Raw genomic sequence first — 142,805 nt, 5'->3', positions numbered from 1 at the left:
AAACACCCTGGTCGATCGCAACCAATTTCACTCATTACCCCCTTAATAAGTGTGCACTGATGGAAGTATGGCAGCAAGAATTGCCCACCACGACTAAGGGAGAGATTAAATCTATCCTGTTTAAATCTATCCTTTAAACAGGATTTGGGGGATGGTAAGCCTCTCCTTCGTTCTTAAGGGCAACGGAAGCCCGAGTGCTCTCCAACCATGTAAATTTAAATCAATATTTGTTTCGGTTCCGCCTGGCAGCTGATGAGCTGTGCGTCTGTGGGAAGGTCCAATCGAAGGAACACATGATGTTCGACTGACCAGCTATCTGGTGGGGGGGGGGGGCAGAACTCAGGCCACCCTGAAATTTAGAGATCAAGGAGAAAATTGGCACTCACAAGCGGCGAGTCAATGTGGCGAGAGCCGCATGGTCGGACCGTGTGGGAGTCCTTGATGCGGTTACTTTGTTCAGCCGACATTAGTAGTTTATCTAAGAGAAAAGACTCACCGCGCTGCTGTAGGAAGCTAAACGAGAGATATGGCTGGCTATACATGCCCCAATACCATACTAAATAAAGATGGGGTTCGGTTAACGGACCCAAAAGTAAAATAATTATTATCTTAAGTTTGTGTGTATAAATAATTTCAGAAACCTACACACAAGCAGCAGTAGCCATCTGTCACAGCTATACATGCTCAAACTGTAAATACCAGACTCAATAATGATGAGGTTTGGTTAACGGACCCAAATGTAATACACGTATTATCTTAAGTCTGTACGTAAATAAGAATAAAACCTACACACGCACAGCAGCAGCGGCCATCTGTTACAGTTTTTACATGCCCAAAAGCCAGACTAAATAAAGGTAGGGCTTTGTTAACGGACCCCCATCCATCTCTCCTCCAGTTTCATTTGCCGCCTGAAATTACAACTCCCTTCCACCAATTACACTTACCGATTGAAACCAACACTTCCTTTCCGTTACATTACTGAAAGCCTACTCAACATTACGTCATTTTTCATCTAGCTTTCACAGCATAAACTGTGTCTATCGTTAAAGTTTAATTAATATTATTGTGCTTGTGTCTTTAAAGTGTAGTTACAAATAATATTCTTTGAAAGAACACCATCAGTGCTGTTTAAAAGTGCATCAAGATATTAAATAAAAACGTAAGTGCAATAAATATTTACATATAAAAAAATTAATACAGAAATTCTGTACAGTAGCGACTGAAAGTTTGGGAAAATTTAGTACTTTTTAACCGAATTCGAATTTTTGGACGAAAATCGCAAATATTTCAAAAACGGTTGATCCTAGAGCTCTGAAAAAATTTTTGACCACCCCTCCTCTGATCTAATATCTTTTTATCTGATCTCATCAAATGCATTAGATTGGTGACATCGAGGTGTCCCTGAGGAGCCTATTTTGGAAATTACATTTTTTTTAGAATTGGGTAATTGTCCAATACGCTCCGCAACCGTTGGTCCGATTTTAAAAATTCAAACGTGTTCTATACTAAATTTAGGGCTGTCAAATTTTAAAAAAGTTATAAAACTACCCTCACATCGCACGGGTCTTAAAAACATAATTCTATATACTTCGGGAACGGTACGTCCGATTTAAAAAATTCAAATGATTCTTAAATTGTACAAACTAAGAAATAAAACTGTTTAACCACCCATACTTCACACGGGTTGTAAAATATTTAATTTTACTTATCTCGGGTACGGTAGTGGACTAGGTCTCCGTCAAGACACGTAAATCAGCAGGCGGTGTATGCACAGACGTACGCGTGCGTGTATAAGCGGAGAGACGTGATGTTCACTGTGAGAGTTTTGGCGCGGATCTGAACAACAGCTGACGAACACAGCCTAAGGTTGAACCGCCTTTACAGTCGTACGCATGCGAACGTACCACACCCGGTTGACCAATCGCAGCTCTCGGATTCGAAGCAGCACATGCGCACTAGCCAATCTGCCCCCTCCCATTAATTCTTTTGCAATTAATATTAATTATATTTTTGTTTATATTTCATCAATTAAATTAAAAAATTATATTTGTCAACACATTTTGTTTATTGTTAATTTTTCTATTAAGTTATTTTAATCATGTATGTAGATAATTACAAAACCTACGCACGTGCAACAACCAGTCGGTTACCGTTATACGCGCGCTTGAAATTTTGCAGAGTTGCCAAAGTAATTATTTATTTAACGCATTTAATTTTAATTATTTACAGCAATATTTCAACGTCTGGTAGCACATCAGCTGATTGTAATCATCTGCTATGACGTCACAAAGGAGCTTAAGAATTAAATAATATTCCCATTACCGTACTTCTCTCATTCTTTTCTTTTTCCTGTTTAGCCTCCGGGAATTAACGTTCAGGTATTACTTCAGAGGATGACTAAGCATGATATGTATGAGTGTAAATGAATTGTAGTTTTGTATAGTCTCCTGACAATGGAAATGGACAATGGAATGGTCTTGTTCGACCATTCCTGAAATGTGTGGTTATTTGAAACCCAACTACTGCTGATTTGGGAAGATGCGTTCACCACTAGACCAACCCGGTGGGTTTGTACTTTTCTCATCCTAACATAGCCTCTCCAGCTTTAATGTAGTACTTTTGTATAAAACCTATGTTGTCTTTGTTCGAATCATTGTTAACTATTTCGAAATAATTGACAGATAGATAATTAAAACTGTAGGCTGATAGTACATAGTCTATAAATCTTCTCTCTATCTTTATTATCTGGTAGTTTGATTTCTATACCAGTCAACTTTCTTGTATTTTTATTACCCCAGTAGACAAACTGCAAAATACGATTAAACGTGACACAATAGCTGTTCTGTAATTTAATCGCTATTTTAGTCCACATAGTGGCAATTGGTACAGAATACAGAGAGCCAAACGCACCGTCCATTTCGTAATTGTATATTGTCGCCTCCAGTCTTGTAATGCCATTTTCTTTAGCTCAGAAAAAGAAGACGTAAACGTTTCTCTTAGTCGCGTATCTAGACATTTGATAAAGTCTATAATATGATTTATAATTTCTCTGTTTACCCCTGGACTTGTGATTTGGCATATAAATTAGTTATATATCTTTATTCTAGAATTGGAGTTCATCCACGTTAAGTAATCTATCCCATCAGTTTAATCATTGTATAAAACAACATAAAATAATATAAAACGAATCTGTAACCAACATAAAATAGTTCAAAACGAACCTGTAACAAACATAAAACAACATGAAATGAACATAAAATGTATAAAACGAAGCTGTAACAAAAATAAAGTAGTATAAAACGAACATAAAATAGTATAAAACCTGTAACGAACATAAAATAGTATAAAACGAACCTGTAACCAAGATAAAAGCAGGGTTGCGGTGCAGTCAACTACCATCCCGAAGATAGACGGAGACTATCTAATACATCAAATTGTTTTTATAAGTTATGATGGGTACTGATAAAGAGAACATACATTCTCGTGTAAAATATTTATTGATCTTAGGATACATTTTTATAGACAGAATTCTTTATTTTTGTTCGGATTAATTTTTCACTACTTATAGGATCGAATATCATCTTTATAATTACATTATCTCCGTCTTTATCAGATACATGACCACTAAGATCAACAATGTATACATAAGTGTACTTTAATTTGAAACACTTTGGTGATAAATGTTGTTTATCAACCAACAATGGCTTAATTAGGTCCATAATACACACACACAACAACAACAGCGATTTTAACAATTAATTTATTTTGAAGACTTTATTTATAAAGTCCGCAGTCGTAATGAGATAATTTAACAACGTCTTAAGGCTCCTTAACTAAATTTTGCCAGGTATGAACGATCTTGTACAAGTTTATCAAATAAATCTAAAAAAACGGCCGCACACATGCAATCAGTAAAGGACGACCTTGAAAATGTTTGTACAAATAATTCTAAGAAACGCCCGCACACATCTTTAACAAACTTCATTTTAAATCTTTAGTGACACCCTCATCATTCATACCGTAATAAGTTAGCATCATCGGATGATGTCGTACAACTTTCACTTCGTCTTCAATAAATCTGTTTGTATATTTTCTTGATAAATATAACTGAAAGCAATATGATTCGTTGTCCGAAGAATCCGAGTCGTATAAAATGACACATGTGCGAATTTCATTGTACTGTGTAAATACCTTTCTTAAGTTCAACAATATGTAGCTTACACCGACATGAAGATCGTCCAACGTCTTGTACGGTAATTTATTGATAAAACAATCTTCATCGTTAAAAACGTTAATAAATGATATGGCGTCCATCATCACACTCGAATGACTGACCAAAGGTTGGCTGTAGATATTTATTTCATCTTCTACCTTTTCCCCACATTTCTCCACAATTTTATAAAATAACCGGTAGAGTTCGTTGTCTTCGATAATTTTACAAGCGAATGGAGGAATATCCCATAGTAATTCGAATTTGTTTTCGCACAACAACGCGTTAAGTTTCTTCACGTTTTCACTAATCAATTCGGACGAGAACAAGTATTCGAGTATCCCATGATCGGAATAGTCCAATTTCTTACAATCAGTTGCATGACTTTCGTCATCACAGTGCTCGACAAGCATCATAAAAAAATGTTTACATATATATGATGCAACCAATCTCAATTCATTAATCAAATCGGTAAAAGTCTTCTTTCCGATAACCATTAATATAAATCTGATAACGTTTTGTACAAAAAAATTACGTCTTTTTAACTGCTCAACGTAAGATTTGTTTTTATGATTCTATCTTTTAATTTCTTTAACTTCTTCTCAAAAAATATACGAATACCACACTCGCTCACCAAATGTAATCGATGATGCCCGGTAATTCGTATTCGATCGATATCTTCTATGTTCCTCTTATACGATATACCTAACAGTAGTGTATTCGGTAAAGTGTTGGTCTCCTTGATTATTAAAGTCGAGAATACTACGGTTAGAATATTCTTTATATGGGTTAGATTTATGATCGGACGGCTTGGTAAGAAAGACACCAACCATATGAAAATCTCCATTGTCTCAACTTGAAAGATGGTCCACTGCATAACCGTTCTTTAATATACCTTACCTCCACCACCAATACAATGTTTAAACATTCCGCCAACAGTATCGATTTTCAAACCATCAAGATATCGCAATGTTCTTACACAACGATACGGGAAAATCCAACCACACCGATGCGGCTATATCATCTATCGTTAAACTGTGACTACATTCAATCATCAGATCCCTTTTATTGGTTGTGTTTCCACACCATGCATTTACCCACTTACATAACAATGTAAAATATTTATAGTGTAAAAGTGACAATCTATTGCTAATTGACAATGATTTTGTTATTAACAGTTAAAAACGTAATAATCACTAAGATTATATATGGAAAATAATATTACTTATAAATCATTTACAAGATATATATGAGAAATAAATGACATTGATTCGGTTATTAATAGAAAAAAAAATTATTACTTACATTATTTTACTGCTGAGGTTCAATGGTGTGGTAACCAGTCATCTCAATTTCCTCCCGAAACCCGAGGGAGAAGTCATCTCAATTTCCTCCCAAGGGAGAAGAAAACCCGCCTTGTGACATTGTCGGTTGCTACATCTCGATTCCCCCCCCTCCCAAGGGAGAACACCCGCCTCGTGACGTGTCTGGTCGCCACACTACCCCCTCCGTTCCTAGCCATGAGTGGCTTAATCGGAGAACGTTTTCTTGCCCTCAACCTGATCACATTCCATAGTCATCAGTCCGCCTCGTGAGATGCCAACGATGCAGATGCCTCGAAACTCAACCACATCGGTAAATTCCGCCCTGGTGAAGTTTTGCCTCAGACACCTAACTCTACCACGTAGCCCTCAGCAACTGCTAAACTAACAGTCTACCCGCGGAAGATCAAAGACCCTGCGCGCCTAACTCTATTAAATTCTATCACCACCTAAATCGTATGAACCCACTTTACAATACGATACATTCAATAATTATGCCACGACAGCATATCAATAGATTCAGTCAAATTTGCACGACAGCATCAATAAATTAAGTGATTGGAGTGTTAACAGCGAGAATAAATGTCCCAGAGGACCTCAGGTCTGGTTCGTTCGGGAGCTGAGTATAACCTCTAGTCTCTCACTTCAGCTCCAACTTTGAGAACCGCTTGGATTTACAGCTAGGTTGATCGCAACCAACATTTACTTATAAACTCCTTAATAAGTGTGCATTACAATTCAACAAATCACTATGCTAAGTTAGTAAATCGTATCCGGGAGAGTGGAAATCACGCTCCTGAGCACAACTCCCATTGATACTTGAACTATTCTAACCGGGGCTCGGTGCCAAGCACGCCTACCTCTGACCAATCAAACTGCCCAAGCGTAACTTTAGCCATCCGAAATACTAACACTATATAATATCCTCAGACGTGCCGGTTACTACACTACCCTTTCCTTCCTAGCCATGATTGGCTTAATCGGAGGACATCTTCTGGCCCTCGAACTGATTAACATTCCACAGTAATCACCCGGCCTCGGTGAGATGCCACTGATGCAAATGCCTCGAAAAGACATTCTCATCAGTAATTCCGCCCTGTCCTAGCCTTCTCCGAAGGCATCGAACACCTAATAAACACTACCACGTAGCCCTCTGGAACTACTCTGCTCTAACAAACTCGCAACGAAGCACGAAGACCCCGCGCCTAACTTTGCTAACACCTAATCGTTCTGCCAGCTAATGCCACTATAGAGCCAGTCATTCAGTAACCGCTGATTGCTACGATAGCAATAATAAATGATTGTGCGATGGGAGTGCAAACAAACAAAAAAAAATCCTAGAGAACCTCAGATCTGGTCCGTCCGGGAGCTGAGTATAATCTATAGTCTTCCACTTCAGCTCCAATTTTGAGGCCCGCTTGGATAACTAAAACGTTGATCGCAACTACCACGTTAATTGTCCCTTAATAGTGCACTGAAATTGAACCAAAAACTGTCATACTGTCAGTAAAACAGTGCCCAGGAGAGTGAGGAACACACTCCCGAGCACGACCTCCATTGAAACTTGAATTAGCTAACCGGGACACGATGCCCAGCACGCCTTCCTCCGGCCAATCAAACTGCCCAGGCGGAATCCTAGCCACCAGGGATACTAACACTAAAATGAACCCTCAGTCCCTAGTGCAGGGTATGAGGCGAAGTAAGCTAACCAAATAATCAGTCGTGAAATAACAGCGGCAGATACCGCAAGGAATGAAAACTCTACCAAGTCTCCTGTTACTACACAAACAGCAGCCAGTCGAAGACTGAGGCTAACGCAACTACAGGTGAAGATCCATCCGTTTCCGATGCAAAGGCGACCCTGCGAACAGAGCCAACAGCCTATAAAAAGAACTTCCTCAACAGATAGCCGCCAGTCAATATCGTAGACAATGACTCTGGGCCTACGCTTGCGCTTCGGGTCAACATTGACCTCGAACTTTTTCACCTCTGGAGACTCCGCAATGACTCGGACTATCTCCTTATCATTTGCAACCGCTACCAGACCCTTGCTGGTTTCTTTTATTTCCCTAATCTTCAAGTTCTTCCTGTTCCCATGAAGGGTAACCTGGAAGTCCTCTTTGAGTTGCCTAATAGTTTTAGTAGATCCCCCTCAGCCTTGTTCACAAAAACTACCTCAGGCTGCTTAGAGGCTTGGCTAGCTTCTGGCTTGCCCCGCACGTCACCATAACGCCTCGGCTGCTTGGGATCTGGAGCCGGAACCTGTACTAGCGGAAGGTACACACACCACCGACTAGTTCAAAAATCCCCGATCACAAACTGAAAAGCCACAGATCCTCTGGACGCATCAAAGGGACCAGAGTATTCTGATAACGAACCAAAAATATAGGGATCTACGATTTAGTAATTAAACGTGAAAATTTGCACACATTGTAATGTATAAGCCTAATAGTAAACGAAAAAAAATAAGAAAAAAGAGAAAGAAGATTTTTTAAAAAAATTAGGATCCACAAAAAAAAACGAACCCGGAAAGAAAAAAATAATTTCAAAATGTAAATGTAATATAATATAATGCAAATGTAATATAACCAAAAACTGTTTTGATTCAATAAGAAAAGAAAGATTAATACTCTCTGGAAATTTTTCAAGGACTGACGAACAATATATTCAAAGTTTAGAAATAGAAAAGACTGAATTAACTTCATTATCAGAAATCGGCAATGAGTTGAAAGAAAAAGATTTGAAAAGTAATCTTTATGAAAAAATTGAATATATTGTTAGCCACCATGAAACAATTGTATCTACTATTCTATTTACCGTTTGATTTAATTGATCTGTCTTAAATAAAACATTAAGTGTTAATTCATCCATAATTCTTTCTGTAGTGATGTAATAAATTTTCTGTTAGTCGCCGTGTTTATTACAGTTATAGAATTAATTACTTACTTTATATAATTACGTTGTAATTACTTTTAATTTTGTGATATATCAATACACTTTACTATTAAGCTAAATGATTGATTAATTTCTTATAAAAATACCGACAACATTTTATTATATTGCATAATAAATAATTAATATTTGCTAATTAATTTTAATTTCTATTCATAATAAGTTATGTTGACTCTTTTAATACATTTAAATCGATTAGGAAATGTTTATTTTAATATTTTTTCCACTCGTGTAAAAAAAAATAAAAACTTGTTAGTTTGATTTATACATTTATATTTAAAAATAAATAACGTGTAATTACTTAGAAAAAAAAAAATGAACAGAATCTGTAACTATTTCTGTTTGAAAACATGTAAAATAATATATAGTTTTAATATATCAGATGAATGAATTAAGAGGGTTATTTATTTTCAAGGTCCGATCGGTCACGTAATTAAAACCACAGTGAAAATAAAAAATTTTTTATTTGTAACAAGTACTTACATAGTTACGCTATTTCTCTACATAGTCGCCACTCCGATTTAGACATTTGTCGTAGCGTCGTACCAACTTTCCAATACCTTCGTCATAGAACGGAGCCGCCTGTGTTTTCAGCCATGTTTCTACGCTGGTCTGCAGCTCGATGTCTGTGCCAAAATGTTGTCCTCCTAGCCAGCGTTTCATGTGAGCAAAAAAGTGAAAATCGGATGGAGCCAATTCCGGGCTGTGTGGTGGGTGATCAAACACTTCCCAACGAAAACACTGCAGGAGCTTCTTTGTTACAGCTGCAGTGTGCCGCCGAGAATTGTCATGGAGATAGACAATGCCTGATGACAACAATCCTCTCCGCTTATTCTGAATTGCCCTTCGTAGACGTTGAAGAGTCACGCAGTATGAGGCTGCAGTGATGGTCGTGCCACGTTCCATGAATTCCACCAAGAGAACTCCATTCCGGTCACAGAACACAGTAGCCGTACACTTTCTGTTGGAGAAGGTTCGCTTGAACTTCTTTGGTTTATTGGGAGAATGAGAATGCATCCACTGTTTGGATTGTTCTTTTGTTTCTTCAGTTTCGAAATGGACCCATATCTCATCCACTGTGACAATTTTGTTCAAAAAATCTTCTCCGTCATTGTGGCAGCGCTGGAGAAACGTTAGGGAGGCGTCCATTCTCATTGTTTGGTGATGGTCGGACAGCATCTTGGCAACCCATCTCGCACACGGTTTGCGGTACTGAAGTCTCTTACTCCCAATGGTGTAGAGAGCTGGCCTTGAAATTTCAGGAAACGAATCTCTCAATACAGAAATTATGAACCGACGATTTTCTCGAATTGCCTCATCCACTCGCTCAACGAGATCATCGGTTGACACTCGCTTCCTTCTCTGACCGCCTGCATCATGAACATCTGTACGTCCTGCTGTAAAGTTCTTGCACCATTGTCGCACTTTGCTGTCACTCATTGAAGTTTCACCGTACACATTACTTATTCGTCGATGAATTTCAGCTGCATTACACCCCTCAGCCTGAAGGAATCGAATTACCGTACGCACTTAACACTTGGCGGGAGATGATATTGTTTTAGACATGTTTACGTGCTAGCTGCGTATTCAGAACTAAAAGAAGTGACGCGGCGTGATTGGAGGCCATACTAGAGACGCTGCGCAAGGTTCATCCGAATTTTGCGCGGGTTTGTATTTCGCAACCGATCGGACCTTGAAAAACAAATAACCCTCGTACATGGGAATTGGTTTGTCTTGCATTTCTCCCGCCACCACCCCATTCGGTCGCTGTAAAACAAAAGACCGAATGCGTGTGCCACAAACGCAACTGAGCCTCGAAACGTCTTTCTTAATTTTCGACAGAAGTTTTCTTAGTTTAGCTACATGAAGTTCATTCAAATAATAATTATGGGCTAACCTCTAATAGCGCACATATCAAGTATCTAACTCAGTAACTTTTTTGGGCATTTTATTTTTTATGCAGCGAGGCGAAAGATGGACTTCTCCCTTTTTCCCTTAAGATTTAATTATTCTGAGTGTTGTAACAGATACCTTCGTTGCTTTTGACACACGTCCAAGAACTTATTTTGGATTAATTAAAAATAACATTCATTAATATTTGTTTACTCTACGCGTGAAGCGCTTTAATTTTCCAAATTTAGACATTTTGGTGTTTTTTTATTCTAATAAATGATTCAGTTAAACTAATTCCAGGAAATAAAAAAAATATAATTCACTTAAAAAATAATTAATCACTTACAGCACTACATTTGGGAGAATCGTCCAATTTCAACAACTGGCATTCTCTAATGAACTGAAAGCCGACGGAAGCAGATCAGACGTGAATGTGTGTTCGAGTGCGGGCGCCTCGCAGTAAGCCGAAGTTGCACAACCATTACTTTTTATGACAGGAACTTTAAATAAAAACTATTTTGCTTGCCATTATTTCCTTTCTCAATCAAAACTGAAACATAAATCCTACTTGCAGATGTTTGAGAGTTACAAGTGTTTGCATTTGAATCGATGAAATGTCCTTGATATTTATCACTAAAAATTATTTTGAGAAACATTTTTATTAATAAAAAATTGGAATAAATATTTCTGGACGTAACTTTTTTAAAAATAATCTTATCATCATGAAACTTGGTGATATCTTTACAAATATACTCTATTTTCTCACATTTTTTGAACGAGAGATGGATTAAATATTACGAGTTAAGAAATAGCAGTGGACGATTTGTAAAAAGTAACTGTACCACTCACTATGGTCGAGGATCAACGTGGGAGGAATATGTCGTAATATGAGACAGATCACGAGCGGTTAGATAACCTATACAATTCTGGATTTAACAACTTAAAACCCAAAACTTTTTGTCCACTCTTTCATCTATTATTCTTTGGGAATAGTTTTTTTTTCTAAATTAAAAAAAAAAAGTTGCAATTTTTATTCAAACATAAAATAATGAAATTACTTCTAAAAAATTATAAAAATAATTTTTAAATAAAGGAAATAAGTATTAAAGGTAAAAGTAAACGATAAAGGTATTGAGGTAAATTTTTTAGATTCTGTTTTTCCATTTAATATTGAAAAAGCATATATTACTGTTGCTGTATACATTACACTGAGTTTACATAAATATTTTGTTCCCATTATGATAAAAAAGGAAAAAATGGAGAAGTCTCTCCAGTTTTTCTTAGACTGAGGTTACTGCCACTTAGACAATTAAAAGTTAACGACTGCGCACATAGTGAAACTGAAGTACAATTAAATCAAAGGTTCTTCTGCCAGTTTTCTTTCTGATTTCTAATCTACTGTGTCACAGCATTCTCTCAAAAGAAAAATAATTAGCGGATAGCTTTTTAAAAAAAATGACTGATTATTTTCCTAAAATGAATCCAATTTTAGAAGTAGTAAAAAAAAGAATATGGCAATTATGCAGAAAATACTGCTGTTATGTTATTAAATTTTTAATAAATATATACAAATGTACAGGAACATTGTTAAAAGTAAATAAATACATTAACAATTTATTTAAATACGAGTCAAAACTATATCACATCAAAATCGAGTAATATTTTTTCTCTAATTGACTTTTTAACTAGTAATGATTAAATAATTTTTATTAATGGTTAATGGTAATCAATAAACGTTTTTTCTATTTCCATTAATGAGTCCTACTACATTATATACTTTATAAGAGCTAGTGATAGATAAATGTAAACAATTTTACCTATGATAAGAAGTAACACTTTAATTGGTTTTTCTATTTATCCCTTAATTATTCTATTAATTATATGATTATATAGTATTTGTTAATGTCTTGTTTATTTTTATCAGTAGATAATTTATCAACTTTCCAATTACTCCATAATTAGTTACTGCTTTATTTATAAGCCCTATTATACTTTATTATAATGTCTAGTGGATAAGGAGAAAATCTAATGGTTCAATTCAGTTAAACGAAGGTATGCAGTGTTGTGGGTACATTCAATCTAATAATACGTTATAAATCTGTAATGCACGATAACACTCGGAACAAAGTGTGTTTAATGTGTTTCTGAAAACAGAAACAAATGTTTATCAAAATTACATTGAAAACAGACAGCGAGAAACTTTTTGGCAATTCGATAGATTTGGATGATGATGGATTACCAGCAGCTTTGTGTAGTTATTGCAGAACAAATCTTTTTGATGCAAAAGCTGGTACAACAAAAATAGAATAATCAGATTTGTCCATATTTCTACAACATTCAAATAACTTAAATTGTGACTATAAAGTTTGTGAGATAGCATGACACCAGCCCATCATCTCTAACAGTTAGTGAACTCAAACATTGTAAGTACAATGAAGAAATCACTGCGAAGAAGTTTTAACAATTCAGAAGTGAAAAAGTTATTGATAGTAGCAGTAGCTTCAGATTCTCAAGACTATGAAAATGTGGATCAACTTTTCTTCGAGTTAGGTATAAAGACCTTCGAAGGTTGAATCACAACTGACCTCAAGTTGGCAAATATTTTAGCTGGTATCACGTTGCATAATAGTCTACACCCATGCACTTAGTGTTTCACAAGGAAAAAAATTTTCTACTCAAAATTTGCAATCCTCGTAGATCTCCAAAAAATGCATTGGAAAATTATGAGAAGTGGAGCTAATTATTTCTTTGACTGGAGCTAAGAAAGAGCAAGCAAGAGATTATTTTAACTGTATTCATCCACCTTTATTTACGACTGATAAAAAAAGAGATACTTGAACATTATTCCACCTCCATAATTACACCTAACGCTTGGTGTAGTCAAAACAAGTTTTGCACACTTGTCCAAAGATTATGAAATAGAATCTCTCACTTCGACAGAAGCCTGTTATGTTAAGCGTGAAGCCAGTTATGGCCATGGTGCTTCAGCCTTCAAAGGTAACTCATGTAAGAAGCTTCTGGATAATGTGGATGTTTGTGCAGCATGAAAAATATGGGTTTAGTAAAATACATAACAGTTTTTGATGACTTCAGCAATGTTTTGGTTATAGTCTCGGAAAAAATTACAAATAATATATATAGTCTTTCAAACAACATTACACAGACTTGAGTCAGCATTACTCCTAAAGTTCATGCGGTTTTTTTCATGTAGTACAATTTTGCAAAAAAAAAAACAAAATGGGGTTACAATTTTTCAGTGAACAGGCAATGGAATCTGTACACTTTAATTTCAAATCATCTTGAGAAATTTACAAGGTTTCACCAAAACATCCAGATTATCCGAAAAAACTTTTACATGCTCTATACCAATACAAAAGTTCACATATCTTAATCTACAGCGCATTTTACCAAGTGATATTAGCCAATGAGTAAAAAGGTCATGTACTTTTAATAACATTTACAGCAGTATTTTCTACTTATTCTGTATTTCTTATTGACAAAAATGAATTTTTTTTAGAAAAATAATATTCCAAGTCATTTTTTTCAAGAAGCTATTCGCTGATTATTTTTCTTTTTCTTTTGAGAGAATGCTGTGTCACTGTAGATTAGAAATCAGAAAGAAAATTTGCCATAAGAGAACCTTTGATTTAATTTTACATCAAGCTCACTCTGGACAGCTACTCAACTCCAATGATTTTTTGGACAGAGTTTAGTGTATACAGAAGGCCCCAAATTTATGTACTTTCTTGAGAATCTGAAGCAACTGATACTATCAATAACTTTTTCACTCCTGAATCCTTAAAAAAAATCTAAGTCAATCAATAGTGAGCAACATTGCTTTTAGAGAAAGTAACTCCGATTCTGATTTCTCATATCTCAGATGCTTTGTAAATGTCACAACAAAGATTGAGAGACAAGCAATATAAAGAAATAATGTACACATTTCTGTCATGAAACTGTTTCATTTATATACTGTATGAATGAAACATTTTCATTGTTGTTACATCAAAAATTAATTTAAACATCAGGAAAACATTTTTGAAAGTATGTGTTTGGAGTGTAGCTTTATATGGAAGTGAAACTTGGACAAACGCAGTACCTGAGAAGAAAAGATTAGATGCTTTTGAAATATGGTGCTGTAGGAGAATGTTAAAAATCAGATGGGTAGATAAAGTGACATCTGAAGAGGTATTGCGGCAAATCGATGAAGGAAGAAGTATTTGGAAAAATATAGTTAAAGAAGAGACAGACTCAGAGGCCACATATTAAGGCATCCTGGAATAGCTGCTTTAATATTGGAGGGTCAGGTAGAAGGAAAAAATTGTGCAGGCGGGCAATGTTTGGAATTTGTAAAACAAATTGTTAGGGATGTACGATGTAGAGGGTATACTGAAATGAAACGACTAGCACTAGATAGGGAATCTTGGAGAGCTGCATCAAACTAGTCAAATGACTGAAGACAAAAAAAAAACTGTATGAATATTAAAAAACATCCTCAAGCACAAATTGATGTCTATTATATAATCATCCATTAAAACAGTGTGATAATGCAAAAACTGACGATTTTTTTTATTTATTTAAGCACATAAATACTTATCGCATTATACTTAAACAAAAATTATTTACAGCATTAACTTGAACATTCAGGTACAGCTGTTATAAGTGAGCATTTGTGTTAAATTTTTATTTAAATTTCAAAAATTTAATTCAAGAAAATCAAAATAGAGTATTCTATACCAAAATAGTCTAGTATTACATGTTGTTGATCAAACTGATCTGGAGATAAAGAACACCAATTCAAAATAATGCACTGTCATCCTGGAACCTTTGTTCACTGCATTTTACCAAATATTATCTAAAAGTAGTTCATTATAAAACTGGAATCATATTGCTGGCAAAACATACAATTCAAGTTGCAACCTTCTTTTTGTATTTACTGCTATGAGGGACATTCACTTCAAACCAGGATTTTTGTTGGACTAGAGTGTATGTAAATGGAAATTACTGTGCATTCTGTTGGTTGTACACATATGGTAAGGTGTCATCTATTACCGCACAGTGGGTTGGCATGAAGCAACATTAAACAACAACAATCAATTGTAAAGAACAAGGTGGCCAATGTATGAATGGATATGTGGAACAGTGAGTTGAAATTGCTCATGAATGAAGGCATAAAACCTGGTGAGATTTATTCACAACTCCTTGCAAAGTACAATGATGAGACTCTTGGTCACAGTAAAACAGCTGAATGGTGCAAATATTTTAAAGAAGGCTCTAAACATCAGTATATAACAATTCTGGTCAAGGTGGTTAGGAGCCATGAAAGTTATGACCTTAATTTTTTGGGATAAAAATGGCATCATTCACGTCGATTTTCTACCCTGTTGAGTCAATATTAACAGTGAGTACTACTGCAAAATTCTTCAAGATGTGCACAATGCTCTGTGAAAAAATCGGCCTGGTATGATTACTAAAAGCGTTCTGTTTCTGCAGGACAATACCACATAAAGCCCACTGCATGACATGCACACTACAAGACCTTGGCTGTGAGTTATTACTACACCCCCCATACAGAATGGGCCTCACTCCCAGTGATTTTCACTTGTTTGGGCCCTTGAAATTGTTCCTGGGAGAACAGCGACAATGAGGTGAAGCAATCAGTCCTACCTTGATGTAATGACAAATCTATCAATACTGTGGGTATCCAGGCACTAGTGAAACACTGGAATAAAATGTATAAATGTAGCGGATTATATAGAGAAATAAAAGTATTTCTTACTATCATAAGCGTGTTTTACACCTATTAAAAATTAATAGTCTCTGATTGACCTGAACTCCCCTCATAAATTAAGTATTGAGTTAGTCTTTGTTTGGGTATATATTCATTTAGTTTTAACCTATTTTAAATGTAATATGTGATAATAGTTACTCAATTTATGGAATGCTTATAATTGTAGTGCTCAAATAACAAAATAGCAACTGCAATTGGTATTTTTAGTTGCCCTAATCCTTAATCTTGGCAAATATATTGAAACATTCAAAATGTCAGAAAATCAGGCTGAAACTTAAAACTATAAATCACTTCAAAAGAGCAAGTAAACCTTAACATTTAAAAAAAATCTAATACTAGATAATCTGCGACGACCTGCTGTATGTTGTTTGAACTACTATAGATCTACTAATTAACCTGGTACACTTACAACAAAAAATGCCTATCAATAAACGCAAAAATAAGTCACTACAACACAGTTATCAAACCAGAAGCCATGTATGCAGCATTAACACTCTTCCACCATAAAATCGAAAGAAGAAATGGAAGAACCTGCATCAATAAAAAGTGCCACAAAGATGGGCAGTGGTGGATTGTGCATAACAAAGTTGTGTTCAAACAGTTAACACCCATCACTGATAACATGCATAAGAGGAGACTAGGATTCTTTGGACATATATGAGGATACAAGATTCAAAACTTCTGAAACAGCTAGAGTGCAATCTTGACTCGAAAAACACTAAGAGAAATAAGAGCGCATCTGAGGGGCCTCACACCAGTTGACACCACAGATAAGATAAAATTAAACAAGAAAATCAAGAACAAAAATACTCGCTTCACACTCACAAGAAAAAACTCACATGAAAATTTTCAACACGAGAAAGGGCACAAAGATCGAACATACGAAAAAGTACTGAGAGGACCACATGGCCCAAACAGTCCCATAGAAGTCTTGGATAATGCACTGACTAAAGTGATCCTATGTAGTCATAAAAGATTATAATAATAGGCCTACATAGATTGGCAATAGGATCTGGATAAAGATGATTTATTTAAAGTAATACATATATCCTGAATTTTGGTGTTATGTACCAGTATCCTGAAAAAGCTATAAAAAAGTCCAAAATTTCAACAACAAAAGTTGAATTAAATTTTAATTTTATATCTGAGTTTGAAGTTTATTTTAATTTTATTGTACTAGGGCATTCGTCATTAACAAAAAATTAATGCAACATTAATTTTTTGAACTTAATCCCTTACAGCATAAATTACTTACGGAGTTAGGACTATGTAAAATAAAAAGAATAATAATAACAGAAACATGATATTTTGTATTTCAAGTTAGTAGGTTTAAACTTTTGGCTACTTCATAAGCACTGTTTCCTCATTATATATTGTGCAACACAGTATTTCATTAAATTAACTTAACTTCGACTACTCATCCTTTGTCTATCATGCTGTAATCCTCATACATGAATGATATTTTCAGAGTCATCTGTGACATTTTCTTTTCAATTTGTTACTGATGACTAACATGCAAGAAAATCTTGCCACCAATTCTCAATTGAATAAGCGGTATTTGGCAACTCTCCATCCGACCTATTGATAACGCAACAATCTATCCTCATAAATTACAATATTAAATTATGGTATTTAGCAGGTTAGCAGGGAATACAGGTTGCAGCACTACAACTGGATATGCATCTCAATGTAAAGGTTTGATATTGTATACTACCTGGTTGCTAAATCTTCAACTGTGTTCCTCAGCTCTTTGCTTTTCTTATTTTTTTTTACTGAAAAACAAGGATTTCAATCCTTCATAGAAATCTGAAATTATTTTGTTACATAGTAATTCGGCAAAATGTCTCTTGCAGTATTTTTTATACTCATAATATTCATCAACAATCACTTTCAATCATGCAAATAATTCTCATGATTTGATAATTTTAGGCCCTCTCCTTTGCATCAATAAACCTTCAAAATCTAATGATCTAAGACTTTTTTCTGAATCCTTTTCATTCATAATTCCATCAAATTTCACATTCAGATTTTTCTGAAGTAATTTAGTTTTATATATACATACATATATGTTTTCTTTTTTTAAGAAATATTTTTCTGAATGATACCCCAGCCAAACCAATAATTATTTCATGATACTTTTCGTGTCCAACTGTGTATTCCACAAAATACTATTCATGATATAATGTGTATATATAAATTTAAATATATATATATATATATATATATATACACGTGTAATATTATACATGAATGTAAAATAAATTCATATATTTGTAAAAAAGTTAACTTGGTAACTTGCCGAGTTAGTCTTTCTTTCTTTTTTCTGTTTATCCTCTGGTAACTACCATTTAGATAATACTTCAGAGAATGAATGAGGATGATATGCAAGAGTGTAAATGAAGTGTAGTCTTGTACATTCTCAGTTCGACCAATCCTGAGATGTGTGGTTAATTGAAACCCAACCACCAAAGAACACCGGTATCCACGATCTAGCATTCAAATCCATGTAAAAATAACTGGCTTTACTAGGACTTGAACGCTGGAACTCTCGGCTTCCAAATCAGCTGATTTGGGAAGATGCGTTCACCATAGACCAACCCGGTGGGTTGCCGAGTTAGTCTAGTGCAGCGTTTCTCAACTCAGGGGTCACAGTGATATGAAGGAAAGTTGTGAAATTAAACTACATCGTTATATATAAACAATAATGAAATCATTTTATGAGAAAAAATTTTTTAATACTAACATTTTAGTTCATTTATTTGTGTACACATGCAAAGAAAATAAATTAATGAGATTGTTGCATTTGTTTTTCATTTAAAAGTTTCACCATATGTGGATCTATGTTAAAAACACACGAAAGCAAGTTGTTTTCAAGTGATAAAAGAAGATTCCAATATTTAGTTTTTAGTGCAACCATAAACGTAAAACACATAGGCAAAAACTATTAATATTTTCAATGCTTCTGTACTGAATATCCATGTACACTTTGACAAGCAAGCCAAAATGTATCCAAATGTTTATATGTGAATTGTTTGTAATGTTTTTATAGGCATACATTTCTATGAGCTTGTCGTGAATCTCAACTGGAATCTTAGCACTGCAACAACGTTTCATTAAATGGATTCAGTATGCATCTCTTCAACAAATCATTTTTATCTTCCAGGAAATAATCAGCCATTGAATTTTTAGCTCACACAAATGCATCTTCATGTTATCCACACTGTAGTGAAAAATAGTGTCTTCTTCATCCAAATTTTTCTCATATAATGGGAAGCGAGAAAAAAAAATAGAAAAATGTTAGTTTTAAAGGCAAATAATCCAGATAACAAGCTTCTTAATGAAAGCATGAACTTTGTCATTAATACAATGTTTTTATCATGTCCTTGTAAATTCACTTCAAGTCATTTAAATATGAAAATACATCAGCTAAGTAAGCCAACAGCAACATACACTCATTATTCTGTAACATTGAGAATGGTGTCTGTTTACCCAGGAAAATATATTATTTATCTATCTCACAATTCCAGTAACCAGGTTAATACTTTCTCCCCATGATAATCATCTAATTTCTGTATGAAAAGATGACATTTTTTCTTTTTGTCCATTTCATCGCATAGTTTAGCAAACAGCTTATTCTGTAATGGTTGACTTTAAATAAAATTAACCATTTTTAAGTTTTACACAGAGTCTGAGATTTTCTGGCATATTTTTTGTGCCAAGAGCATGTCTGTGAAGGAGGCAGCGCATCCATTCTGCCCTTATATAAAATGATCTCTTAATTTTTTCAGAAAACTACTGTTCTTTCCTGTTATCATCTTCGCAACACTACATATTGTAATATATTTTGTCCAATCTATGTTTTAGTCTAGTAGATTCATAAAAAACATCAAAAAGACATTATCCTGTTGCATAACCAAGTATTAATTTGCAAAACAACATTTTTTTTTTATTGAAGTCCCTTCACATCTCACAAAACATAAGAACTGAGAAATGTTTGCCACATTTATTGATTCATCAAATTGAATACCAAAAAATTCACTTGAACTCACTTGCTGAATTATCACAAATATCAGCAGCTATGTCATTGATTCATCTTAATATTGTCGTTAGAAAGCGAAATTTTTTCCAATTTTTTTTTGCTTCTTCCATACCTATTAAAACACTGACCATATCAATTGCAGCATGCAAAATGAGGTTTTCTGCGACTATGTGACCTCAATTATTATTTTCAATGAAACTACGCTTTTAAAAACTTAAATAAAGGCACCAGACACACATTTTGCATTCGAAACTAAACTGACATTCTACAATTCCTTATATCTCTTTTATACTGCTGTGTGTATAATGTTTTCAAATGTATATCATGTACATAGTTGAACATGAGACTCTCATAGTGAACATTACGCAAGCAGAACAAATTACTAAGAGCATGTACACATCTAGATAGAACTTGTAAATTGCTCTGCTCAATTTTGTAAATTTCATACATAAATGTTCATACCTGTTGCTATCACAATGGAGCTAATATATATATTTTTTTAATTTTTGATGGCTATGGAGCTAAAAAGGTTGGTAAAAGATAACAAAAACATTTGTGAAAAAGTTCTTACAGACTAATTAAAGCTTTTCACTGCTACAATTTATTATTAAAGCTTTAACTGTTTATGTGGAATAAGTTAATGAAAGTGTACAACTTTCTTTATGGATATTCTCTTTATAATGCATAAAACTTAATAACACAGCATTAAAAATAAAACTTTCCAATTGTGTTGTAAAGATAAAAAGAAAAGTCATCAAACATTTGAGCCAGACAGCCCATAGTATATCTGAAATCACATAAATGATATCAATAGGGTTGAATTGTACTACTCTAGATCTATTTCTGGTAGATGGTAACTTAAATATTTTTATGTACTCCTTGTACAGAAAAAATGCATTAATGAAGAAAAAACTTAAGTAAACAGTTCCTATATAAACATATTTTTAACCATGAATTTAATATATCATTCTTCAAACCAAAAAATAATTTAATCATGAAAAATACAAACATTTTAGAAAGGATTAATTTAAAAACTCAATTAGATTTTTATTTAAAGAAAAGAACTCTCAAAGAATAAGCTACATTTATATATGCACAAATAATATACACATGTGTTTCTAAAATGTTGGGCTGGCTATACTTTTTCGGATTCTACTTGTAAAACTAAACAAAAAATATCCTTAGGAAAAATGGTGATTTCTCCTTCGTTCCCCCCTGTCCACCATTTTGTTATTTTTAATAAAAATTTACATCTCAAGTTTGGATAGACGAATCACATTAATATTTGGTAAGCATCTTGGTAATAAATTTTTAAAATTAGAAAAAAATTAGGAATTAAATACCTTTGCAGATTACAAAATGGCAGCCATGTTTATTTTTCAATCTGTAAATATTAGTTTTATCAAAATTTATTTTATTTGCTAAAATATTAAGCCTTTTATTTTGAACAAAATGACATTTTATTTTTTAAAGTCAGTTAATAAATAGCCAAATATGGCAGAAAATTGATGTAATTTTGTGTCTGTTTTCATGTCCTTCACTTTATGTTCAATTCTATTAAATATTAATTGTTTTTATTTATTGTTAATTCTACTATTTTAAATTAGTAACAAATTAAGGAATAATTTTCTCACAATAAGATTTAATATTAAATAATAATAAAACAACTGATATTAATTTTTCACTTTTGAATAATTTTACACATCTACTATTACTGTTGATTATGTTAACAATGTAAAAATGAAGCTTCCTTCGACAGGAATGTTGTTCAAAACTATCACAACCAGCGTATCTGGAGTGATAAGAATCTTCATGGTACAAAGAGTTTCCCTGAACAAATGGTCAGGTATTTTTATCACTATATTTTGGGTCCTGTCATTCTACCAAATCGTTGAAACAGAGAAAATTATCTTGCTCATTTAATTGAAAATCTTCCAAATTTTTTGGAAGACCTAGCTCTACAATTAAGAGGAAATATGTGGTTTCACCACGATGGAGGTTCAACACATTTCAGATATCCTGCATGAAACTTTCAATGAAAAATGGATAGGCCGCAGGTTGCTCAATCACCTGACTAAAACCCTCTTGAATTCTACCTGTGGGGCCATTTAAAACATATTATTGTTTATTCAACTCAACATTGAGGTTCTTCAACAAAGAATACAAAATGAATTTCAAGAAATTTGGAATATTCCCGGAATTTTTGAACAGTTAAAACAATCTCTCAGAAAAAGACTGGAGACTTGTGTAATTTCTAATGGTGGACACTTTAGCTTTTAACAATTGTTAAAAGCTATCGTTACACCTAATGTTCTACGATAATTAACGTTAAGGTTATCCACTGTAGTCTTCATCTTTTTTTTTTTTTAATTATTAGATCTATTATTGTAAAAAAAATTAATTTTATACTAATTTACAATAGTAGAATTACTAATAAATAAAAAAAAAAAATATTTAATCGAATTGAACATAAAGTGGAGGGCATGAAAACAGACACAAAAATTACAACATCAATTTTCTGCCATAATTTGGCTACTTGTCAACCGATTTAAAAAAATGAAATGTAACTTTTTTCAAGATAAAAGGCTTAATATTTTAGCAAATAAAATAAATTTTGATAAAACTAATATTTACAGACTGAAAAATAAACAAGGCTGTCATTTTGTAATTTGTGAAGGTATTTAATTCTTGATTTTTCTAATTTTAAAACTGTATTACCAAGATGCTTACCAAATATTAATGTGATTCATTTTTCCAAACTTGAGATATAAATTTTTATATGAAAATAACAAAATGATGAACAGAAGGAGAACGAAAGAGAAATCATCACTTTTCTTACGGATATTTTTTGTTTAGTTTTACAAGTAGAATCCGAAAAAGTATAGCCAGCCCACCATTCTAGAAACATCTGTATGTGTGTGTGTGTGTTTGCATGTGCATGTGTGTAAATAAACTAACAAATTAATAAATTCTGACAAATAAACAATAAAAATAAACAAACTGATATTAAATATGTAACATTAACATACGATTACATCCATAACCAATAAATGTCAGAAACATCCCAAACTTATTACACAATACATATAACATGAGTAACAACTACTCAAAAAAATGATTCACAATATACAATATCAGATACAAAGAAATATAAAGGACCAGCATAAGCAAAATGTAAAAATGTTATATCACCAATGGTGTGTTCTTAAAAAATCTGAAGAATAAAGAATATTTATAAACATGAAAACACATACAATTATGCAAATCATATATCAAAACATAATCATAATTATTAACTTAATGTAAATGTAATCCATATAATTCCAATAAAAAAGTAATTTGTGTACACAAAATGAGAAAAAGTTAATATATTAGTGTATTCTCATAATATTATAATGATTATTAATAATAAATCTGATCTCTTTCCTAACAGTATTTAACTAAACAGCAAAAAAAAAGAGGTATATTGCTTTTTGTTCTTTTACCATCTCGGATAATGAAGAGCATCCCTTTGAAAATGTTTAGGTAAAGGATGAAGTTTTAAGACACAAAGCAGTTCACTAAATAAATAGTAACAAACATTACTTTTCTTTCATAAATTTAATTTAAATCTGTTTGAGAAGTCACATTTAAAAAAAATAATAATAACAATATCTTAAAATTAAATTATGTATTTATTTAATTCTGGTTGTGCTTGTACAAAACATTTTACTGAGGGAATTGAAAACATGATCCTACAAAGATGATATGATTTTAAAGAACTGCATCTGGCATGAATATCTATGTTGAACTAAATTACCTTTACAAACTCCATCACTACAAAAAAAATCTTGCGATGTTATAAATCAATTTCTTCATCAACATCAATAAAAAGAAGGCATATTTGAAGAACAGTTTCGACAATTTTTTTTTTTAACTGGTATGAGTGAAAAGGTGTGTCTTTAGATGGCCAATCTGACTAAAGGACTTCTGACAAAAATTACATGTAAATTTTTTCTCACCAGTGTGGATCAAAAGGTGTCTTTTTAAGGCAGAACTATCAATAAAAGGTTTCTGACAAACATTACAAATAAATTTTTTTTCACCAGTATGAATGGAAATGTGTCTCTTAAAGTTAGAACTATCACTAAAAGACTTAGGACAAAAATTACAAAAGAACTTTTTTTCACCAGTATGAATAGAAAGATGTGTTTTTAGATTTCTATTTAGACTAAAAGACTTTTGACAAATGTTACATGTAAATTGTTTCTCACCGGTATGGATGGAAAGATGTGCCTTGAAATGCCCAATCTGACTAAAAGATTTTTGACAAAAATTACATGTGTATTTTTTCTCACCAGTATGAATCAAAAGGTGTCTATTTAAAGTTGAATTGTCAACAAAAGGCTTCTGACAAACATTGCAAGTGAATTTTTTCTCTCCGGTATGAATGGAAAGGTGTCTCTTTAAAGAAGAATTCCGACTAAAAGACATTTGGCAAAAAACACATGTGAAATTTTTTTCACCGGTATGAATGAAGAAATGTGCCTTTAAATGATTATTGTGACTAAAAGATTTTTGACATACATTACATGTATATTTCTTTTCACCAGTATGAATATTAAGATGTGTCTTTAAATTCTCATTCTGACTAAATGACTTTTGGCAAAATTTACATGAAAATTTTTTTTCACCTGTATGAATGGAAAGGTGTCTCTTTAATTTAGAACCGTGCCTAAAAGACTTTTGACAAAAACTACAAGTGAAGTGATTCTCTACAATATGAAAGCCATTCTTTAAACAACCATGATTATTATAATCCACATCACTCAAAAATAATTTTAAACAAATGTCACAGTGTATTCTTTTTTTCACTTGTTCCTCTGTTAACTGTGTGATTTTTGTATCATCCACCGCTTCTACATCATGATCCTGAAAATACATACAATTAACATAATTACGTCCATTCTAAAATTTCCATAACCCTCAAGCTACTTAAATTTAATAAATCTTACCAAGTTTCTGTATATCCAGTGTATCCCATGCTAATTACAGAATTTAAAAAGAATTATAACATAAGAAAAATAACATTCTAAATATTCCAACTTCTATTCTGATTTTTTTTCTTTCAGAAATATTCAGAATTACTTTTTCAAGGATACATTGAGTCTTGTTTTTTAAAGTGGGAGTTAATGGGTTAATAGAGTATAAAAGGATTTTCTTTCCAAAAAATACAAAATATTTTAATATATTAAAAACATTAGAGATCTTTAAAACTGGTAAAATCACCTTTAATTTTGTTTGCCTCTACAATAAAAATACACCACAACCTTTGATGATTTTCACTCTCATTTTAAGCAAGCCTTTTCCACACACTCTTTTTTAAAATTTTCTTTACAAACTATATTTTCTACATAAAATATAACTCATATAAATTTCACAGCTTATTTCACAACATACAAATTTGATTTTGCTCCTTTAAAGTTAAAACTGTTAGTGTATGACAGGAAAAATATTTTTAAAAAAATCTAATGTACAACATATATTAAAACAGTTTTTAGTAAAGTGTAAAAAGCAAAAACATTCTTTGCAATATTTGCAAAAAAACAAGGAACTTAATTTTTTTTAAATTAATTACCTGTGATGTTTTCAAGTACAATGCCCGAACTAAATGAACAAAGAAACTGGAATTTTCTATTATACTTACTTGTACTTCACTTTAAAATAATCAATTATTAGACATTTTTATATAAAATATTGTTACTTTCTACTTTTTTTTAACTTTACTGAAACTTAACATTTTACAAAAAATATTTACAAAAAATATTCAGAACTTTTGAATTTTCCTTTTTTTATTATTTTTTTTACTCTATTTATTGATTTATAAATTAATGTGAGTGTAAATAAAAATCTTCAGAACATTGTCTAAAATCTCATAAATTACCTTATTGATTCAGACAACTGATTTAGAAATTGTTTTTCATCACTTTGATTAGTCAAAGGAGAAAGAGTTATGACTACAGAGCAACTGGTTAAGTTATTGCTTCAAGGAATTGTTTATATGTCAATGGTTAGTTTTTATGTATATTGTTCAAATTTGGTATTTTTTTTAAGTTTTTACCAAATTGGAAGATAGAAGATTTTACCAATGTGATAAAATACCTGGCAAAACATCATTTTGGGAATAAGAATATTGGAAAATAATTATGAGATCAGAATGTGCATTTTGGAGTATCTACTGAAATTAGCACAATCATAAACTTAATTATAGGGAATTATTTTCAACAGCACATATACATAATAAGGATAATTCATTTATTCCTTGGACCTGCAAGTTAACACATCATAACTTATTTTTGAAGATGCTACTTACAGGATTAGAGTCCCTATGTGTATGTACATATTATCATCTCTTTAGATGATAGGCATATTTTAACTAAAAAATAAAATAAAATGTAATAATATTTTTTAATGCATTTGTATATTTAATTAATACACAAAACAAAACTTATACTTATTTTTCTACATAGTCACTATTTACAATTACACATTTCAACAAGGAACCAGTTACACAAAGAACAGTGAACTAGTTTTCTCATTCTGTAAATGAAGAATGCTGATTTTCCTTTCTTGATCCATGCCCTCACTGTATCCTTCAGTTCATCATCCATGGTAAAACGAATACCGCAACATCCCTCTTTAATTATGGAAAGAAGTGAAAATCCCAAGGTGCCCAAATCTGACAAGTATGGAGAATGTGGATTAGGTTCAAAATCTCAACTTTACAAGAGCCTGAGCAGTTGCATGTGATATGTGTGGTCAAGCATTGTGTTGCAAAATTATCAGCTCTGTAAATTGTTAAATATGACTCAGTTCCCAGGTAGTCAGTCATGTACACATTTTGATTCCCAGATTGAAACGCTGGATTGTTTTGAATCTTTTTTGGTTGTTGTAAATCATAGATAGTGCCAGTATTTCATGCACTGTTTTTTTTCATTATCATAAACAGCATTTAAAAGATGATAAATGTCACACTAGCTTTTATTTTTTCTACTTTTAAAAATTCAACTATTGCAAGTTGATACATTGAAATAACTGTCATACTTAATTTCATAACAATAGTAACTGAAAAAAATGAGAGGGTATGGATAAATGGGTTTTGAAATATTAACAGTAGGTGAATGAAATTACAAGACGGCAGCACCTACCACTTTGTACAGCAGTTTGTTCTCCCACTACACTTAAGTGCACATTAAATGTATTAGTATTTTTTATGTAGAATTATGAATGTATTCCAAATAAACAATACAAATTAATTATCATTTATGATCATAATTTATGGTGAACATAATTGAAAAAAATTAATCAATACTAACAAACAGAACACAAAAACTTAATAAATAAAAAATCTCAACTGCTACAGTTGTAACATCAAACATAAATAAACAATTATCAAATGAATTTTTTTTCAACTACTATAATATTAATAATGGAAAGATTCTATTTCTAGAATTCAAATTAATATTTAATAAATATACTTCACAAGAACCACTAATAAAATTGAAATAAATAAGCAACACAAATTATCAAAATCATTATCCTAAGAAACAAACCACACATTTTTATTAAATCAAGATTAAATCTATTAACTTCGTTCCAATAAAATCCACACAGAAATATATAGGTACTAAATCATCTTTAAATTTTAAAAAATTAAGGTGTATTTGTAGTGAAAATGGGAATGAGCCATGTTCATTTTTTTCCATTGAAAGAGTTTGTGTAACTGTTCACTTTTTCTTTTTTTTTTGTTCCGCCCCACCATTATTGCAGGGTTCATTTTATTTCACATTTATTTTTCATGTTCAATATCATCAAAAGGAGAATCTTCTAATCACTGGCAAACTGTTGCAACATTTAAATGAAAATGATTCCTGTATAGTTAGCCTAGTTTTCTACTTCTTGTTAACTTTTAATACATTATGTAACAGTAAGTATCATACTACAAAACTTAAATGCAAAGTAATTCTAAACATAAAATGCTATACCAACTGGATATTTGGGAAAAATTATAAATCTTTATTTTACGGTTTAAGTATAATTTTTAATAAATAAATAAAAATCTAGGCCTGCTAAGTATGATGGTTTAAAGCAACAGGTTTAAAGTGGTTTTAGGAAATTACCATTTTTGGTATACATACAAAACACATTTTTGAAAATAAAATCATTTATTTAATTGAATCACAGATCTTTTGTATAACCTTTTACAAAAGTTGACATTTGACTATTATAAACTTTATATCTGATGAGATTGGTAAAATACTTTATATTTAAAGGATTAAGAATTGGTCTGATGAGATTCATTCAATACTTGATAATCAAAGGATTAAGAATTGTTAATTTTTTACTGTAGAAAAAATAAAATGAGCAATTATATTTGTCATGTTAATATGAGGATAAGAACATACACACCAAGGCAATATAATTTTGAATTTAGGACAACCCAGATGCTTTTATATGGACAAAACAAAATGTGGTTATTCACTTAAAGTTGGTTTACATTTAAAAAAATTAATTTTTAAACAAGACAAATATTAAAAACCATTATACAAACAACATTATTAAAAAAAGCCTTACTTGAGTATTTAAAATAAACTGTTCTGAACCTGATTCATTGGGTAACAAGATAGCTTCAAACAAAGATGCTTTTAACACATAAAAAGCACTTTACTACAACATAATATACAAACCATCCATAAATTACAGAATAGAACACATAGAGCAGATGCAATAAGACAAAGGCCAGTTGGTTTCAGGAAAAGTGTAAGTACACAGACTGTAATTACATTTTTTATAGCAATTCTATTAAGAAGATTGAAAATGTTTTTTTTTTTTTTAATTAATTAAATGTAATATTGAAAGAGAGTAAAAAAAAGGTTATTGACAATGTTTACAATGAAGTAGATATAAAAACTGTTTAATAAATATATCAAACTATTAAAAATCTAATGGAAACTTTTACATGTAATAATCCAAGAATATGAATTTTTAAATTTGGAATCATAGATACACTTCTTTTGGCTGAAACTAAGAATGATTTTTTAACAACTGGCATGGACTCTCATAGCTAGAAGTTAACATAATTGGAATTAGCATGGATAAAATCACTAATAAAATGTGGTACACAAAAAGCTAACAAAGAGCTGTAAGGAAATAATATTGTATAAAAGAATAACAGCAACTAAAATCACATAAAGTTAAATCTGTTCCTAACATTAAAATACCAAACATAAATAAATAGTTAATAAATAAAACAAACCACAAAACTTTAACACAAAATATCTCATACAATTCCACCCAACTATCACATACGAGTTAATTACACTTACCATACAAAATAAAAAAATACACCTTCCCAATTAGGTCCATCATCAGGATCTACAGGTTTGGCAATTTAGAAAATTATTGACCAATTTCATTATTGTTTGTATTTCCTAAATTATTTTAAAAAATGATGAAAGATCTTCTTTAAACTTTTCTTGAAAAGCACACCATATTAAAAAATGTTGGCATTGTTTTAGTTGGCAACCTTGCGAAGAATGTTAGTCAGCTGTTTATTTACGTAAACATAACCTCTAAAGTCTTGTAGGTGTGTCCACTTAAAGAAAGTACTTTTGAAGAACAACAATCTGTGATCCGATTTTTACTTTCAGAAAGTGCACAATCATCAGAAATATTTTCTTGAATGAACAAGCAATATGGCAATAGTTGCATGAACCATGCGAGTTTTTAAGGATGGGTGGAAAAGTTTAAAAGTGGATGCAAAAGCATGACTGATTAGCACCATTCTGGGCATCTGGTAAATGTCAACCTCGGCATTAGATTCTCATACTGATTCATTTATTCAGAAGATTGACAATTTACAGTTCAACAAATTGCTGAAAAATGTTTAAAAAGGCACATCCTGTTCCCCTAGGGGAAGGCAACTTCCAATATATTGTCTGGTTAATGTTTTCCTTCTAACGTCTAGGAAGAGATCATGCATATATCACCCATCAACAGTCTCATCCCACCTAGCCTGCTATCATAACCACATTGCTCAATATCCCAAATCTTTTCGGAAGTCAACTTACACGACTTCCTGGCAATATAAGGCTCCTGTCTTTCAAAAACTAAAATATCAACTAGTTTTGCTCTCACAATCACAAAGACCGCCTTCCATGAAACCGTCCGCTAACTACCCATTACCATCAACAGTAATAGTCGTTGGACCCTCAATAATATACCTCAACTACAGAATTTCATCCTATCTGCTGAAACTGGCGTAGCATACAACATAATTACTTTGCACAGGTTCTTATGGTCCTAAAATCGAGATCCCATTCTGGATTGACCTTATATCAGGTCCAAAAAAAAGGCACTATAGGCCTTTTCTGTGAAGTATTGACGGTGCCCCTTGAACTGATATTTCTCATCAAGGAATGTTGCAATAAAACAACATCCAAATTCCTATGAAGAACAACCTCACCAAGCTCTACCTGAATAATGTGTGCACCTGTGCATCCAAATGACCCCTTCCTTTAAATTTATGAATAGGACCTCAGGTTGCCTACAAGATAAACTAGCCTCACGCTTTCCTTTAAGTACTTCACTCCATCACTGTGGTTTTGCACTAACTGTAGCACCTGAGTAGGAACATTAACAACCTCCTTAACCAAAGGAGGCTTAGTCACAACCATCTCCATAACTATTCATGATTACTTTAAGTTCTTTTAACTCTTTTTCAACTACCTCATGTAAAGTCATTTTACTGGTTCTACTTGAACCCTGTAACACATGCAATGCTGCCACATAATGTTCATTAAAAGCTCTTAAAGAGGACTGGAGCTCCCACCACTACTAACAGCCCTCTGGAAATCTTAGACCACACAGTCCTTATAACCACAAGTGAGAACCCCTAACAGTTCAGCCCTCAGCCCCTCATCACCAGATGACTCGGATGCCACATCACTAGGGTTTTTACCTGCCTGTTCTTACCTCTGTCAGACATCTTGTTTGTATTTAAAACAAAATAAATAAACAACAGACAAATCAACTAAGTATAAACATAAACAAACCAGAGCCACCAAAGAGCCAATAGACTGGCAACAAAATCAACAAACAAGATGTCTGCCTAGCAACAGATATCTGAAACAAATTATTAAACAAAGGAACAAAACAACCAAAAAATCACAAGTAATAAAACAACAAAAACAAATAAAGTATAATGCAGCACAAGCCCAGTCTCAGTAAGGGTGGTTAAACAAAACAACCACTTACTAACCTAATGACTAGGATAGCCTAGAGGCTACCCACTAGTCAAAAATCCCTAGTTACTCAAAATCCCGTGTCACACCCTAAATTATTAGCACAAAACACAAATCCAACCCATGGAAAAACATCCAATAAGGATGAATGGCATAAATTGTAAAAGTTGTAAACAAAATACAAATTTCGTACAGCCTACAAAAAACATATCTAACATGTTGGTGATGCATGTAGAACTCTTAACTGTTGGCACAACTCATTCCATCATTCAAGGCAAACTGAACTATCATAAGACTTCTGCAAGGTGGGCTCCCAGAGAGTTTATGATTAATCACAAAGCTGAGAGATTTCGCATTTGAACTAAACTCAAAAGTCGTTTCAATAACAAAGGTGACACATTTTTGGACAGAAATTTAAATAGTGATGAAACTTGGATACATCATTTTGAGCCATAGTCCAACCATTAAAGCATGCAGTGAAAACACCCTGAATCGCCTGTTCATAAGAAACTCAATATGCAACAATCGGCTGGTAAAGTTATGTTAACCATCTTTTGGAGTGCCCATGGTCAGATTTTCTGTGATTACTTGGAGGAGCAACGTACTATCAACAGCCTATACTATTCAGCCATGATTGAAGACAAAGTCAAGCCTGTATTGAAGGGGAAATATCCAGGATGGTAGAGGAAAGGCATGCTTCTTCTTCAAGACAACGCTCAACCTCACGGCATAACTGATGCTGGAAACTATTGGCGAAGTGGGTTGTGAGCTTCTACCTCATCCTCCTTACAGCCCTGACCTTGCCCCTTCAGATTTTTATCAATGAAAGAAGCTTTGCATGGCATCAAGTTCAAACAACAATGAAGAGGTAAAGAAAAAAGTTCAAAACTGGCTTTGAAATCAAGGTAAAGAATTCTTGTTGAGGGGATAAGAAAACAGTAAAAAGATGGGACAAGAGCAGAGAAGTTGGTGGGGATTACATGGAAAAGTAGATTAAAAAAAAAACTGTATTTAATAAACTATTTTTGCTGAACAGTTATTTATTTGCCTGTTTAATTAATGAATGACCCTCATATCTATATATGAAGATAAATATTTGAAAGGAATTGAAAAATTATACAATTACAACTCAAAATAATACTCACTACATGGATTGTAATCATCCAACTTTAAATATGGATAAAACCATTACATTGCTGATCACATGAACAGAATTACCATTGACAACAACAATCTTTTTGTTGCAAACAAAGTGAAATTTCTGTGTGTTTTATTTGATGTCAAGTTCTTGTGGGATGATCAAAATTGATTTTATTTATAACAGAATCAAGCTGTACTGTTTAGCTCCAAGCATTTTAATAAAACATTATGCTTGTCATCATTATTAAATATTTATTAAACCTATGCACATTTTGTTCTGAAGCATATCATCTCTTGCTGGTCCTTCATAATGTCAGAACACACTTTTAAAATATAAAAATGGGTTGTCTGATCATAATCTGGTGCCCATAAGTATGAATTGTGTACACAATATTAATATTTAGAATATTAAAAAAGTTAACTTATTCTTAAGATTATATTTATGAATGTGATGCAATCTTTGCTAAAAATAATGGTCACTAATCTTAAAAAATAACATCTGCCTTTACCAAACCAGACAACAGAACTTTTTTTCATATAACTCAACACAAGAATGGCCCTTACTATGCAACTGTTGCCATTTTTAATAAATTGCCAAACCATTTAAAAAATCTTCCCATGAATCTATTTAAAAAGATTCTCTTTTGTAAAAACAATATTATTCTGTTAATGAATTTTTAAGTAACACTATTTAAAAAAAAAAAAAAAAAAAAAAAAAAAAAATGATCTATTTGCACCCATTCAACATGTAATAAATGTGTGCTCAAAATACTTTTCAATAGCGACATCAAAATTGTGGATTATTTTGTATTAATTTTTTACATTTAATTTTTTTTTTTGTCTTCAGTCATTTGACTGGTTTGATGCAGCTCTCCAAGATTCCCTATCTAGTGCTAGTCGTTTCATTTCAGTATACCCCCTACATCCTACATCCCTAAAAATTACATTTAATGTATTTACCTTTAGTAAGATAAACTTTAAAAACACATCTATTCTTTATCTTATACTCTGTTTTTATATTTAGAATTTTTCTCAGACTGATGTGATCTATATAATGTATTTTTATGTAGTGATCAGAGTAAAGGTATATTTATTTATTATTTATACTATAGCACGTGTGTGTGTGCACATGCACTCACACACACACACACACACACACACACACACACACACACATACACACACACATACACATACACATACACTACCATCTATTTGAAAACCATCAAGATTAAGGTAGTCTTTCCAGCCTGACATTCCTTTTAACAACCTTTAGTGTATATAATTGCAATTATGTATTTGTTATTGAGACTTTCTAATGTAAAATATACAAAGAAACAATTTACAAAAAATTGATTATGCCTAATACAATAATTTTATAATTTGATGAATATAAGGTTTTAGTTACAACTCCTACTTTAAATAAAACAAACAAATATGTTATTTGATTTTCACAGAATTATTTAAAAAAACCACAACAGCTATTTCGGTACACAATACCTAACTCAGGTGACACAAACATAATATATAATTCTAACATGTACAATGATGTCTACTGACATTTCCATTTCCCAGTTTTTGGAAAATGTTCATTTCAGTTTGTAACAGTTTTAAATTTGGTTGATAACAAAGATATTTTATTTTCAATTTTTTTGCAATTTCAGTTAAACATTCAATTTAGTTCCACATTTTTTATTGATGAAAAACCTACTAACTATGGTAGCAGATGTATTTGATGTATTCTGTTTGTACCACCTGAGTTAGGTACTATGTACTGAAACAGCTGATGTGGTTTTTTAAGATAATTTTGTGAAAATCAAATAGCATATTTCTTTATTTTCTTTTGTTATGATGGATTTTCATCAAACATCATTTTGATATCTATCAATTATTCCTACTTTAAAATTATAAAAATCTTGATTATAGTGTATAAGGTCTGTTCAAAATATAACCAAACATTTTGGATTGATCAGCTCAGAAGAATTTCATCAATATACAGTTGGTATTAATATGTAAACCTAATGCATATCTGATAAAGAGCTTATTTGTACGTAGCGTAGATCATCATATACTGTGATCATTTCAGTAAATCATTGTTTATATCAGTTTGCCATTCTACAATGAACGATTTATACAAGCAACTTAATAAGAAATTATGTGTGAAAAATGTTCATGGAAACTCATCAATGTTAATGTACATCTACAGTGATGGTTTTTTAAGCTGTACTCTCAGTGTTTTAAGTGGTTTGCATGATTTAAAAACAGATGTTATCGGATATGCTCAGATGCTCAGAAGTTTGTTAACATAAATGAACACCTCCCACGTCACAAAAGTCAAAGAACTTATGTGTTCTATCATTGCTTGACTGCAGGAACTAACCTACAGATTAGAATAATATTTTAATTTACTCATAACAGGATAACCTAACAAAATATTGAGGATGCATCTAGTCACAGTTATGTTTATATCCAGGTTGATGCCACGACACCATACCGATCATATGTTGTGGTTTATCTAGAAATGTTAAAAAATGCTACAATTGATAAAACATCTTTAACTAATATTATAACATGTGTTTCCAAAAATGATGCCTTAACTAAAGTTGTCCTGCACAATGGACAGGAAATACTCACCAGGACCAAAAAAATATGTTAAGTTCAATCAACTGTCAAGATCAGGCTGACTAAAAACTGTTATTCAACACAAATTTCTGCGTAGAAGACAAACTGTGAAACAATATACCTACTTTTAAGTTTTAAAATGACTTCAAAAAAATTTCTGCTGAAAGTGACCTGAATACTTGCCACTCCAACAAAGGGATGATCCATCAAGACAATGCACCTTGGCACTCAGTGTTGTTAATCCAAATGTTTTGTTCAAAAAAAAAATTACTGTTCTTCCAGAGGCCTCCCATACTTTCTTGACCTGGCACCACCACAATCCTTTTTTTTATCTTCTCGTCTCAAATCAATAGTAAAAGGCCAAGGATTTGACACAATTAAAAATATTAAAAAATTTGATAGATGTAAATCTAAAATCATAAGTGAGTGCAATTTTTGGAAATTGGTTTTTACATGTGTTGCTACAGTAATCTAATAATTGATAAGTAATAAAAATATTCATATTTTACAAAGTAACCAAATTAGAAACACAAGATTTGAATTGAGTCTCTTCATAAAACACTAGTGAACAAAATTTAAAGAAGATTTATTTGTGTACAGTAACCACACATTTGGAGAGCACAGTAATAAATCATAATATTGAGCTCGTTATAATAAACAGTAAAAGAACGGTACAGGGAAAGATAAGCATTAGCAGGGTTGGTGAGGTAAGGAAGAAGCATGACTTTCAACCAGTGATTGATTTCAAATGTATTATAATTAGGTGTAAGGACAAAGTCATTAATTACACCATTTATATTCAAAAATCAGCACTTATTTAAATACAAATAACTTACTGACAGAATTAAGGATTTAAAATTTCACAAATTCCTAAAATTTCCATATTCTTAAAATTTGGTTATTTTCTAATGATCTCCGTTAGGATAATTTTAATATAACCCATCAACTCCACAAACATATTACAGAGCCCACTAAAAACAGCAACACACCACTAAAATACAATAAAAATTACAACCATAACCATGAGCCACAACAGCATAAAAATAATTCACGCAGCAATTAATACTAAACTTAATGTGCTTACCAATATCTAGCCTGCTGGCTGAAATGTTTTTATAACACTATGAAATACTCTTGTACTACACAATAAGAAATATGACAATAAATTATACTGGTACTGCTATGTTGATAATATCTATAGCAAAAATGTCTTCTGTTTTAGCCCGATCTCCTCATTAGCTCTATCACAGCTCAATCACTGGATGGAGAAAAATAATACTGAAAATTCCAGCACTGTTAATACTGACAGAAATGATACTAAAAATAAATATTTTTGGGTACTGCATTTTCAATTAATATAAATAATCTTTTTTAATCAGAAATTAATTTCTTTAGCATGTTAAAAATGAATAATGGGCAGAATTTGAAGCTAGTCTTCATTTGGTAAGCAATTTTTCATAAAAATCTTAATGTCGTCTAATCAGACCTTTATTCACAGAATTTAGTGACTGTTACATGAAATCATCTGAGAAAATATCTGATTAACTATTTTAGTACCAGCATATTTATACAGTCGGTTATCACAATCATTGTTTTTTGTTCAGCTTCCAGGATATTCTTTTTCTGTCATTATTTTCAACATTAAAAAATAATGCTACTACAACCGAAGAATAGTCTTATTGAATCTTTTGTCATTCAATGTTTATAAACATTGTCTCCATCACCATTGCTATCATTATAAGCTGCAGTATTGAATGGCCAGCCAGGTCACCTGACCTGAATCCCCTTGATTTCTTCCTGTGGAGTTATTTAAAATAAACCGTTTATAGCTCACAGCAAAAGAATTAAGGAAACAAATTGAGATAGGACATAGGAAGATTTCACCAGAACCTTTCCATAATATGAAAGAAGCTTTCGAGCAGCATCTGATATTGAATGGAAGAACAAGGTAGGCAATTCAAACATTTAATATGAGGTTAGAAACGATAACATTTTTTAACTGAAATAATATTAATAGGCTGTATTTTTAATTTATGAGATTATAGTACTTTTTATTTTTTTTAAAAAAGGGTAGAATTAATTACAAATGAAAAAGTATTTAAATTACAAACTGTTATTTACTTCAATAAAATTCTTCAAGATTGTAAGTTTAATTGAAAGAAGTATTTGAAAAATTTTAATAATTAAATAATTCTTTAAATTTTTATTTAACGTAATGACATTTGTGGTCGCCATTTTGGTTTAAAGGGTCAGAATTTAATCTTTTTCATACCATTTTGCTTGTCTCACAAAAAACTTTAAAGGTATAATAATAACATGACCACATGCCCCACTTAAAATCTTTTAGCTACATCCTCCCCTACTATCTAGGTTAAAAAATTCTCTAAACTGGGGCTTACTGAATTAACCTCTTTTATTGAAAAAAATTTCCAGAGAGAATTAGGATACCTCAAATAATAAAAAAATTAAAGTGGAACATTGGCCACCCTTTTGGATTGAGCGATCAGAATTTTGTTGTATAACTTTTGTGATGTAATTAAATATCTCATTGATATTTAGATATCGTATTGAGGTCTTTAAAACAATATATCAAATGATTATAGGTCTCATTTATATATGTTCATTGAAGTAACCCCTCGATAAGGAGCTCCTGCCACCCAAAAATCAAAAAGTGTAATATATGTTAATTGAAGTAGCTCTTTGGTAGAAGGAGGAATGCCACAAACTGCATCTAGTTATATCAATTACAAAGAAGTTAAAAGATTCTAAGTTATGTTTCAGTCACCCAGTATATTATATATATAACCCACCTTGGTTGGTCTAGTGGTGAACGCGTCTTCCCAAATCAGCTGATTTGGAAAGTTGAGAGTTCCAGCATTCAAGTCCTAATAAAGTCAGTTATTTTTACACAGATTAGAATACTAGATCATGGATACCGGTGTTCTTTGGTGGTTGGGTTTCAATTAACTACACATCTTGGGAATGGTTGAACTGAGACTGTACAAGACTACACTTCATTTACACTCATACATATCATCCTCTGAAGTATTACCTGAAAGGTAAACAGGAAAAAGGAAAAGTATGAAAGTTTTTACATTATATATATATATATATATATAAAATGTAAAAAGTTTTAAATAGCAGTAACTATTATTAATAACTGCTAATAGTTTGTTTTCTTTGAGTTTGATGCTTATTTTTAACAATATTAGCAGAGCTTCTTTTAATTTATAATTATGTTTGTTCCCCAAGTTTGCACATTTTTTTTTTTATTATTCATTCATTAAATGAATTTTATATATTAGCTTACAACATAAAAGATGCAGAATCAGATTTTTCACTAACCAATTGTAATGACAAATATTCTGGCAATTCAAATGTTTCCATTTTTCCACTAGAATTATTTTTTTGTAATCTAATGCAACCATCTAACCTTTCCAAATTGTTTTATCTAGCTGAAACATTCATACAGATCTTTCTTTTTTTCTTTTCTGTTTAGCCTCTGGAACCAGCGTAAGGTAAGGAACCAGCTTCAGAGGATGAATGAGGATTATGAATGTAAATGAAGTATAGTCTTGTACAGTCTCAGGTTGACCATTCCTGAGATGTGTGGTTAATTGAAACCCAACCACCAAAGAACACCTACTCAGAAGGGGGAAAATTGCATGTACACCTGACTGTAAAACTGAAGACTAGTAGTGCAGATGGAATGCAATATACACTAAATACTAGATAAGGAAGAATTTGTTGTTGATGTATACAAATTAATAAATATAATGAACAACTAATTTTAGAAAACAAAATGTTTTTATCAGACTAAAAAAATAAATTAATATATTTTTCAATTTCCATTACTTAATGTCACCAGATCGAGAGTGTTTACAGCATTACTAGCATTTGCTTTTATAATATCTTCTCCAAGACACAAATCAAACAAAAAATGTTCAACACATTAAAAAAGAAATAATTTGACTGCTGATGTTTACTGGTCTGCACAATCCTGGCAGAAAATCAATTCCTCAACACTGAGGTAAACTTTACAATAATACAAACTATAATGAAATAAAAGCAAAGGAAAATTTTTCCTTGGCTCAAAATTTGCCCTAAATTTTTTTTGGGAAATATTATCTTTAACAACCACCAACAAAGCTGTATGGATCACAATATAGTAGAAAAATAGTGGTGCAGTAACAGCAACGCAATTTTGATACCAATTAATTAAAATTAAATTTAACTTAATAGAAATGATAAAAAAATCCTTAACAAAATATAACACAATTTGTTGGACCATGAAAGATCTATTTTTTCATGATACACTTTTCAAAAATATTTAAATGGCAGTAATAAAATATATAAAGCTTTTAAAATGAAGCGTAATGTTTAATGCAAGTTTAACTTGCAATAAATAAAAAAATCTTACCAATTTTTCATGTTTTATATCAATTTTTTCTAACTTAACCAAACCAACTCCTACACGGGAAGAAACCAATGAATTATTATTATGGCCTTCTACACAGAGTGGATCTTCTTTTTCTGGTAATGAAGTATGTGATTCATCTACATCCTGCAAAAAAAAAGTCAATTGAAATTCCTTTATGAAGCTACCAATGTGTTTAAATTTACTAACTGTCATCCATAATTTTTTTTTTAAATCTGTATGGTGTACACTTCTCTTCAAAAGTGAAACACAAACAGAAAGCAAGCTTCTAGATATAAACTTATTTGATAAAAATTTATTCAAAAACTTTAAATTGTCTTAAGATGAGTGAAAAATATAAGGAAGGCAACTACTAGAAAAACTTGATAGTTGAAAATTATGTAGGCACCCAGCTAATAATTATGTAAAGAAAGCAGACGTAAATTTTAAACATATTAAGTGATATCACTAAGAGATACGCACGCATAGCAAGAATTTCTTTCATACCATGTTAACACATTAATATATTACGTGAGTATGATTTTGACATCACGCTGTAGCTGTAAAGGTTACAACACGTTAGTTACTAAACTATAGCGGTAAGAGTAAGAGTATTGGAATGCAAAATACACTATGTTAGTGCCCAAAAAAGTTACATATGAATAAAACTAAAATAATACAACCTAATATATGTTATTAGTAGGTTATAACCTACAAAAAAGTAACTTTACACAAAAGTGGTAGGTTATATGTTATAAGTAGGTTACTAAGTAGCAGTAACCTACTTACTTACTAGGTATAAGTATGTTCAACAGATTCATAACAACAAACCCTGTAGCATAGAGACTTTTTCTGGATGAAAAATGCTTTGGTATTATTATCACATGTGTGTTTTAACAAAAAAATAAATGTTAAAAATTCACAATTAAAAATTAATTAAAAACAAAAACATTTTTAAAAGCAATTAAAGTATATCTTAAAATGAAAAAAAACCTGTAGCGTATGCTAAGATTAAAATAAAAACACAAAGATATATTATGTTTATACATATATATATAAAATTATACATATATATATATATAAAATTACCACCTGCTTTACGGTAAATAGCATAATAAGCTGAAACACAATAATTCAAATATTTGAATATAAATGGACGACCCTAAAGAATCATAAAACATAAATTTGTTTCATTATCCCCTCGCATATTAGTCCCTAGTTTAAATTTGTTACAAAATGCCACATAAGAGATAATATCCACAAGGATGTAGAGCACTGCTAGTTGGCAGTCACAGCAAGCATAAACTAGTCTATCTGTTTGAGTCATCAGATATCCATGAGTAAACCTAGTGTGCCCCATTCCCAAACAGCAGATAATAATCTCCTCCCAATGGTTATTTCTGCATGAGAAGCTTTACAGTTTCATGCTATTTATAATACCATAAAATTTGTTTTGCAAGATAACTGGATTTGTGTTCTTTTTATAATATTAACACAGATTAAAAGCTGTGTGCTTGGCAGCCTTCTTTTGTTTTGATTAACAAAAGAAGGCTGTCAAGGAGGGTAATAACATGAAGAAGTGAGGTAATTCTATATTTATTGCTGAGAAAAGGCGTTGAGCTCTGATGCATAATGGAACAGCAGATCTTGGCTGTTTCTAGTATCGATTAGCATACAGGTTCAAGAATACCAAATCAAAAGTTGGATGAGTTGGTTGCGCTTTAATATGAGCCATGTAAGAACATATTTGCTTCTGTCTGTTACAAAGAGATGTCTCACCACTGTCCACCAGCAGACTTACCACGGGCTAGAGCAAAAAGCACCCATGGCAAGACGGATGAATGACTGATGGACTGCATCAAGCATTTATAGTGCAGTGAACCGTGCTGACAAATAAGCCGTGCAGCCATAGTCTAATTGGAAAGAAGCTCAGTAGAAGTGCAACATACATATACGATCAGTTCCACAACAGGTATTAGATAGAACTCTCAGTATGTCTAGCATTTTTAGACATTTTATCTTCAGCTTCATTAAATGTGTTACCCACATTAGCTGTTGGTTTAACCACATTCCTAGAAATTTAATCTGCATGCATGCATGCCTCAACTGGTTCACCATGTAAATACAGTTGAGGGTCAACATGTCCCCTCAAACGGGAAAAGAAAATGCACTTCGTTTTTCTGGAGAAAACAAAACTCCCATAAATTTACACCACAGTTCTAAGTGGGTTATTGTGTTTCGAAGCAGCCTCTCACCAGTAGCTAATGTTTTACATTCTATGTAAATAGAAAAATCATCTAAAAATAAAGACCACATAACTGGTTTTCGCATGCAGTTTTTTATATTATTTATGGTACAAAGTAACATTTAGGCCACTTCCCTGAGGTACTCTGTTTTCTGGTGTAAAACTCTCAGATACTGTCATTCCAACTCAAACTAGGAAGGGTCGACTACTGAGGAAACCCCTGATAAATGTAAGTAAATTACCTTGTACACCCCATTAAGGGTGTTTAGGATTCCTCTCCTCGATGCTGTGTCGTACACCTTTTGTAAATCAAAAAATACAGCAACCAGGCGTTGGTTACATAAATTTTTTTTTTTTTAACAGCAGTTTCCAGGGTAACTAAGTGATCAATACAAAATCTACTCTGGCAGAAACCACCCTGAGGCAATTAGGATGTTTCACTCACGGTACCACACTAGACAACAGTTTACCATTTGTTCCATCACCTTGCACAGGGGTGGTCAGGAGATAGGGTGATAATTTGTACGGCAAGATTTATCTTTACCAGGTTTCAGTATGGGGATAATCAGTGCCTCTAACAAGAATCTGTAAACACCTGGTCAGAGGAAATTTTATTATAGATACACAAAAGATGTCATAGTGCACTCTCTGGGAAAAGTGATAACATACTGAGCCTGATATTATTTCCACGGAAAGTGTCTCAATAATTATGCAGAGCATACCTTATTTCATTATAAGAAAAGGGTATGTTTAATTCATTTTGCAAGTCTCCAATCACAAACAGGATATTTTTTATACCTGCAACTTATATCTCATAAATTCAGGGCAGTACAATGATGTAAGTGAAACTGCCAAAATTTTCAAAAATTTTATTGCATCACTATTTTTGATTTTGAAAAAATTGGACAGTTATAAAGTGTCCTTCGTTAAAAAAACTGGCCACTAAATCATAAAATTATGAAAATGTCTCTCTCATTTTTGGGCCCAAAAACCACATGTGGGACAAGAGGCAAAAATCTGAAATGTTTACAGCAGTAAACAAGTACCTTTTATGTGCTTTATAAACATATAAAATTTATTTTGTTACTCAAAGGGGTTGACGAGTAATGATGCCATCAAAACCACTAAAAACACCAATCCTTCTAATTATAAACAATATATCCAAAAACTTTACTGCATGTATTTTTTCAAATAATAATGTAGTCCTACTATACAAAATATTTGATATCTCTATAATTAGATAGCTTATATTCTAGATAGTTTGTTACTTAAACTACAACTCATACATACAAACTCATGTTTAAACACGAAAGTGAATAGTCATGCATGGACATGAATGTTTGTGTAATCCAGAATGTAAACATTGTAGAAGGCACAGCTATAGTTCTGATTTCAATGTGATATGTTGAATTGTTGCTAGTGTTAATACTGTGATTAGGTAATGTACATTTGTTTATAAAGTAACTTTATTAGCAGTGAACTTCTTTTTTATGCAATATCTTTTATTTTTAATTTTATTGATAGAGATATTTTTATTTTTTCTGTAGAGAAACTGGGATAAGACAAAGTGAGGTGCAATTGATGGTTTTATAATTTATACTAAATGTATTGTTATTGTAAGAACCCTTGCATTTTATAAAAACAGATTATAGAGTGTTCAATTGGCATTCACACTGAAACACTATGTCAAAATTTATTTCAAATGTCACAAATAGATCTTCAGCATTACACGATATTTTAAAGTTTACTGAACAGCAAATAACATTGATATCTTTAAGAAGTGGATGTAATGAAACAAAAAATATCTGTACTTTTAATAAAACTGAATATTTAGAAAAATATTTTCATATTAATGGGAAAAGCTGCTCTGACCCATTTAGCTGTCACATTAAAACGGTTAAGAAATCTCTTCGAGAAATATCTTTGACACTTTCAACAAGCATTCAAAATTTAAAATTAATTCCAGGCAGAGCACTGTATACAAAATGCTTAAACAAAATATAGATACCACAATATAATACAGAAAGCGAACCGGAATATCAGGATATATTTGAGCCTCAATGAGTTATAGTCGAGTCAGTGAATAAAGCTTGTTCAGTACTTGGCATTTCCCCTGTTAACATTAAAAAATTATCGAGCATTGCAAAGGAACTAATTTAAAAAAATAAAGTTACAAAAATAACAAAGTTAGTTACCAGTACAATTCCTTTGATTTAAATATTTCTACAAAAGAAATCAGTTTAGTATCACAAAATTATGCTGATTTAGGTAGGGAAAATGAATTAATCGTTGAAATAAAGGATAAAATGAAAACAGTTACATCAACCCAGAAAAAAATTAATATTTAAAGTTATTAAAAAGCAGCTGGAGCATTCAAAAAATTGAAAATGAGTTTAGTGTTTAGTCAGCATTTAGTCTGTCAATCCAAATAATTAGTTAAAATAAGTGGAATTTTTCCACAAATCGGCAAAAAGAAACAGTCAGAAAACCAAAAAGAAACAATTAGTACTTAATTGTTGAAAATTTTATAAAATGTTCTTGGCAGGCAAGAAGGATTATGTCTGTAAGATAAGCTGACTGGAAGAAAATTAATTTTCAAAAAAGACTTATCTTATGTAACTTAAAAGAATTGTACATAGCCTTCAAAAAAAAACATAATTTAAAAATTGGTTTTACAAAATTTGATGATTTAAGACCTAAATTTTGTGTTCTGACTGGTGGGCCAAGTACTCACTCAATTTGTGTGTGTGTCACCCACCAAAATGTAAATCTCATGTTATCTGCTCTAAAAATGAAATTTGATTATAAAATTCTCCTTTCAAACATGGTACGTGATATAAAAAATGAAACATGCATATCCTGTCACATTGTGAAAAATATCCAGGACTGATGAAGTGCTCAGATTACTGCAAGGAGGCTGGAATGATTTTGATTCTGAAATTATCTTCAAACAGTGGGTTTCTGTTGACCGTTGTGAACTACTCACATTCTTCCATTTCAAGAGTATTCAGGTAAAGTTGCTGAAAATTTAAATAATCTAAAAAAGCATCATTTTGTTACAAAGAAACAAGCTAATTTCCTCAACATTAAAAAGGAAAACTTGTTAGAGGATGAATGTAATATAATGGGAGACTTCTCCCAAAATTTTCCTTTACAGGATGAAGTCCAGTCATATCACTGGTCAAAAACTTATGCCACAGTACATCCCATTTCTCATATATTTTACAAAAGATGGAAAATTAAAAAGCCAAAGCTAATGTGTGATTATAGTGAGTACTTGAAGCACAATACATCGTTTTTCTGCTTCCAAAAGCAAGTTTTAAGTAAAGTAAAAACAATGTTATCAGAAGTTAAACAAATGTTTTATTTTTCTGATGGCTCCTCAGCCCAGTATTAAAACAAACAAAAAAATTCATAAATTTGTGCTACCATCAAGATTTTGAAATCGAAGCTGAATAGCATTTTTTGCCTCATACCATGGAAAAAATCAGTTCTCATTATCAGGTAATCACAACAGTCCCAGAAATAAGAACCTTTCACAGTTATGTTCTAACAAGTCAGAAATGTATTCTGAAAGTCCAGGCGACCTCAGAATCAGAAACATTTACGTTAGTATCAGTACACAATAACATTAAGTGTTTCTGATTGCTGTAAAAATTATGTCTGCTGCGAATACAAAGCAGTGGTGGTTAGGCGAAGTCATTGAAGTCAAAATACATGAAAATGAAGAGGAATATCAAATACACTTTTCCATCCGCAGGGTCCTGGTACTTCATTCAAAAAATCACTGAGGGATAATCAAACATGGGTTCAACTGGAAAATATTTTAGATTCTCATGCCTTCAGAGCTTTTTCTGTCAACTACTGGAAGAGGACACAACATTACACCAAAGATGAATGAGGACTTATAAGTTCTACTCAATAAAAAAATGGCAGGAACACTAAGTTATGTTAGTTAAGTTTGTTATCAAAAAGTGCAAGATTTATTCATAACTTCCATTAGGAGGAGTAAAATAAGGTAAAAGTGAATTGAACAGCTTGTTAATGTATATGAATTGTTTATCATTTTGTAATTATTATTTATCATTCTGTAATAGACTATCATTTTGTAATTGACTATTTATTAATTATCAATTTATTCATTCTAATGAGTTTAGTTGTAATTTTTATATTCTGAGAAAATACATAACATTTGTATTTTTGGATATGTGGTTTATGGTTAGAAAGAATGGTGTTTTTAGCAGTTTTGTTGGCTACATTACTCGTCAAACCCTTTGAGTAACAAAACAAATTTTATATGGTTAAGTACATAAAAAGTACTTACTGCTGTAAACATTTCAGGTTTTTGCCACCTGTTCCTCATGAGGTTTTGGGCCCCAAAAATTAGATATTTTCAGTCTTACAATTTGGCGGCCATTTTTTTGTAATGGACAATCAGTAACAGTCCAATTTTTTTTATAAGTACTACTAGTACCTAAGAGTTAAAAGGTAAAAAGCAGGCCTGTTACCTTAATCCCTTCATTGTTTTGGACCCAAAGTTTGAAAAAACAACAATTTGTAAATGTAACTTCAGTAAACATTAAAAGATTTGGTTATGGAACAAAATGAAATTTGAGTACACTAAGATGAAGTTCCATCTTTACTCTTTCCAAAAAAACCCTTTTAACCACTGTATAATGTAAAATAAGAATGCTATAGCTCATGGAAAAAGTGATGAAAGTGGCTGTTTTTACCTGTTGGTAAGTTAGAAAATAGGCTATTACTCAAGAAATTTTTTTTTTAAATATAAAAAAATATTTTTTGGCCAGCACAAGGTGGTTAGTTATCATACACCAAATATTATCAAATTCAAAAATAGTGATGCACTGATCATTTGTTGAATTAAAATGGAATATCCTCTAAACGACCTTCTAAATGGGGTTACTATATCAACTGGACGGTAACAAGGTTTTCATAATTCTGCAATTCAATCAGCTGCAGTGACTGTACCTCCACTGTAAATCCACACATGGTACAAACCTTTCTCCACACAACAGATGATGGTGTTGTAAGAGTAACTGATTCAATGCAATTCATCCAAGAATTCTGTTTAGCACACCTAAGCACTCGGCGGCAAATAGCCCTTGCATTGTGAAAAGCACAAAGTAATTCAGTCATTGGTCTTTGATTAAAATTATGTAAAATCCTCAATGCGCACCTGCAGTCCCCAGACGTATCTGCAAAACAATACATCACCCTGGTGATGGAGTGAGGCTCCTGCACACATTAAAGAATTTTGTTCCTTAATGAGGATTTCAATATTCTCATGGCAGGAATGTAGACCAAAGACATTTCACAGAATAATATTTGTATCCATAGAAAAAACCATTATATATAAAAACTCTGCATGCAAATTACTTGTCAAAAACTTTCCAGTTTTTCTTTATTGCCTAAAATTTTACGGAAGTTCTGTGTTTCTTCAAGCACGTCATTCACCACCATATCCTCAACAGTATCTTGAGGTGGTGGTGGAGATTTGGAAGCCCGGGAGGCCAGAGATACAGGCGACAAGTTTTTTGCGGGATCTTAGTAGCTTACTGTACTGTTGGTGCAGCAGGAGTTTTATTTTTTAGTGTACTAACTGGAGTGGTATTCGGTACACCTTTATTGGTATTTCTATCAAAACAACTGTTGAAGTTACCTTCATGCCAGTGCTCAGTGCAGTAATTGTAGCCAAGATAGATTTCACTTGTTCTGACAAAGCTTCTACCAATTTAGAGAGTTCTTTACAAGATGAACATTCCTTCTCTTTTTGTACATCGTTTAAGACAGCTTGCACATAACTAACACCTGGCTGTACAGAATTTCTTAGGCTGAGGGTTTCTGTATATTCCCAACAAGCCACAGGGAACAACACTTTCTGCTCAGTACAAATCTTCAAGACTGCCTTTTCTTCCTTGTAAAGTGGGCATTCCCTAGACCACGCTGAATGTGGATTTTGGCAACCCCTTTTGGTATGACCAAATCCTGACATTGGAAGTAGTGTCTGGGGTTTGATATGTATGATCGCACATGAACAGAAAGATAACCAACCTTTATTCGATCAGGAACAGTAGGAGCAGAAATGGTTAGAATGAGTGAGGATATTGGTACATCAACACCACTCTCCTTCCTCATAGTCCTTTGCACAGATATAACAGCCTGCAGTGATCTTCTGATATCTCCGTTAGTTCAATAGCGGTTAGATTATGGCAAAAAAGCTTGCTGGAATACAACATATTATGGGGTTCTACTACCACTGCACCTTTCCCTACATTCTTAAGGGGTAGGAGTTTTCAGCACTGGTCTTCATTAAATACTTCAGTTAGTAATGCACCACTCCTAAGCTTCTGAACAGATTTCGGAGACCCACAGGCTGTAATTATGCATTTATTTATTAGAAAAGGAGAATGTTAACTATAACATTAGAAAGATTGAAATCTTTAATAAGAAACCAACTTATACAACTATTCAATGAGTGATGACAAAAAACAAAAGCTAGCATAATTTTAAGACTTACATGCTCAGATGTCAGACCAGTTTCTGTCTTGACAACTGGCACAAACAAAAATTCCATCTTCTCAGTTTCATTCTTGATTTCTACTTTAATATCAGGGCATAAAATGTTTTCATTCACAACCGAATCACCAGCTGGTGTATTCATTCCCTGTAATAAGAGTTTCATTTATTCTGCAAGCACATACTAAAAGAAAAATGTTATCTTCACTTTACATTAGGAAAAAAACAGTTTATACAAGTATCAATACAGAAACACTTTGACCTTCATACATCTCTGTTGATGCCAGTAGGTTTTAATGGTGATGATAAATTAAAATGAGTGATTACCTGTAAGTTGATCTGCAGCATCGTTTAATCATTTATGCAATGTACTTCCAGTCAGAGTGAAAACAAAATATATACAGAGCATTCGGAAAATCACTGTGCAGTTTCCTCTAGAATTAAGTGGTGCATTCTGATCTTTTGGTGTTAGGCTGGTTGCCCTTTGAGTTCATTGGATATTACTCAGTAATAAACAAGTTGTTCATTCAGTAGTTGAGCTGTGATTGAATGAGCTTCGTTTTGTTTATCAAAATCAATAGTTGCGAGAAACATAATGCTTCATTAGGTAGAGGAATGCATTTTTCTCATTGAACAGGTCTTTCATGAAGACTACAAGTATACAGATTTGGTGAAACATAAGTTTTCTGAAAAGAATATAAATACTCCTGTTCCTCACAGCAATGCAGTTCAAACAGTTATAACAAACTTTCTGGCAACAGGTTGTGTTGAAGACACCGACTGAAGTGGAAGACCATCTAAACTAAACAAAAACAAGCTGCTTGATATTTCAGATGCATGGCCGAAGTGCATCATAGTCAATGGGTAACTTAGCACAGTAGCAAGACATCAGACTTGCTACTGCACATAAAACTGTAAGAAAAGAACTGAAACTTTTCCCCTACAAAGTAATATATGTTCAAGAACTGAAACCTACAGATCATACCAAAAGACTAAATTATAGTTAATAGTTCAAAAGTTTTATTGACAAAAATTCTGTAGGAATCCTTGACATTACATTTTATACAAATGAAGCACGGTTTCATCTGGTAGGATATATTAATTCACAAAATACATGACTGTGGTCAACAAATAACCCCCATGAATTACATGAGCAATCTTTACACGAAGCAAAAATTGGAGTCTGGTTCGGTGTGACTAAAATGCACATTGTGGGTCCAGTCTTTTTTTGAAAATAGTGACTGTTATTGGACTGTTTTAACAAACTTCATTAGTCAGTTAACAGAAGTGGAAATCAATCACAGTTGGTTTCCAACAAGATGGCACCAAAGGTCAATGACTTTTCTACAAAATTTCTTTGGTGAACAAATCATTTTGAGAGGTTTGTGGCTTGTATGATCGCCTGTTATGACTCCTCCAGATTTCTTTCTATGGGGAGCAGCGAAACAAGTACTATATTGCAACAGAACACACATGACTGACAAACTAAAACCAATAACAGCATTCACACAAAAGACATTCCAGTACATCAGCTGGTTAAAATAATTGAAAACAAATTGAAACATGTTGTATTGAAGTTGCAGTATTTTACTAATGTTGGAAGAGGTTATTTTCAATATATTTTTATAAACTATTCCAGTTACTGTAATATCAGTTTCTATAAAATAATGAATTAATAATTGTAAGAAATAATTAAGAAAATCTTTTCATTACACTTACATAATTCCAGTCAACAGCAACTTCCAGAATGTGCTGGATGTATATATTATATATATATATATATATATATATATATATATATATATATATATATATAATATATCATACATTGTTTATCACAAATAGGGGTATAATACACCCAAGCCAAATATATAGATAAATATTCAGTTAAGTAAACAGAAAATGGGAAACCACTTCACTCCTTAGTTTCCACAGTAAGCTTGATAGAGCTATGCTTGTTCCTGAGAATTCCAAAAATGATATTCTTTAATATTATTTAAAATCATTAATCTACTTTTAAGCAGGCTAGTGACTAACATGCATTACTAGCACACATAACACCATTACCAGTTATGGTATTTAACACTGTGTAATCTACAAACAAATTTTGCAGTGCATGGTAAATTTTGTTGAAATACTTCATAAATGTAATCCCAAAACCAAATAAATGTGATATATGAGCACTGAACAGTGAAAAATTCCAGGAATATAAGTGAAAAGGAAAATTTACAATCCATTTTCCTCAAATATGGAAGTTACTTCAAAGAACTACTTTGTTCAGAAGAGTTACACATCAGTTCAAAATAGTGAACAATAGTGAAGAATACAGTTACAATAGTGAATAGTTCAACTTGCTGTTTAAAGGAGACATTGAAAGAAAAACAGGAAAACTTTAAAATTTAATAATTATTTGTAATTATACTCCATATATAGAGATATCTAATACAATTTATATTAATAAATATAAGTTTATATCTTATGCATAAAGTACATATAAAGAGTGATTCAAAGAAACAGGACATTTTGAAAGTTGTGTTGGTAGCCGTGGGCGATTGGTACCACTTGATAAGTGGCGTCAGCCTCTCTAACCTAACCTGCCATTTAGTTGTCATAGATCCTTGGAGTGGTGCGCAATGTGCATTTGCTATCAAAGCGTTTTACAAAAACAATGACAGTGTGGAGGGAGCGCATAGAGAATTTCGCCGTCATTTTAATCTGGGACGGCACGACTTTGTTCCATCAGCACATGCTATTAAAACATGGATATCTAATTTTGAGGAAACTGGTTCGGCAGTGAAAAAGAAACCTCCAGGGCGTGAGTGAACCGTCCGTACACCACAGAATGTTCAAGCTTTACAAGATGCTGCCACACGAAATCCACATCGGTCAATCCGTCGTCTCTCAGCATCTTCACAATTGCATAGTTCAAGTGTTCGAAGAATGTTAGTAAAGGACTTGCAATACCATCCGTACAAGTTGCAGATCGTCCAGGAACTGAAGCCGAACGATGCAGTTGTGCGAGCACAATTCTGTAATGTAATGCTTCAGAGGATAAATGATAACGAAGAGTTTGTTCACGAACTGTGGATGTCAGACGAAACGCATTTCCACCTCAGTGGATTTGTTAACAAGCAAAATTTCAGATACTGGGCACAAAAAAATCCTACGCAGCTACACCAGCATCCGTTGCACGGCCAGAAAGTGACCGTGTGGTGTGCATGTCATCTTACGGTGTTATAGGCCCTTATTATTTTGAGGATGACAACGGTCTTGCGATTACGTGACGTCGGCTCGTTACGTAGCCATGCTTGAAACCTTTATTGTGGAACAACAAAAGAGATTTCCACCGATTTCTTAACACAGCCTGGTTTCAACAAGACGGAGCAACGTCACATACTGCACGAATATCGATGGCAGTTGTACGCCGATTGTTTGGACAACGTGTCATTTCACGAAATGGTGATATTAGATCACCTGATCTCTCAGCTTGCGATTACTTTTTGTGGGGTCACCTTAAAACCGAAGTGTTCCACAGTAGACCTGCTACAACGGAAGAACTGAAGGCAAAGATCCGAGAAGCAACTGCCGAAATTCCAGTTGAGATGTTACGTCAAACCATGAACAATTTAACGAAGAGACTTCGTGAGTGTTTACGTAAAAGACCTGCAAGATGTCATCTATACAAAATAAACTAAAATGTATGTATCCTAAAATGGCAACATTTGTACAATTACATGAAATAAAATTCATTTTCTAAAAAAAATTTTCATTAACGTTATTTAATATTTTAAATTTCCCGTTTCTTTGAATCACCTGTACAAGGCTTGGCTGATAAATTTTGCACACTAGCACGGAGACAAAAGGTACTATCAAATTGGGCATGACAACATTTTTTTTTTTTTTTTGTCTTCAGTCATTTGACTGGTTTGATGCAGCTCTCCAAGATTCCCTATCTAGTGCTAGTCGTTTCATTTCAGTATACCCTCTACATCCTACATCCCCAACAATTTGTTTTACATACTCCAAACGTGGCCTGCCTACACAATTTTTCCCTTCTACCTGTCCTTCCAATATTAAAGCGACTATTCCAGGATGCCTTAGTATATGGCCTATAAGTCTGTCTCTTCTTTTAACTATATTTTTCCAAATGCTACTTTCTTCATCTATTTGCCGCAATACCTCTTCATTTGTCACTTTATCCACCCATCTGATTTTTAACATTCTCCTATAGCACCACATTTCAAAAGCTTATCTTTTCTTCTCAGATACTCCGATTGTCCAAGTTTCACTTCCATATAAAGCGACACTCCAAACATACACTTTCAAAAATGTTTTCCTGACATTTAAATTCATTTTTGATGTAAACAAATTATATTTCTTACTGAAGGCTCGTTTAGCTTGTGCTATTCGGCATTTTATATCGCTCCTGCTTCGTCCATCTTTAGTAATTCTACTTCCCAAATAACAAAATTCATCTACCTCCGTAATCTTTTCTCCTCCTATTTTCACATTCAGTGGTCCATCTTTGTTATTTCTACTACATTTCATTACTTTTGTTTTGTTCTTGTTTATTTTCATGCGATAGTTTTTGCGTAGGACTTCATCTATGCCGTTCATTGTTTCTTCTAAATCCTTTTTACTCTCGGCTAGAATTACTATATCATCAGCAAATCGTAGCATCTTTATCTTTTCACCTTGTACTGTTACTCCGAATCTAAATTGTTCTTTAACATCATTAACTACTAGTTCCATGTAAAGATTAAAAAGTAACGGCGATAGGGAACATCCTTGTCGGACTCCCTTTCTTATTAGGGCTTCTTTCTTATGTTCTTCAATTGTTATTGTTGCTCTTTGGTTCCTGTACATGTTAGCAATTGTTCTTCTATCTCTGTATTTGAACCCTAATTTTTTTAAAATGCTGAACATTTTATTCCAGTCTACGTTATCGAAAGCCTTTTCTAGGTCTATAAACGCCAAGTATGTTGGTTTGTTTTTCTTTAACCTTCCTTCTACTATTAATCTGAGGCCTAAAATTGCTTCCCTTGTCCCTATACTTTTCCTGAAACCAAATTGGTCTTCTCCTAACACTTCTTCCACTCTCCTCTCAATTCTTCTGTATAAAATTCTAGTTAAGATTTTTGATGCATGACTAGTTAAACTAATTGTTCTGTATTCTTCACATTTATCTACCCCTGCTTTCTTTGGTATCATAACTATAACACTTTTTTTGAAGTCTGATGGAAATTCCCCATTTTCATAAATATTACACACCAGTTTGTATAATCTATCAATCGCTTCCTCACCTGCACTGCGCAGTAATTCTACAGGTATTCCGTCTATTCCAGGAGCCTTTCTGCCATTTAAATCTTTTAATGCTCTCTTAAATTCAGATCTCAGTATTGTTTCTCCCATTTCATCCTCCTCAACTTCCTCTTCTTCCTCTATAACACCATTTTCTAATTCATTTCCTCCGTATAACTCTTCAATATATTCCACCCATCTATCGACTTTACCTTTCGTATTATATATTGGTGTACCATCTTTGTTTAACACATTATTACATTTTAATTTATGTACCCCAAAATTTTCCTTAACTTTCCTGTATGCTCCGTCTATTTTACCAATATTCATTTCTCTTTCCACTTCTGAACACCTTTCTTTAATCCACTCTTCTTTCATCAGTTTGCACTTCCTGTTTATAGCATTTCTTAATTGCCGATAGTTCCTTTTACTTTCTTCATCACTAGCATTCTTATATTTTCTACGTTCATCCATCAGCTGCAATATATCGTCTGAAACCCAAGGTTTTCTACCAGTTCTCTTTATTCCGCCTAAGTTTGCTTCTGCTGATTTAAGAATTTCCTTTTTAACATTCTCCCATTCTTCTTCTACATTTTCTACCTTATCTTTTTTACTCAGACCTCTTGCGATGTCCTCCTCAAAAATCTTCTTTACCTCCTCTTCCTCAAGCTTCTCTAAATTCCACCGATTCATCTGACACCTTTTCTTCAGGTTTTTAAACCCCAATCTACATTTCATTATCACCAAATTATGGTCGCTATCAATGTCTGCTCCAGGGTAAGTTTTGCAGTCAACGAGTTGATTTCTAAATCTTTGCTTAACCATGATATAATCTATCTGATACCTTGCAGTATCGCCTGGCTTTTTCCAAGTGTATATTCTTCTGTTATGATTTTTAAATTGGGTGTTGGCAATTACTAAATTATACTTCGTGCAAAACTCTATAAGTCGGTCCCCTCTTTCATTCCTTTTGCCCAGCCCGTATTCACCCACTATATTTCCTTCCTTGCCTTCCCCAATGCTTGCATTCCAATCTCCAACTATTATTAAATTTTCATCTCCTTTTACGTGTTTAATTGCTTCATCAATCTCTTCGTATACACACTCTACCTCATCATCATCATGGGCGCTTGTAGGCATATAGACGTTAACAATCGTTGTCGGTTTAGGTTTTGATTTTATCCTTATTACAATGATTCTATCGCTATGCGTTTTGAAATACTCCACTCTCCTCCCTATCTTCTTGTTCATCACGAAACCTACTCCTGCCTGCCCATTATTTGACGCTGAGTTAATTACTCTAAAATCACCTGACCAAAAGTCGCCTTCCTCTTCCCACCGAACCTCACTAATTCCTACTATATCCACATTTGTCCTACCCATTTCCCTTTTTAAATTTTCTAGCCTACCAACCTTTTTTAAGCTTCTAACATTCCACGCTCCGACTCGTAGAATGTTATTTTTTAATTTTCTGGTGACCCCTTCCTTAGTAGTCCCCACCCGGAGATCCGAACGGAGGACTATTTTACCTCCGGAATATTTTACCAAGGAAGGCGCCTCCATTATTGTTATGTGAAAATGCAGAGAGCCACATTTTCTTGGAAAAAAAGCAGCTGTAGTTTTCCATTGCTTTCAGCTGCGCAGTACTCAGAGGACTGAGTGATGTTGATACGGCCGTTTAAGTCGTCCTGACTCACGCCCCTAACAACTACTGAAAGAGCTGCTGCCCTCTTTCAGGAATCATTCCTTAGTCTGGCTCTCAACAGACACCTCTCCGATATGGTTGCACCTTCGGTCCAGCTACTCTGTATCCCTAAGCACTCAAGCCCCCTCACCAACGGCAAGGTCTCATGATTCATAGAGGAGGCATGACAACATATGATAGCTAAAATCCCCCTGTACAAACATGCGATAATATGTTGAAATCCATTTACCAGTCTGTTTTCAGTAGCATTTAAAATGGAGTCGAGTACGGCCAATATGTTAACATGGTTAAAACAGTCTGCAGTGATCAAATTTTTAACAGCAGAAAATGAGAATCCTATGAATATTTTTCAACATTTATAAGATGTTTACAGTAGTGAAAATGTTGACAAAAAAAGTACTGTGATTAGGTGGGCGTTGAAATTTTGAGAATGTGAGATTGGTAAAGCAACAATTGAGGATGCACCTTGCAGTGGACAACGAATTTCTTTGATTGAAGAGAGAAACATTGAAAGGAGGTGGACAATTTGCTTTAAAGTGACCAGCGAATCACCCAGTAACACATTACTATTCAGTTAGGCATATCTAAAGAACGAGTAAGCCATATTATCGAGCAATTGGGTTATTGTAAAATGTGCACGATCGGTATCACGTAAACTCTCTGATGGCTTTCCGCAAACTTGTTTGAGCCTATTCCACATCCACCATACTCACCAGATTTGAATGATTTGATATGATTTCCACTTCTTCCCTCACCTCAAGAGGGATCTCTTAAGTCCCTCAGTAAAAGCATGAGGGTCAATTCTCCTTGCAATCCAGCCATGTATTAGGGGCCGTCCATGTGCACTCTGTCTATCGTCCTCCACAGTCATACATATCGTCTGGTGGTCACGTCCAGTAAAATCCTCCGATACCCGCCAGTTACCAATCCTCGCCGCGAGGATGGGGGTGGCAAAAGTAACATCAATGGTCGATCCAAAGGTGCCTCTCCGGTTGGAGAGTGTTCCCTTCATTAATACACACTAAGACCACGGATGCAGCCATCTCGGTCAACAATCTTTCTCTTGCGTCCGTTCTGGCAGAGCCCTATGTCGACGACCACGCACTGAAATCGCTCGCAATCAATGCAGGTCGTCGCGTAGCTGTCTCCAGCAAGCGCAGACAATACATCCTTGAACCGTTCAGTACTCATTAGGCGACAATAGAAGCTATATGCACACATTCCGGCAATACTGGACCGAAAAAACCATTCTCGCAAAATGGCTCAAGAATTAGCAGAAGAGAGCATACCCGTACGACCGATCGGTCGTACGGGTATGCACCGTCTGCCAACTCCAACCAGTCCGCACCACACCGGGCCCGATATGGTTCGGAGATGATTGTTATATCAGTACTCATCTCCGATACACTACATGTCAAAATATCTTGGGCAAGTGTCAAGTAATTCAAATTGCGAGTGCTTCATTCCTCCCCCATTTCACCGTACTCCTTGTTGTTGTAAGACCCTTAGGGCACTCAACGGCGCCAGTACGGTGCCCCTCAGTCTTACATGTCAGGCACCTAGGTCTCTTCACACACTCAGCAGCCCGATAGCCCTCTTCACCACATCCCAACTCCCGTAAGGAAAGACACCCACCTTGTGACGGATTCCGGTCGCCACCCCCCTTCCCGATCATTGCCTTAAAGGGCTTTAACGGGGGTCGTCTTATTGACCATCAACATATTACACCTCACAGTAATAAGCCCGACCTCGGTTGGGATGCCACCGATGTGATTGCCTCGGTAGGCATTCGCATTGGTGATTTTTAAACTCAGCTTTTGCCTTCGCTGCAGGCCTCATCAGGCGGACATCTTGCATGTCCTACCCTCTTCACCAAAGTTAAAACAGGTGTTTTCCCTATTTACACCACTACAATTTCTGGAGAGGTGCCCCAGTTCAAAGCACCTATAGCAATTCAATGGGGCCTGAAGAGTATCTACCCGGTAAGATGCAAACCCTACCTTTACTCTACCTTTACTCATTATGTCAGCGGCCAAAGCCGCAGGGAGCCTACATGTGGCAATCTTAGACTCCCCGAAACCTCCCCTTATGGAGATGCCAGCAACTTCCATAATTCTTTCAAGCCCCCGGAGTACATCCTCGGAGTTAATATCTTTCTCAAGATCGCGTATACGTAATGTTGCAATCTTTGTTTTAGATGTGACATTACTCTCTGATGGCAGAAGTCACCGTCTGTTTGAAGGTTTCAACCGCGTCATTTTTTCTTTAATCCGCATCTCCATGGCATTCCCAGCCTTTCGAATTGAGAGAATTTCAGAAACACTAGGCACCGCTACATCAGTTTTGAGTGTCCTCAGCAATTCAGCATATGAGGTAGTCACGGGTGTCTTAATAACAAGCGTCTCGATCTTATGATCCGGATCCACGGGCTCCTCAGTCTTCCATGTATTAGGGAATCTAACAGCAGGCGATAGTAAATGATACGATTCACCTGTCCTTCTACCCTCACACTCAAAAGATTTTCCTTACATAAGTGGCAGTGTTTACTCCGTATACCTCGACCTGCAGCATCCCAAGGCCACCACTGTTTTTTCTCACTTTCTCAACCACTTAGACGAGTGTCTACGACAAGTCACCGGCACCATCAGAATCCGTGAACGCAATGTGAAATTTGGTTTTCACCAGTACTACTACTCCCGCTTCAACAACAACTTATCTGACTTCCAAAGTAACCATAAGAACATTACCGGCCATCATACCAGAATCCCTCAGAAGCCAGGACACCTAAGGGTGTCAGGCCGCCAATCCGGCAAGTAGGCGGTCAGCAGTCACCTCATGTAAATCCACCACTGCCATTGTATCAACATCCAAACCCAGTAGAGGGAAGACCCCACCTTGTGACGTTACCGGTCGCCACACACTCCCCTCTGTTCCAAGCCCTGAGGGGCTTTACCGGAGGTCGTCTTTAGACCCTGTAACTGATTACATCTCACAGTCATCAGCCAGGCCTCGGTCGGGATGCCACCGATGTAAATGCCTCGGCAGACATTTGCATTAGTAAAATACATATCAAATTTCACCTTTACTTAGGCCTCAAACGGACATCTTCACATCCAACCTAACATGATTCCTTCAAACTAACTAACCGAAAACGCGGAAGCACGAGCCCTGCGCCTACTCCAGATTTGACAGCATCGTTCGTGACTGTGAATGCCTCAGAAAACGAACGAGTTTAAAGTTAAATCAGTGCTACATTTATACCAATCAAAATTATCTCTTACGCAACACAGAAATTCAGACCTACACCCAAACAGGTCAACCAATTTACGTCATCTAACAAGGGGAACGTAACCTCATTCTCATCCGCGCAGGAGTTGGGGACAAACCGCGACCTCCAACCGGTACCATCATGGTGTTACGCGTGGCATTACCAAGTCACGATCAGGACCGCCACCGGCGGAGGGAAGCCACGCCCCCGGTCGCACGGGTTACCCCATACCCCAGTGCGCGGCTACCCCCACCAGCGGGACCGCCAAAGCGAATCACAACCAATACCAATATAACCATGTCACGATGCCAATGTGCCTACCTCCAATCAATCCAATGCCTAAGCCGGAACCCTAACCAGCAGGGATCCTACCACGACCACGATCGAGTGCCTCGATTAAACTTCCTCTACAGACCTACACACCGCAAGGGCGCGAATAAAACCTGCCACTATAAACCACTTCTCGTGGATCATCCAGTTAATAGGGTGATCCAGAAAGGAATGTATTCTCTCATATTCCCTAACAGCTCGTGAACGTTCGACCTCGTATCGGAGAGAGACGTAGAGGACGTGGCCCACTGTATCATCAGTCCCGCAATCAAGGCATTGACTCGAATTCACCAAACGAAACCTGGCCAAACTGGCGCGAAAGGCACCATGCCCGAAGAGAAATTGTGTGATATTCCAATTGGAGGAAACCCATCCAATCGCACCTAAATCAGACACTATGGGAAGTATACCATGCGTGTAGCGACCTGTGGGGGATTCGTCCCATCTGACCTGCCAAGATGCAAGGCCCCAGTCTTCAATCTCCTGCTTTCGTTCTAACGTCAATAGGTTATTTAGCTAGGAAATGTAGCGTTCATTACGCTCATTAGCCAAGATATCTATTGGTTTGACTCCGGCTATAACACACACTGCATCCCGCGAGACTGTTCTATAACCGCCTATAATAGCCAGCAAGATGAGTCGCTGGGCACGCAGAAAAATGTCCGCGTAATACCTAACAGCCATCAGCGGCCTTTTTTGCTACATACTGCAGATATTCCTTGAACCGGAAATTCTCATTAAGGATAACACCGAGGTATTTTCGAGCTGTAACGTACCGAACGGGGACACCAGCCATCCGAACCCGGATTCGTCGGGAAGCACCCAACTGGCCCTTAAGCAACATCATTGTCGTTTTCTCTGAGCTGAAAATCAACTTATGTTAGAGACTCAACAGTCGGAGTGTCTCACAAGTATGAGCAGCTCGGAACTCTACCTCGTTAAAAATGTATCTCCCCAAATCCGAAGTCGGATTTTGGGAGAATGAGGGAGGGTGTAAAAAGATGGGGTCGGGATCGCTGGAGATGCCAAGGAGTTAAGTAGGGAGAGGAAAGGATCAGAAGAAAAAAAGATGGGTAGTATTTCTCTAGTTTGGCTCGTAAGGACTTATAAAACTTTAACTAAGACTCACCGAGCTAGTGACGTAGTTTTTATGATCGTTGTTTTATTAAGATAAACAACTCAGCAGCGTGCTGGTTCTTGTAGACCACTACAATTATAGAATATAGACCTTATTACAAGAGTAAATAAGGTTGAAAACACAAAACATAACATAAAAAATTAGTTCATAAACCAAAACTCACAATTCACTAATAAACAAGACCACAGTAATTGATTCAACAATCGCTATCAGTCCAGTCCAAAAATTTACTGATAAACTCAGTCCAAACACTCAATAAACACAGAGAAACAAAAACCAGGTCCGTACAGAGCGAAATCCACAACGCTCTACAGAAGGAACCTGGATGATATTCAAGCTGAGATCTACGGATGATATTCAGGCTGCAGTATACTTAAGGAAAATACTATAGTGTGAAGTCAGGAGGGCGGGACGTAATTTCCATTCCGAGTGGCAAAACTCCCTCGGTCTGGTGGAGGGGGGGGGACTATTGGCGGACTATAGGACGGAGACACTTAATCTAATGTCTAATACGTCACACGCGGACTTACTTAAACCCGTGAAATCGGATGTTGACATTACAGGCACCAACAAGATACTTTCCATACGTAAATCTGGACAACGTATGGACATTAGAGTTAAGGAGGTTATTGGTTTGCTTGACATTTCTCCTGCCACCACCCCATTCGGTGGTGACCGAATGTCTGTGCCACAAACGGTTACCGAGCCTCGAAACAGTTTAGCGACCAGTGTCCTAAATAGCTCCTAGAGCTTACCTAACAGCGTGAGCGGACTAAGCGCGGTGACATATACACCGGCTTATGTGTCGCAACCACTCCCTTGTCATATATTTACTAAAATGGGTAGGCGCACCCCCTTAACTACTAAGAATATATATGACATCCATAAATTAAAATTTACTTTGTAAAGACAGCAATTCGCTGCCACGCATAGGTCGCTGAATTCCAGCAAGTACCTGTTCACCATATAAAAGCACTTGGAGCCCTAATTGGCTGGTGGTCAGCCATATATCTCAAGGTTAGTTTCCCACAGCATTGCGTTAGGAGTCTCCCTTAAGTGAACTACTAATGCTGGTTGAACATAGTCACCGGATCAAGGAACTCCCACACGGTCCGACAATGCGGCTCTCGCCACATTGACTGGCCGCTTGTGAGTGGCCAATTTTCCCCTTGGCTATAAGTTCCAGGGTGGTCCGGTCTCTGCCCCCCCCCCCCCAAAGCAGAGCCGTCAAATCAAGTGTTCATTTGACTGCACTTCTCCGCAAACGCACAGCTCATCAGCAGCCAGACGGAACCGAAACAGATATTAGTTCAAATTAACATGGTTGATGAGCACCTGGGCACCCGTTGCCCTTAAAATGAACTCGAGGCATACCATCTCCCAGATCCTGTATAAACGTGCACAGGGATCTTCCCTTAGTCGTGGTGACCCATTCCAGCTGCCATGCTTCCATCGCGAGGTTCTGCAGCCTCTTCCACAAGCGGGAGATGGGCAACCGAACGAAATTTTGATTTGGTGCATTGTGATCACCCTTCCGTTCCGGTACTGGACTGGCCCGAAACCGCAACCCAAATATTTCGGCCTCCCGGCCTCTTCGCAATCTCCACATGGCTGCCCGAACTTTCACCACTAAATCGATTGGGAGAGCCTTTCCCAATATGATGGTAGCCTCGTAGGAGGTTGTTTTAAAAACATCTGTTCATACAATTAAGGCTCTGCGCTCGGCACTCCTTACATTTTAGTGATCTATTCATATCCAATCTATGCGCCCAAACAGGCACTGCGTAAGAGATCATGCTTTCGAAGACACATCGATACATCATGCACATTTGACGGCCAAACAATTCATAGTACTTCCGAGCATCACTGAGACGGCGACCGCCGCTATTTGCCTAATGTGGTTGCTAAACAGCAACTTTTCATCAAACAAAACACCTAGGTACTTATGAACTTTTACTCCGCTGATTACACAAGCCTTTATACTTAGTGTGGGGGTTTCGACTGTACGATAATTTGTGTCCACCTTGAGAAGCATAAACTTCGTCTTGGGCACAGAAATCTTTAAATTTTGAATGTCCATCCAGCCCCCCGCTGTCGACAAGGCCGTTTGCGCTTGATCTTTCAACTGCGGTCGTGAATTGCCATGAAATAAAAGGAGACAGTCACCGGCGAAAACCGGGGCCGTCACCCATGAAATACCAGGATCCACAGCAGGGGACCGAGAACGGAACCCTGCAGGCTTCCCCCGGTAACGGATTTTTCCACAACTAGATCCGCATTTTTAAACAGAGCCGTACGATTAGACAAATAGTCACGTACTACGGCCTGCAGGGCTACGGGAGCATTGCGGCTCAACTCATAGAGAAGAGAACTCCAACAGAAGGAAGGAAATGCTGCCTCTATGTTTATAAAAATTGCCAAAACACATTTACAGTCGGAGCTTTCCACCTCGGCAAGGGCATTTAAGATGCAATCCTCAGTGCCAACCCGTTCGTGAGGCCTCGATTTAGAAAACAGTTATCTCAATGCTTTACCACAGCCGTTCCACAACCAGCCTTTTAAGCAACTTGCCGATCACCGGCAAGAGGCTGATGGGCCGGTTACTGCCAACCTCACTAGAATCCTTTCCTGGTTTTAAGAGCACCCTCATCAAAGCCACTTTCCAACAAGTCGGGAAGCAGCCCCAGCTAAAGCACCCCGTGAACAGCCTGCCAATCGGCTCTCTTATGACAGGCAGCAGATGGTAGAATATATCCGGGTCAAGTTGGTCAATCCCCGGTGCTTTTTTCTGTGCCATTCGAGAAACCACTCGGTCTATATCTACGGGATCCACAGCCGTACGCCAGGGAAGGGCGTAGTCCCCATCCTAACACCAACCTCTGCTTCACCCTCCGAAGCATCTGCAAAGAGAGTATCCAGGAACGCCTGGTAAGTCGCCACAGATGATAAAGTGTGTTCACGACCACCAAACCCGCATCGAACACTGGACAGCACGTGCAATGGCTTTGGCCGGTAACATGATTTTGCGAACTACCAGGGGCTGCGGATACCAGGGGAGCGACTCCATGCGCTCCAACTCGCGCATAGAGTCTTGCCATAACTTGATTCTGGCTTCCTTAATGACATGAACATACTCATTATGATCGCTTCTCGGCCTCTGGCCCCGTACTGTAAAGCTTGTGTTTTTGCAACCGGTGCAGTCTGATTTTGCAAGCGGCAGTGTCCTACGTTCACGTCGTCGGGGTTGACAACGATCAGCAGCGGTTAGTCAACCTGCGTTGCTGTGAAGTTACGACCAAGCGGCAGCGTAGTGTGTTGCAGTAGTGCTGCTGTCGGCTAAACAAGGACGTTTCCTTTGAAACAACGTGTCCCCGTTTTCGTAGTTGGTGAGGCCAGAAATTTTTTCAGATCCTCTGGCAGGTTCGAGAAGCGGTTTCCGCTCCGACCTAGCCGGTGGTAGGAGTGTTTCATACTTCGACTCCTCGATTGGGCTGCCGAACAGACGGTCCGTCGGGGTATAAGAGGTTTGACGCTCATCCAGGACTTGTGATAGGTGATAGTTTCGAACAAACTGTGGTTGTAGTGTCTGGCAACACAGTTGGTGTAGTGTTAGAATCAGCGATGGAGCAACCCGGGGGAGGTTGCATGGATGACTTGGTTGGTCTGGCCAAGGACCTGGTCTCCGGTGACCCCTTCTTGCCGAGGTCACTCGGCAGGTCGCCGCCGAGGCCCCGGTCCTCCGATAAGGAGGTCACGGAAGCCCCTCGGGCAGTGGAGCGTCCGAGGGCAGCGGCATTGCAGGAAATCCTGCCCGAAACCGCGGTTCCGAGCTGTCCGGTGAAGGCGAAAGCCGGGTCCGTCCAGCGAGGACCAGGCAAAGAGGGGGGTGCCAGGTCAGAAGTGCGGCGCCCTACGAGGTCTGGGAAGGATGAAAGCGGAGACGCCAAATCCGTTCCCGCACCCAAGGCTCCGGAGGTTAAGCCTGTCGAAAGGCGGGAGGCCTCGGGGGCTGGAAGTGTGAAACGGATTGAGGAGATGAGGGCTGAGTGGGCCAAAATCTCCTCAAAATCTGATGCGGAGCAGCCACCAACTTTCTCCAGCGAACTGGGGGAAAGTTACATAGACGTCACTTTGGTGACGGGTGACTTGCTTCGAAGGATAGGTAGTTGGACTGTCTGGCCCGAGGCCAGTGTGAGCGATCATAGGCTTATAACCTATGAAATTGCTTACGGAGCGGTCCAAAGGCACCAAATCCAGGTCGCTACAACCTAAGGGGCCTGGATCGACACAGGCTGAGGCGGGTATGCGATGCTGCATTGCAGGGATTGCAGTGGAGCATGGAGTCTAGGGAGGAGGTGGAATTGATGGCGGAGCTAATCGGCCGGGCCATCAAGACTGGTTGCGACGAGGTCCTACGGCGGCCTAGGCCAATGGACGGACCCGTCACAAGCAGCCAGTCCGCTGATCTGAGCGTGCCTGGAGCCGTCATGACCCCATTTTCCGGGGGGTCGTCTGTGGAAGGCAGACGGAGGCCCGGCAAGAAATGGTGGTCCTCTGACCTTAGTGTGCTGCACGCAAGAGTGAGGTCCGCGCGGATAAGGTACCAGCGTTGCCCCCCAACGGGGACCATCGTTAACCATGTGCACGCTGAGCGTCTTCGGATCTACCGGCGTGCCCGTAATACATATGTTTACGCCATCAAGGAAGCCAAACTCAAGTTTTGGAAAGACTCCATGCGGGAATTGCAGCGCGATCCCTGGCAGCTCGCGAAGACCTGTTACCGACCGAAGCCATTGCACGTGTTGTCCAGTGTTCGGTGCGGGTTAGGTGGTCGTGACCACACTTTAACATCTGTGGCGACTTACCGGGCGTTCCTGGATACTCTGTTTCCAGATGCTCCGGAGGGGGAAGCGGAAATCGGCGTTAGGGCGGGTGAAACACCATTCCCTGGCGTTCGGACCGTGGAACCCGAAGATATAGACCGAGTGGTTTCTCGAATGGCACTAAAGAAGGCAGCGGGGATTGACCAACTTGATCCGGATATTTTCCATCATTTATTGCCTGTTATAAGAGAGCCACTGGGCAGACTGTTCACGGGATGCCTAAGCTGGGGCTGCTTTCCGGCTTGCTGGAAGGTGGCTTTGGTAAGGGTACTCCTGAAACCTGGAAACGATCCTGGTGAGGTCGGCAGTTATCGACCCATCAGCCTCTTGCCGGTCCTCGGCAAGTTGCTTGAAAGGCTGGTTGTGGAACGGCTCGAAGAAGGCATCGATATGAGCTGTATTCTAAATCGAGGCCAATATGGCTTCATGAAAGGGGTTGGCACCGAGGATTGCATCTTAAATGCTCTTACCGAGGTGGAAAGCGCCGACTGCAAATATGTTTTGGCTATTTTTATTGATATAGATGCAGCATTTCCATCCTTGTGTTGGAGTTCTGTCCTCTATGCTTTGGAACGCCGCGATGTTCCCGAAGCCATACAGGCCGTGGTACAAGACTATTTGTCTAACCGTACGACCCTGTTTAAAGATGCGCACCTAGTTGTGGAAAAATCCGTCACCAGGAGAAGCCCGCAGGGTTCCGTTCTCGGTCCCCTGCTGTGGAACCTGGTGTTCGACGGATTTCTGGGGTTGACATTTCCAGAAGGAGTCACGGCCCAGGCTTTCGCCGATGACTGTCTCCTTTTAGTTCGTGGAAATTCACGACCACAGCTGGAAAGTAGAGCGCAGGCGGCCTTGTCAACCGCCGAAGGCTGGATGGACATGCAAAATTTAAAGATTTCTGTGCCCAAGACGAAGTTTATGCTTCTAAAGGGCGCAGACAAATTATCATGCAGTCGAAACCCCCACATTAAGTATAAAGGCTGTGTAATCAGCCGAGTAAGGGTTCATAAGTACCTAGGTGTTTTGTTTGATGATAAGTTGCTTTTTAGCAACGACATCAAACAAGTTGCGGCGGACGCTGTCCCTGTGATGCACAAACTTAGAAGGATTGCTCGGAAAGACTACGGGCTGTCTGGTCGCTAAATGTACTTGGTGTACCGAGCTGTCTTCGAGAGTATGATCGCATACGCGGCGCCAGTTTGGGCGCATAGGTTGGACAGAAATAGAGCACTGCTTCTAAATTTAAGGAGTGCCCAGCGCAGAGCCTTAATTGTATGCACTGGTGTTTTTAAAACAACCTCCTATGAGGCTACTACCGTATTGGGAAAGGCTCTCCCAATCGATTTAGTGGTGAAAGTACGAGCAGCCATGTGGAAGTTGCGAAGAGGTCGGGAAACAGAGGTATTTGGGATGCGGTTTCGGGCCGGGCTAGAACCGGAACGGAACGACTATCACAATGCACCGGGTCTAAATTTCGAACAGTTGCCCATTTCCCGCCTGCGGAAGAGGCTTTGGGGCCTCGCGATGGAGGCATGGTAGCATGAATGGCACACCACGACTAAGGGAAGATCTCTGTATAGATTTATACAGGATCTGGGGGGGGTGGTATGCCTAAAGTTCATTTTTAAGGGCGGCGGGTGCCCAAGTGCTCACCAACCATGTGAATTTGATGCAATATCTGTTCAGGTTTCGCCTAGCGGCTGATGAGTTGTGCGTCTGCGGGGAGGTCCAGTCGAACGAACACCTAATGTTCGACTGCCCTACTCTTGGGGGGGCCAGAGATCGGGCCACCCTGGAACTTAGAGGTCAGGGGGAAAACTGGCCGCTCATAAACGGCGAGTCAATGTGGCGTGAGCCGCATTGTCGGACCGTGTGGGAGTTCCTCGATGAGGTTGCGATGTTCAACCGTCATTGGTAGTTTGTTAATTTAATTGGGATTTATTGATTCCTGTGGCGTGTCGGTGGAAAACCTTCCTAGAATTAATGGCTGCCATCAGCCAATAAAGCTCCAAGCGCTTTAAATGGTGGACAGACACTAGCTGGCAAACAGCGACCGAGGCGTGGCGGCTTAAATTGCAGTCTTTTACTTTGTAACTTCTATAGTTTTAAATTGTAACAAGGGGTGCGCCTCCCCGATTTAGTTTTAATGTGACAAGTGAGCGGTAGGGACACATAGGCGGGTGCTGTATGGCGCTCAGCTTAACCGCTCACGCAAGATAGGAGCTCATTAGGAGCATTTAGGTAACGAGGTCGCAAATCTGTTTCGAGGCACAGTAGCCGTTTTTTGGCACGGTACATTTGGTCTATGCTCTAGGGCGACCGAATGGGGTGGTGGCGGGAGAAATGCCAGCTAACCAAACAATACTCATTATGAGGGCGCCTGTACATCCGCAGACGCTCGGCGCGCACTTCATTAACGATAATCCCCATTACGGGGCGACACTGTTATCTTCTCCTAGCGGACCTAACTCTTGCGCGTAGCACGCTAAGGTCACAGGACCTCTACTTTTTCCCGGGTTTCCGCCTGCGTTTCCCGCCAGACGCCTTCCCCGAAGCAGCGGTCATAACGGCTCCAGGCAGTCCCCGATCAACGGACTGGTCACTACCTAACGGTCCGTCCGTTGCCCGACGCCGCCGTAGGACCCTACTGCAGCCAGTCTTGATGGCACGGCCGAATTGCTCAACCATCAATTCTACTTAAGGAGGAAGTTAAAAACGCTGGGACGTTTAAACAGGCAGTGACGACTGCCATCAAGGTGGCACCGTACAATGAAGGATCAGAACTATTGCTCTCCGCATACGGGATCTAGAGGATGATATGTAGGCGAAGGATGTAGTAAAGGGGTTTGGGGAGGTACCCAGCCCTGAGCTACCTGATGATTTACGGGTACGATGCGACCTGGTTACGGAGAGACGAAGATTGCAATCCGCGACTGCCGGCGTCTTTGACTGCGCATATAGTACATAAGAGTCGCGTAAGAATGGGCATGGTGCCATTCAGGGTTGACACTGTGGAGCAGCCCCAGAACGGGCGCTTCCTCATGCTCTAGACAACTCTGAAAAGAGACAGTTGAGGAAAGTCGGGGGAGGACCGGCTAGGCTGGCAAATGATCTACTGGCCGGATACTCATCGAAGATGAGAGCGGATGTTGCGCTCATCTCCGAGCCGTATGAAACCCGCCCTCGACACGAATGGCAGCCATCCGGTGACGGGGGGGGGGGGGAGCTTTGTGGTAGCTTATCCGTACATAATGTGCACCTCAATAGAAGCTTCGTTCGGGCGATAGTCAGCGGTATCTACTTATATTCGTGTTATATGTCGCCGAATATTGGCATCGAAAGATTTAAGGAGACACTGACTGCTTTGGGCCAGACACATTGTTACGCACCGTCCTGCTCTCCTGGCGGGAAACTTCAACTCCTGGTCTACGGGTTGGGGGTCTGCCAGGACGGACATCAGAGGAAGGATTCTTACGGATACAGCTGCTACTTTGGATTTGGTTTGCCTGAACGTGGGCGGTACCTTTAGGAGACGCACAATTGGATCTGTGGTCGATCTTACATTTGTAAGTTCTAAGCTGGTCTCGCGTGTCTGAATGGAGGGTGCGGCCTCATATTTCTTGAGTGTCAAACCCCCGTGTACTGCTGGTCGTCGGAAATTGCCGACAAGAGATAGGTGTGTCTAGCAGCCAGAAGGAAAATGACTAGCGCTAGTTTCCCTGTCCAAAGGGATATAGTATGGCCCAATACAAGAAGGCCAAGAAGGACCTTGCACCATGCATTGGAGATGCTTCAATGCAGAATATCCGAGGTGGTGGAGAGGGTGGCTAGACTTTCCGCTAGCTAATACGGCTTCCGGTAGGGGAAGTCCACCATTGATGCGATGGATGCTGTGTGTCAGGTTGCGGAGAGAGCTGTGAGAAGGAGCCGAATAGCAATGTGCGTGCTCGCCACCCTTGACGTGAGAGATGCATTCAACTGCATTTCTCACGTCGCAATAATGGGGTCGTTAGTGGAGTGCAGAATTCCGCTGTACCTCCGACAGATGGTTAAGTCATATCTTATGACTTAAACAATGACTAAACAAGCGCATTTTTGTTTACTGTCTGGAAGATGTAACAATAATTGAGCGTAATCTATGCAGAGGACTACCGTAAGGATCGGTCCTCGAAACGACTCTCTGGGTGTTGTCTTACAACGGGGTCTTCCGCGTCAGCCCTTCCGCTGGGAGTGACTCTGGTGAGTTACGCGGATGACCTCCCTTTTGCAGTGGAGTTGACACAATTTGCGAGGCTAATGTTAAGAAATGCAATGCTTATCAATCCAACAAAGAGTCGACGGTGAGGGTGGGCCTCACGCTTGCCGCTGATAAAACAGAGATGTTGGCAATTTCTTTCGCCAAGAGACGGCCGAAGGTGAGACTCACCTTGGAGGGAAGACGGATCGAAGCCAGACCTGCGATTAAATACCTCCGTGTCTGAATCGACACGAAGCTCCAATATTGCAGAGGCCCGACCCAGTTGCGGAGACTGCTGACGAGAGTTGTATACGCCACGATGTTGTACGAGGCTAATTGTGGGGGGAGCGTCACTAAGTACATGAAATATTTAAGATTCGAGGCTTCACATAGGAGATGCTGTTTACGGATAATCTGCGATTATCGCAGTTTCTAAGGAGGCGGCTGAGATCTTGGCTGGCCTTTTACCTATAAACCTGCTGATTGAGCAAAGGAAGAGACTCCGGGCATTGGGACCTCTATCTCCTGCCGATAAGAGAAGAATTTCCGCTGATATAGAAGAGGAGTTAGGAATCTGGCAAAGCAGATGGGAAGAGGGGCGAAAAGGCGGTGAACGCACCGTATTGTCGGAGATATGAGAAGCTGGTAACAAAGGAGTCATGGCTCGCTGAGTTACTCTTTGCACTTCCTGACGGGCCATGGAGGCTGCAGAGCTTACTTGCACAGATTCTGTTTAGACCACTCGGACCTTTGTCCCACGTGTGCTAAGAACACGTATAGAGAACTACGTTAAGAAAGTGACTGACAGATTACATGCCTTAGAGCAAGCTGGACAGAGAAATTGACGCCGAAGGGTGCCGGGCCAGACAGACCCGCCGCTGAGCACTTAGAGGGCCCCCTGATCGTGTGGGAGTTGTCTTCGCACGATGAGGTCGCGGGCACTCCGCATACCGGCATCTGATGGCTGTATACTTCCCCTACCAGAGGTAATACTCCAAGAGCGGTTCCAGAAAGGGAAGGGAAAAAAGTCATCTTGAACGGCTGACTCTGAGTCTGACTTTGAAGATTACTAAGGTTTATTTTGCATTGCCAAAACCTAGTTTATGTTTATTTTCACTTTTACTGTTGCTAATCTTATCTTGGATGAGGCCGAATTCAAGAAAGAGTGTAGGCTACTCTTCAAGACTGGGAAGCGTGATGCCCAGCGGAATCACGGCGTTTTTGAACTTGGCGCTGGTCTCTTTAAGAAGTTTGTGTCTGAGGGTAGGTTGTATATCAATCTAACGTACTATCGCGTCAAGGAGTACGTTGACGTGCAAAGGTGCTTCAACTGCTGTTGTTTTGGCCGTAGGGCCAAATTCGTTAAATACGCGTCGGTCTGCGCGCATTGTGGCGAGGAAGGTTACAAGCGTGACGACTGTCCGCAGAAAGCTGAGGCTCCATCCTGTGTAAACTGTAAAAGATTGCTCAAAGAGTGCCAAAATTTGGTCACCAGTAAGGACTGTGGCTGTTACGTGCAGTAGAGTTGTATTTCATCAATTCCTTGGATAACTAGTAACCTTCTTTGAAGCTGGATGTTTGTACGTAATGTTAGGTGAATTGGCGTTGTGAGTCTCGGGGTTGCTTTTCCCAGTGGCCTGGTGATCTACCAGGTCATGCGGTTTTTTAAGATTTCTTTGTAATATATTTGTGTACATCCGCTTTTCAATACAGAGGGTTTTTGATTTTAGATTTATGCAATTGCCAAATTGCTTCTTTGGCAAAAGTTAGGTGATGGACTTATGGACACTTTTTACTGGGCTGCTGGCTCTGTTCGCAGGGTCGCCTTTGCATTGAAAACGGATGGATCTTTACCTGTAGTGCGGTAGCCTCAGTCTTCGACTGAGTGCTATTTGTGTAGTAATACGGAACCTGGTAGAGTTCTCTTTCCTTGGCGTTTCTACCGATGTAATTTCACAACTGATTATTCGACTGATTACTTCACCTCACACTCTGCACTGGCGACTGAGGGTTTATGTTAGCGTTAGTATCCCGGGTGGCTATGGTTCTACCTGAGCAATTTGAATGGCCGGAGGTATGCATGCTTGGCACCGTACCCCGGTTAGATAATTCAAGTATTAATGGGGGTCGTGCTCGGTAGTGTGTTCTTCACTCTCCCGAGCACGGTTTTTCTGACTTAGCATGACAGTTTTTGGTTGAATTGGAGTGCACTATTAAGGGATCAACTTTTTATTTTATTCAAGTGGGTCTCAAAATTGCAGCTGATGTGGGAGACGAGGTTATACTCAGCTCCCGGACGGACCAGATCTGAAATTCTCTGGGATTATGTTTTTGATTTGTTTGCACTCCAGTCACACAATCATTCATTGCTATCATAGCAATCGGCGGTTTACTAATGACATGCTCTGTAGATGCATATTTAGGTAGCAGAACATTTAGATGTTAGCAAAGTTAGGCGCGTGGTCTTCATGCTTCTGCAAGTTTGGCAGAGCAGTGTAATACCAGAGGGCTACGTGGTAATGTCTATTAGGTGTCCAATACCTTGGGAGAAGGCTAGGACAGGGCAGAATTACTGATGAGAATATCTTTCGAAGCATTCACATCAATGACATCTCACCAAGGCCGGCTGATTACAGTGGAATGTTAATCAGTTCGAGGGCTAGAAGATGTCCTCCAAGTAAGCCAATCATGGCTAGGAAAAGAGAGCGTGTTGTGGCAACTGGCCATGTCACAAGGCTTCTTCTATCTTGGGGGGATTATTGAGATGCTAATTTTATCTGTTGTTAATCTTATATCTCGGAAGGAAAAAAATTGCAGATCAGGTGACATAATTTTATGATAAAATTATCAAATATGACAGCCAAAACATTCAATGTTAATTATACAGGACTGGAATGTATCTACTTTAGTGAATACAAATCATTTTCAGTGTTTTTATACTTCTGATTCCATTAACATTATAAATAAATAATGACAAATACAATCAGTAAAATGTATCTTAGGTATTTCAAACAATGGAATTGGCAGCTGTCAGTTTTCCAACAGTAGTTTTGTTTTTAAATGGTGCAATTACATAGTCACAATAATACTTTTATCACTAATTCACATTCAAGTGCTCACAGTTTCTCCAATTCAAACTGGCAGATGAACATCAGTAGCTATATACTAATGTTCAAAAAGCAATATGTAACCTACATTTATATAAACATACACATCTTCATTACATTAACAAATAAGATTATCTCTTACAAATAATATATAATTCTAGTTAAAAAAATACCAATAATTTAAGTATAATAGGTAAATCAAAAATAATAACTTATTGAAATACTAAAACTAATTTTTAGTTTTTGAACAGTGAAATACCATATTACCTGATAATTTTGGAAAAGTGTTGCTTATGTAAATCACCTCATTGAGCATTTATTTTAAACAAACTTGGTTTATCAAAATTAATCATATCAAAATAAAATAACATAAATATAAAATAAAATGAACTGCAAATAAATACACATAATTAAACAAAATTTTAAGCACTGGTTAAAAAGGATTCAATGGTGTTATATTTTCTTCATTTATAATCTGCTTAAATATTCCCATTTAAGGCATAAAAATTATTATAGTACTCTATACCAATTTTGTTATCTTATTGTAAATGAATCAATATTATTTGAAGTAACTTTTATGTAATAACATCAACCAGGGGAATTCTCTTTTTCATTAATCAATATTTTAATGTGTGATGTGTTTATTCTTAAGACAAGCAAATGAGGGGCATTCCCATCAATCACCTGTAGGGCAGAACAAAACCATTCCTGTCATCTATAAATTGTAATTCTGAGCAATTAGTTGATCACCTTTACTAATTTTGTTTATACTTTAATATAAAGTAAATATAAATATACTTCGCATTATTAAAACAAAGATCTAAATGTCAGAAAGCAGGTTTAGACAGCAAGTAACCTGTGCACGATCAAGACTGTGCCGTGTTATCAGTACTCTGCTGTGAAATATGGTGGGATACAATGATAGCTTGCCTCCTCCACATAGTGCATCCTGGGAAACACTAAATAACTAACAACCTTGGCAGCCAGACAATCTTTTGATCTCCTCGCCAAAGCATATGAAGCCTAGCGTTGACAGTTAATTCAAATTGTCCTTCTCAGGACCTAATGACAAGGAATATTAAAATATACTTAAGGATCTGCGAACTTAATATAGAAGGAATAACCTGGACTAAATGCCAGGTCCTGCATAAAATTTTGGTATATAACAATATTGATATCATAACAATACAGGAAAGCCACACTGAGAATGAATAACAGCTTGGTAAAAGAGGTAAGATACCGGGATACGATTTGTTGTTGGTTGCCAAACATCATTGTACCTATGGAATTGCCATTTTGCTCATTAGTTGAGAGCATGTTCATCTGTCTAAGATAGCCAGTTTGAACAACTCTGTAAAGTTGTCATTAAGGTAGGAGAGATAATCATTAATAATGTATATAAACTCCTGCTACCCTCTGGCCACCTGAAACACTGCCTCCTTTGCCCCATCCAGCTCTGTATGTTATTATTTCAATAGTCATCATACGCTATCGAAATATAGACATCAATGGAAACACATTAATGAACTGGGCAGATGAAACATGTACCTGGTATTTCATGCTAAATAATGGGTATCTTTCAAATCAGCAGCTTGGAAACAAGAATATAATCCTGACCTTTATGAGCAATAATGATGATAATATACTTTTACAAACCACCCATAAAATCCTAATAGATTTCCCTCACAGCCAACATCAACCAGCAGTTATAGAGGTAGGTATAAGCTTCCCCAATCAAATCCTTCCCTTGGCCAAGATGGAACTTTAAAGGGGCAGATTAGGAGAGATTTTCCAGCGGGCTTGATAAATGCATGGGTTGGATCCCATCGGCAATCAAAAACTACCAAAGATTCATGGAGCCGTAACTGAAACACCAGAAACAACAATCCCCAGTGGAGTCTGTAAAGAATACAGGGTGAAATGATGAATGTGAAGAACAATAAAACGAATTCCTCGAGAAAGGCAACAGAGAAATAGCAGATAACCTATTGCACAAAATGGATGCAACGCGTTGAGAAAAGTGGGTGGAAACAGTTGCTAATCAGGACTTTAAAAAATCTAGCAGAGAAGCTTGGTCACTATTAAGGAAATTAGGCAATAGCCCTAAAATAAAAAATAGCAATACATCCCTTCACCCAGATAAGACTGCGACCCACTGCCTGATATCCTCAACTAGAGAGCCCCACAGGATAGAGTTCATTCAATACCAGTGAAACACGAATTTAAAGCAATGAAAGCCTCTAGCCAAGAAAAAACTGAATTCTCCTGTTCATTTAGTACTGATGAAGTAATAAAAGCCTTTAAAGATGTAAAAGCAGGCAAGGCACCAGGGCCTGATGTGATACACTTGAAATTCTCTTAAACTGCAATAAATAAACAAAAAATTGGCTGGCCCAGTTCTTCACAGACATCATGAAGAGAGGAAGAATTCAGAGTGAGATAAAAAAGTCATATATTATCGCTATTTTAAAACCAGGTAAGCCAAATGAAGACTCACAAAGCTATCGCCCAATAGTTCTATTGAGCACAATATACAAGCTCCTTGAAAGGCTCTTATATAACAGAACTGGGAGTAAAATATTTGAAAGGATTTCTACTGAGCAAGCTGGCTTCCAACAAGAAAGAAGTTGCACAGACCAGATGTCACTGACAGCTTATATAGAAGCAGGTTTCCAAAAAAATCTGAAAACATTAGCTGTGTTTATACAGACTTTTCTGCAGCTTACAATACCATCTGGAAACACGATCTACGACTTTTCAAATTATACTGGGTAGCCACAAGAGCTCCTCAAAATTGCTGAACTACAGGCTGCCTCAGGGATCTGTTCTGGCCCCACTGTATTACACTCTTTATATCTCTGACATTCCTGACACTAGAAGTTCGGATACAGAGATGACTAGGTAATAGCCACATGACAGAACTTTTGAAGAAACAGAAGCTATCTAGACATCAGATCTGTCAAGCTTAGAGCCTCCACTTCAGCTTGGGCCTATTTTCAGCCTCTACTTACTTTCATAGGTAGATGCTGAAAATGAATGCCACAAAGATGGCTTTCCATCTTTGCTGAAGGGTGGCAAACAGACAACTCTGGGTTTACTTTGAGGGTAGCCTTCTCCATCATACCATGTAACCCAAAATAACTGTTATGTTCTAGACCAAACATTGTCCTACAAGAGACATCTTGAAAACACAAGAAGTGTTTTCTGTTTGCTGCAAACAAGAAATAATATCGTCCATAAAATATGTGAAACAGCCTTTGGCCAAAATCTTGAGCACTTCGGTGCTTGGGCGGTCTACTCGATTGCAGAATACAACGCTATGGTCTGGCTCAACCACACACATACACAAAAGGTAGAACAACTAAATAACACCATGCGGATTATCAGCAGAACATTAAGATTGACCCCCACTGTAAGGCTGCCTATATAGCCACATACCTCCTGCTGATCTCAGTTGTAAGGCAGCTCTCCTTCAAGAGTACACACGTATACAGGGCAATCCTCGACTCCCCATACAGCAACATATAGCCAATCTGAATAGAGACAGACTGAGATCTAGGAGACCACCTATGAGAAATGCCTAGGAGCTGGTTGCACTGGGGTTCAATTTGGCAGGTTCCTGGCAACGAAACTAGACAATGACCTGTCCTCCACGATGCTGAAAACTTCCCTGCATAAGGGAGAAACCTCCTACCTTCAAACAGCCTCACAGTCTATGGATGTCAATCAATAGAATCCGCACTAACCATGGCAGATGTGCGGACTCACTTCACAAATGGGGTAACGTGCCAACTCCAAGTTGCAATTGTGGAACCGATAAGTAAACCATCCACTGCAGTCATAGAATTTCCAAATAGGGCCTATGGAGGAAACTTCAATGACTTCCTGAAGGCAACAGAAGCTGTAATTGAATATGTTTTAAAACTGAATGTGTTTGTAATTTTTAGTATTTACTGTTTGTCTAACCTGGACAATAATTCTTTATTACTCTTTTAATAATTTTATTATTTGTATAGTTTTTATAATTCTCTATCTAATTTTTTTCTTAATACACATCGTGAAATATGATAAATGTGAAATATGGTGACCTGTTTAAATGCTAATCTGTTCTGAGATGGAGTTCAAGGTTATGATTTGGGTTAAGTTTAGAGTCAGAGTTATATGGAAAGAGATTAGGGTTAGGATTAAACCCACCGGGTTGGTCTAGTGGTGAACGCGTCTTCCCAAATCATGTGATACGGAAGTCGAGAGTTCCAGCGTTCAAGTCCTAGTAAAGTCAGTTATTTTTACACGGATTTGAATACTAGATCGTGGATACCGGTGTTCTTTGGTAGTTGGGTTTTCAATTAACCACACATCTCAGTAATGGTCGAACTGAGAATGTACAAGACTACACTTCATTTACACTCATACATATCATCCTCATTCATCCTCTGAAGTATTATCTAAATGGTAGTTACCGGAGGCTAAACAGGAAAAAGAAAGAGGGTTAGGATTAAACCCATTGAGTTGGTCTAGTGGTGAACGCATCTTCCTAAATCAGCTGATTTGGAAGTCTAGAGTTCCAATGTTCAAGTCCTAGTAAAGGCAGTTACTTTTATACAGATTTGAATACTAGATCGTAGGTACGGGTGTTCTTTGTTGGTTGGGTTTCAATTAACTACACTTCTCAGGAATGGTCGAACTGAGACTGTACAAGACTACACTTCATTTACACTCATACATATCACCCTCTTAAGTAATACCTGAACAGTAATTACCGGAGGCTAAACAGAAAAGAAATAAAGGGTTAGGTTTAAAATCAGAGTTTTGTGGAGAGAGGTTAGAGATAAAGTACTAAGATAATGCAATACTAAACACCATCTTATAGGACATTTGGGCAAATTTATATTTTAACGGAAATATTGTCACTAGATGGAGAGGGGAGAGAGAGTGAGAAAGAGAGACCAACCAACATGTTCTATGTTATCAGATATGTGTACAATAGAGCAATACCTTACAAAGAGCGCAGTCAGTTTGAGTTAGCTAACTCAAGTCCAACTCTATTAAGGTTTAGTTAGTTAAGTTTATTTTGCACTTCCAACACACATAATTGCCTGTTGCGTATATATTTATATATATGCACATATACATGAAAGTCTAATGGCATGGTCTGGCAAACACTGCCAGACTCTTGCTATATACATACATAAATCGGATCAAAAAAGTTAACCAGTCATACAATAACAACATTAACTTACCGTACAAATTATTTATTTAAAAAAAGCCCGAATTGTACATCAGTATAAGCACAATTTGTAATATTTATAAGGAAGAATGGAGGTAGGGCTTACTTATTTGACACTGAATAAACTAGTTTTATTAAACTTCCAACAGAAATCAATTTTTCATGATATCTAACCCTTACATTGACCAAAGAAATAAGCTCTCAAAAAAAATATAACAAACAAGGAAATTTATCATTTATTTCACTATTATTAAATCAGTTCAATAATGATGAATAAACACAATGGGGGCACTACTACATGAATTTGTTGTAAAAAAATATTGTCCGTAGTCAAATAATCATTTGTTCTAAGTAAGGTTAAGTATCAAAAAACAATTAAATCAAATGTAATTATGCAATTACGAAAATAGCATTTACTTTCTACACGGAAAAATGAACTGAAAAAAATTATATACTTTCGGCATAAAGATTTAACTACACAACAAAATATCTTTAATATTTCATAAATTAGCAAAATTAGATAAAAATACAACAGTACTATAAATGAACAAAATAAAAACATACAGACACTCAAAAGCTAAAAATAACAAAAATACGTACGATTATCAATCGAATTAGAAAACAGTAGCACAAAATAATTTATAAGATCTGAAAAAAAAGAAAAGTAAATAACGAAGTACCGAGCGATGTTAGCTAACTTCTCAGTCATATGCAAAAATGTGTGATAATTGTACCAACATGCGCAATCTAATTTCAATAAATTTACGAAGACAGCAAAATAATAAAATACTTTTTTTTCCTAAGCAAGTCATTTCAAACGTTACGGGAATTTTTAAGTCTCTGCAATAAAAACATTAAAATTACTGAATATCTTAATTATTGTTGGACGGTTTCCAAAATTAAATATATTTATTTTTTACTAGTTCAACATAATGAAACCATAGTAGAAAATGATCGCATCAAGTCACTGATATTTTAGCATACGTAGGAAAATAGTACAAAAACTTAACTGTATTAGTTTTATCTCAACATTTAAGATTTGTTTAGCATGGGTTTGTTTCAGGTATTGCTTACAATACAACGGCAATCACAAGAAAAGCGTTCCTGGACACACGTGTATCTAGAAGAGATTTATGAAATTCTGGGTATTTTCTGTCGACCTACCGGTTTGATCTATTGGTGAACGCGTCTTCCCAAATCAGCTGATTTGGATGTCAAGAGTTCCAGCGTTCAAGTCCTAGTAAAATCAGTTATTTTTACACGGATTTGAATACTAGATCTTGGATACCGGTGTTCTTTGGTGGTTGGATTTTTCAATTAACCACACAATCTCAGGAATAGTCGAACTGAGACTGTACAAGACTACACTTATACATATCATTCTTTGAAGTATTATCTAAAAGGTAATTACCGAAGGCTAAACAGGAAAAAGAATGGTATTTTCTGTCATATACTTCATTATGCGTTTATGTCACTTCGCGCTGGCGTTAATTGTAACATTAAACCTACTTACTCTCTACTCAAACACAGAAGAAACACGCCAAAAAAGGGCATAAGAACTTTCAGTGGCCCGATATTAAGAATGAAGAAACCTCTGCTACAGTACCCCTATCAGTGCTCATGGCACTTTTAAGGTTAATTGGTTGTTGTTGTTGTTGTTGTAAGTAATTACAACCAACGAATACGTAGTCTTGTAAATGAAGAAAGAAGATAATTAAAAAGCAAGAAAATCGTAAAAATGTATAGTAAATGAATTTCAGTTCTCTGGAAGAACATGAAGAAGAAAATGCAACTCCTGATTCTCCCGCTACCTTTACCCATGAACAAGAGAGGCAGCCTCTCTATGCAATTATCTCAGTTAAGAAAAAGCACTCCTCCCTCCATCAAACTAGAGCCCCATCAGGCACATTCCTGCAATAGTGAAAAGTAATAGCACCAAAAGGCCTCCAGAGGATGGACTGAAGAGAGATTATGCTGAGAGACACAACAAATTTGCAATTCTTACAAGGATAATCCTGCAGTATAATAACAAAGATTGATGATCTAAAACGACTGAAATGCAATTAATAATCCTATAAACCAAATAATAATAATAATATAAAGCAATTAAAGTAAAATACCAGTCACTGAATAAGAAAGATATATAGCAAAGGACTCACATCCAGGGTAGTAAAGTAATAGGAGCAAAACAGTAGGAGGATAAATATTCCCCCAATATACTTGCATTTCATTCCATTAATGCATTGGTGGTCGTAACTAAATTGTTACTCTCCATTGTATTTTGTAAATTAACAGTTACTACCAATTTTAAAATTCTTTCAAATTATAAGTTTAGTTTTGGATGGTCAAATAGTATGGTTTTTTTTTTTAATTTATTGGTCACTTGTTAATTGTCAACCACAAATATAGTTATGGATATGAAAATAGTCTTGGATAGGTTAATTATGAAAATTGCCCTCACTAATCAACACAAAGACAAAATATCTCAAAAACCTAACAACCTCATCACAGACCCAGTGAAAATAACCTAAACCCCACAGAATAATAATTTGTAGTCAAAATAGTGAAACTACATAGACATCTCATTCATGAAAGTGCTTTAGTATATATTCAGGCAGGTTCATTAAGGATTACAGAATTCAAATCCAATACATGCTGTAACAACTGCTTTTCTTACATGTACTAAAGAGCCCCTGGGAAGTCAGATCTGAAAATAGGGTTTCCTTAAGAAATCCTATATCCACAATAGAACCATTTGAGATAGAGGTATATAATTCAACTATTTACTGTATAATCAGTCCATTCAATTATAAAAGACAACATTGTTAAACATATCATCCAATACTTGAAAGTAATGGGGGCCAACATTTTTATTTTCTAGGAATGATAAATATCTCTTCAGACTCACTGATGCTGACAGGCCTACTTCTTGTGCTGAACCAACAGAAAGCCATTTTATTAAACTGATTGTCACATGCATTTCAAACGACTTGGCTAATACATAATAGAACAGTATATTGTAAATATTGCAGAGAGCAATGAAAATCTCTTCACTCCATACTTACCCCCTTCTCACAATGTTTATTCTTACAGAGATGTGCCACATTCAAAAGTTAATTCTGCAAATCTCAATAATTATAGTTACAGAAGTAAGTAAGGTGTTGAAAATATGTTTTCTTTTAACTAGTTAACAGTGTTCTAATAACACTGTTAAGGATGAATTAGGTACTTTTTTTAATATTTTTTTTTGTATTTTATTTTATCTAATAGTATTTTTTTTTTAACTGTTTCATAGTCAATTAAATTTAATGTAATAACAATAATAACTGGTGAAGTCAATTTGTAAATGATGTTTTGGAATCACATTTCAAATGAACAGACAGGTACACCTGAGAATATCAAGTTAGCAGTTTAGTTGTGTGCCATTAAGTACATAATTTGTTCTCAATTACAAAAAAAAAAGTTAAACAAGTTACAAGTAAGATACTGTATATTTTAACAAATACACTTAGTAGTGTATCATTATTTTTGGTTTCAATTGGTGATTCTGTTCATGACAAAATCTTAATGAATAATGAATCCATACTGAATAAGTTTAAGATTGAAAACAAGCTAGTACCAGGGTGACAGATTCATCAAATAAACATTAGTTTGCAACAATGAATGAAGCGGATTACCGGTATAAAGGAATTACCTAAAAGCAGCAGTTATCCTTTACCATGTTTGATTGAATTGCAATTGTCACATTACATGGAGGTAGCTGACTACTCCCTCATACTCTTGGTTTGATTTTGTACCTTCAGTGACATTACAACCTGAATTTTACAGTGTATGTTTGTTTATATATAATGGATTTTGACCGTATTGTTTTTGAGATTAGTTGTTAGAAGAAAAACACGTATCTCATAATTAAATAGTAATAATAATGGTTAGATTTGATTTTAGTCCTCAAGAGCATCATATGGAGATGATACTGTAAGCTACATGCAGCTAAAGCGTGATGGTAAAATATATAATCAAATGTAAAATATGCCCAGAACAAAAAGTTTGTGCTAAATTGTTTACAGTTTGTTAAACATGTTTACAGTTAAATAAACAATTTTTTGGAGTTTTAATGGTAGTACTTTCATATTGAGACACTACACAGTACTTGTAAAACTTGGAATTCATTTCAGACTTAGCAATTTTCAAAACACTCCACTAAACACCTGATCGTTTTATAAGGTGTGACATTATACAAGAGGCCATGATAGTTTGGAGCGTTTTAGTGGGAAAATTTTAATTGGTTTATAGAAATGCAAAATACATAGTGTAAATGATCGTTTATGTGTTATAAAGTTTATATTTTAACAAAATAGACCATGAGGCATAAAATAAACCTGTTTCTCAACAGTCAACTAGCCTATAAGAACGATTTGAATAAATTATAACGATTGTTGGATATAATTACATCTAGTTATACGTACATGTAGTATTATTTCTACTGAATTAATGTCAAATGGTATTATTAAGTACTTTATAGTACCTTCGCATATTTCTACACATCTATCTAGATTGGCAAAATTGGAGCACAGTTTTGAAAATTGGAATATTTTTTACCAAGAAATATGGCTTACTCATGTAAAATTGAAGCAGATTATGTAAACTCTTGCTGTAGAGTTGAAGCTCTATTTCTCATTAGTTATCTATTTCTAGATTTAATTTTTATTTAAAATATAATTTTATTATTTCACTGTAAAATATTTTGGGGAATTTCAATGAAAAAAGTATATATTAGTTTTTTTAATCATTAAATGTTAAGTAATCAGCTGCTGCTGGCAAAATTTTGTTTGAAATCATAAAAAAAATGATTTAAAACAATAATATAACTAGAAATATTAATAGAAATGAACGTTTTTGATTACATCTTATATATTTTTTGGAAACAGTAATATTCAGTGCTAATATTTTTGACAATGATAAAAGAGACCACAAGTTGTCATTAAGTGCCACTATTGGAAACTTGGCAGATTGTTTCAACAAAATGGATAGGCATGTACAAATGTAAATAGCAATAAAAAGTCTATTAAATAGATATTATTAAGTTAATGAATGTTTAACTTTAATAATTATGATTTTTGAAGAAGGTATATTAGCAGCCAAGTATGTCACTCCCATTTAATGAATTTATATTTTGTATTCCCTTCTTAATATACAATTATAGGAGATGGATCAGAGAAACAAGATAGGATCTGAAGAAAATTGGCCTTACACCACAGACAGAAAAAATTAAACGAAAAAAATCAAGGACAAACACATGTACTTCACAAACATTTTCAACACTAGAAAGGGCACATAGATCAGAATGTATGAAAAAGTACTGTTCACAAGCCATGAAAGTCCCTTCAAAGAGACTTGGGTGATAAACTGACTTAAGTGATCCTATGCGGTCATAAAAGATAAAAATATATATATATATATATAATTATAAAAGCTATGTAACTGAAAAAATCCTATTAAAATAACCTTCGATTTGTGTGTATCTCTGTTCACAAATTAAAAAAAGGAACTTACTCTTCAAAATCCAACCATGTGATACAAAATTACAAATCACAGAAATTGTTTTGCCATTGATCTAATGATAGATAGATGATAGATAGGTTTGAACTTATGATAGAAATAATATTGCAACACAAGAGAAAATAGCAAATTATACATTAAACAGAAAAGACTGGAATTATTTCTTCCAAAATTAACCCCAGTTAATAGCGGCAAAATTTATCCTATTGAAATAGCTAATAAAATAAGATTTTTTTTATGTACATGTAGTAGGTAAAAATAATCCCAATGATAGAGAATTTAAAAATTGGAAAGGTCAGAAATAATTTTTTTTTTAATAATTATCAATAACATTCTTTGTATTTTACATCACTAACAGAAGCACAAATAGTAGAGTGAAATACAGTGATAAATTCAAAATGGTCACCATTGGAAACTCCGAAACTATAAACTTATGAGAAACTTTAAATGGGGAACCTTCTCTAGATTTTCCCCTACATTAAAAATAGAGTATTACTAATTTTGACTCTTTCCTATGTGGTGGCCAAGTTTATTATTTCAAGTGGACACCTCATGTTTAATTACATTTTTTGGTAGAAAACAGTATTTTCAGATATTTTTATTCTTGGTTATTTTTCTTACTTTTATATGGATTTGAATACTACTCATGTGATCATGGACACTGGTATTCTTTGGTGGTTGAGTTTCAATTAACCACACATTTCAAGAATGGTCGACCTGAGCCTGTACAAAATTACACTTCATTTACAATCATACACATATCATCTTCTGAAGTAATACCTTATGGTGTTTCAGAGGCTAAACAGAAAAAGACAGAGAGGATATTTTTCTCTAAAATATTTTACAACTAATAAAAATTTAAAAAAGTATTTTGATATTTATGAAACAATACAGTTTTGAGAGCAAAAATTGCCAGGGTTAAAATTAATTATGTTACACTGGTCCAGTCAGGATAAATTTGTACATTCATTTTTAAGTGATAACTGAACTCAAGAGTTTGCTGGTTACTGTTAAGTTCATTTTCAACTTAAAGAAATAATATACAGCAAGAATATCATCAATTTTTAAATAAGATTTCAGGCCACATAACCTTTGCTTTGGTATTTTAGTGGTCACACAGCAGTGGACATTGTTGTCTTCTTCATATACTGCTGAACAGCAAGAACATCCTGTTGAGGAAGAAGAAAATGTAATTCAGCACACTGAACATAACCAAAGCATCAGTACCAGAATTTCTTACTGCACTGATTTAACACATGAGATATGACAATCACTTCAAAATAATCTCCATTCCTGTAAATCTAGAGATTTACTTACTTCCTAGAGATTTCAACTTTTGACACTGAATTTTGGACCAAAATGTGAAAAACTTAGATTCAATTTGTTTACTGATGAAGCCACATTTACACAAAGTGGAATTTTTAATTCAAAAACAGTCATAAAAATCAATAAGGCACTGCTGAATCTGGATACAAACACAGGTTTCACAGAAATGTTTTAAGTGGTATCAAGCCAACAAAATATTGGGACGATTTATTTTCAATCACAATGTTTTGGGTGCTTCATACTTAAACTTTTTGCAGAATAATTGGTAGATGTTCCTCTGGTAACAAGAAAGCAGATAACTTTCCAGCATGATAGGGTAACTCCTTTTGTTTCATTTAATACAGAGTTAAAATCAGACCCATTTTGATGTTTTGGTTTTTTAAAACTTCAAAATTCTTACTTTTGTATTTATTTTCTGTGGAGTTTATTCACACCATTTCACTCAGAATCAAATTCTCAATAAATTTTGTCTAAAACCTTAATGTGTTTATTATCAATTTAAAAAGTTATTTTACACCAAACATAAAATAGCTTTTTTAGCTCCTTTGTACACGTATATCCCCAGATTTCTCTAACTACTGCTATTTCTCTTTTCGATCTCTAAAAATAGAGTTCTGGAAACTATTTTTTAAAAAGTTTTTTAAGTCAGATTTTATTTAAAACCACTATATTTATTCCTTAATTTGACTCCCAAGAATTAATTAGTCTGGTCAATTTTACCGAAGATACAGAGATCAGGCTAAAATCTTTCAACAGCCAATACTCGCTAAGAAAGTGTTTTCAAACTTATGTTTATATGATCTTTTCTTTTTCATTTTAACCAGTAGATGTCCTGAAAAACTGTTACATTCTTTCTGAATTCACTGAATGAGTTTGTGTATTCACTGTATATTGTATTCACTTTGTATATTATATTGTATTCTTTGTACAATATTGTATTGTATTCACTTTGTATATTTATTGAATAAGGAGAATAAGGAGTTTGTATATTCTATTGTAGCTACAGTGCTTAGTAAATAAAATTATCATTCAAAAATGACTAAATGTGCAGTAAATTTTGATGAAAAATTTTCTGTCACTTCAAAGAGAAAAGTGATTATTTCTTCTTGTGTGAATAAAAATATTTCTTGCCCTTAGTAAAATTACAAAACCATCCAATTTAACAATTATTAACCTGCTAAAAAAGGAAATTAAATCCAGGAAGAATATGTGACATTCAGGTTGGAAAATATAAAATCAATTCAAATTACTAATAATACTTAACATCCTTTATTTTTTGAGTCTAAATTATATTGTACTCGCCAAGGAATTTAAAAATATGATCTTAAGTAGATATTTTAGAAGAATGCCCTTTTGCAGGATTTACAAGACAATAGAGACAAATGACTTTAGAAAAATGATTATTTATTCAACGAAAATAACTACTTTTCATCATAACTCTCAGGTATATTTAGGCACTTGTTGAATCTTTCGGTAAATTTTCTTATTTTAGTAGTAAAGAATTGTTCACCATGGTGTCTGGGCCATTCTTGCTTGCTTATTGTTGTCAAACTTGGTGCCACGAAAAACTCTTAGAGAAAAAAATCTTATGGTATGAGATCCAGACTGTAAGGTGTATGTGGCAACACCTCCCAACCCAACTTCTGAATAGTTTTCCAAGTCTATTAGCAATATGGAGGCAGACCTTACAAGAACTGTGCCTTTGGAAGAGAATCAGGGCATTTTCTTCTTATTGTAGTTTTTACTTTTATTTTAGAATAGTTGTGAAAAAATAAGTGAATTTTAGTCGGTTTTATACCTTCATAAAATCACAGTGTAGTACATGTTTCAAGCAGAGCTGATATTTAGAAATAAACAAAAAAAAAAATGAAGATTTTTTTTGAAAAGCTGATAGTTTTACATTTTTCCTGTTATCATTTGTCTCTAATTATTGAATAATCCTTATAATTGATGTGAAACCTTTCTGAACAAACTTTAAAACAAAAAGAGCATTATTGAATTTTTAAAATAAAAAAAAACAAAGTTGTACTTGAAAAAAAAAAGAATTTTGTCGGATGATTTAAAAAAAAATTAAAAGCAACATTTTTTAACTGGAATGAATGGAGAGGTGTCTTTTTAAATTAAAACTAAGATTAAAGCCCTTTTGACAAAATTTACATGTAAATTTTTTCTCACCTGTATGAATGGAAATATGCCTTTTTAAGTTAGACCTATCATTAAACGGCTTCTGACAAAAATTACACACAAATTTTTTCTCATTATTATGGATGGAAAGATGTGTCTTTAAATTGCTATTCTGATAAAATGATTTTTGGCAAAATTTACACGTGAATTTCTTTTCATCAGTATGAATGGAGAGGTGTCTCTTCAAACTATAATTGTGGCTAAAAGACTTCTGACAAACATTACAACTGAATTTTTTCTCACCCATATGAATGGAAATTAAATGTCTCTTTAATGAAGAATTCAGACTAAAAGACATATGACAAAAAATACATGAGATATTTTTCTCACCAGTATGAATAGAAAGATGTCTTTTTAATTTAGAACTATATCTAAAAGACTTTTGACAAAAATTACATAGAAATTTGTTCTCTCCAATATGATTGGTGCCATTCTTTAAACATTTGTGTTTAATGTAATCTGCAATAGTTAAAAATGTATTTAAACACACATCACAATGTTTTCTTTTTTCAAGTTGTTTTTCTGTTGACTGGAATATTCTTTCATCACCAACTTCTTCTAAACCGAGATCCTGAAAACAAAATTAATACAATAATTATATCAATCTTAAAATATAGCCATATCAAATATCAAACTTTTATAATAACTAACTGATGTAGAAGAGAATGATATCATATTAAATCTAAAATTTTCTTGTTTCATTTTTCAGATAGATACAGAATTACATACTTCGACAACTGAAATCTATAACCCTATCTTCTTGAAAGTGAATATTAAATGACTGACTAATAGGGCCAAAAAATATATTTAATTGTAAATTGATTTTCCTTGGAATCTAAGAGATGGCTAATGCCAACGGATTTATTTTTAACTTTTTGGTTGATTAAAGTACACAGAAGCTTTGAAGCTTGTATGTGGATTAAGGAAACTGAATTTTGTCATATATGAAAAATACCATGCCTGACCAGTATTTGAACTCAGGACCTCTGGATGACAGAAAAAGACGCTACCACTCAACCAAGGAGATCAGTGATCATATGAAACTGAAAGCTTAATTAATTTCCTAAAATCTTTTCCTTCTAAGACTGAGATTTTCATAATTATAGCTAGATATTTTCTAATCATTTCAAAACTAATAACTAAAAAAGAAAATATATGGTATTTTTTTGAGCCATATACATAAAATAAAGTGGGGTGTATATCTTAAAATGATTATTTTGAAAAGAATATTTAATTAAATTATTTTACACAACTTATTAGATGTAGCGTAATTTTTCAGAACATTATATATTTTTTCAGTATTATAATTCCCTGTTGATTGGGATGTCGCAACTATTATTAAATTTCAAACATATTACACCTATTTTAAGTAACAGCAAAGTATGCAACAGAATCATGTAGTTATCTGCCCTGAAGTAGGCCTAGGTCTCTTGTACCATGTTCATCTCTCATCTCTACTTTCTGGCAAATTTTTGAGTTCATGATGGTTCCTCATTTCCTTTCAGATAATTTATAATTTTTACTCTTTTCCAGCTTCTCTGTTTTTCAACAATTATTGATCATTTTTTTCCTTTGAAGATAGTACCCAGCTAATTAGCTTTCCTTACCTAACCGTTATGTTAAAGTTTCTCTTCTTATTACTCCTTTCACCATTCTTCATTATCTTCTCTAATCTCCTAGCCCAAATTTCAAATGTCTTTTCTTTAGTGTCCACATTTCACATCCATACATTATATTTGGAGCAAGTGCACTCCAAACATAGCATTTCATACTGTGCTTTTACAAATCTAACTCAATCGTATTACATAACTATTTCCTGCTATTAAACACATCCTTAGTCACTGCTATTCTAGTTTTTATTCCATCTTTACTTTTGGAATATTCTATTAGCATCATTTCTAAATAACTATGCAGTTATATTTATGCATAACTGGAAACGGTATAGTTTCTTCCAACTTTTACATACCTTATCCCCTTTGACTAACTTTCTACAATTTCTTAGATGGTTGCACTCTAACTCAATTTATTCTATTGTTACTGATTTTGCATTTGTTATAGATTAGTTCATACATTACTTTTCTTTCAAATTCTATATCTGAATATTTATCTAGATTCAATATCTTCATCTGTTATAATCTGTCTTCTGTGTAATTCATTATTACATATTCCATAAAGCCTTTTATCTATTTCATACTTCTCCTGTATTTTCTTTAGTATAGCATTATATGATTACCTTTCGTGTAACCGGTTTATTTATTCTTCAATCCTTAATGAAGACTATTCTTTGATCCTCTGTTGTTTTTTATGGCAGCTTTCATATTCACCAAAATTCATTTGTATTTGCTTTTTGCATTTCTTCCCTACAATACTTTAGCTAAATTCTTCCATTCTCCAAATGTCATTTTTTTTCAGTTGAACTCTCTTTGGTATTTTAATTCTTTTCAGTACTACTTTTATTTCTGATGAATTTCTAGATGATTACTAAAACTGGTTCTGGTATTTCATGAGCACTTTTTATATAATTCTTTATCTCCTATTGATTTCCGTGCATAGTTTTATTTCATGGGTTGTAACTAAGTATTTGTTATTTTATTTTCCTTACAGTATTGAACATGCCTTTCTCATGTTTGTCCAGACCATATTTCCCACTACCTTCTATCACAGCAATTAAATGTACCACTATTATCTTACAATTACCTTCTTCCACGATCATTTTTTCTACCTGTTCATATACAATAGTCCAACAAAATTACACTTGAGAAAAAAAAATTGTTACCAGGACTTTTATAAGTGGAAATGATAAAGAGGCTTACAATAAACGTAAAATAAATAAATGCGTGAGTGGAGTAATTTGGGGGGTTAGGGGTTGAAACAAATTTTTCAATATAAAAGTTGTAGATCATGCAAAAATCTACAACTTTTTAACATAACCTCAAAACTTATGAGAAAATTTTTTTAATTTTTTTCATTTTTCATTTCCGCAAAAATAATTTAATTTTGATGAAACACAGAAACCAAAAATCTTTTTGATGTCAACTTTTGCTGGAAATCACAATAATACAATTTTTCAGCCCTCCACCCCATTAAACACTCATGCATTTATTTTTTTTATGTTTATTATAAGCACCTTTACAATTTCTGCTTATAAAAGTCCAGGTAACAATTTTTTTCCCCCTCTAAATGAGTTTTTTCAATCAGTCTACAACTTTATTTCTCTAATTGCATTATCCTCATAATGAATAGTTGGCATGCACAGCTATAATAGAATTGAGTCCTTTGTGTTCATTTCTAACTTGACAGCAATAATTTTATCACTAGAAATCATCATTAACACACACTTTGCTTAGAATGATTCCTAAGCCACTTCTTCCTTTTATTTCTTGAGGAAAAATTCAAATTTATCACTGTTAATCTTACCTTTTCTCTTCCATCTTACTTATACCTCTTCTGTTTATTTCCATCTAATTTTAAATTTTCTTCCATACCTGTTTATAGAAGTATCCTTATATTCCATGTACATATTTTATCTTTTCTTTTCCCCTTTATGAGTTCTAGCAATCATGCTAGAACTTCTCATGTTGTTTCCTTCAAAAAATGAATGGGAAGTTCTTTTATACCTGGAATGATTAACAAATCATGGAGAATCATTACGCAGAAGTATTCTGTCTTCGACCTATACATCAACCATCCCATACAATAGGAAGGCACTGTTTACAACTTCTTTTATAATCTCCATGTTAAAAGCAAATTATTGCTATGTATCTTTTCAATAAAAATGGTGCACTGAAGCCATTTTTAACAAGGAGAGTAAACAGAATAGTATTTTGTGAAATACTTCTTAGTTCCTGACCTCCAACCAATACAACTTTGGAGGTACTACCAGTATTTAAGCACTAGCAGAGATTTCAGGATCAAAAGAGCAAACAAGTCCACCAACACCAAGTTTATGTACTTCCTCAGTGGGGAAAGTATACAACAAACAGTTTTTTAATAAATGGAAAATTCAATTTTTTTAATGTATATCACTTACAATGCTTTCAAGAACAATACCAAAGTTAATGAACTTATGTTTTCTAATGTATAGTGTTGCCACTTTAATATTAATTTTTAGTAACTTTCTGTAATAAATTAGTAATGAAATATGAGCCTTCTGAGTAGGCTAAAAAAATTTAACATATTATGGTGTCAGAATATTGACTTGTGTGTGTGTGTGTATATATATATATATATATTTATCATACCATTGTATAAATGAGGAAACTTACCTAAAAATCATGTATAAAAAAAAATTGGTCACAATGATTGTAGAAAGAACTGTAAAATTAAAGATATCCTTCGCGGGGAAAATCATAGTAAGAACATAAAGTTTCAAGCCTGCTTATCACAATGTGGGCATGACAAAGGTTCTTTTTCAGGTTTATTGTTAACAATAAGTACTCTTATTTATTTTCATAGGAGGGAAATAGTGAAACTACACCTGGGATAACATTATTTTACCAACAAGGTAATTGCAAATCTATGATGAAATTAGCATTGCATTCTTTAAATTGTTGAAAAGCAGATAAAGTTCATAATTTTTAAGTAAAACTTTTCAGTTGTAAACAAAATTCAAATAACTTTCTTATATAAAATGAGATAATAGTCTTTTATCAGAGTTAAACTTTTAAAATTCTCTATCTCTATTAATATTCCAATAGAAGAACACAAAAATCAAGATAGAAGGAAACTATACAAGCTTTTTGCACCTTTTTTTTACATTCAAGTAAATTTTGTGAAAAAAAAGTGCGCAAAATACTTCTGAAGTATAATTTATCAGAAATAAGAAAAGCCTGAACACTTTTTATCATAGAGGCAGAAAATTTACATTAAATATAAATTTTGAAGCTTTAAAAAAGGTAAGCAAACCTTTTGTTCAACAAAACCTTTTACATTTATATTTCTTCAAAAATACCCAATTTCAGTACTTTTACCCTTATTTAACCTCCATTTTTAAGATACAGGGTTGAAGATTCATTAGATCCTCAAAAATAAGTAATTTGTAAAATATTATGAAAAAATTGCAAACCAAAATTCTCTTATATTCAAGGTGATTTCTTATCTGTTTTTACTGTGCTACATGTTTATAATGCTAAGGCTAGAATTTTTAGTATTTAAATATAAACAAACCACTACAATGTATATTATATAATATACTGTACAATATTCATATTGTATGATATATAAATATATATATACATATATTGTATTACATAAATAATACAGTAAAAATATAATGTTACATAATGTACATAATATAGGTAACAATATTTGTTCAAATGTACATGGAATATAAGGATACTTCTATATTCTATATTGTTCATAACAATATACTACCACTACAATGTACATTTTTGTATGTCTCTGAGTACAATGTGTATCTCTCTCTGCACACTGTTTTCTTGTGTTTCTGAAGTTTTTTTCTAATTTTGGGGTTTTAATTTTAACTTGGTTTTTCCTTATCAATATTATGAAAAGTAAAATTCTCAACTTACTGATGTTTAAATGAATGGGATTGCTATATATAGTTAATTTTCTACTAAGATTTATTTAGCACCTAATGTAATGCAGAATACGTTTTTATAGTATACAGAAAAAAAATTTCAACTGCAAAATAATTCTAAATATAAAAATTGCAATAAGTGCATGTAGGTACAAATCTTACCTTCCTAAAACAGTAAAAAATTACAATACTTTAAGTAATAAATTTAGACTGTGACAATTACTGAATTGAATGGTTTAAGGGGCAGTCACCCAGTTTGAGTTCTCATGAGTTCAAATGCTCCTATTGTATCTCAAATGGCCTTGTACAAGAAATGTTTACACAATCTGCAGTCACATGTTTTCAGTGTGAAAATGGATCCTTTTAGCAAAGATATCAGTATTGTATGTGGGTTATTAGTTGATAATCTGATAGAGAAGATAAATTTATGGAAGAGCAGATAGAAGAAAGATCTATAAAAAGTCTGTGTATTGACAAACATAATGATATAGGTAATCAGTTTGTGGTGAGAGCTGAGATCAAAAAATCTGTTATCATTAAATATTTGTTTCATTTAGAGAAAGATATACTCAATTTTTGCTTAAAGTGTAGTGGAAGCCGCCTCAAGAAAGCAAAATGAGTATAAGAAGGCATTATTGCCTAAAATAAAAACTCAAAATAACACTGAGGTACTTGGCATCAGGGGATTCTTAGTCGAGTCTCATGAACCTATAATTTGTTGCATAAAAAAATATGCTTATTCCGGACAAATTGATGCTATCTAAAAGCCTTTTATAGAGTAAGATGATAGTTTGAAAATTATTTATAGAGCACAGGGAAGAAAACAAGCAAATATTCTATATTGCTGTGAGTTGGCTTTGATTCTGGTTTTAACATTTTTAGTAAACTGGAAACCTAGTTGTAGTTCCAAATTTGTATTTTTTCTTTTTCAGTCAGCTGAGCATTTCATCTCCTAAATAAGAAATTATTTTTATTGCCTATTTTTACTTTCATTATTTTATTAATAAAAACAAGCAAATATTCTATATTGCTGTGAGTTGGCTTTGATTCTGGTTTTAACATTTTTAGTAAACTGGAAACCTAGTTGTAGTTCCAAATTTGTATTTTTTCTTTTTCAGTCAGCTGAGCATTTCATCTCCTAAATAAGAAATTATTTTTATTGCCTATTTTTACTTTCATTATTTTATTAATAAAATCAATACTTTTATTTAAAAATAAATAAATATGTAATATAATGCAGAAAGAAAGAAAATGCAAACAAAATTATAAAAATATAACAATAAAGGCTTAATTATAAATTATATTTTAATTTATGAAATTCCAAATTTATGAAAATAATTAGAATGAAAAAATTTTATTAGGTATTGAATAACTGCTTTTTTTCAGGTGAACTTTAATGATATTACTTGATGTATGTTGCAGTGCTACTGGTTTCAATGCTTAAGAACTAATATATTTTCAATATCTACTAAAAGACTTATAAGAGAATTTAGAAATTTATACCCTGGAAAATAAAGAATTTTTCAACATTTTTGGCTGATAATTTTCTCAATTTGTAAAATCTTAGTGGGATGGATTTTTTATGGCATGCTGTTCAGTTGGGCTGTAATGCTCATTTAAACCCCAAAAATTCTCTTTTCCTACTTGCAGCATTATTAAGCGATTTTACATCACTCGTAAAGAAATATTACATTTAAGATAATATCTTAGTATTATGAAGTCTATAAAATAATGAGATTGGTTTGGAAAAACTTTTTATTTACAAGGGAATTATAAATGGACTCTTATCACCTTCGAAATAGTTCCCTCAGGAAGCCATGCAACACTTCAAATGGTTTTCCCACTCTTCATAGCAGTGTTGGAACTCAGAAACTGGAATATCCTTCAGATGGTCAGTTACATTTTTTTTTAATGTTTTCTACTGTTCCAAAATGGTTTCCTTTGAGGCATTTTTTTAAAGACAGGAACAGGAAAAGTCACAGAGACTCAAGTCGGGTGAATAAGGTAGTTGAGGAACTGGAAGAATGTGTTTCTTTGCCAAAAATTAATTAATTGAGAGTGCAGTGTGACAAGGTGCATTGTCATGATGCAGCAGCCAATTGTTTTTGATGGCTGGTCTCATGCAGGCAACTCTTTTCCACAGTCTTTCGAGAATTTCTCAGTAAACATATTGAGTCTGTCCTATAGGCAATAACTCCTTATGGACAATGTCATTAATTTCAATTCGCCCTAGAAGATCGCAGCACACTTCCACCCTGTTCTGTTCAACAGTGAGGTTTTTTGGACAAATTTGCACAAATTTTTTCATGTTTAATTTGTCAAAATTTGATGAACTGTGGTACAGTTCAAATTCAACTGTTCTGCAATCATTCTGGCAGTTAACTGCCAGACGTACCATATCAAGTCTGATCGCTCAACATTGTCGTCACTTTTTGATGTTAATGGTCTTCCAGAGCATGGATCACCTGCAACTATTTCCCAGCCATCTGAAAATGCTTTAAACCACCTAAAAACTTGAGCTCATGACAGAGCGTCATCTCCATATGCCCTTTTCAATTTTGAAAAAGTTTCAGTTGCATTCACACAGAATGCTACTGAAATATTATGCTACTCATAATTAGTATCACTCATTTTTGTAACGCACAACAAAAACTTATTTCACAAAACGTTTTTTAAGTTTCACATGACAATAATTGACTAAAAGTATTAATACCTAATATAAATTAGCTGTTCATATAACCATATGTATATTAGTTTCATTACCTTACTTATAGACCTGGTAAATCTTATGGTAAAACATAAGATAAAATATTATCATTATTGGATAATGTAAACAAAAATAGTAACAACTTTTACTGAACCAATTAAAAGTAATTACTAGAATAAAGACTAAGTGAATAAAATAAAGTTTTAATTTTCAACTTCCTACAGTATTTACTCTATTTTTAAGAGTCAATCATTTATAACGAAACACTTAATAATACTCACATGAATAAGTAAATACTTAAACAAGTTAAATAAATGCCTGGGTTTACTTCTATTATAGCAAATACTGTAAAATTGTCTCTGCTAATTTTCTGGGTAATAAATATGGTAAAAGTAAGATAAATAAAAAAGCTAATGAAAAACTGTGAAAATTTTATTAAACTACCAAAGAAATATTCAACATGTTTAGACATTCATCACTAATCTATGAGAATTATTTTTGTCATTTAAAATTACATCTATTATTCATATTAAATAATGATAATTTACAGTAAATTTATCACTTCTTCACAGTCTTTATCGGATATCCTCTAGTGTCTGTATTTTCATTTCAATTCATTCCCACTCTCAAACAGCATGCAGAATATTGATCCAATGTTGAATCATCTGCATACCTTAATTCAGTAACCAACATTCAGAATCATTTCATCCTTCTCTTTGACAAACCATCATGTACTATCTCTTTCAAACTGGGTAGAAAATAGACAGAGCTGAAGACATTTTCAGAATCTATTGGTTAAGTAATGACATTAATAGCAATATTTTGTCTCAATTTTCTAATGTTGGTCTCCATTTAATTGCAAGAACTAGCTGCATTCTGAATTTTCCACTCTTTACCTCTTCTTCAACTGCATTCTTATTGCTCAGCCAGCTGTCTTTCTTCTTCTGCCTTAAGACACAAGTCATCCATATTGTTCTCAACAGTTAATAATAATGATTTAAATTGGTTTACTGACCCTAATGGCTGACTATTTTGCTGTTTTACCAATTCAGCAGAATGCATTCCACAACATTTTTCATATCTGTAACACTTTACAAGAACGAATTGATATTCTCTTAATTCAATGAATTTACAGTATACCCATTTGAATCATCATTTCTTCAAAGTCCGGCATGTAATATCAGGTGTCCCAAATGAAACTGCACTAATGTTTACATTATTTGAATGTAATTTATTACATTCAAATAATGACAGAAATAAAAATATTATTTTGAAATAAATTTTTATTTACGAGCTTTGCTTAACAAGGCCACCATTTGCCTCCAGGCACACATGAACATGTTTGAAAATATACACACTGAAACAGTAAAGTAATAATTGTATTTATCTTCAGATCATCTAGGGTGAAGATTTGTTCTTTTAAAGAGTTCTTTTCATTACTCCAATTCATAAATATAAATCTGTAAGCGCAAGATCTGGGTATCTCAGTGATCAGATATGCATTGAAATCAGTCTTTTTGGAGATAAAACTCAGCAAATTTAGCAAAATACTGGCAGTGTGCGCCATTGTTGCACGTGCTAATGCATGTACAATACAGCAGCATTTCATCCTTATTTAGTTGGCTAATAAAAAGATAAATGATTTTATTGCAATAATGTCCTGAGTTTACTATATTCTGGAAAAACTTTATGATAATCCACTTAAGCAATATAGCATATCAACTTCAACTTTGTCATCATGTAATGGTTGTTCCAAGGTCACACAAGGATTATTTACAGACCCACATCTGACTGTTACCACAGAGTGATAAATGAAATCACATTTGATCAGAAAAAATGTTACATTGAGAATTTATTCTTTTCCATTTATAGAATCCAAAGTTCACTGACAATATTCAACATATTCAGAAAATCAGTATCTAATTTTACAGGGTATAGTTTTAAATATTTAGTCAATGCTCTGTATATAATAGTATAAAGCACAGTCCCTGTTTTCTACAGCAAAACTTGTTTTTGTACAGTATTATGATGCTGAACATCGATACCTAGAAATTTTGATGAACATTTCCTTCATATATTCCGTGTACTCCCACATAATGAAACACCCAAAAAAAATGCCAGCTTCTGCGTTAAAACCATTGTCACAAACTGGAAACAAAAGAGTAAACAAAAGCTTCAATGATTATAAAAATAAATATTATTCTCAACAATGAAACATGGAAATCAGCTGTTAGTTTCACTGTTGACAATATAAAAAAAACACATTAAATCATAATTTACTCACAAATCCAGATGCTTCTGTTTAGGTGCACATTTACATTTGGAACACCTGGTATTTCTTACAAGCTTTTCTCATCAAATATCACTGTGTTTTATATACAGGTTCTTCAATAATTCAGAGATAAATTGTTTTTAATATATTTTTTTGCACATCATCCTAACCAATATAACTCTTCTGTTACAATCATTCTTTTACTCAATTATATATTTCAAAAAATTACTTTTTCATCATTTGCAAAGACTACACTAAATAATAACATAACTATACTGTGGTCATAATTGTTGTAGGGTACATTCACGTCATGTAAATTACATAGTGCAGTTTTTTTTTTTTTAATTAGCCTTATAGTAACAGCAACTCTGTCTGAGCTTACCTTAAGCAATCCAATCTGGACTATTTATACTGTAATAACTAGTATATACTGTACAGCAAAACAATTTTTAAAAACTAAATTTTTAACAAGTTGTTATAGGTGTTCTCAGTTTAATTGAAAGTGGAAATGTCAGTTTTCTAATTAATATTTCACTATTTTTATTCATTTCACCAATATCAGTAGGTAACATTCAAAATATATTTTGTCATGATAATATCATTTTATAGTAAATGAAAAAACTTGCAACTTAATTGATTTTTTATAATTTTTTCTCAGTATTTATCAAGTAAATTAATTGCACTTCAATAACTGGAAATTTCTTATTTGTGTGTATGAACATGGTAAGTTTATTAAAATACTCATCCTAGTTTCTGAAAAAAAAAAATACTATGCACAAAGTTTAACACAACTTGTGAAGTCATCAATTTTGAGGAATTGGATATTGAGGAGCAATGAACACATATAAATATGGGTTCACCACCTGCTGGAATTACTTATTAAGTTATGCTGCTGTTGGTGGGAAGCAATGCACAAAGCATCAATGTTTTCCTTCTAACAAAAAATATCATAAAAAAATAAGTTTTGCAAAAAGGATATTTAATTACAATCTTTCAAGGAGAAAAATATGTTGTTGAGAATGAATTTTTGGTATTATGACTTCTAAATTTAAGATTAATAAAAAACTTTTCATTTATGATTTCTTTATAAGTGCAAAAGTATTTTTTAAAACATATGTCTTACACAACTAGTAAATTGCAAACTACTTGGTAGAGATCTTGCAAGCAGCAGTGGAAAAAATGGATTCAATCCAACAAAGGAGGTAAATACTTCAATAATTAAACATCAGTTAGATGGCAAATTAGTTAAAATAATAGAGACGGTCATGGACAAAGGCAAAATTTACTACAGAAGCTATAAACTTTAGAAAATCCAGATTCTAGAACAATTATAAAGATTATGTAATATTGTTAGTTACAGCAACAGTAGTAATAATTATTACTACTACTGCATAACTATAAATTATAACTAAATTATAATTACAATATTATTAGACTTACTGTAATTAAATTTGATGTATTCTGCTAAATATACATCCTCAGAAAATCACCTAGAGTTTCAAAGCAAAGAGAGAAATGGAACATAGGCATTATCTACTGCCTTCCAGCAGAAGTCATAAATTCCTTAATTTTCTAAATAATGCATCCCAATTGTTTTTCAGCTTACATTCTGCAATACCAAACCCAGATATATCAATATTTTTGACTATATATTCCAGCATGTTTTTTTGTTTTTATATTCTGGAGTATTATATAAATGTGATGACATATAAATTCATAAACATAACATTTTGACTTTCCATCATTTTCAATCATTCTAGTTCCTTAAATTCACATGCAAATAACAAATAAGTAGGTGAACAAATAATCAATACAACTTATAAAAATAATATCATTACTTTAAAAAAAAATAAAGATCAATGGTATTATAAGCAATTTTCTATTCAAAATGTTGACTAACACAGAAAAATTTCAAGCCCACTTTAATTTTTTAGTCTGTACGTCTAAGAAAAACCAGGCGCCTAAAGTATTCATGTAGATAAGTCACTTTGTGGAGAAAGGACCATACTGAAATATATACTGTTAGAAAATGTATCGTCGCCACATCTCATGATGTCACTCTGTGTTATCCTTCTTTGGAATGTTGACAGAGGATTGCATATACATTCACTGCTCATTACGCTGTCAGTTTCTTACAGGCCTGCATTTAGTTCTATGGGTGTTCAACTTAAACCTTATACACCATGCACGACTTGTTACATTACATATTTTGTTCAGCACACTCAACTTCTATTCGTCATCATAGAGTTATTCTTCAAGTAACAATATATATTATTATACTTATTTAGTTAACATTTACTTTATAATCACTTAGTATTACTTACTGTTCATAATAACACATGTCTACTTTAAAAATCTTTACCATATCATTAGTATTTGTGTAGGAAATATATTACTATCTATTGTTCTTATCAACATTTTTTACAGTAGCTGTTATTACTGATAGTAAAACACATTTTCCATAAAAAGTAGTTTTTATTTTTACATACAAACCTCATGAAAAATGCATTCACAAGATGAAGAAAGAATTCTAAGAATGTTTGAGAGTTTAGAAAAGGAAGACAAGTGGAATGCTGTACTTCAAAATGGATGAAGAAAATGAAATAACCCCTAATGAAGAATAAGATGATGAGAAAGATCATCTGAATGTCAGAGACCACAATACAGATATTGAAGAATCTTCGGAATCCAAAGGCAAAGGAAACTGTGAATTAAATCGACCAGATGATGGACCTTATTACCTCGGTCAGGACAATACCAAATGGAATATGCATATAAATATTGCTGCTACACAGGAGCATACCCAACGACGGAATATTGTAATCCATATGCCAGTAGTATGTAGAGGTGTACATGCAAGCAAAAACGCTTTTGAACACGTGGATACACTTTTTTCCTGATGAAATAGTCGCCACTGTAGAGTTCACCAATATTTGGATTGAAAATGCAAGTGAATTTGGTTGAAACATAACAGACAATTGGTACACATCTGTGCCCCTTGCACTCAGCCTTTTAAAAACCATAATTTGACATTAGTAGGTACTATTAGAAGAAGCTGAGAGAGATACCTACTCTATCTGTGGAAACGAAGAATAAACCTGTAAGGAGCAGCATTTTTTGGATTCAGAGGATACCTTTTACTGTCTTATGTTCCAAAGAAAAACAAAGTTGTTCTCATTTTATTTACAATGCATTGCATGGATGATATATTGATGTTGGATCTAGGGAAACTAATATTTTATGAGATTTTGTAATCTCATAAAAGATGGGGTTGATGTTGTTGACAAAATGAAAGGTAGCTATTCAGTTTCACGGAAGAGCAACAGATGTGAATTTGATGCTGTTTTTCTCCATGCTCAACATCAGGGGAACAAACAGTTCATAATTCTAAAGAATAAAATTGCCAAAACAAATAGCCGGCAATTTTTAAAAACACCTTAAAGGAATTGTGCAGAGAATTTCTAGAGAATCATATAGAAATACCGAACATTCTTCTGGGAATTCAATTGAGACTTCAAGATGTTCTTGGAAATAAACCTTAATTAGTAAATCAAACAGCTGAAAATGGTGCTTGAAGTAATAGTACTGGAAGATGTGCTTTCTGTAGCAGTTAAAAGGGCAGAAAAACTAAAACTACCCTTTCATTGTGCTGCTTACATCTGCCGGGAACACACAGTATTTTCATGTACTGGATGTGCTAAAAATGAAAATCCCGAGGTAGATGATGAATAGGACAAATCAGTTTTTTTCTAATTTATATTATTCAGATTATTTCTAATTATGTAATAACAGATTATTTCTAATTTCTTCTGTAATAACTGCAATAATTCTTTGTAATATATTGTTTTTTTTAATTTTAATATACTGTAATAATATATGTTGTAATACGTTTTTGAAATATTTGATTATTTGTATAATTAAAGAAATAAGTATCTATATTTGTAGTAAAGAAAACATAAATAAGTAAACAATATTACAAAGAAAAATTGCAACTATTATCAATTTATAACACTGTTTATGATGTTCGATCCTTTCCACTGTATGTGACACTTTATGTGATGCTTATTGGTGCAACTTTGGCCGGGTTAAAGTTTAATAGCTTTAAAAAATTATCTACATTTGCTTGTGCTGTATGCACAGTTTTTTGAAAATAAAATCTTTCACTCAACAGAATTACAATATATTTTGATAGAATATTCTTCAGACCCTCAACTATAATACAGATTTAATTAAAATTTGTGTAGAAAAGCCATGAAAATTATAATAAATTGACAACAAACGGTGTTATACATAAAATTTTATTTTCAATAAAAATAAAGAACACAACAAAACAAGCATAATCACTGCATTAGTATCCAAATTCCTAGTAAATAATTATCCTAATTACTAGTATACGACAAATCTGAGGATTGCTTAAATCAGAGCAGGATTTGGAGAACTGATTGATTGAATCAATAGAAAACTGATAACAAATTTTAGGATTTGGGAAACCACAAATAATTTTATTTTCTGCATTCAGCCTTAAAATTCTTTCTTTAACTTTCATATATAACAGCAGATTTTCAGACAGATAGAAGAAATAAATTACAGACAAAAGATACGTTAGAATTCAATACTTGGAAATTGAAAATATTAAAGTTCATTTAAATTCCTACGATTACATCTGAGGATTTGAATGGAGATATAAATAAAATTTAGCAGGACTGTTGGTGTTCAGAAAAAAGATAGTAATTCAGCTTAGTTATTCAGATTACAAAAATCAATCCATGCATAGACAGATTTTGGAGGCAGAATAAGTCTGTACATGCCAGTGTAGATTTAAAAATTGCACTAAAATAGTTGAACGTAGTTAAAATAGTTGAACATATAAAAGCAAATGTGGCAGAATTCTGTCTATCTATTTACAAACTGATGTTAAATGAAAGAACATATTCTATTAGATAACGACATGAAGATTGAAAAGCAATTAATTATATCGTCTAATTTACTGTTGATAACATAAATGAAAACTTAAAAGTCACTCAAAGTATATTATCTAGTTTGAGGGAGTTTGACTTTCATGGAAACTTTTATACATCTAATTTGTGTAGGGCATGTTTGTTCATCAACTGATAGTTGTTCGCTGATGAATATGGATAACAGTTTGCCATTCAATGGACTAATACTGTCTATAGTCTATAATTTTGCATAAATTATCTTTTTCATTTTCTGCTTCACTCTAATTTTAATCTTTTAAATTAAAATAAGAAAAAAAAAAAAAAAAATATATATATATATATATAGAGAGAGAGAGATAGGTTATGTTTACCATTTCAATCAGATATAAAATTTATTATTCTGCTGCAATTATAATCAGAAGCATAATGAAACTATTGTTTTCTTGTACGATACTCAGAATATGTAACATAAATAATTTAAATTAAACGTATTACTTCCCTAACCCAACCATTATGTTCAAATTTTCCTGATTTATTATTGTATTTTCATTGTATATTTTCTTCTAAGAATAAGAAATTTAAATTTGTTTATTTCTAATATTTACATTTTCTATTCTTTAAAATGTATGGTTATTATCCTTAACACAACTGTTGCGGAGGTCACTGGTGACCAAATCTGTGTTATTGCATTAGGCCACGTAGATCACCCACGACTGGCAAAATAGACCTTTCTTTTCTTTCTTTTTCCTCCGGTAACTACCGTTCAGATAATACTTCAGAGGATGATATGTATGAATGTGAATGAAGTGTAGTCTTGTACATTCTCAATTCGACCATACCTGAGATGTGTGGTTAATTGAAATCCAACCACCAAAGAACACCAGTATCCACGATCTAGTATTCAAGTCCGTGTAAAAATAGCTGGCTTTACTAGGAATTGAACGCTGGAACTCTCGACTTCTAAATCAGCTGATTTGGGAAGACGCGTTCATCACTAGACCAACCCGGTGGGTTTTTGGCAAATTAGACCTAACTTTAAGTTACCACACTATGACGTCGGGGACATATATTTCATATTTTAGTATTTGCGGTGACCTGCATGGCCTATCAGTATAATATACAACTTGTTTTTAAAAAATAACCTATGCGATTACTGAGAGGTCCATAATTTGCGAGGTAAAAATGAAGTAAAATGATACTTAATAAAACATAAAAATACCTTTTATTTTTTTAACTCTTTGTACATGCATTTTTATAAAAATGAAATACATAAAATCTAAATGATTTTTAAACAATACATAAATAAAATATATGAAGTAATATTTTTTTTAATATAACGAATAATATGAGTCAAAAGTTAAGTTAGAAAAAAAATTAAATGTACAAGAAAATCAGTAGTGATGTTCTTTATTGAAACGCAGCAAACAATAATGAGGCTAAAAGGGATTTTCAGCGCAAAATATTAGGACTGTTTTGTTTTTAGTTTTTAGCATATTTCCTGTCATGTGTCATCACATTCGTCTTATACCTTGGTACCACTTTTTTGCCTTCCTAACTTACCCTCTATGCATTTTAGTTCATGTTTCAATCATCTAGGTCTCAAAGTCAAAACATTTTTCTGATGATTAGTTTCATCAGAGATAATGAATTATTGCTTTCCTGAACTGAACACTACAGGCAATTTTTTCTAGCCTTAGATTGGGAAGAATCACTGAATTTATGATAGCAGTGTTTAATAGCAATTCAATGCCTAAATTTCTAAACCATTGGACAGTTTTTCTCAGTGGTAATGAATAGGTGCTTCATAGCAGAATTTGTTCAGTTGTAATCTCATACAATTTTCAGTTTGTATTTTTCTTGTCCTCTTTTACTAGCAGTCTTCACAAATTTTACACAATGTTTTGTTGATAACAAAATGTCTTGTTTGTCCTTCCACTTAATAACTGTTATGCCATTTTTGTTTTCTTTAGCCTTGTATTCTCCAGTTTTGAATTTTGCCTGTTACTTCTTCCAGTAAATTTTTCCTATTTTTTCTAAGTGTTTCATTTTTCACTAATTTTCCTGCTAAATCAAAACTTGTGGTACCAGTTGTTGCTATACAATGCTCTATGGAATTACATTCTGTTGGTAACCCTTAGGTTTTGACAGTTTTGATTATGGTGGTGAAGTTTCACCTAATGTGGTGGCTGCTTTTGATGAAATTTCATCTTCACTTTTACTATCGGATAGAATGCAGCAGTGTTTTAGTACGAAGTATAATGCACATAAATAGGAGGTCATAGGATGGCTTTACATCAATAGATCAGTTGTTCAGCCTTGAACATACCACTTGCCAGACTATGTGAACCGTCGACATGGTATACTGTAGTAAAATCATTAACTTGGCACCATGGCAGACATCAGTGACCGATAAGCATTTTTTTTGTTGTATTAAGCATAATATGACAAAAACTCAAATTTAAGCATATCAAAATATTTATTTTTTCATATCAAAACTGAAATCATAAATGGCCTGTTAAGCAAATATAACAAAATTCACATCAGCAGTTAAAATGTTAATGCGATCAGCTTATTAAGATTTCTATTTGTTATATTTGTATACTTGTACAAATGTTCTGAACTATGTCATTTCTACAGATTTTTTTTTACTAATTTGTACTCCGCATTCTATTTAAAAAAAATTCCTGCTTTGATACAAATGTTATAACTAGAAATTGTATTAATTTAATTGTTAAAAAAATAAAGTAGTAAGTGGAAAAATTGATTTATATAAATAATGTTTTGTTGCTATTATACAATTTGCTACTGTTTCTTGACAGTATAATAATTTAGGATCTCTTAAAATCTAAAACATTAAAAAATTTTCAGAAATATTTCTAAGTAATCTAATAAATGAATTTCAAATACATCAAGTCAAAAGCTATGAACGTTTGTAGAGAATTACTATAGAGTACTAATAGTAAAAACTTTTGTTCATCAAATCAACTGCTTTCAACAATTCTATTATGCTTTTTCATGTTTCTATATAAATCTGTTCCTTCAGCAAATGTATCTTTCTTTTTTTTCCAGAGGAAATTTTTTCTTCAGAGGATGAAATATATGAGTGTAAATGAAGTGTAGTCTTGTACATTCTCAGTTCGACCATTCATGAGATGTGTGGTTAATTGAAACCCAACCACCACAGAACATCGGTATCCACGATCTAGTATTCAAATCCATGTAAAAATATCTGTCTTTACTAGGACTTGAACGCTGTAACTCTCGACTTCCAAATCAGCTGATTTGGGAAGACGCGTTAACCACTAGACCAACCCGGTGGGTTTCAGCAAATGTATCTGGAATATTATATCTCAATAGATATTTGACGAATGGGAACATAGTATCAATCTCTAATATTGATGGAAGCAGTTCACGTTTCCTGGTTCAATTTAAATTCTGTAAAGTCTAAATTTTTATTCTTTCACGAAACACTTTTTTTTTAGCTAAATAGTTTTTATTCTTGAATTGGGTTTTATTTTATATTTTATTATAATTATTAATTAATAATAATAATAATAATAATAATAATAATATATATATATATATATATATATATATATACATATTAACTATTAATATTTATTTGTGAATTTTTGGTTGTGTAGGTAGCCTTTACGGTTATCTAGGCTACTTGTGTAAGTAGTAGTTTATTTGGACTTTTTGTGACTGGGACTGACTTGGATTGTTTAATACTAATTTATATTTAAGTTATAAATATTTAGTTCAATTTAAATTGTTTAATTTTTTTATTTTTGCTTGATATTTTGGTATTTATTAAAAGTTGTTTACTGGCAACTACTTGGCAACCATTTTATTTACATTGTTACTTATTGGTTATTGTCTTTGTTTACTTGTGTTTCTATTGGTAGTTATTTGTTAAGGTGTTTTGCCATTGAGTGTTGTTTATTTACATCAATGTGGGTTTTATATTTAAGATACAGTTTTTGTGGGGTTTGTGATTTAAGAAATGTCTGAAAGTGAAGGAAAAAGGGGAAGTCCAAGCGGGCTAAACCTGGAGAAGAGATTAAGGAAATGATTGAGGTTATGCTTGACGACTCTTCATCCTCTTCTGGGGGATGAGGAGTCACGAGCAAGTGCTTCTGGTTCTTCACGAGCTGGAAAGAATAAAGATCAATTAATGATTGAGGAGTTTTCTAAAGGTAATGGGAAGGCTGGAGGTTCAGCCCATTGGGCATTTGAAGAGAAGTAAAACATCTTAATTCAATTTTTGGAAAACCCAAGAAGTACTAAGGCTAATGTGTGGGGTAAGATTATTCCTAAGATAAGGAACTCCAAATCAGCTGATTTGGTAGTCGAGAGTTCCAGCGTTCAAGTCCTAGTAAAGTCAGTTATTTTTACACGAATCTGAATAATAGATCATGGATAACAGTGTTGTTTGGTGGTTGGGTTTCAATTAACCACACATCTCAGGAATAGTCGAACTGAGACTGTACAAGACTACACTTCATTTACACTCATACATATCATCCTCTGAAGTATTATCTGTAAGGTAATTACCGGAGGCTAAACAGGAAAAAGAAAGAAAGATAAGGGAACTCAAACCCATTGTCGAGGCTTTGGCTCAAGGCTATGAAAAATTGGCTATTAAGCCCTAAGTGAGAGAGGTTGTGCGGGACATAGTTTATGCACCTCTCATGGTTCAATAGCAGGGGTTGCCTCAGTTTAAACCGTATGCAGAGGTGCTGAAAGAGAGGCAGGGGGCTTAGTCTGTCCCGTAAGCAGCCAGAGGTTGTTCATCAACCTAAAGGGAGGGGCAACTATTAAAACTACAAGATGTGGCTATTAAATAACAAGACTAATGCTGCTACAGAACTGCACATGCGCCAAATTCATATAACCTGCTGTATAGAGTGAAGCCTTCTCTTTCAACTGTTGCCACTCCAGTTTCTGTAGACATATTAGTTTGACCATGGCCTTTGGATAACATTTGTTTTTTTTTTGTTTTTCTGAAAAAATGATAAGAGTTTTATTACAGCAAAAAACTGTTGTGAAATTTCATATGAAACATGGAAAAACTGCTATTGAAACTTATCAATGATTAAAAAAATATATATGGCAATGAATGTTTATGATGTGCATGGGTTTTTGGGTGGTTTAAGTGTTTCCAAGATGGCTGAGAAAATGTTGAAGATGATGTTTGCCTGGGTCACCCTTCCACAACAAAAACTGATAAAAAATATTGAAAAAATTGGTAATATGATCCAATCTGATCGTTGGTTAACTGTTCATGCAATTACTAAAACTGTAGGAACTAACAAAGAATGTGTACGGCAAATTTTACATAACAATTTTAACATGCAAAAAGTGTGTGTAAGAATGGTGCCTAAAATTCTCACAATTGAACAAAAAGAAGCTCGTGAAAATGTTTGTTCTGACACTTAAAATGCCATTGAAAATAACCCAAACTTCTTGGAAAGAGTGATAAGATGTGATGAATCTTGGTTTTTCACTTATGATCCAGAAACTAAGTGTCAATTCATGCATTGGAAGGCATGAGCAAATCAAAATTTGTGATGATTGTTTTTTTTATATTCATGGGATTGTGTGCCTTCACTGGGTTCCTGAAGATCAAACTATTAATCAACATTATTACCTTTAGGTCATTGCTCAACTCTGTGAAAAAATAAAAAAACGACCCGAATTGTAGAACAAATCATGGGTTCTTCATCAGGACAATGCATTGTCTGTCAAGATGTTTCTAGTCAAGTATAACACCCCAGTGTTAGACATCTGCCTTATTCGCCTGACTGGCACCATGTGACTTTTAGCTGTTCCTCATAGTCAAATCTGCATTAAAAGAAACAAAATTTCAGACAGCTGAAACTGTGAAAGAAAAAGCGGCATGCATCATGAAAGAGCTCACAGAAGAAGAGCACTGTTTTGAACAACAAAAAATTTGCATGGAGTGTTGTAGGAATAGAGGAGGGGTGTATATTGAAGGGGATAATAATTAAACAAAATATTTTACATCATTAGTCTTGTTATTTAATAGCCACACCTCATAAGCCGCTGAGTGTTCAATTCCCTAAAGTTCTGGTCAAGAGAGGCTTGCATCATGGTGGAATAGGGAACTGTCAGGCTTGAAGAGAGCTGTCTGTCATTTACGGAGAGCTTCTCAATGTGAGGGTGATCCAGAATGAAGAGCAGTACTTTTAACTGAATGCAGAGATCTCTCATTACTTTCATAAAGCTGGACTGTAAAAAGGGACTCCTGGCCTTCCTTTGTTCATGAGCACGGAAACAGGGATCCCTGGAGCGTAGTATATAGGGTCTTGGGACACAAACGACGAAAGGACGTTCTGTCTGCTCTCTCGATCAGATTTGATGTAATTTCAGATATGTCTGAAATTATACACAAATCACTAGATGATTTACTGCCTGATAACAGTGATGCTGGAGAGGCCGCATACTATTTGTGGGTGTGGCGAGAGGTCGCTCAGTTTCACAGAGATGCAGTGTCCTTAGATTACCAAAACTGAGGTGTGTCAAGCTACCTGTAGTGTAGGTAAGGGCAAGGTCCCAGGCTTTGATGGAATAACGGCAGAGCTTCTTGTTCGCTTGGTTGGGGTGAGTGAGAGTTGTCACATGGATCTTTAATAAATTTTTGTTTGGTGGATACTTCCCGGTGTGTTGAAAAAAGGGAACTGTAATTTGTTTAAAGGTGGCAACAAGGATCCTGCTGTTACTTCTTAGTATAGGCCCTTGATATTGCTTCTGGTTATTGGTAAGGTCTTTGAAATGTATCAGCATATAAATGAGAGGTTAACCTCACAAAAATTATTGATGGAAATCAGTACAGCTTTCGTCCCGGAAAGGGTACTGAGGATGTCGTACTTCGTGTGATGAATGTGGTAATGACCATATAGATGGAACATGTCGTGGGAATTTTCCTGGACATTTCCAGAGCATTTAATAATTTATGGTGGCCTTCTGCTATTTACCAACTCTAAAAAAGAGAATGTACTCTATGTGAAATGCAAATTTGCAGAGTTACTTAAGCCATCAGGATGTGCTGCTCCGTGAGGGCAGCCATGAGGTTGGCAAGATGCTGTACACAGGATGTCCCCACAGCATCATGTTGTGTCCTTTGAAGTGGGTGGTGAAGTGTTATTCTCTCCTGTGGCTGAACATGCCCAGTGGGTATCGCATCATGGCTTATGCTGATGAGGGCTCCTGCTGGTTGAAGGTTGCTCATGGAAGGAGGTTGAATTTCAAGCCACTCAAGCTTGCAGGATGTTTGCCTGTGCTGAGGCAGACTGAAATATGTCAAAAGACGAGGTGTTGAAGATGGCATCTGGTAAAGCCCATAAGGGCTAGGAACAAAGGGGATAACCCAGCGGCTTAGTAGTGGTGAACGTGTCTTCCCAAATCAGCTGATTTGGAAGTCAAGAGTTCCAGCGTTCATGTCCTATTAAAGGCAGTTACTTTTGTATGTATGGATTTGAATACTAGATCGTGGATACCGGTGTATTCTTTGGTGGTTAGGTTTCAATTTTTTTTTTCTCAGTTGAACAAAAGTAACAATAAATGGTGTGATTTTATGGCTCTCACCACACCAGTGGAACTCCAAATCTGAACGCTTCTTGTTCACCGTTTGACCATCATCTAAGTCCTTCAACAAATGTGTAGCAAATGTAGTGGGTTGTCAAGTTTTGTCTTGATCTCCTATTTTTGTTTCGAAATAAGTAAGGTACACTTGTCGAACAAAACTTGTTATATTTCTTTTTTGCCTTTCCACCATTAACTCACCACAAATGTAACAAAAGGAATCTGCAGAATTTTTTCAGTCTCTTGAAGCCATTTTGAAAACAGAAAGTTTGCTTTATGGCCCGAAAGTATATTTTCTGAATATTATTTTCGACAATAATGCATTTGATAATGGAGGACGGAAATAAACTCGACTTACGCACACTGATGGTTGAAACAGAAATGATAGTAGTTGCATGGTGCATGAGTGGCCCAGATAGCTGCTAATAAACATGTTACATCTTGTTAAGTCTTATCACACAAGGCCAAGCTTTCTCCTTGTCTCGTCATCATCAACCCCTCTGCCCTCCTCTTCAGACTACTCAACTGTTTAGCTAAAAGAATGCATAGTATAAACCAAAAAAGTGAATATATTATATTAATTTATTATAAAAAGAAAATGAATATCACAATTTTTCACCTTTTTACAAATTTAAAAATTGTGATTTGTGAATAATCCTGATGTGTTGGAAAAAATAAGGTTATTTTCAGATTCAGCATTAAAAAATTCACTGGAATCAATTATCAAAAGTTACAAAACATTCCACAACCTAATTTTTGCAGGATTGTGGTAACAGTAATCAATTAAAAGAAAATGCAAAGTGGCAAAGTTTTGCATCACTTTCCCTGCTACGGTGGTCAAGTATAACTTATGTAAAATAAGTACAACTTTTATTAAAGTAATGAAAAAAGCTGCTTCTCATTTTGGGGCTGGATTTTAATGTAAGTGTGAAAGCTACTTTAATTTTAATATCAATTTTAAGTAATGAAGAAAAATATAAAAAATATTTTAGTAATAAAAATTAGAATCAAAAACAAATAATATATTTTTTAGAAGTGGGGCAAAAATTCTAGGAATTTTTTTTTTATCTAAAAGTATTCGTATGTAGGTTAAAAGTTAAGAAATTTACTTTTAGAAGTAAAGTTTTATCTAAATATAACATCCCCTTCAATAAAGGCTAAAACAACAAAAATCTCACAAAACCTTTCTGCATTTTAAGTATGGGGGTCTATAATTTAAAAAAATATTCTTGATAACTCTGTAAATGAAGCATAAACTTTTATTTATATATGCATTGTAGTTAACAAATTTTCTTTAATAAACTTTTCTATAAAATGCTTCTGAAGAAAATAAAATTGGTTTTTTCATGATATCCCCCTTAATGAATTTTTTAAAAAATTAATGTTTTCAATGTCCCACATATACAAATATTTGAGCCAAATTTTAAGTAAATTAGTTAGATCAATCTTGGGATATAAGGTAAAAGCAGTGTGACACACACACATGTATGCACATTCATATGATTTTTTGGTCTAGATAAACTAGTTGGTCCCTAAAACGTAAAAATTTTCAAAGAAGCTGATGCCCCATTTTTTTTTTTACTTTCCCAGGAAAGAATGTCCCAAGAAAAATGGGTTGGTGAAATTTTGTTGTTTTCCTTGTCTTTAGGATAGTCATGATACAAAAAGTCATTACAAAGTAAAGAAATGGCTATTGCGACAGAAATGTTTAGCTAATGAAAATAATCTTAAGCGTTTAAAATTAATTGAGAGTGGTAAAATCATACTGCCACAACTTCTCATAAAACTCAGACTCTTGAAAAATCTTGTAAAGGCACTAGACAATGTTGGATCATGATGTAATCATTTAAAAATAAGTTTTACTAGATTGAGTGATGGTAAGCTCAAGGAGGGAATATTTGTCGGTCTGCAAATCATGCTTAAGGACTCAACTTTTGGCAAAATCTTTCAAAGAAAGTATAAAGGAAGTCCTTCAAAGATGTTGGTGATGGTTTTTTAGGCAACAGAAAAGATGAAAACACTTTCTTTTTTTTTGTAGTAAGCTGTTAGAAACCTACAAACATTTAGGATGTAGGATGTCATTAAAAATTTATTTCCTACACTCCCAACTAGGCCTTTTTCCCAAAAATTTGGGCTCTGTCAGTGATAAGCAAGGAGAGCTTTTCCACTAGGATATTTAGACTATGCTGCATTGGTACCAACGAAAATGGAATCCTGGAATGATGGGTGACTATTATTGGTTTTTATTTAGAGAAACTAATCAAACATTATATAAGCAAAAATGTTTGTCAACATATTTTAAAAACTAAAGGTATGACAATTACAATGATTTAAACTTTTATAACCTGTTATTTTAAAGACATTTCCAATGATCTAGACTTTTACAAACTGTTATTTTAAATTGAATTTATATATTTCAATTTATCTAGTATGAATAAATAAAAATTTAGTTGATTTAAACAAATTTTAAATGCAAAAATAATTTTTTTTTAAATATTGATTTCACAGTGATTATGCATTTATTGGTAAATAAATCATATGTATCTAAAAAACATGATGTATTACACAAATTTTGATAAGTTTAAAATTCAGCACCCCAAAATTAGTCAAAACCACAGGTACAATTCCAGACATACAAACAAAATTTTTTGGTTGTTGACTAATGTTATGATTCCTGGATCAATGAATAATTATTTATTTATTCATAATATCTTTACAAATTAAATTTTATAAAATATAAAATATTCCATGTATAATAGATAAATTGAACTTATCAGTCAATGGCTTAAAGATAACTTCTGGAATAGGAAAATATGCAGGCAATACTTTTGCCAATTACAGAAATTATATGTGCACTGAAATATTTATAAATGAATTTAATTGTTGCCCACAGTATAAAAGACATAAATTTAGTACAATTAGGTAAAGATATAAATATCAATATATTACAAGGTAGTGTTAATTCTAAACAGATTTCTGTTAGACCTTTATGTTAATGTCATTAGTAGATTCCCTAATAAGATACAACTAGACAGTTGTCTTATATATTTTTTTGAAGTTTAAAAACTCAAAGACAGTCCTTTGATTTTTTTTCAAGTTTTGTACAATAGGATAATCCTGTTATTAACTCATTATAGTTTGGTCTAGTAAAATTAATATCTGAAATACAGTATATTGATTTAATTAACTTTAATTATAGCAATTTGACAAACAGGAAACTGAAAATGTAATTTCATTGTTTACAATAAAAAGAATAATTACTATTGATGTAGAATCTACAACTATCGATAAATACTGCTAACTCTAAACCATGGATTATTAGTAACTTTCTTTACAAGAAAATAAATAAATCAATACTTTTGAAAGGAAAAAAGTAACAAAGTGGGTATTGAAACTGGTATATGCCTGACATTAGAAAGAAATAATTCTGGGATATTAAAGTAGAGGATATTATTTATTTATTTATTAATAGGTAGAGAAGCAAAAACAGACACTGGCTGTATCAACTGTGATTTTCACAAAGATATTAATGAAATTAAAAAAAATTACGATTACATTTAATTTTCTAGGAACTGTAAAAAAAGTCTTGACTTGATGGAAATCTGTATTATATGATGACATTTATAATAGTAGGTTTCCTTATTTGTAAAACTTAACTGATTACATAGAAATAGAAGGCATGGAAAAAATCATATAACTTTGTTGACTTAAATGACTTATTCTTTCTAATAAATAGATCTTGCATCATATGTTTTTTTTTTTTTATAATATATATTTGCAACTCAAATTTGGATTCTGACAAATTTTCTGAAAACTGAAATAAACATTAATGTAAATAATTTAAAAAAAAGGTGACAATCAGTATACTAGAAATTGTATACATTATTGTTGCTTTATCAGAATTCAGACTATTTTGAACTGATCAAACAGTTCTAAGATATTTCATTCCAAACTATTACGGCAAAGTAAATAACATCCTAATGTCGATTCTTTTGAAACAGCCACAATGTCTTTTGGTTCATAGTCCTACAGCTGAATTCAATAGTTTTTCCTGCAGTAATGTTTCTGTTTTGACTAGACCCCCCCCCCCCCATCATCGGTTGAAAGTGAAGCAGCATTCATAAGAAGGAATTTCATTAAAATGTACCCACTTCAAAACTAATCGTCCTCAGGGTGACTAAATATATTGCAATCAAAATGTTTTTTTTTTTCTTTGCCCAATCTTCTTACTGATCACTATTACTACTGCATTTCTGTAATTTTATTTCATGTTATGTTTTACTTCCTTTTTCCCATAAAGTGAAAAAAAAGTTCTTTTCACCTTTCCTCACTAACATGTACTAAAACTGAACTACCTCTATCTTAATTTAAATTACCTATTCTAATAGGTATATTTAAAGTGGCATTAGAGAGTTAACAAATCTTCCAGATTGAAAATTAGTTTCCTTAAAGTTTTATGAATAAATTACTAAATAACTGGAAAAACTTGCGTAATCATTAAGTAGCAAAACCAACTTTCAAGTTCTGTTAAATTTCTAGACGATTTCATATTTGAAGATTAAAGGCCAAGTAATGGAATGTTCAATAAAACCTGAATCTCATGAAAAGATCATATGCCACATTAGATAAACTCAATCAAACTTAAAAAGATAAACATTAGCATTCAATAAGTCAGCAATTTTTAAAAAACATAGAGACCATCACTTCTTAAATTTGTCAAGCTACAATTAAGATAGCCTTAAAAAATATACAAAAATCACTGGAGCATGAAAAAAATCTTGGCATAAATACAATAGTTTAGCTAAGATGGATAAGTTAAGAATTTTACTCAAATTAATAACATTTTACTAAAATATTCAGTTCTATTAAGCAATAAAATAAAGTGGGAAATTGCAATACTTCACCTAGAAAAACAGAGACATGCCTGACAGAGAACATCTAAGTTATTGAATGAATGTGAATGACTAAGAATAAATTTAACAACATATCAATCAATTAAAATAGAATAATACACCATCACACTACAATACTTGCAGCTATCCACTAAAGCAACTGTTCAGACTTATACTGAATAACTTTGAACTATATTCTACTTATTTTTCTGTTTCAGTTATCATTTAATTCCGTAGACACATAAAATAACAAAATCAATCTACTAAATAGTAAAGTATATGAAGCTTTATTAATTCCTTTTTAACTGCATAACGGCAATGTTTATAACTTGCATGGGCTGCTTATCACTTCTACTGGACAATATTCTTAGTAACATTGATTAGAATTTTATAGAACTATTTTTAAATTTTGTATGTTAACTGAATATAAAAAAAAAAACTTATCACAGAGATAAATCTAAATAAACTTGAATAAATTTACATATATTAAAACTTGCATTAAATTAAACAGGCATCAAAATTGTTATCAAAATATGTAGATGTTAAAATATCTGTATGTACCAGTACCTTAAACTTCAATATTTGAATACACAGATAGTTCAAATTTCTTGTTGGCCCCTTTAGTTTCTAGTAAACGATGCTCAATTTAACATAACCTTTTCAGTTCATGTAGCCTTGGAACTGGTCATGTACGGCGTCAGTTTTAAAACGCTGTTACAAAATCATTTTATATGGTATCTAAGTTGGTTTTTTTTTTTATATTCACAAAGGAATCAGTTTTATTACACAATTTGAACTACGTTTATGCGATGTAAAATGTTTTATTTAGACTAGAAAGAATATGACCATTTTTTTCTCAGAAATGTGCTTGTGTGTGTGTGTGTGTGTGACTTGTGTATTATAATTGCTATGAGGATTACGGATTTATTTATTATTTACAAAAATAGCTTAACTTATTAGCAACATATCAATGTATTGAAACACATAATAAATTATTATATACGACACACAAAAAAAAAAGGAATTTGTAGTCATAAATATGTCACTTTTACTTGAGGTCTATAAATATCTTTTCAGACAAATGATATCGGTAAACATGTAACATATATCGATTCGTAATGAATAACAGTATACAGTAAAAATGGTATTTTGTCAATCTGAATAGCCTTTTGAGTGGTGGGAATTTTTATAAAACATAGTTTTCTGAATCTACTTTCACTTATACTAACATATGTTACTAATCTGTGATTTATGACACAGGTTTTTCATCATATTTTGCCCAATTTTCAACCGATTTGCTTGAAAGTATTATTTTTTAATTCAGCAAACTGTTTCATAAACACAAAGCAAAAAAAAAAATTTCACTAATAAAAAACATGGTAGAAATGCGCAAAACAAATTCTGTAATTAAATTATCGTAATTTTTGTACTGTTTCAATTTTTTTTTTGTTACAGGCATAAAAAATATCCAATCATAACGGTTTTTTTTTTGTCAGAATCTGTTAAATCTCTTTAATATACTGAAATTTTTTTCACAAGAGGGTAGCATAAGACTATGAAGGGAGGCAATCAGATACCAACATATTTTCACAGAGCGCTAATCAACCACGGATCATTGTGATGGGAAAAGGTTAATATTCTCAAAAAATGTTTAACTAACATAAACCTAAATAACTGAACTGCTTGCTGTCTTCAGTTTTTTATTTTTTAATCTAGTTTAGAATTTATAAAATATTTGTAAATACAAACACAAGTAAAAAAATCAAATGCAAATGATTATATTATTTGCAGAATTTCATTAAATAATCCTATAGCAGGACAATCCAATATAAAACATTTAAGCACCTTTAAAAAAAAAAAAAGAAAAAGCTGACAACACAGTTGTAGAACTTAACTGCCATGCACCTTTTTTCTGATGCATGGCATAAATACAACTTAATTAAAAATATTTATAATTTTATTTAAATATATTTTTTTGTTTATTTAATTCAATAATTCTAAATAAACTGTGCACGCATACTGTATTTCATTCATGCAAGTGTGACGACTAGCGCCCACTTTAAATATTAATCATTTAATTCCATTGCTCACCTGTGACAGTAATACAGCAGATGACTGACTATAGCAGCTATACATCAATGCTACACACTAGCACTCTTTGTGTTGAAAGGGGATACCAACCCCTTTCTGTAACTAAAAGGGGACACACTACAACCACTTAGGCACTAGTATATTTAGAACATTTTTTGGGTGGGGGTGTGATTTTGCAAAAATTTCTTTTTAAAATATTATTTTTTAATTCTTAACAAATATACCTAAGAAAAATAAGAACTTAATTAGTTGTAATCTTGAAATAATAAGGGTGACCTTGCTCTACAGCCTCACCCCCTTGACCTTTTAAATTGAAAATTTAATGGCATCAATGTCCCATATAGAAGTAATCTGACCAAGTTTGGTCAAAATCAATAGTTCTGGAGGTATAAGGTGATTTAGGGTGCAATACCTAACATTGAACACACAACATATATACAAACATCCGGAAAATTTCCATCCAGTTTTTTTGGATTCCTAGATGTCAAAATGTAAAGATCCAGTGAAAACCGCATATGCCCAAACTGGACCGATTAACATACTTCCCCTTCTATAACTATAACTCTGCCATAGCGCTAGGCAAGAAAGTAAAAGTTATTTAAATATCAAAATTGTATGTCTTACGTCTATAAATTTTATCATTACAGAAACACAATCTTACCACTTCATATTTTACATCTAACTGTTCAAATTTAATTGAAGCTATTTCTTCACTAGCCAGTAAAATATTACAGCTGTCTACACGAAGTGGATCTTCTGGTGATGAAGATTTTGGTTCATCATTAATCTGCAAAGTAAAACTACAATATAAATAATTCCAAAACAAAGGATCTTCGTTTATTTGCAATATATAATATTTTTAAGATATCTATATAGTACAATTTTACAACAGCAAAGATGAAACAAAAGTCAGAAGAATGAAAAAAAAATTTCAAAAATACACGAAAAATACATTGGCCCACAAAGTTTAAAGAGAAAATCTTTTAATATGAATGAGAAATGGAAGACACATATGGTAACACAAGAAAAACAAAATCAGTGGATCACTTAAAAGGACACCATTGATAAATTTGGTAAATGAAGAAAGTATAGCATTTAAACAACAAGGGAGAAGAGGTTACAAGAAACTTACATTATCAGAAGATAGACCACCTTCCATCTTGACAAATGAACATTCCGTCAACTCCGTTTCAGTCTTGATTGCTAATTTGCTGCCAAGAAATAATGGATCTTCATTCACAAATGAATCATCAATTGGTATATCCATTCCCTGCAATAAGTAAAACATTTAATGATTTATACTGAAAGCATATATTGCAATAAGAAAACATCATCACTCAAATAAAAATTTGTTCAAATAAACATAGAGAAGTATTTTGTTGTCAGCATATTTGCAATTCAACTTTTTTTTAATATGTATATTTACAATAGAATATACATATATTTTTAATTTTCATAATATAAACCGCCAAGTACAAAATATTGAGATAAGACATGTCTTACCTCAATTTTACCATGAAAATACTTTCACAGGATCTCACATTCTCAGTCATGATTAAAATATTTAATTAAATTGCATATTAAAAATTAAAACTACTAAAATAATGAAAACTGCATACTAATGTATTATATGACTGCTAATACCTGTAGCAGTTTTTGTAAGACTGTCTCCCTCACTGTCTGATGGTTCATCAAATTGAAATTTTGTTTGCATTTATATATATAATATATTTTTAAATAAATTTAATGTTATTTCATCTTTATTAATTTCTAATATTTCTAAATTTGTGCTAATAAGAAAAATAGAATGTTTACTGATTACTATATCGTCTATTAGATAATGCTAATTTATTATTTTTGTAATTTCTTTAATATTAGGAAATTTGGTTTTAAAGGATCTTTTTGTTTTTCATAAATACATATCATATAAATACTATTATACAAGGTCTGTTCAGAAAATAACCGAACATTTTTAATTATGCGTCAATGGAAATATTTAATGATGTGTAGTTGGTGGCATTGTGTTCCACATAACCTACCCTAAAACCACATGTTCTTGGATTATTGATCTCTCGTTTACTTTTTATTATCTGAGTGCAACGTGTTTAAATGTTAGTAGCAATTTTTGTAAATCAGTGATCAAAGGACGCAGTTTTGAGACTGCTGATGACATTAAAGCAAATATGTCACGAACCTTAAAGGCAATTTTAAATGAAGTTATCTAGGACTGCTTTGCAAGGTGGAAACACTGCTGGGAAAAGTGTATGTGTATGGGAGGGGAGTAGGGGAGTACTTTGAATGGGACAAGGACCAATATCTGTAAAATTAAAAAAATAAAGTTTGGTTATTTTCTAAACCTCATATAATCATTACATTTAATTTCATAAATTCCACACAAATTGTTTATTTTTATTATTATTTTTGTTTTTTAAATACTTTATTATGTGGTTGTTAGGTTTGTATGCTGATTTAAATATTTATTAATTCTATGTTTTAGTAATGTTTTCAATGACATTATTAGTATATAAATATTTTATATACTTTTTTGTGTTTTGACTTTTTTGTCGTATTAAGTATTGGTTGTAAGACAGTTATTCTGCTATTGCGTTTTTGATGGTTATTTTTTATAAGCACTATTAAAATTATTATGAGAGAATATGACTGCTCTATTATTCATATTTTTATAAGTGTTAATTTTATAAAACCAAGGATGATTTGATTTTTTTATGAATTGTTATATTATTAAATGTAGGTTTTCCATATACTGATGTTTCAATTTTATTGTCCTGTTTATATTTTTATATTGATATCTAAATAATTTAACATTCTATTATCTATTTCAAATGTGAATTTTAAATTTTCACTAAAAGAATTTAATTTAATATTATTAGATGTTCATTGTTTATTATCGGGTTATATATAAAGAGAATATCAATGTAACATGTCCATATTAAAACTTTATATATACGAGTGACACCATGCACTAATTTACTCTCAAAATCCTGTAAATATATTTCTGACATAAGTGGTGGTTTATATTAATGAAATTTAAAATATAATTTAACAATACGGAGAAATAATATGAATCTTAAAAAGATTAATTTTGGTAAAATAAACTATTCAACAAATTTAAACTATTTTTAAAGTAGCATTAATAAAAATAGCTTTATTTGAAGTAATTTGTAAATTTGAAAATGATATGCAAAATACTGTAACAAGTACAAGTTCTTTGTTATAGGGGTTGGGGGTTTGACTAAAAACAGAAGATGATATATTTTTGTAATGCAATGTACATTGAATAAAAAATATATTTACATCTAAATCATGTTAAAGACACTTTATTATGGGCCTTGTGCAATAAAAAATGCAAAATTTTGCATACAGGTACTATACAAACGGTGACAAAATATTTAACCTTTTTCTCTTAAGTTTTTAGTTAACCAATTTCTCTTTTTAAAATCTGGTAGCAATCACCATTATAGATGGGTCCCAGTGTCCCTAGTATCATGTTCATGTTTCCATTCTCCTGATGAAATCTTTGTCCATGGTTGTCACTTGCTACAGCCAAAATTTTCCAGAAAAATCCAAATGAGGCCAAAAAATACAATCTTAAGGACGTGTGACATCCTAGTAAATCATAGGATTTTAAGAGTACATCTATGAGGCTTTTATAGTGCTCATCTTTCTTATTAGCCAGAAATCCCTTCACTATCCTTATAAAATGTTCCAAGCTGCCAATTTTTAGTCATTTAATATTTCTTTAAAAAGGGGATCACTTAAAAGCTTCCTTATTTGAAGTTCAATATCGCTTTTAAATCTCCATAAATATCCCACTGATACTGTTCATATTTAACTTCATTTAGTATGGTAGCCAAGTTATCATACTTTTCTTTCATTATCACTGAAAATTTATTGATGTAGATAAAAGAATAGACGCATAGCAATCTTTCAATTTTATAAAAGCTTAAAAATGTTATATTCCGTTTTCAGTAAAGTGAAACACTTGTGTTTTTTTTCTAACAGGTTACTGTTGAAGTCTGGAACCAAGAAGTTCAGTTTTTGTTTTGATAAACCTAGGTCAAACACCAAATCATTTAATTGTTTGAGTTATTAAATGAGGCTCACTGGTGTATGGTGCAAAATAGACTCACTACTAGTCATCAGGACTTTGTGAATTAGATCCTGATGAAGAAGAATCACTGGGAAATGTAAAGTTGTCCAAATTTAAAGATTCAATCAGCACCGATAATTTGTGGCTAAGAGGGATTTAGTGCTGAAGACAAATTTGGATACTCAGTTCTGTCCTATTGCTTTTTTTAAATACTCCTTCTGTTTTAGTAATGCAGAAGTAGCAATCACTTACATGGTTAGAAGGTTCTCTCCACACCACAGGACCAGCAAACTGCATAGAATTTTTCTTGCCACACATCCACTTGCAATAGATTTATGTGACAACTCACACAGCAAACACAAGGAGCCCAATGTTTATCTTGATCTCCAATTTAGCACTTAAAATATAAAAAGTAGGCTTTTTTGTCTTTCTGAGGTATAGATCTAGTCTGTGATTTTAAAGTAAGTCTTCCACACATATAACAAAACTTATATGCTGGATTTTTGCAATATTGAAGTCCAACTTGCCATTTTATAAAAGATGTAATGAAATCACTAAAAGATACTTGACTGTACACAAGACAGAATCAAACTATACTTTAAAGAAGCATAACAGTCTCTAAAGGCTCATAGAATGCAGTGGGAATAGTCAGTAGAGCCAAGGGTAAACAATTCCAGGTTATTCAAAACAGGTTGCCAGGTACTCAGAAATGGGACATGAAGGACAATTCTGTAAATAGATATTTTAATAACTAGTAAAATGAAACACAAAAAGAGTATTTTTATTAATGTTATAAAAATCATGTCAACCAGTATAATGTACGCGTATATGTGATGCGGTCTATGAAACTCTGCCATAAGTCGGCATGCGTTATTCTGCAACAGAACAAAAATTAACAAGCAATGTCAAAAGAATTGATTTTTAGGTTTTAATGGCATCTGTTGAATCAATTCAATAATTATACTTTCAACTAAATTCAAATGTTGCAAATAGCTTTTAAAATACCAAAAATAGATCTTGAAATACACACTGTGCATTTTAGAAACCATGCCCTAAGTCGGTAATGTTAAAACTCCATTGCAACTTATGACATGGTTTCTACGGAGCTTCTTGCAATGAAAATACTGTAATATTTATTATATTAATCCATTTTTATTAGACTTAGGAAACTATTTTTTAAATAAAAAATATTAATTACAAGTTGCAATCAATTATTTTGCCCAAATTTTACTACTACTACTTTCATAAAGTTGGTTAATGACAGCCAGATGTCTCCATTTCTTGTATACATTGTGTATAGCAATGTTCATGATTTTCTAAGTCTGTACTGCTATTTGTGAAGAACAGAAAATTTATTTATTATTTATTTAAATATTGCTTTATTTCATTATCATATGAAGACTGCTGAAAAGGTGATTGTACGAGTAGATATCTAAAACTCAAGCCCATTAGGTGCTAATTTAAATGCAGAACTGCAAGAAGTATACAATGACTATTTTAATCATTGTTCACTTTCCGACTCAGAAAATTCAAGTGAAAGTGATGATGAAGCTGAATTTGAGGTTGAAATATTACCTGGAACTTATGAAGGAACCGTAGTAAGTAAATTTGTAGTACTTATCAAACACATTTTTTAGGTTATAATGTCCTATGTTAAAAATATTGTTTTATGCCTACAGTTTTTACACTGTTCTGTTCAATAAATTCAGACAAAAAAAAAAAAAAAAAAAATAGATGAATCATTAAATTACCATGATTCATTGATAAGAAACATTATACAGTCAGCACAGAGTACAAAATTTGGCCAGCCATTTGGAGTAATTTTTTCTGATTACTTTCTTTTTTTATTTATGAGGATACAAATACTGCTGAGGTGCTAACATATTGCCAAAGATAATGAGGTAGGCCTAAATACTGATGTTGATGCGATTTGTAATTTACTTGATGTTAGTGAAGAGAACAGGCCGCTATTCCAGCTGACCCAGATGAGATGCCACAGACGCAACACCAGCTCATTAGAAACTTCCAGGATGTGGCTGTACGCAAGCTCAAGACTCTCAGCAGTGTAGTGGGTTATCAGAAAATGAGTACTGAGAGTCTGGGCTTCAATTATTATGAGGGCCACGTAAGTAAGTTAGAATTTTTAGTTCTTGGCCAATTATGTGCTCTGTGCTGCACTGGTGAAAAAACTGTTGGGCAAAAAAGAAAAAGGCAATGCGTCAACGATCATGAACAAGATTTATGATGAATGGCTATGATATGTGAAAAAACTTTCTTCTTCTGTCATAGATTTTCACGGAAATGGTTAGCAAGGCTTAAAAAAAAAATTTTCCTTTATAAAGGTGTTGTAGTTATACTCCAAGGTAATAATCAATGCAGCTCAAAACACTGCTTCCTTTGATGAAATGATGTCAAATTTATTCATAATTATGCTGAACAAAATGCTCCTTTTCTTCCTGGGTAACAGGCAACCCAGTTCAACCCATTAAACTCCTGCCTACCAGTGATACAAAGACTGGAATCTATTGATTGTATAAAGTGTTACTCAACTAAGAAAATTAGTGTGCTATCTGATCGTTCTTTCAAAAGGTTGTAGCAACAATTCTGTCTCGATATTATTGTACAAAAACCCAAAACTGACTTGTGCAAGACCTGGCAATCAAATTACACTGCTCTAAATAAAAGTAGAATTTCTTCAGAAGCTGAAAAAATGGCAGTAGTACAGAAAATGTCCTTGCAATTGAAAAAGTAATGGAGGAAAGAAAATTTTATGGCTAGTATTGAGTTGTCAAAACAAGCAATAGCCAATGTAAAGTTTCCTCCAGGCCCTTGCACAGCTGGATCATACCAGGGATACTATCATTATTCTTTTGATATGGCTTAGCAAGTATTTATACCACCAAACCCCTTGCAGGCAGGGCCTATTTATTTATTTCACCATATAAAATGGCAGTTTTTGTTGTAGTGTGCAAGTCAGCCTCACAACAACATAACTACTTGATTCCAGATGCTGTTACATCAAAGGGAGCCAATGCTATTGTTAGCATGGTTCACCACTATTTTGGAAATTAAGGTTATGGTGAAACAGACATGCTTCTGCATGCAGACAACTGTGTCGCCCAAAATAAAAATAACATTTTAATGAATTGTTTGAATTGGAGGATCCAAAAAAAATTGAACAAATCAATAAAAATTACATTTCTCCTCGTGGGCCACACAAAGTTTGCTTGTGATTGGGCTTTTGGCTTGTTTACAAAAAAATTCAGAGTTAGTGTTGCTTCCATTTAGCACTAATAAGAGCTAGTGTTAAATGATTTAGAGAAATCTGTAGAAGACAGTACACAAACATCTAAACTGAATAAAGCAGTTGCAACGGGAATAGAAAAGGGCGATCTTCTGATCCCATTTTATAACCGGAATGAATTTTTTTTCATTTAAATTGGAAAAAAATTCCTGGTATTTCTGAATTCAATCACTTTATGTTCAGCAGTGAAAAATTGGGTAAAATGTCAATATTGAGTCGATGGAGTATCTATATAACTCTACTTAGGAGATCTTGTACCTCATGAATCAAGTTTTCCAGAACAAAATTGTTCCAGAGAGTTTGACTTACCTACAGCAGGAGTACTTGTATGAAAAAATAAAAGTACTGCTCTGCTGAAACTGTTGATTTGATTTGGACTTGCCCTACTGGTAGTACAGAAACTGAAGAACTCTTAGATACTCCAGTACCAGGACCTTCTCAGCCACTATTAAAGAAAAAGTGTGGAAGGCCTTTAAAAAGGTGAATTGCGTTGAATGTGCATGTGTTGCTAGTCCCATTGAGTTCAAGCTTGAAATATCCTATGATTAGTGTAAAAAGGATCTTATTAGTAGTAATAATTACTTAAGTTTTAAATTTTTTTGGCTCTCCCATGTTGGAACGTTAAATGTCATGTCTTACAACCAGCTGAAAACTTATGGTATCTCTGACCTTAATGGAGTATCTTGTGTTAGGTCTATTACTTTTTTTTAAATACAGGAACAGTTATTTATGTTTAAGTTTATAGGTTAGATTCTGTTCTCTCAGTTAGTAAAATGTACAATGTTAATTTTTTTGCTGGAAGTTTATGATAATTTATAATTTTTTTGTTTTTTGTTATGTTAATATTTTCTTACAGCATATGTTATGTAAATTTTTAAACAGGAATAGTAATTTAGGCTAGTAATTTGTAATTTAAGTAATAAGCTAAAAAGTAATTTAAGTTTGTAGTTTTCAACTTTTAAGTTTTGTTACATGCTTTATTTTCAACCCTCATACATTAACGATTTATGTTGTAATTTCTTTATAATAGGCAATGTTTTAAAGTTTTTTGTTGAGGTCTTAATAATATTATTAAATCTCTTACTAGTCAGTATTATGATGTAGTTATTTTTTAACTGAATAGTGTGTGAGTATCTATGCCTGTATGTTAGGAGTTATGGATAGCTGATAATAATTTGCTGATTTAATTTTTTATAAGTTATATGATCTTGTTATTCATTTTTTTTTTCACTTTATTCATAACAGTTCTTTCACTTTGTATTGTTAGTAATTTTTTATTTGTTTCTTTGGGTTCAGTAAATGAACTGCCAATGAAATTGGAATTTCTAGAAAATTCTGGAATTCTAGATGTGAGAATAACGTAATTTCTTCAGCACTTCCAATAATTCTTTATTAAAAAATGTTAAAATGATTCTATTTATTTTTTTAGAATATATAACATAATTCTACACAAAATTCTGAAAATTTTAATATAGTATTCTCATGGAAACATTCCTTCCTTGGCTATTGAATTTTACTTCTCAAAAACTCAGAATGCATTTTCCTGAAAATCATTTCACAAAAAAACTGATTTGAAAAATCAGTCAACTCCATATTTATGACAGAAGGTTGATTTTAGTGTCAAAAGTTTTTGAATTTTGTGTTATTATTAACAGTGAAAACCAGAAAAATTATTTTTTCTACTTTTGGCATGATTTCATAGACCAAATATATATTGTTGCCACATACATGCTGAGCATATCAGCAAATGCAATGCTAGCAGCTAAGATGTCAGAGGGAGTATAGTATACATATGCGCCAGCACAAGTGCAACTCCTCACTAACCTAGCTGATGGGATACCTATTCCACCACAGCGGCGTTGCAGTCCTACCACTCGCAGATGCCTATATAAGAGCGAATGGCAAACAAATTTTCAATTTGTTGCCAACCACAACCTGGAGAAGAAGCAGAAGGAGAAGAAGGTGGAGAAAGGAAGGAAAGATTTATTCAATTAAATTTTTTTTTTTTAATTTATCAATGTAAAATATACCTAAAATTTCATTTTCCTTGTTATTACTGTTTAATTCTATTGTTTCCAAATTGATTTCTACATTAGATTACATTATGTTTAGCTGTATGCTGTGAAAAATTTATGCATATAAACCAAAGAACATATTAATGAAAGACACTACAATTCAAACAATGTTGCACAACAAAATGAAATAAAATGGGAAAGCATTTAGCAAACCTAACAGCAATAAATAGGTGAAATATGAATGAAAATATAAAAAAGATATTTTAATCTAATTTACCTAATTTGAAGTATTAAGCCAAAAGACACTGATGATTTATATTTGACCAATGTAGCGGAGATGTTACCAAATACTAATATTAATAATAAAACATAAAAAAAGCCACTACGCAGCTAAATATCAGTGAAAACAAATACATGTGAAAAAAGTTTTAACATAATACAGAACCAGTTGAGAATTTACATGAGCATAAAGAGAAACTTGAATCCATAATTCACATGGACTACTAAAAGAAATTTTGGTTAATTCAAAAGTAATTTCAGCTAAAACTTACTGGATAAATTAAAAAAAGGGGGTAAGGCAAAGAGGAAATTTTAGGTAAGAAACCAATGATGACAAAAAAATGAATAGAATTGATGGATGAGCATAAAAAATGTAAAACACTGAAGAAATGAAGGAGGAACTTTATTAGGACATAAGAAATCAAATGAAAGGGCAAAATAGCGAATTAAAGTTGGTTAATGCAGAAATGTTAGTGAAGTAGGGAGAAGTATAATTACTAGGAAGGTAGATATAAAAATACTTACTAAGAAAGATATGAAAATATTTTGAGAAAATGAAAGCCAAAATGGGAAACCATTGTTAAGAGGTAAGAAAACTAGCAGATAAAGAGGTACCACCTAAAGATGGGGAAAATTCTCAGAATAAGTTTAACTACCACTCTAACATACAGGAAAATTTTTATTCACCTGTAAATTACTTCTTTTTTTTTAAATATACTAAATGAAGACCAATTTTTAAAAAACTGGCAAGTTTTGGCGGGTTTTCCTTAAAAATAGTCTAAGAAAACCCCATATCTTGTAATCCATATATAACAAAAACCAGTCTTCAGATTGACCTCAGAAGCCAGCTTAAGAAGAATAAAGCTTCCTACTACCCAGTATTTGTAGATATTGAGAAAGCATAGAATATGAATTGGAACAAAATTTTAACATTTTCAGAAAAAGTGGACTAAATATTAGCAAAAGAGGGCTGTTTACAATTGGTAAGGTAAATAGCTCAAGCAGCACTGAGCTGATGGGCAAGCTCAGATTCTAAAGATAGAGATAAAAATACAGCTTGTGTTCATTTCTTTTCAATATGAATCAAAGAAGCAATATGTAAATTAAAAGATAAATTTAAGACCTAATCCGAAGGAAAAAATATGGATGATTTTATTCTATTGGCAGAATAAAAAAAAGTGTTAGAAGGAACTCTGAATGGTGCGGATTTATGTGGAAAAACTTCAGTTTAAAAATAAGACTAAAACAAAGGTAATAAAACAACAGAAAGGAATATAAAAAGTTTTATTTCCTACATTGTAAAACTATGAGGGATAGATAAGACAGAAATCATACATTTTGTAATACTTCGTACTTCAAAAATCAAAATAAAATAAAGATGAAAAAGAAACATCAGAAAAATTCTACAAGTTGAAGAGACAAAGCAAAGCAATCGGTATCAAACTTGGGTGAACAGATAAAGACAGAAGGAACTCTGTTAATATCAGGTATGTATATCATATTTTAATTTAAGGGAGGTGAAAATGGCTAAGTTCAGCAGAGCTAAGTTAATTCCCAAAAAATTCATAGAATCATCTGAATGATGTACTACTCTATTTTGATATAAGTTCTCACAACATTGTTAGAAAATCAAAAGCCTGTAGCTCATTACTTGCTAGGGAGTACATGCTTAATGCTGTAAATGACATGAAAAAAGACAAATGTCTTACGTAATTTATTATGAAAGTAGTTATTTGAACTCTAAATACTAATTTGTTCACTTCATTGAAAACAATAAAATCGAAACTAGCTTATAGATGAAACTAGCCTCAAAGTCATTTATGGTCTAAGTACACTACATTTTTTGGTAAAAATGAGCCCAATATGTAAGCCATCTTCAAGAGAACCAAGAAAATCTTATACTTATTAATGTAGAGATAGAAAAACAAATACATGGGAACACAAAATCAAATGTGGGATTAAAATGATTGAAGAAAATTAAAAATAACTCAAATAAAATAAAAAAAAGAAAAAAAAAAAAGAAGTAATTTGATGAATGAAAACAACTATGGTTCTTGATGGAAAAAGAACTGACTACATATAAATTGATAACAAAGTAAAATAAATATTAAAAAAAAAAAAAACATGAAATGTATATTACATGATAAGTGAAATCAGAATAAAGGCCCTTTCTTTTCCTGTTTAACCTCCGGTAACTACCGTTTAGATAATACTTCAGAGGATGAATGAGGATGATATGTATGAGTGTAAATGAAGTGTAGTCTTGTACATTCTCAGTTCGACCATTCCTGAGATGTGTGGTTAATTGAAAACCCAACCACCAAAGAACACGGGTATCCACGATCTAGTATTCAAATCCGTGTAAAAATAACTGGCTTTACTAGGACTTGAACGCTGAAACTCTCGCCTTCCAAATCAGCTGATTTGGGAAGACGTGTTCACCACTAGACCAACCCGGTGAGTAGAATAAAGGCCCATTACTTGATTACTGAACTACTAAGTAGTGCTCATGCATCCATATAAACAGAAAAAATTAATCAAATGCCAGAGCAGATGAAAATCTAACTGGCTAAATATTTTTAGCCATTTTTGATGACATCTGTATAGGAAGATGGGCAAAAAAAGTAAAGAGATTAGCAATGGGCAATAAAGGAATGAAGAAGTAAATCAAACCAGTTAAATTATAACCAAATAAAAAACAGCAACTTACATGATCAGAGGTCAGACCGTCTTCTATCATCACACTTGGTATAAACAAACATTCTATTTCTTCTATTTCATCCTTCACCTCTTCTTTAATATGAGAACATAATGAATCTTTATCCACAAATGAATCATTAACGGTAATATCCATATTCTAAAAAAATGAAATCACAATATTACAAAACAAATAACTTAATAATATATATTATATTGTTATATAATATAATATAGTTTATATAATAACTTAATAAACTAATCAAAAAACTAAAAAATGCATTATTAATGATAAATAATTAGCTATTGTTAATAATTACACAATATAAGTTTAACACCTGGCAAGAATTCCTGGTTGCAGCTCAAATTTAGCAGCAGCTTATATTGATTTCTGTATCCTTGTATTTCTCTCCCATTATGAAAAAAACAAATCTAATAACAACCATTATTAAGAAAGGGGACATTGGTGTACTCAAAATTCTAGAACTGATAATCTTTTTTATAAAAAAAAGTGACTTTAAATATATTTTTTTACACTTTTTTTTTGGAAATCATTAAAATACAGTAAGGACAGTTTGTCAAAAGAACCAAAAGTGTTTCTTTTAAGGCAAAAGGATACTTTGGGCAATTGATGATAGTAAATTTGGGGCAGAAATCCTAGTGTTTGCAGGATTAATAAAAGCTCTCCCAAAGGTCCCTTTATTGGGGCCTCCTTTCTCCTCTTAGCTCTGGGGTAGACACTGAAGGCTTCTCTAAATGCTTGTTAATCAGCGCTGCTTTCTTCAATTTGTGGTTGCTGCTGTTTTTGCTTGAGTTTGATTGATTCTTGTTTCACTGCCACCTGCATCTTTTGGATTTGTGATGGAGATGGTTGTAGCCATTTCAAGCAATGTTTTTCTTGAAAACGAAAGAACATGTTTGTAACAATCTAACTCAGCTAGCTGGTATTCCAGCAACGGTTAAGTTTTGTCATCACTGCTGATTAATTCATCCTGTACCTGGCTAGATCTCAGCATCCCAAACAGCTTCTCAGTAGTCTCCAGATCATATTCAGACACAGTTGTCACTTTCCTCGATGTTCAATGATTTTTTGTTTTTGAAGATCATTTAGGTGACACAGCAGTTTGCTTCAGTACCTTTAATAAAGCTTCAATATGTAAATATATAAAAAAATATGTAAATTTTGTCAATTTTCATATGTATATAGAATTGTCATTCAGTTGTGCCATATGTAATTATTTAAGTATATGTATAATGTATAGATGAACATACTCCATTTCTATATGTATCCGAGAGAAAATAAGTGAGGGATGAAACGGAGAACTACCATATGGAGAGGGTTGTCTATGCCAGATTACGAAAATACTTTCATTTCTTTATCAGCTGTTTTCTTCCATCGTTAAAATTATCAAATCCTAAATACCACTTTGGCATGTTGCTTAGTTTCGTTTGACAATTTGCTAAAGAAAATCTGCTCAGTGATTTTTGGTACAGTACAGAAATATGATGTTTGCTATTATAAAATTCTTAAGGGAAAACAGTCACCCTAATAAAATGCAAGTTACATCTTTATAAATCTGCACATAATTTAAATCCTTTTGCACATAAACTGCCAAGTTTTAATGTGGTCAAATAAGTGTTGATGAAAAAATCCAAGCAGAGATCCAAATGAGATGACAACAAAAAGATTATCATAAAAAATTGATAAAACTATTCTGGCAGACTGTAGATTGAAGTCAAAGAATAGGCTGAAGTATTAAGAATCTCAAATGAATGTATGAAACACATCCTACAGGACATCTCTGCTGACATTTTACCAAAAACTTGCTTAAGTTTAATCCCAGAGGTTTAAGAATTTTAAATTAATTTTTTGCGCATTCACAATAGACACCAAGAGTTAAATTGACACTGAAGAAGGCACAGTCAGTACCTCTACAGGAAAGGTCAAGTTTTTGGGATGCAAGGGGCATAATTTTTTTCAACAATTATCTTCTTAAAAGAAAAATAATGAATAAATTATTATGCTAAATGATTGCAACATCCAGCAAATTAATCAAGAAAACCAGACCAACATTAGGCAAGAAAAAAGACCTGTTTCTTCAAGAAATGTGTCAATTCACATTTCAACCGTTGCAATGACCAAACTGAAGTTTAACTCCAACTGCATCTGTTCTTAAACTTGCCAGATTTAACTGTGATTTCTGCTATTCTTGAATGTAAAGAAATGGCTCATAGGATCAAATTCTCTGGTAACTTAAGTGGTAAATTCTCTGAATGGCTATTTTGAATAGTTGAGCTACAAGGAGGTTATTTTAAAAAATATAATTGAACCTGAATAATAGTTTTTTTAATATTTACCTCGCTTATCAAATTGGCTATTTTAATTTTTGTAATAAAAGAGGTGTTATGAAAATCTTTCTGTAAATAACCTGGTGTTTTACCAAAGAGAAGTATTTTACGATTAAAATCTTCATACATAATTCATTTTTAAAAAATTTGAAACAGATTTTAAAATACATATTTCGTAAAGTATTTTATGTCACTTACATAACATTTTTGTAATTTTCAATGGAGTTATACAGCAAATGAAATTTATAGAAAAGTAGTTTTAATTCCATTCAATGAATTAAGGTGCATTGGCAAAACATGGTTTTGCAACTGTAAAGGCCTCAAAATTGGAGAAACATTAAAAAAAGTCTTATTTTGTATACCAGTGTACTTTAAAGGGATGTTATTGTAAAAGCATGGATACGTGGGTATGATATTTGACAAAAAGTAATAAATGACTTTTAACTAAGATTCTAATGTACTTCTCTATAATTCAATTATCTTACTGCCCCTAACATGTTGAAATGCTAATAATGTAACTGAAATTTATCTGTAAAAATCTACAACTAACAATTTGTAGAAGTCTGAATTTTTTCGGTTATATTATCTGAATTACAAATAATAAATGTAGTGAAATAGAATATTAATCAATAGCGTCTTGGCCTTTCAACCGGAGGTCCAGTCGGTTCGAATCCCAGTCAGACATGGCATTTTCACACGCCACTTGTCATTCCCTGAAGCAATACCTAACGATGGTCCCGGAGGTTAAAAAAAATTGCAACATTTCTTAATAAGGTTATGTTATTCTTTTTGAAAAAACAAACTTTGTAATAAATAAAACGGTACTATGTAAAAACCAAAGCGAAAAGGTAGCAGATGAAATGAAATAGTGTAATATTAAGTATCAGTTTTCTTTCTAAGACAAGAAACTAAGAAAATAATTTTATTTTGAAAGGCAAACAAAACGAAACTGGCGTTCGTATTAAAAACCATTTTCTACTACTCAGTCATATTAATAGACTTACCTGGAACACTAGAAAAAAATCACTAACGGTTAAAAAATAAAAATTATAAATGTTAACAGAAACACTTACAACGAACAATATAATTTATTAATTGAAGCGGAAAACTACACATCATAAACAATCAATAACAAGGCACCACTGTTGCTTCTCGAGGAAACGTACTGTGTATGTGATGCCAACATTGTAACTTCAATAAAGTTGTAGGAGCATAACTAATAGCAATATACAATTTCTATAATCTATAAAAATAAAAAAGTATTTTCGTTTTGTGTGTGGCCTAATACCTCAAAAACTACTTTCGCTGAAAATTTCAGTTTATTATTTGTTCCAGGAGCATTTACCGTTATTACTTCCGTAATATTTAATAATATGATATATTAATAACATAATATTTAATCACGTAATAACTGTCTGCGAAGTCGATATAAACATGGACAACAATCGATATAGACAGTGACAATTGATATAGACGATATTTCTCGATATAAACAACGATATTAAATTTCGTTAAAGAAGCTTCGGGTTTTTCCTTCCTTGCGCGAAGTAAAGGAAGTATTGTGATCGTACAAAATTTCGGTTTTCAGATTTCAACGGAAATATCAATTTTAACCATCACTGAATCCATTTAGACTAGTTTCGTCTGTACGTACTTATCTGCGTACGAAATATCTCGCATAACTCAAAAATGATTAGCCGTAGGATGTTGAAATTTTGGATTTAGGACTGTTGTAGCATCTACTTGTACACCTCCCCTTTTGAGTGCAATGGACTGAACCAAAAGTGTCCAAAAAAGCCCAAAATCCAAACAAAATCTGAATTTTGGACTTTTTCTTAACTTCAGTAATAAGCCCTTACTGAGAATGTTTCAACGATCTATCATAAGTGGTACTTGTTTTCATTGGTTCCAGAGTTACAGCGAAATAAAATATTAATTAATGAAATATTTGGATCTTATAAGGGGAAGGCACATCGGTTCGAATCAGACTTCATCTCCTTTTTAAAAAATTTTTTTTAAAATTAAATATATTGATTTATTAATTATTGTTAACCTCTGACTGTAAAAAAATTACGATAAGTAATAATTTAATAACAATTAAACAAAAATTGAAACAATATCAGAAGTTATTAATGAAATTAATGAAAACAAAGCTTTATGTACTTTGAATTAAAAACAAAATGTGTGAATATAATTTCACAGCAGTACAAGGAAGTCATGTAGTGTCCACATCACATTTTTACTTATTTATTTAAAGGTTTTGCTTTCCCGTCTAGTGCTATAGCATTAGAAGGGAAAGTATTGTAATCGGACCGATTTGGGTAATGCGATTTTCACCAGATCTTTACCTTCTGACACCTTTTCTTTCTAATTTAGTCTCCGAAACCACCGTAAGGTATTACCGTAAAGTATTATTAAGGATGCTATGTATGAATGTGAATGAAGTGTAGTCTTGTACAGTCTCAGGTCGACTATTACTGAGATGTGTAGTTTAATCCTGTTTAATCTGTAACTGTGACTTTTACACAACCCATGCCTTATTTATTGCAATATATAAATGTTTAATAAAATAATTATCATGTACAATCTGTGTTTATATATGTGTGTGTAAATAATTACCAAACCTAGTACGCGCAGTAGCCAGTCGATTACAGCTATACGCCCGCAAGTACTACACCTAAGTTAATAGTAAAACTTTAAAAAAATATATCCCGAATTGTTGCCAAACTAATTATTTTTTACAGTTTAAATATTAATTATTTATTTGATTCAATTTATGTAATATTTCTAAGGTTGGTAGCACAGACGAACACTGTTTTACTCGTCTGCCATGATGTGTGATGTCTCAACCGCCACCCTATGACGTCACATGAAAAACGGCTTAAAAATATGTCTTTACAAAGAAAATTGTCTTAAGGAAAATGTGTTAAGATATATATAAAAGAAAAGTGTAGATATACCTCAAGGATGATCCTTTTCGTCGTGGCCGTACACCGGGAGGCGTCACCTCGTCGAGCGTCATAGATCAGGAGGCGGTACATGCGCAAACGTGCGTGAGTGTGCGTACATCATCGTTGTAGTTCAATGCTGTGTGTATCTACGCGTGCATGCATCAGCGGTGGGACGTTTACAATGCGAGGTTTAGCGCTCGACTGCAGAACAGCTGATGAACACGCCTAAGGTTGAGCGTCGTTTTTGAATCGCCGTTACAGTCGTAGGCGCGAAAATTGCCACACCCTGGCAACCAATCGAAGCGCTAAGATTCGAAGCGGCGCATGCACACTAGCCAGTCCATTACGGCTTACGCGCGTGCGTGCGACCTCAAACATCAGTTAACAATAACTGTGACTTATACATTCCAATATCGCCTTAAATATCCTTATACATAATTTCTTACATCGCCATAAAAATATATATAATAAAAAATATATCTACGTCCAACGTTTACACGTTCCACATCTTCTCTATTGTATTATAATAATAAATGAATTCCTTAAGAATAATATCTTAAGAAAAACATATCTACATGTTAAACACTCCTCCCATTTGTAACATAATTTAAAAGTGGACGAATCCAATATCAAATTATATCACGAGCCTTGGAACCATATCATTCAGTAATGCTAATAACTACTATTTTAAATAAATTAAAATTATAGTTGTACATTAATGTATGAGGGTTTAAAATGTTTTTGTTTTGTAATTCTGTGTTGTATTTGTTAATGTTAGTAGTCCTGAAAAATAATATTTTATTTTTATAAAGAGCAGTCTATTCAAACACTACATCATAAGTTTTCCCAATATTACTCTTGAATACCAAGAGTAATTACATTTCCACTACTGTCTTCATCTTGCCGTCGGTCATAACTTGAGCAAACCTTTTTGGTAAAACTACTTTACGTGTCTCACGCTCACTCGAGGTTACACAAAACAGCCTTCCCATATTTTGTGTCTACTAAATCAATCGACATAATCTTATATTTCTTTCCTATCTCAAGATCGCCGATATTTGGTTGCGTTATGAGACAGTGACGTTATTTCGTTTAATTTATTAATTAAACTTTGTGTCATTATAATGGTTTTCTTTTCCGTATCAGAAAGAGACCGCGAGACCGTGTGAACACCATGAGATCTAAATAGCAAATGATTTCAAATTTATACAAAATAACGATTGGTGTATCTCCTCCTACAATACCTAGCATCCGGTCGACCTCGAACATGTTTGAACAGGAAACGCCCACACACATAAACGTTTGTTGTTAAAAGCCTTAACGTCACCTTGACCAATAGAAACGCAATATTGGTGACAGTTATCATTTATTTGTATGCGCGCGGGCGCAAAGTACCACATGCAAACTGTTAAGTCACGTGTCTGGTAGCAACGTCTAAGTGCATCCGATCACGTACACAACAGATGACTAACCATCCATATCGTACGATGAAACTAAGTATGATGAAACCCATATTAATTATTAACATAAGTAGTGTACAAATAGACATACGAGCGCCAAATCCAAGATGGCGGACGGTCGCTATCTTTTTTCCCTGTGGGAATTTCCCTTTTCCCTTATAGGGATATTTTTAATTCTGCAGGGGTACCAACTTGAGTAATATATTCGCTTTGAATATTATTTATAATAATTAATTCAAAGGTTGGTACCGCTGTTGATCAGCTGTTGTGTACCGGTCGGTTTGAATTAAATAAATAAATAATATTTGAAAAGAAAAAAAATGGTTGGCTAGGATTCAAATCCGGTCATGACGGGACGCGACTGACTGACGCCTTAGACCAATCGGCTGCAGTGGCTCCCTGATGTAATGAGTGAACATTTTCTACATAACCTGTGAATCTTAACGTCATATCAGTCTGTACCCTAGCACACACACTTACCTACCTACTAACACACACCTACCTACCTACCTACCTATACACACCACCCTCATTCTCCGGGAGGTGGTGGCTGCGGATGTGTTCGCATGCGTGCGTTGATGTAGCGGCGCTGTGTTACGGACAGTTCGAAGTATGACGCGCGACTGATGAACAGCTGACGAACATAGCCTAAGGTTGAACGTCCGTTACAGTGATAGGCGCGAAAGCGCCACACCCTTCCGACAAATCACAGTGCCGGAGGAGTCAAAGCGGTTGCGCATGCGCAGCACAGATATAAGGCCTTTGACGTTGAAGCCATGTGTCATTTTACGAGCAACCTTGAACAGTGTTAATCGTGTAATTCTAAGAAACGATTATGCATAATTAGCACTTTCAATAGCGTAAGTAATCGGTAACGGAACATCCTGTAATTCTAAGAAACATGTCGAGATGTTACTCTATGCTAAATCCAACAAAGGTTATTGAACGCCGAGTTTACAATTTTAATCAGATGTAGCAACGTCCTTACACGACGTTAGGAGAAATAACTTAATCCGATGCGGCTATATCAACATCCATCTTGAAACTGTATCTATTTACTAGTTGCATTTCCACACCTTCCTGGAGGTAGCAACCGCGGCGCATTGAGATTTCTTTTTACATGAGTGAAATCTCTCCCCTAGAGGCCTACTATAAAACACTCGTACTGGTTTATATATCGTTTTTTATTTTATACATTTTTGTTTTTATTTATTTTTTCTTCTTGCGAATAATCGTGTGAGCTACAAAGCAAGCTCAACTGTAAACTCACCTCGGTTGCCGAGGAAGCTGTAATATTCGATACATCCTTCCTTGACCGTTGCTCAACTACGAATGCGTGGTCAAAGATAACTTTCTTTTATCACCGTAGACATGGTGGAGGTAACTTCCTCCACTCTTTCTTCTACAAATCCATCATCATTATGTTAACGTAGTAACATCATCATTTTTATGTATATATAAAAAATTATTTGTTTAAAATTTTATAGACTGGACAGCTGACGAACATGACCTAATGTTGAGCATCCTATTTTGAACAGCTGTTACAGTGCTACACCCTTCCGACCAATCACAGGGTAGGATTCAAAGCGGTTGCGCATGTGCAGCACAGATACAAGACCTTTGACGTTGAAGCTCTGTGTCATTTAACGAGTAACTCTGAACAGTGTTAATCGTGTAATTTTAAGAAACGACCATGCATAATCAGCACTTTTATTTGCGTATGTAACCGGAATCGGCATATCATGTTATACAAACTGTAATTCTAAGAAACGAATGCGTATTTTCTCAGCAGGTGGTATAAGTAAGCGGAAAACCTTGCAAGATTTCATCATTGGCAATCTGTCATTTAATGCAATCACATCGTCTGCTGCGAGATCATTATCTCTGTTCGCAAATTAGAACGTGTGATTTTATCTTAATTAACAAGGTAAGTTTAAATAACTTGCATACAAAAAATATTATTGTATAAAATAATAATTATTACATAACTATAAAATTTAAAAAAAAAGGTTAAATAATCAAAAAATGTATAACATACATTTTAAAAAATTCTTTACATTTTTTCCACCAACTGAAACACAAAATAAATAGCATCTTTTTTAAAAAAAGAAAAAAACGATCTTACAATATATTTTAATTTGTTTCAAATATAATTAGAAATGGCATCAATGGCAGTTAACCGTGCAATAAACAACAATGTGATCTGTCTTTGATGGGACTTATCGAACGTTGATGAATTATACATTCACTCAACCCTTCTACGGTATCCTGAACCGTTTAAAGGAAGAAGGCAGTCGTTTTGACGGGAATGTAAAATGGTAACTATTCATTATGTATACGAAGGTGATATTTGTTATTAACAATCTTTGTTTTCAGCTATAAAGAAAACAAATTGAATATATACTAATATATTTGTTTTCGTTTCTACACACAGGTATGTTGCTGTCAACATTGAACTTATCAAGCAGATACGTCTCGAAGAGAAAGTGGAAACGAGGATCACAAATCTTTATTTGCACGGTAAAAACAGGACAGTGATAAATCTGGAGGAAAACCCCAACGTCGTCGATGAACTTTGGATCGAGTCGATGGAGAAAATTGTGAAGACGCTGACAAAGTTCATCAACAACGCAATGGATGCGTAATGAGTAAAATAATTTATATAGATATAAATATTATTCGTTACCGTCCGCTACACGGTTCTTCATCCTCCTTTATAAAAACTCCATCTAAACTCGAGAAAAGAAAGGCAATAATTAATATACAAAATCCGCATGATAAAAAATGTTTCCTTTGGTCCGTGTTAGCATACCTACATGACGAAAAAGGTCGTAACTATCGTCAGAGTTGGTATGCTAGACACGAAAATGAAATTAGCATGACCGGGATATCATGTCCAATAAAAATAAAAGACATTGATCGCTTCGAGGTGTTGAATTCCACAAAATGCGTCAATGTCTACGGCTATGAGGAAGATAACGATCGTGTGTACCCGGTACGTGTTACCGAAAACCGCGATCTTTTCTTCTTTCATTTCATTCTTCTTTGTTTTCCCGTTTAGTCTCCGGTAACTACCGTTTAGATAATTCTTCAGAGGATGAATGAGGATGATATGTATGAGTGTAATTGAAGTGTAGTCTTGTACATTCTCAGTTCGACCATTCCGGAAATGTGTGGTTAATTGAAAACCCAATCACCAAAGAACACCGGTATCCACGATCTAGTATTCAAATCCGTGTAAAAATAACTGGCTTTACTAGGACTTGAACGCTGGAACTCTCGACTTCCAAATCAGCTGACTTGGGAAGACGCGTTCACTACTAGACCAACCCGGTGGGTGCGATCGTACCCTGATTAATGCTTTCATTCCCGCTACTATGGATTTGTTTAGCAATGAAGAATTTAATCTGCCATTAATTGTAATTGACAGTAAAGAAATCGTCAAACCAGAAACGTCAAGAAAAAGAACAATTTAAAAAATATAAAATATGAAAAAGATATATTTGTATAAGGATATAACATTATTAGTCCAACTTCTCTCTTAAGAACCCTTACTACCTAAAAAATAATTTATTTTTAATGTTCGCGTTTCCACACCACCGTAGAGGTAGCAACTTCACTGCATTTAGAATAATAACACCTTAAAAATAAAGAGACTAATGTATTAAACACCTCCTCCCTGTTCCCAACATAATCTGACAGCGGACGTATCCAATATCAGTTTATACCATAAGCCTTTTAACCGTATTATCCAGCAATGCTAAAAACAACGATTTTAAATAAACTAAAACAATAGTCACACATTATTGTATGGGAGGATAAAATGTGTTTGTTTTGTTTATTTATATATGTAAGTTCGTGTTATTTGTGGTAATGTGTTATAGTCCTGAAAAGGACTGCTTAATATTATTATAGATTATTAATGCAATATTCTATTCGATAAAACTGGACATACTTCACGTTTTAAATAGTTCTTGCTCAGTATGAAATAAATTGATGCTAACGGACGTCCATTTTTCTTATTGATCATTTATAACATAATTTATTTTGAAATCTTTCTCCGTATCATACGCAAAAAAACAGTGGTTCCTTTTGTTTTTGTGTATTATTATCGGAAAGGTAATCTGTCACTTTACAAGCTCTCCATCCATCCGTTGCAATATGAGCGGCGGTGAATCTTCTTTCTTTTGCGGTATATACGTTAAAGCGAAAACATCATTTTTTAGACAACACTTAGTCAGTTTATTTAACGTAATCGTAATCAACTCTACGTTCAATGAATAGTTTACCTTAAACGCCTTTACCAGTTTATCATCCTATTTATTTTTTGCCGATAAGACCAGTTGAATTATTCCTACATCCAGTTACATTAGAATTTTTCATTATTGTTCGTATCGAAGATCATCATTATAATTATATTATCCCCGTCTTTATGAAATACATGACCTTTAAGATCAACAATATATATATATATATACTTTAATTTGAAATAAATTGGTAACAAATGTTGTTTACCAACCGCAACATCTACTTGCTTAATTAGTTCCGTAATACACACACTACGACGACAACGATGTTAACACTTCACAGATAATGAGATAATTTACAAAATCTTTAACTAACTGTTATCAGTTATGGACGACTTTGATCATCTCCAAACAAGTTTATCAAGTAATTATAGGAAACGCCCGCACACACACATCTTTTTCAGTAGCCTAAAGCAATTCTTTTCAACCGGCAACGACACTCCGGTTGCAAAATGCACGAAAGAAAACCGTTTCTTACAAACTTAATTTTAAATCTTCAGTAATACCATCGTCTATCAAACCGTAATAAGTGAGGTTCATCGGATGACGTCTTACAACGTTCATTTCGTCTTGGGTAAATCTGTTTGTATTTATATCTTTTTGGTAAATATAGCTGAAAGCAATACGACTCGTTATCTGAAGAATCAGTCATATAAAAATACGCAAATACAACCTCACCGTATTGTGTAAATACCTTTCTCATATCCAACAATATGTAGTCTATACCGATATATAAATCGACCAACTAACTTCTTGTACTGTAGTTTCTTGAGAAAACAAACTTTATTGTTGAAAAAGGTAATAAATGATATGGCGTGCGTCATGACCCTCGCAGAGCTTAGATTCGAATGACTGACCAACGCTTTGGTGTAGACATAGCCACAGACATAGCCACTGTGTAACAGCCATTTACATTGCATCAAAGTTGGAACAGACTTGATTGCAACACTTCCAAACGTTGCTATGTTATGTGTCTAAATATTGTACACAGAGGTCACTGGGGAAACTCAGTGTGTCCATTTTTGGTACACACAGCAGACAGCGTGTTAAAAATGTTTATACTTTTAATAAGGTGGACCTTGGATGCCAAAAGATTATGTTTCTTTGTCAACAGATTAATAAATTGGAACACAAGATTATATTCTAAACACCAAAAATTACAAAATTTAAAAAACTTTACTTAGAACCTTAAGTTGATGGTCATTTTAACTATTAGACGACAAACATCATCAATAGACACTAAAAACTGCTAATTGTATAGCATTTTTTCCCATTTATGATATATCAAAAAATGTTATCTTCTCAGAACACCATGACATTTTATACAGCTATCTCCATCGATTTCAAAATCGACAACGGTAATTATACGTTTCTTTTATTAGTGCAATGTTTGTTTTTAGCTCTTTACATGATACATTCATGAAGTTACTTTATTTGGTTTGAGGGCTTTGGCGATTTCTGTACCCGTTATATTTTTATCGCTACACCAAAAGCTAGTTTAAAAAAACGATTTATTATCGTTAGTATGTACCGATACCCTTTGTTCGATCTAACATATGGAATCATCTCGACCAGGTATGCTTGATATAAATCATTCATTCATATTCTTCAGCTAAATTCCCGTCGTTGGGTAATTTCAACGAGCTTGATGATGCTCGTTGAGCTGTGTCAATGTTTAGCTATTTACGCTTTGACATTCATTGTTATACTGACTGTACTTCTTGATAAATAGAGTACAATCATTATGTCTAAACCGCAGAAATTCATACTTATGACGAAAACTCTCAGACATCGGATAGAAGTAGCACTTCTTATAGAAGGTAGAGATCGTGATACTCGGCAAAGGTTTAAAGCCGCAGATATTCCGTACGGTTTGGGCGTGGTCGTAGTTTTCTTTAGATGCGGCGTCTCGGGACAATTTACTGAAAAATGTAGCTATTGGTGGTAGGGCGATTTCGTCAAATTTCCGTTCGTCTGTGTACTCGTACGGGTAAACCCATTTTCGTATGAGGTCTCGTTTGTTTTGGTTGTTATAAACTGCAGTAATTCGTATAAAAACGTTATCCTTTCCGCTACAGTCTTTTGCAAGATTGCTGACAAGTTTTTCGAGGTATGATGCCAGAAATTGAAATGAGTCCACGAACCGTAAAGGAACGAAAGTCATTGACTGGAATCGCTCAGATGAATTTACGTTACGTCTATTTTTAGATTTTGGCGTCCTTGTATTTCCTAGAATCCTGACCATATGATGAGCGTTGAAACCATGAAAGTTGTGGAAAAATACAGGGATGTGCTTTATTCGTTTGCAATTCTGGTTACATTCGTTATAACAAGCACCAAGATATTGACCAGTCGTTTGCGAATGATGGCGAACGTGGTCATCCATCATCTGTCTATGACAAAAGAAGCATTCTGTGGCCTCGGTAAAGGCTAGTGTGTTTTCCAGTTTCATCAACAACGGTCTCTCCGTGGTCATAATTTTATGTAACTTATTTCTTTTGCTCTAGAAGCGCATGTAGAATTTTTCCACAATCTTTTACCGGTCATTTGTTGCTCGGAACAAAACAGGAC

General features: G+C 33.9%; 1 protein-coding gene across 1 annotated transcript; it reads right to left on the bottom strand.

Annotated features, from left to right (window-relative positions):
* Positions 1-23,788: 23,788 nt before the first annotated feature.
* On the bottom strand, positions 23,789-132,692 carry LOC142317521 (uncharacterized). The gene is made up of 8 exons (XM_075354081.1): positions 132,590-132,692; positions 129,181-129,327; positions 117,894-118,031; positions 117,423-117,548; positions 86,621-87,286; positions 48,452-48,598; positions 39,672-39,815; positions 23,789-25,118 (listed from the first exon to the last, which is right to left on the bottom strand). The coding sequence occupies exons 2-8, from the start codon at positions 129,322-129,324 to the stop codon at positions 24,120-24,122; spliced, it is 2,364 nt and encodes a 787-aa protein (XP_075210196.1). The 5' UTR covers positions 129,325-129,327; positions 132,590-132,692; the 3' UTR covers positions 23,789-24,119.
* Positions 132,693-142,805: the final 10,113 nt, after the last annotated feature.

This window comes from Lycorma delicatula, chromosome 1 (genome assembly GCF_047948215.1).
Source record: "Lycorma delicatula isolate Av1 chromosome 1, ASM4794821v1, whole genome shotgun sequence".
NCBI lineage: Eukaryota > Metazoa > Arthropoda > Insecta > Hemiptera > Fulgoridae > Lycorma > Lycorma delicatula.
This window is presented reverse-complemented; position numbering and strand designations above follow the sequence as displayed.

Coding starts and splice junctions, on each gene's coding strand:
- LOC142317521 (XM_075354081.1), bottom strand. CDS start 129,324: ATGGATATTACCGTTAATGATTCATTTGTGGATAAAGATTCATTATGT. Junction 117,549..117,893: donor GTGGTCTATCTTCTGATAAT/GTAAGTTTCTTG, acceptor TTTACTTTGCAG/ATTAATGATGAACCAAAATC. Junction 87,287..117,422: donor TAGATGTAAAATATGAAGTG/GTAAGATTGTGT, acceptor TTTTGTTTTCAG/GATCTCGGTTTAGAAGAAGT.